Source organism: Miniopterus schreibersii (genome assembly GCF_964146895.1).
Source record: "Miniopterus schreibersii genome assembly, chromosome: 7".
Classification (NCBI taxonomy): Eukaryota; Metazoa; Chordata; class Mammalia; order Chiroptera; family Miniopteridae; genus Miniopterus; species Miniopterus schreibersii.
In genome coordinates, this window is record NC_138108.1 from 59,715,270 (window position 1) to 59,859,448 (window position 144,179).

Genomic DNA, 144,179 nt, shown 5'->3' on the forward strand with positions numbered 1-144,179 from the left:
TTGGCCATTTATATGAAATCTTCTCTTTGTGGGTATCTTGTGTTTCTCAAAGTCTGATGTACTTAGAAGTCCCTAAGGTAGCTTTTTAAAATGTTGATTCCTGGGTTCTGTACAAAAAAATCCTAATTTCAAAGGCCTGGGAAAAGTGGCATAGGTGATTCTGATTCAAATGTCTGAAGGGCTGGCCTTTGGGAAACACTGCTCTAGGTTGTGTCTGGATTGTATCCAAGTGTGTAAACACAGGTGTTAGAGTAGGACATCTTATATTTTTGACTCCCAGACTTCTCATGAGAATGAAAAGCATTGGTTGCAGTCTATTCTGTGTGTTGCTTAACATGTTCCTTAACACCACCTCCAAACCTTTTTTGCCCCTCTTTGACAGGCCTCTTATTTACCCTAGAGCCCTTAGCTTGTCCCATATCACTGAGAAATGTTCACTATCTTGGAGTCTCCCAGTGGTCTGAAACATACTTATAAAGTACCTGGGTAAAAACGTTATACCTCAGACTTGCATAGATGTCCCATGGCAAAAACAGATTAACATGGTTCTTTCATTATTTATTTCACTATTCTAGGTTAATTTTCTTGTCAATGAAGAAAAGACATCTTACTGCACCATAGAAAGTCTACAAAAGTTATATGAGATTTTTTTTTAAAAAGAGTTACTTGCATAAGTTAATCTAATGGTTTGAAAAATAGGGATAAACTATTTTTAAAAAATCTAGAAAGTTCCAAATATAGTGTCAAGTTTATTTGTGTCTTTAAAAATTTTTTTCATTGAATGCATCTTATTTCTTGGTTAGCAGTGAACAGCCTAAGAAGAATCCAATGCTCTTGCTTGTAAGCTTCGGTGGAATTTGGTCTAAAAATTTGAGAGTTTTAAAAATACCAGCAGAAAATAAGTAAACTGAGACATTTTATGAGCTTCAAGAATAATGTCCTTGTGACAAAAAATAATTTTTTTATGTTTATTTTGTGTTTTACTTGATCTGGATCTACATTTATGTAATATTATATTTAGTAACAGAACCCGATTTTTAGAATTCTATTGCTTAAAAAAATCAGCTTGATGTTATATGTATCAATTGATGACTTAAAAATAAAATTTTCTGAGTCTCTTATTTTATAAGCAAAACCTTCCTATAAAAATGGACAAGCTCAAATTAATCAATGTAACTTACGGTTTCTCCATCCACACTTTTTCTAAAATTATGGTCATTTCAAAAGATATTAAATTTTATTTGATGTATCATCTAGCCTGAGTGGTCATATTTCTTTAGCAAGAAGCTAGACAAACTAGCAATTTTAATGTTGACTTATAGTTTGAAGAATAGAGCAATCTAAATATCATCACTTAATTTTATTTTTGCCTAAGTGGTATTCTGAAATTTTTTTTCTCTTAAGGTCTTTTCTACAAACCTTGCTGGAGAAAGATATTTCTAGAGATGCAAGGTACAAAAAGAAGAAAAGTAATGTTTCAATACCTCTGTAATAACTAAAAAAAAAAGGGTTATGTCTTAAAAAAAAAATAGTCTGTGAACTGTACGGTAATGCAGAAATAGTCAAACTTTGCTGGGTCACTGTTGTTTGGGGATGATGGTATAAATGCATTATGGATGATTTTCACATCACATAAAAATGTGATATGTCACAGATGTGTGAAGAATGTGACTAAATTTGTGGCAGTATTGAATAAAGTGCTCATTGTAATAAAGCTTTGCTGTGCTTATTGTGATAACTTTTCTTTACATAACAATGTTAATGATGTTCCTTGCCAAATCAGAGAGCAGAGGTGGTCATTTGGGGTAGTTTTTGAATCGTAGCTTTGGAATGGAACTTTAAGCTTAAGCCGAAGGAACAGAAGAACATTTGAAAGGTTTTGGGGGACAGTGACAAGAGAGTGGATAGCAGGAGGAATCATGACACAAGAAGAAAGTAAGGGAAGAGTTGAAGAACTGGATAGGTGGAATAGAGGGAAATAGTGTTTCAGCTGTGAAGACTATTAAGTAAAGTGATGAGATGGAAATCAGCAAGTCATGTGCAGAATCAGAAAGTGTATCTGAAAAAAGTAAGAGATCCAAATTGAAGCGTAAAAATATGTGAACTTAGTGATGTATGAGAATCATTTGTTGGAGGACTTTGAATTCTAGATTTTAAAATTTGTATTTTTTTAAGTTTAATTTATAGTTGAAAGTATTACAGATGTCCCCCTTTTTTTGGTATTTTTACATTGGTGATATGGTCAACCTAAAGTTGCCATTGGAAGAATTTGTGTGTGTAACTGTGCAGAAAATAGTAAAATGAATCCAGAAGCAACACGATACCCACATTCCTGCAAGACATTAACCAGTGGGAGCTGAATGTTATCTGCCACTTGATAGAGCATGAGCTCTCTACTCAACAGGGTCACTATTTGGACCCATTTTGCCCTTTACATTGCCTACTGGACTGTTGTGGATATCTGAGTCTGCAACTCATGGCTTTAGGAGCTATTGGGAAAAGGAGTAGAATTTGGCACTTGCATCTTTTATTTCTGCAAATGACAAGTGACTCTCAATTGCTGCCAATCCTCCCAACAGCTGGACTAACCAAGAGGCTAAGTCATCATGCATCTGCATCAATGGGCCACCAATCACCCACTGACAAAGGAAAATGCCAGTCAATCACCCGATTGGTTATGTTGAATGATACACAACAACTGCCATAATGTTTTCATGTTACTGACTGAATTTGCCATTAATTGTGCTGGCATGCCAGAGAAATAGCCTGAGGCAGGGACACAATTCAGATGAGAACTTGAGCTCACTGGTTGGGATAGGTCTCTTTAGGACTCCAGCCTCAATAAGATTTTCAAGAGTCATCACAGTATAAAATTGTCCTATAGATGAATGATCTGAACTGTAGTTCTGCCTGAGCCCCATTCTCAGAAACTATGATTTAATTGGTTCAGATAGGTCTCATGTAGTAATATTTTCTTTAAGTTCCCCACACGATTATGTAGCCAGGTTTGAAAACTATTAATCTGAGTCATCAACACCCATCTGCTTCTTGCTCAGGTGTCTGATGTGAACAAAATTGAATAGTTGCCCAAACAGGTGGTTCTAGGGTAGCAGATTCTTGCACCTGAGGCAGGGAAGTAGGGGCATCTTGAAATAGCATAACTGGGTTTAGATAATAAAAATCTGTAAGCACTATTAAGAGAAACCAAGCTTGTAGTTAGGAAAAGCATCAAAATATCAAGTCTAAAAATGAAGTTGGAACGAAAATGGAAGAAAGAAGAATGAGTCCAATGGGGGGTCAGGTGTGAAGAACATCTGGAAGATTTTCAGGACTGAGTTTAGCACTAAACAGTAAGTTTCTCTTTCCCAGGGTTTCTCCTGCATTTTCTGTAGGCAGCAGTTACAGGCAAGTTGAATGCCAGTGACAATGGCTTGAGCTTCAGAAATCTAAAAAATCACATTATTGCAGAGAGAATAGAGCAAGGAATACCTGTTGTACCTGGAAAACATCTTTAAAGCACCTTTTCCCCCTCTCTCCTCACAGAGTTCATACCAAACGCCAGAAACCAGGAAGCCTATTTGTAATGGCCTCAAGAATGATTCTTACCCCCACCCCTCGGTTTCTCATCTCTCCTTTAAATCCCTTATCCTAAAACAATATTTAAACAACTGTTCTTTCTTACTCCACCTTATGTTTTACTTTTAATTCAATGTTTTAAAAATCTCTAGGACTGCTAAGCCATCCCTTCTCCTTCTGGAAGAGCAGCTGTGGCTTTGGAATCAGTCAGACTGGGTTTGAATCCCAGTTCCATCGCTTACTAAACGCACAGCCTTGACCAAGTTACTTAGCCTCTCCCAGCTTCAATGTTCTCATCTTTAAAATGGGAATAGGTCGCCCTAGCCAGTTTGCTCAGTGGTTAGAGCATCGTCCTGTGGACTGAAGGGTCCCAGGTTCGATTTTGGCGAAGGGCACGTACCTTGGTTGCAGGCTTGATCCCCAGCCCAGGTCCGGGCACATGCGGGAGGCAATCAATCAATGTGCCTCTTTCACATCGATGTTTCTCTCTCTCTTCCCCTTCCACTCTCTCTGAAAAGCAATGGAAAAATATCCTCAGATGAGGATTCAAATTAAAAATAGAAAAATAATAAAATGGGAATAGGTCATCTGTCTGGATGGCTCTTGTGAGGGCTGGAGGAAGTGCCCACTCGAACACACTAACCTTAGCTTGGCCTGCTGCAGAGAGACAAATACAAATGCCAATGCTGCATGAAAACTTACAAAATCACTTCAGAGAGAGAGCTAACTCTCCTAGGCGATATGCATCAGTAGCACTTACTTTTGATTTAAACACTTTTCCATAAGTTTTACCTAGTTCCTGTGTTCCAGAGAGTGAGTAAAATTGGCATGGGTTATGAGTTTGATGGATTATGCCCAACTTTGTTTCAGAATCTTTACACCCACCAGTTGTGAGATGTAGATAGCATTTTACTAAGTAAGAGGAATGCAAAACTATTGGAAAGTCATAGCTTCGACACTGCATGAACATATATGTTATTTCTTACTGTAGTTTAAAATACCAAAGTATGATTTTTTTTTAACCTGAGATTTTGAGATAGCTTAAAATTTTTAAAAGGTATCAAATCAATTTTGTTTCTCAGGCAGCAAGATATAAAAGCCTTTTTTTCCTTCTGACTAACAGAATTGGCTGTAGTTGGCAGTGAGTGTTAGACTTGCTATATTTTTTAAAGTGTGTCTGTGGTTACTTAATACATTTGATTATGTTGGGGGTGTTCTGCTCACATTTCAAGGTACTGATGGCATCCCATTATTTATGTAGCTTAGAGTTCACAATAGAGTAGAAACAGCTCATTTCTTGTTTATTCATGTATTCATGAAGCCAACAGATACTTATTAAATTTTTAATTTGTTTTATGACCAGGACTTGTGCTTCTAAGGGCTGTAGGTACTGAGAAGAAAGATCTAGATACTGCTTTCAAGAGCTCTTAGTCAAGCAGATAAACACCAATAACATGCAAATTAATATTCATATAGAAGCATCAGTGTATGGTGCAAAGACACTGGTTCTAATATAAGGTGCATCTGGTTTTACTTATATTCTCTGCCATGTATTGCCTGCATGCTCTTGGGCAAAGAGCAAGCTTCAGTAGTTGGTAATCCCTCCCTTTCAGGGTACAAATGAAGATGATCAGTAATGGATGTCAAGGGCCTAACACAGTGCCTGGCACATAATGATATAAGGAAATCACTGTCAAATTTAATACAGCCATGCTGTTGGTTAGCCAAAATAGACAATATTATGATTATTCACATTTTATGATGTGGATGCCAAGATTGAGTGTAATTTAAAAAACTTGTACAAAGGTACATAGTTTCTGAATGGCAGTGTCTATATTCAAACAAAGCCCTACCTTCAGACTTCAAACCTGAACTCCATTTGCTTTGACTCTTCCACAAACTGTACTGCTGGTAGGACCTTTAAGATGCTTTCTATCAGTGACTCAGATCTGTACATGTGATTTGGGGCATGTGACATAAAATTTATCAGGAGTGGGGAAGAAAAAAATACAGCATTAAGGAGGAAGGAGGCTTCAATACTTGAGTTTAGATAATAATTGAACATTTATCGCCAAGTTTGATAAACAGATACTTAGTATATTTTTGACAATTGATATATACAGGGTATCCCAAAAAATGTATACACACTTTGAATATTTATTAATTCCAATGGGTTAAATCTGAAAAGAAAGAAACATTGAAGTCTGTGTTGAATAACTCTATGGTTTTCCAGGAATATTTGATGGCAAGACTTGGAATTTCTGAAATCAGTAAAATCTAGGTTTTCCAGAAAATATAATTCCATCTGAACTCCCAAATATTCTGTCTGGGAATATTTGAGTTACATGTATGATAGATCCTGTTACAAGGAAAACTTTCTATTTATTGTAACCTTTTGGTATCTGGGCATATTGCACGTGCTATAATGTTTTTTGATCTGGTTTTAATATAGTCTGTGCAGCAAATTATATTGGACAGTAACTAAGCTACATTGTTCTTGATCCCAGATCATTGTTTCTTCCATTTGCAAGTCTTCCACCTGTAACACCTCTTTTCACCCTAGTAATCACCTGTTCAAATCTTATTCATTTTTCAAATCCCAGTATCAAATGCATCCTTTGCCATGAAACTTTCATAATCCCTCATTCTGGAAAAGATGGCATGGTAGAGTGGGGAAGAAAAGCCATCTTGAAATCCTCAGGTCAGGATTTGAATCTCAGCCACTGTTTAGACGTCACTTTGCTTTCCTCAATGTCAGTGGAATGGGAAGACCATACTTCTTTATGGTGTTGTTGCAAAATCCAAATAAAACGGTTGTAGAAAAAAATGTTTTCAGTTTGGAAATTATAGCTTTATAGAAACTTGACCTCTAATGGAAAGAATATAAGATTTTTGTGTGAAATAAAGAATAGTTACAGGTTTTTAATTTACTTATGACCTTAAATTACTTTACATTTGTTGAATCTAAGTTTTTTTACATTCAAAATAAGGACATAATATTCCTCTTATAGATGGTGGAGGAATATAAATGAGATAATATATTTAAAATATGTGCTCCATGGGGGATACTCAGTAAATGTTAGTTTTATCTTCTTTCAAGGAATCTGTACTTAAAAAAAAAAAAGTTTTTGTCCTTTGATACTAATAATTTTATGTTTTTTGTTTGAGCTGTTTATGTACTATTGTCACCAACTCTACAAAACTAAGATATTTCAGAACAAGTTGTATGTGATATCCATGTTTGTAGCATCCTAGAGCTTATTAAAACTCAGTAAGTATTTATTGAGTAAGTAAATGAAAGAATGAGTGGGAATGTCAGGTTCCTTGCCTGAAGGACTTTAAAACACTAGACTATCAGAGCAGTTTTTTCAGCAAGCTGGAAGAAAAGGAGACATAGCAATTAAGGTAAAGTGTGAAATTCTATGCCCATTGTGAGATATTTTCTTGCTCAGAGGAGCACATGCAACACACAGTAGAGCCAAGGGCATGAAGACTTTTGTAATTTCTGGTTCAAAGATTTATTGCATTAAATATGCTCACAAAAAATTTGGAGCCTCCTTGGGATTAAAGTGCATACATACAGCAAAACAAACTCTCAAGTAACCTAAGTGTCATCTTCCCTCTTCTTGCAGACTATGCCTCTTCAGTACAGTTGAAAAGGAAGAGGCTACTGTATATTCACAGCTAACTGGTCCTAGACGGAGCTCTTCCTCAGCCTTGTGTGTTTCTGCGTGCTGTTCCAGCTCTGGGGTGGACCAGCAGGCTGCTCACCACCACAACCATCTGGGCATAATTTACTCTGTGGAAGGCTGGGTCCTAAGATGAGCTCAGCAGAGGAGCAAATGGGGGGCTGACTGCTCTTCTCTCTACTGACCTGTCATTTTACCTTCCACAATACCTCAGTTCAGGCAGCATGTACTTAGTTTATCAGAGATTATTAAAAGTTGGGATAACGAAAGGAATTTTCACTTAGAAGAGAGAATTGCCAGGTGTATTTTAAATATGAAGTTTTCTTCATAATCCAAAGGAAAGGGAACCAAGACATTAAATCCTGATAGGATGTACTCAGCTTCTCACCTTTCTCCTCTCTCTTCATGTTCATACCTTTCTTAAGTTCCATCCTTCAAATTCTCTGCTAGTCAGGCTATCAGAGCTGTATAACAAACTACTCCAAAACCTTGTGGCTTCAAATAGCTATTTTATTTTGTTCACAATTTTGTGGGTGAGGAATTTAGAAAAGACTCAACTGGATGCTCTGATTCATATACGATGGACGTCCAAGATCGCTTTTTCACTCACATGTCTGACATCTCTGTGCTCCTTATATCTCTCTTCATATGCATCTCATTTCCCAGGACATGTCCCTATTGCTTTCTTAGGTTTCTTCACAGCATGGCAGTCTCAGGGTCATCAGCTTCTTTCTCCAGAGCTAGTAACCTAAGGATCAGGAAGCAGAAGCTAGTATTTCTTAAGACCTGGACTCAGAAGCTGGTACATCATGACTTCTGCCATATTTGGTTAATCATGTAAGTGATAGGGCCTGTCCTGAGCCAAGAGAAGGAAATATAGACCTCATTTCTAGATGTAAGAAGGGTCCAAGAGATGGGGGTCTTCTTGATCCACATATTTTCCATTTTATCTTCTGGAAATCCTAAACCACAGAGTGCCTAGGAGTCCACCCTCCTCTCCTAGCTCTTTTGGTAGTACATTTTGAAAGGTTCAATTTAGTCATTCAAGTCAGATCATGAGTTACAAATTTATCTTTTTCTTCTCCTGATTGCCTAGCAGGTAAATACTGATACAGACACATAGGCACACCTTTCCAAGGCATATGTTAATTATCTAAGACAGTACAATTTAAATCTATTATTATTCTGATGTCCTCCATAATGTACAAGCCTCTTCTCTCACAATGGAATTACTATTTAATATGTTACTCTTCTTAATTCTATCTTCATCTCCACTTTACCTGTCTTTTTGTATTATGTTTTCTCAGTTCAAGAAAAAAAAATAGACATTTGCTAAACTACATATGTCTTAATATCTAAGTCTTTGGAAAAATGAAAGGAAGGAAGGGAAGGAAGGAAGGAAGGAAGGAAGGAAGGAAGGAAGGAAGGAAGGAAGGAAGGAAGGAAGGAAGGAAGGGAGGAAAACTTAGGAATTGCCATAAAAGAGATTTAATTTGATTTAGTTACTCTTCTTATGTCTGTGTTTTGGGAAGAAAAGGCATGATTTTGTCCTTTTGGTTATATAAAACTTATTTTTATATTAATATCATCTTGTATCTGATGCAGGTGAATTAATACATGCATTAAAAATTCAAATGACTCCAGAACTCAAAACAACTTTGGGAATATCTGGCCTAGTGTTTTTCAAATTAAAAAAAAAACAACAGAATTATTCTCCCCAGATTTATATTTCAATTAAATAAAATTGGCTCTAAATATACAAAATAAATAAAAGCAGAACTACTATGATTTAAATAGAAGAAATAGGCTGTGGTACTCCAGTCATCATTCTGCCCATTTACTATCCCTCTTTCTTTCTCCAAAGTGGCCTCTGAGGAGCTTTCAAGAAAAACTAAAATTCAGGGAAATATACCCCACCCACCTCATAGTGTGGAGGACTCTGAGTCCAGTTTGATTAAATGATATGCCTGTGGCTGGCTAATAATAAGGATTCAGAGATGACATATATTGAGTAATTAACTTAAACTAGCCATTCTTCTAAGCACTTGGCATGTTTTGAAGCATCTGATTCCAAGTCGACTCTATGATGTGTACACTCTCATTATCCTTATTTTATTGATGAGAAAACAGAGGTCAGACAGTTTAAGTCATTAGAAGCAGGGACAATGTTCTTGACACTCTACTGTTCTGCCTCTTATGGAAACACCTTCAAAACCATCCTATAAGAAGAACTGAATTTTAGCATCAACAAAAGCATACAATTTATTTTTAGTACTCTGTTTTCTTAGATCTTTCCCAGGCACTCAACAAGTCATTGAGAAACCTGAGAAGCTTAAAACTTTGACATTCCCACCTGCCCTCAGAATTTAACTGAAGCTCCAGGTTGCTATCGGCCACACATAGCAACCTGAAGAGATATTGCCTCAAACTTGACCATCACTGGAAACTTGGGGGTGTAAAAACCACTGAGATGAAGGGTTGGAAAGGCCTTCCCAGTATCTATGTGCAGAATTAGATCTGTGTACTACCTATGACAACTGGAAACATTTTTTTATCTTTATCTTGCTATTTCTCTGAGGTAGAGATTCTGTCTACAACTATATCTTGATGTTTCCCTTGTGTATTGAATGGCTGCAATACCTATTTGTTGAACCAGTGGACAAATTGGCAGCATTATCTCTTTCTCTAATTAACCAAGTGACCTAAAGCCAAACAGCTCTCTCCCTTCCTCCCTCCCCAGCCTGCTTTGCTATTAATGGCACAAGGGTCAACTGCAGAGTGATGGGACAGCTGTTTGCAAATTATAGTTAAGGAGTAGAGAAGAGGCCCAGGATGTCTGAAGAACCTAACAATTGGATAATCCACTTATGGTTAATTGAGAACAAGATTCAATTAACACGTTTGTAATTCAGTGTTCAGCTGAAAAATTCCATGAAATTTAAGGTCACAAAGGAATTATGCAACCCTGATGCTTGGTGCATGAATATGTTTCTAGGTCATCAATTTTCAACCCTTTTCATCTCATAACACACATAAACTAATTATTGAAATTGTGCGGCATGCCAAAAAATACATTTTTTGCTGATATGACCAAAAAATAAGTATAATTTTGATTCATTCACACCATACAGCTATTGTGTTGGCTGTTGTCATTTTTTCATTTATTTGACAATCTAAGGGAAAAGACATCAGTGCCCCTGACTAAATAGTCAGGTATTGCATGTTTTAAAAATTCTTGTGGCACACCAGTATGCCACAGCACACCGGCTGAAAATCTCTGTTCCAGGTGAATGAAGTTGTTTAATTTGGGTCAATATGTGTAAGAGTGATTGATTTCCTTGTTTGAAGTCAGATGGGTAGTGGGAAGAAGATGACATTTGAAAGGCTAAGCTGAGGGAAGCACTAAAGTTTACTCAAACCCAATTCAGATCTTGTGAATTCTGACACATGCATATATGGAAAGAAGGAAACACACTTTTTAAATATCACTATTTTAGGTAGCATAAACTCTTTAGCTCAAACTTTTAAAACCCAGTTTAGTAAGCTCTATAAATGACGGGTTATCTCCTGGGATGGCCTATAAAAGTGAATATTTGTTCAACATTTTAAGATCTTCAAATTGAAAGTGCTGTGTAAATACTGGGCCAGATTAGCTCGCCATGTGTCTCCCTGTGTGCACAGAGCTCTTACTGACTTCAGCGGGTGGAATGTGGTGGGAGAATCTGGCTCGTTATTAGTTTTCCTATTTTGATTTGATCAACTGTTGTCAATTACAGACATTGGTAATTATCCACAGAAAAGGAGAGGAGGGAGAAAAAACTTGCTATCATAATATTTATCTTATCGGTTATGGTATTTTCCTATATTGAAAAAAATATTGTGGTGAAATGTGCAACACAGCAAGTACTGATTTTACAGTGCCCTTGACTTGAGTGTATTTTTACGCAGATTTTAAAATTTCTCGAATAAAATCCACATGATTATAGAGTTGTGCTGCTTCACATATCACTGTGCCCTTAATCCTCTGTTTCACCCCCTGCTCACTGAGATTTGGCCCTGCATTCTGCCCCACTAACAACACGATCGTCCAGCCACTGCTGCCCCCACACCTCTGTGATGATGATAAGGTTTCCTATCTGCACTGTCCACTGCAGGGCACAGGAGCCACGTGTGGCCATTGAGTGCTTGAAATGTGGCTCGTGTGACTGGGAAATGGAATTTTTACTTTAATTTTAATTAATTTAAATTTACATAGACACATGTAACTTGTGGGATTGTGGTTACCTTATTTGAGTGCTGTCAAAATTCATAGGCCTTAGTCGTCGTGCTAGCCTGCTGACTACTGCTTTTACTGGCAGGATATTTGTCTTCAATCTCTCTTATGCATCATCACATTAATCATTTTTATATACCACTCTCATCAGGACACTTCCTACCCAGAAACCTCTGGTGCAGTCTAATCACTACAGTCATCTGTTTTGTAAAGAATACCTTAAATCTGGCTGCCCATCAGAATCACTTGAGGACACAACTTTGAGTGTATGATTCATCAGGTCCGAGATGGAGCCCCAGAAGCCAATGCTGAGGTAGCCAGCTTTAACAATTTCTAGCCTCTGCCCAGCCCGGTCTGGCTCAGCGATTGAGCATTGACCTGGGATCCAGCAGATCGGGTTCGATTCCCGGTCAGGGCACGTGCCCGGGTTGCGGGCTGCAGCCGATCAGTCTCTCTCATCATTGATGTTTCTATCTCTCTCTCCCTCCCCCTTCCTCTGTCTGAAATCAATAAAGATATAGTAAAAAAAAAAAAAAAAGTAAAAGAATTACTAGCCTCGTATCTGCGTATCCTCTGTTTCTATCTAGATAAATTCCTGAGCATATCTTACCTGGAATCTTGGAACCTAACTTTCACTCCTATCCCTTTTCATGCCATCCTCCCCCCTCCCACTCACAGTCCATTCTCCAGAAAACAGCTGAAGTGATCCTCCCCCAGTTTACCATGGAACACGTTATTCCGACAGTTCGAACCCTCCAAAGCCTCCGCACTGCCTAGAGAAGGAAATGGAAAAGTTTTCCATGCTCATGGCCTACAAGGCCTACATGGTTTGTGTCCCACCTACTATTTAAACCTTATTATTATTTTATTTTATTATTATTATTTTTTTAGTATATCTTTATTGATTTCAGGGAGAAGAAAGGAGATGGATAGAGATAGAAACATCAGTGATGAGAGTCACTGATCGGCTGCCTCCTGCACGCCCCTTGCTGGGGATCGAGCCCGCAACCCGGGCATGTGCCCTGACCAGGAATCGAAACCCATCGCCTGGACCCTAGGTCAATGCTCAACTGCTGAGCCACGCCCGGCCGGGCTAAACCTTATTATTATTATTTAAAACACACTTTTCCCTGTTTACTAATGGATTTTACTTTGAATACATCAGGCTTCTTCCCATCTGAAAGCCTCCGAGCTGCTGTTTTCTCTGCTTGCTTCCCCTGCCCTGAGCTCTTCAAAAGCCCAGCCCTTCTTCATCCTTCACATCTCAGCTCACATATCACCCCGCAAAGATATCCTCTGGTCATATTATCTACTGCCTCTGTCCAATATCAGTCACTATACACAATATTTTTATGTCTACAAGCACTTATTATTATTAGATATTATTATCAGTTTATATTTTAAATTTATTTCTTACTACTCAGAAATAGGTTCCCTAAGAGAAGAAATTTTATCTTGTTTTAATACTCAGTTTTTAAATCACAAATATCTTCTTCACGCTGTCCTTAATCTCCTCCCAAACACAGTAGTTTACAAAATGAAGTTTCAAAACGAGCAACATCAACATTACCTGGAAATACGATTGAAGTGCAGTTCTGTGGCCCCACCCGAGACCTACTGAATCTGAAACTGGGGGCAGAGCCCAGTGATCTGTATTTTGGCAAGACCTCCAGGTGATTTTGATGATGATGGACTTTGTGAATGACTGCTCTAACACATATATCCAGTGTCAAAAAATTCAGCAATTAATTTTATTTGGCAATTAACTATTTCTTATGGAGTAATTTAATTTTCCTTTCTAGAGTGATGTTATTTGAAGATGCACTCTGAAATATTTTCATTTCTTTGAGACTGGGATATGTCACATCTTATTGCATGTAGCTAAAGCATCAGTCATGCCCATTGGGCAGTAAATGCTTCATATCAAAAACATATTTCATTTATTAAACTAGTCTGTTTTTCCCACACAGCCTCAGCTCTTTCCTGATCTACTTTCTATGTGTGCTTGTGGCAGTATATTAAGAGTTCTCAAGAATAGTTTTTAATTTAAATTTTGGTTATTTGTTTCTATAGACATTGCTTTCTGGTTTGAGAATGTGAAATGCATCACTTCTGCTCTGCATTTGTTGGAGGTGTCAGAAAGGGTTCAATAAATAATTGAATGATTACATATTACTTCAGTCACCTTTGGGGCATCTTGATGGAGTTTGCTAAAGTGTAGGACAAGAAAAAGTAATTATCTTAGTTTCTCTATTGTGCTCTTAGCCGACCACACATAGTGAAGAGAAACAAGAAATTATTCTAGGTAAGTAGGTTTGATTCTTAAAGTAATGAAAGAAGGAAAATATCTGGAAGAGAGACAATATAAAGTATAATATGTTATTACGCCTCTTTACATATATTGCTTTTCTCCTTTTAATGCTTATTTGGTTTTGGATCAGTTACATCCTGCACTTGCATGCAACAGAATATCAAATTCAAACCAGCTTAAACCAAAGGGAGACTTTATTGGCTCATTTCTATGAAAAGCCCAGGGATATCCAGCTTTGGGCACTGCATGACTCAATGGCTCAAATGGAGTTATCTACCCATCTTTCTGTATCTCTTGGTTCTCCTTCCCTCCATGTTAATTTAATTTGGGGCTTCACATAATGGCAAAGTGATTGCCCTAAACTGAGGGCTTCATTTTTTCTTAATTTAAGAACAGCAGAGAAGAGATGTTTGCTCTTCCCAAAGGTAAAACAAAAACATTTATCTTTGCTATAGCTGGCTTGAGTTCTGGCTTGTTTCTGCTTCTGAAGCACTCACTATGGGTAAGGGCATACCACACATTTAGTTGCCCAAGGATAAATAATGTACCCATACCTGACCTAGTAATTAGAGTGAGTTTCATCAAACCAAATGTTTAATTATAGAAAAAATTGGTATTCAAGAAGAATTTTTGAGAATTTGTATCAAAGGAATATAGAGTGAATTTTAGTACATTAAAATAAAATGTAAATAAACAAATAAGCAAGCAAACAGACATATATTCTTCAAACTTTGGGTGTATAATTCCAAATTCTAAATTATTTTCTTTTAGAACTTTGATGATATTACTCCTTTGCCTCTACTCTCAGAGCTGGCAATGAGAAGTCTCATGTTATCTTGATTTTTATCACATCAAGTGTAAGAGTTAATATTGTATCTAGAACATTTTTGGGTGATTCTCTTTATCCAAAGTCCTACACTACACTTGATAGATTCTGTCAGATACATACTGAAAATGTATGTCTTTTATCAGTTCAGTGCATTTTTCTGTCATTTAATTGGCTATTTCCTTTCTTCTATTTTCTGTTTCCTCCTTCAAGTGCCTTTTTCTCTATAACTCAATATAATATAATAATAAACTACTGAAATTATGTTCCATTTCTCTGAACTTATCTCTTCTAATTTCATTTTATATTTGTGCTACATTTTGGAAGTATAACACAATAAAATCTTTCAGCTCACTTATTTATCCTTCAGTTGTGCCTTTTCTGTCATTCTGTGGATGTGCCTCCATCTATTTTTTTTAATTTTTATTTGGGCAATTATATTTTTCATTTCCAGAGTTTAAAATTGGTTATTTTTGAAAAGTAGTACTACTATTCTGTAGTATTCTTTGTACTTTTACAATTAGTAAGAGATAATTGCTCTCAACCCTAACATCTAGAACAAGCTAGGTAATCTATAGAATCGCAGTGGTTTTCTGTTTGCTTGTCTGAACCATAAGGAAGTGAGGGTGCAAAAAATAAATTAATTAATTAAGTTCCCTTAAGCAATGACGACTTCTTGGCAGAGTAGAAAAGCATATTGTTGTTGTTTTATCCCTACTAGAGCCGTGGGAGAAAAGAAATCTGTGATACATGAGTATAAGGAGAAATGAGCTAAACTTTTAATAAAATACTATTAGTTATGCACGTGCTGGAATGGTGGATAATAACCATCCACAGACACAATGGACTGCACCCATCTACCAACTCTTCTATGAGCATTCAACAAGTGCAGGGGTTATATGCAGAAGCCTGGAGTAGGGCATGTTTCAGGCATATGAGGGCTTTAACAAGTGCCCTCATATGGGCACTTGAAGAGTGCCCCTTGAAGAGTGGGTGAAAAACAAGATAGTTAAAAAAATCCCTCTGAGGTGATCCACATCTTCACCAAGTGCTGAAACTAAGAGGAGGGCTATAGAGCAGAGGGAGATCTCAGAAGGTGAAGAAAGAGATCTCTCATGGTTTGGAAAGCTTATAATTAAGCATTAAAGCACAAAGAGATCACCAAAGGTTCAGATCCTAAGTCCCAATGAATGGAAAGTCAGACCATTTCCCCCAAATACTTGAAACTAGAAGTATTTGAGTCTAAATAAACTGTATAAAAGTCTAGATTCATCTTAACTACAGATTAGAATGACTCAATTCTCAACAATAATTAATACCTTACAGAAGAAAGGACATGTTTTATCTTAGGAGTAAATCTTATTTAATTTCTATTGTGCTTTATTTCTACCACAAAATGGTTCTTGTATAAGAAAGTAGTCAACAGCAACATGCCCAGAGATGGACCAGCTATTGTAATTATCAGACAGAAACATTAAAAAACAATGAATATATACATTAGGGTCCAGTGAAAATTTTAGACATTATGTGAGAAGAGATGGTTAATTTCAGTAGAGAATAAAAGTAGTAAAAATGAATGTACATGTACTCATCAGAAATGAAGTATACATTGATGGAATTAACAGCAGACTGAACACAAAGAGGAAAGAATCAATGAATTTGAAGATAGGTCACTAAAATTTTCCAAATAAACATTAAAAAGTAAAAAAATAAAATAAAAGGAACAGAACATCTAATATATGTGTTTGGAATCACAGAAATATGTATTTAGAGTTCCAGAAGGGAGAAGATGAGAAGATCAGTAATGGAGCAGAAGAAATATTTTAAGCAATAATGGTTCCAAAATTTTCATAATCAATAAAAGATCAACTCACGGATCCAAGAAGTTTAACAAATCCCAGCATAATAAATACTGAGAAAACTTGATGTAGGCTCATGATATTCAAATCATTGAAAACCAAACATAAAAGGAAAATTTAAAGATCAATTTGAGAAGGAAAAGCAAAATATATACAGAGGAAAAACTGGTATCAATGACAGCTGGTTTCTTATCACAAACTATGGAGACCAGAATAAAATGAAATAACATTTTTAAAGAGTTAAAAATATAACTGTCAGGATAAAATTCTATAGTCAGAGAAAATATCCTTCAAAAATAGAGATGAAATATGTAGACTTTTCACACAGAAAAAAGCTGAGAGAAGTTTCTCAATGGATCTTTTCTACAAGAAATGGTAAAATTTTTCTAGCTATAAGGAAATAATGTGAGAATGGAAGTCTGCATTTGTGCAAAAGACACCAGCCAGTATCTGAGACTTGCTTGGTGTGGGAACCCCTGACACATTCATTTGATGAGCAGAAGTATCAGAATTAAAAATATATGGCGAGTAGTGAATATAGTGTTAGAATAGAGAAGAAACACAGGAAGAGTGGTTTCCTTTCTATAGAAATTCTGGTAGCAAAACTTGGTAAAAGTAAAAGGACAAATAGAACAAATCTACAGATATAATTGGAAATTTTAACACATTTCTGTCAGTGCAATAGCTAGAATGGTTATTTTTTTTAAGTGAGTAAACTTATATGGAAATTTAAAGAATTTATATTACACCTAAAAATCTTGAAAAATAGAATGGCAAATTTTACATTATTGACTATGCTTACTATAAAGCCACAATTATAAAGACTGTGTGGTATTGGCTACTTCTATACAAAGAAGTGAGTCCAGAAATGGACCCATATATACCCAGTTGGTTGACTCTCGAATGAGATACTAAGTACATGCTACACCCATGACCATAGAATTGCTAGAATAAAAATGATTGGCAATACTAAATGTTGGTTAGGATGTGAAGCAAACAGTAATCTAATATACTGAGGTTGGAATGTAAAATGGTACAGACACTTTTGAGAACTGTTTGACATTTTTTAAAAACAGGGTTAAGTGTCTATCTGCCATATGGCCCTGAAATTCCATTCTTACCCAAAAATACTTGTACAAGAATGTTCATAGCAGCTCTATTCATAATAACCCCAAGTTGGAAACAAGTCAAATGTCCTTCAACAGGAGAATAGATCAATAATATGTTGTAATTATACAACAAAATACCATTTGTCAATTAAAAAAGTATATAACATAGATGATTGTCAAAAAAATTGGCTGGTGGAAAGAATATGTACTTTACGATTTCATTGATATGAAATCAAGAACAGATAAAATTATTCTACGGTGATTTAAATCAGAAAGTTGTTGAAAAAAACTCATGGACACGAACCAACGTGTGGAGATTGCTGGGGGAGGGGTGATGGGAGAGGTAAAGGAGGTCATGGAGGGATAAACGGTGATGGATGAAGACTGGACTTGAGGTGGTGAGCACACATTATAGATGATGTGTTGTAGACTTGTGCACCTAAAACCTGTATAATTTTGTTAACCAATGTCACCCCAATAAATTCAATAAAAAGGAAAAAAAAGTTGTTGCCTATAATGGTAAAATCAAAAGGGGAAAGGGAGAACTTTTTGATTTTTTTAAAAAAATATATTTATTGATTTCAGGGAGAGGAAAGGGAGAAAGAGAGATAGAAACATCAATGATGAGAGAGTCATTGATCAAGCCGGCAACGCGGGCATGTGCCCTGACCAGGAATCGAACCCCGGTCGCCTGGATCCCAGGTTGAGGCTCAACCACTGAGCCACGCCCGGCTGGGCAGGGAGAACTTTTTGAAATGCTATAAATGTTTCAAATTTTGTTTTGGGGTGTTAGTTACTCAAGTGTATACAATTATTAAAATTCATCAAACTGAACTCTTAAGAGCTAGGCATTTATTTATGTAAAATATACCTTAATTTTAAAAAGTCCTTTTGGTGTCTCCTGTTTGCTCTGTTACGTTTGTTTACTCAAATGTTAATCCTTCTAAATCTTAGTTTGGTGATTTTATTTCATGGAGTTGGTATTCTTGAAATATTTTACGATTTATGATTGGATGTCATCTTTGTATCCGCCAGTTCTTATTTTTCCTATCTGCAGGTGCCGTTCTATTTACTGTAGCCTGCCTTATTATAGGGCAAGCTGTTGGTAAGTGCTGGTAGCTCATCTTTCGCAATATTAAGATTTCCTTTTCTCCTGACTGTGGGGATCCTGCACTGCCTCTTTGGTTTATGCTCACGCACTCAATTCTGTAGCCTTCCAAAAATCTCTAGGGTGTGTGTATGCGTCTGTCGTTCTTGTTGTTGCTGTTATTGGGGACAGGGAGTAATCGGTTAATTGGCTAAACTTCTCCAAATGTGTTTGTATCACAAATCACCCTGATGGTTGCCTCAGCTCTCTGGTGTGGAGCAACTTTGAAGTCCCTTCTAACTCTAGTGACAGTTTTCTGGGCATATTTATTTAAACTGCTTTCCATGTGGAGATTCCTTAAAATCTCTGGCCCAAATTTAACTTCCCTTTGCTTTTCCAGTGCTCTAATGAACTTACGATTAAAGAAAATGGGTGCGTTTTCTGTCATTTGTGATTTGGGTTGGGACTTAGAGACAAACACATTTGCTCTATTTGCCATCTTGATCTAATTTCCCAAGTCACTTTTAATTAGCAACTGTGTTACTACTTTACATACTGATGTACCCTGGTGCCTCTCATTATCACTTTTATGTGTCTCTGTAAAATGGTCTATTGATTTGGCTGTGACCTGGACTCTTGCTATTTTAAGGTAGATGTTTGACATATTTACAAAGGTAGGCAATAGATTGATCTCTAAGGTACAGGCAGTTTTGAGGAGGGAGAAAATTACTTCGACATGTTTGTGCTTGCCAAAAGTGGGATTGATGTTTCAGTATCTCTACCTAGAGATTCAACTCTATAGACAAGCAGCCCCAAGCTGAGAATGTACGAGTCCTACTCAGCAATGCCTAAAATCTCCCTGAGCAACCTGGACCCCGACTATTTATCATTCTAATGTTGACCTAACACTTTAGAAGGCTGTGTATATAAATGAAGAATGTGTTTGTACACTAAAGTCAAGTGCTATTTGCTGAGGATACTATGACTTCCTTTTGACTTTCTTGCTGATAAAAGCAGATGGGAAAGGTTTTCTTTCGTTGTTTGCTTTCACATTAAAAACAGTTACTGCCAAAAATGAGGATTGAAGTGCTACAGTTTCTCCTCACAGCTGTTTTTTAGAGGTGGTCTAAAACTCTTCTCAGAACATTAGATAGTACAAATCCATAGGAAGCTAATAGTGAAAGCAGCATTTACTAGTTCCCTCTCCTCCCTTTTTTGCCTACTGCACACAGGTTGTTTATAACATCAAGAGCTGCTATGATATTGAATTCATGAAGGGTACAGTTCTATGGACAACCTTTACATGTTACAGAGCAGAAAGCTAAATGAAGCACAGAATAATTGACCTACTTAGATTTATTTTAAAATATATAGGAAAGATTTTTTGAAAATTTAAGGCCTCAACAATGTCATTCGAAGAAAGACTAGACTTTGGTTAGTAAGATAAATTGATATTAAATCAATCATTTTTATTGTGTAGAATTTTGGTGCTGTGTTTACAATTTCCAAAAAGTAGTATTACAGGCTCTTGTTTTATTAAGATAAACATTCATTGTAAAAAGTTAAGAATCTCATAATTCTACAACCCAGAGGTCAACATCTTAAGCATTATAGTTTTCCTGTCTAGATATACTGTTCTGTTATAAAGATCATATACTGCACTTTTATCAAAAGTTATTTAATATTTGATCTTTAAAAACATATTTTAGTAGGCACTTGATGTACATTAATATGGGTGAGACTTTGTCCCTTCTACTGTACAATTTTATTTTTCTCTTTTCTATTATAAATTACAGTACAACAAAAATGTGTGCAAATACACTTATGGGTGTATATTCTGATTACTTTCTGGAAGTTGCTTCTGTAAAGGAGAAAAAACAGGGAATGTACAAATGATCTAGTTGTAGCTTCTATCTTCTAAATTATTTCCAAGATTCTCTGGTCTGAGGAACTTGGTATTTATTTCTTTATTACTTCATCAATCCTAATGGCATTTCCCTGGAAGTTAAGAGGATGACCATTCTTCGATCAGGAGTATGTGAATATCTGTGCTCCCTTACTGGAACCTCCAAACAAGTTTCCAAGATCCATTTGTATCATTTGTATATATTTTTTTCAGGCTCTTAATAATTGTAATTAAGTTGTTTCTAGAAATGTTGACCCAGTTTACACTCCAACAGTGTTATTGCAATCATTACTAGATATTATGGTTTCTTTAGACATTTCAATAAGTTAACATTGAAAAATGGCATCTGTATTCTCATTTTAATTTTAATTTGTTTATAAAAAAATTACCAGCCATTAGTATTTCTTCTTTTGTGTAATATATATTTATGCCATTCATCCATTTGTGCTTTCAAATGTTTATTTTTTTAAGAAATGTAACTTAGATTAATTAAAAGCATGTACAAATCTATCTAGATATTTCTAATTTGAAACATTTCAAAAATTTGTTTTATATTGTTTTATAGTCAAGTATATATTTTTTTAAATTGCCTTTAATCCTAGCTAGCATACAAATTGTTAATTTTTTTATCTAGTCTTTTTTCATGGCATAAATAAGTCTATTAGTTGTCTTGTGTGTTTTAATAATGTAAGTATGTTCAGATGCACAGATTTAATTTTTATTTCTGGCTTCTTCCTTCAAAGAATATCCCATTATATATTCCATTATTTACAATTAACTTTCTTCAAATACAATTTCAAAATATTTTACGTGCAATTATCATTAAGTAGTGATTAGTGATCCACATGCAATTTTTAAAAACTTGGTAAGATTCTTTTCTCCTCCTATCACTTTATCCCCAGAATTTTGTAATGTCAAAAGGTAGGCCATCTCAGATAAATTTTGTTTTAGGATTTATCAAACTCTAAGTTATTTGGTTTGATCTTACCAGACTAGGTTCAGCAAACAGGTTTGAAGGGCAGGATCTGATGACTTGGAATTCTAGGTGCTGAGTTGTATTTTGCCCTGAGTGGATGTGATGCTATTCATTTTGCATTTCAAACAAACTGTAGCCCAGTTGTGCCTGTGGATCCATCATCAAACGCAGCTCAGATTTCAGTTTTAACTTATCTAAATATAGGCTTACTGTGAGTGACAAGATCCTGGTAAATGGCATTCTCTGCCATCCTCTTTGATATTGTTTCTAGTAGGATGACTCATGGCTCTGCTTTGTCCTAGAAAATGTTTAATTACACCAGGGACTTTTCATTGAGGAAAAGCATCATTGACAGATCAGCTGCCACCCTGACAACTTGGATTGCTATTCAGCTGTCAGATGATCACATAATATTTACTTTTCTAACACTGACCATCTGAAGGAAATTTCAACTGGATTTCTATGCAGTCTTATGCTGTCAGATGGAAAAAATTGCAAGTTCTGAAATATAGAGATGTCTTGGTTTCTTAGTGAGATCCCATAAAACTCTCAATGTTAAAAAGCTTGGATAATTTGTTGTGTCATAAACTTTTTGTAGAGTACAAAAAAACAAAACACTCTACCTCTTTTGATTTTATATTTTATTCAGCCATCAAAGGCATATACAAACATAGCTTTGATATGAAACCCACTTGATATATTTGGTAATGTAATTACAATACCCTGAGAAGCAGGTCTTATTAAGGAAACAGTGTCCTTTGGTTCCACTGATGGCTACTCCTTTGAATGACACATGCTGTCAAACCACTAAATTTGGGTATGTGCATTCTCATTCGAAAGGTTACCCATGGCTACAAATGGTCATGAAACCTCCATTCTAGCCCTCGGTGCGGGTGTCTGTTGTAAAGTGATCTGTCTTTGCCTTGAGTGACTTTCACATCTTCACTTTCCATGTGGGGACTCGCATTTTGAGCATACACTGAGCAGAGAAGCAATTCCAGCGAGGAGGATTACGTATCTTCTGGGCATGTTTTCAGAGCAGTCAGAATGCTTTCCTCCCCACAGATGGGGAGCACAGGAGGCTTCTTGTTGATAGGTTTTATGATTGATAAGGCTAATGCTGCCTTACTTACTCTCTCTTGTGTTTTCATGTGTGGGAAGAGGTTCAGGGAGCAAGTTAAAAAAGCAAAATCTTTCAGCAGGAAAACTGTTCTCTTCTTTTATCTCTTCTGGTTGTTACTTCCCCACCAGCTTCTCATATTCTGACCCAGGGTTCTCAGAGGATTAATTTCCCTCACTTTTTAAAACCATAAGTGTGGGAGAAATCATCTTCCAGATTTGACTTTTACTGTTGAATCTTGCAAATCAGTTCAGGTATGTAGAGAGACCTGTGAAGATCAGCATTTGAAGATCGGGTCAGCCAGTGGTTGGTGGTAACTCAGGCCTGTGTCCTGAGGCCATTCTGTTCATGTTTTTGTAAATTATTGCCCTCATCCACCTCCAGTCCATCAGGAATTTGGACTAATAGCGCTTGTTTCCACAAGTCTTAAATGGGTGATGGATTTTGTGCTCCTCTCTCTGGAGCCAATTCTAAGGTTTAAAAGGTGGTCAACTGAGAGTTTACTCTTACCAAAAGCTGGGATTCGGTTTGCCTGGGGTGAGTCCCAGGAAACCACAAGGCTACTGACTCCCTAACCTTGCCTTGGTCCCCATTAAGACTTTGGTGAATTCTAGGCACCTGTACATTCATGGTCTCTTCGTCCCTAAAAAAAGGTTAAACATCCATCTTACAACTCTACTGGTATAAAGACAAATATAACCCAGGCTGAATTCATTATGATATATTTATTACTATGATATTACTTTTTTTTTCTGACTTTAAGAAAAATTAAAATGAAAAAATTTTCAGGGCCCCAAAAAAGTATCATGGGCTTCAAGCACTGTGCCTACTGAATAAGTAGGCCCTGTCCTCATATATTGATCATATATTGGTCTTTGCTCCATCATTTAGATTATAGCCTTTCCCTTATACCAAACCCAGACCCTGCTCAAATTCTGCCAAGCAGTGCATGTGGGATGCTACCAACCAGTAGCATCAGCTGCCAGCCGGTGACACATTTTCACTGGGAACTGTAACCGAGAACCACAGCTCTGCTACCAAACTCTGGGCATTGCTACTTGGTAAGAACCTCTAATGCTTCACTCAGCTATTAAATGCGACTGACACAGGCCTGGAGTACACTTGAGTTATATTTTAGCTCTGTTATTTGTACCATTAGATTATTTTCCAAAGAGAGCAAGCCTACAGACAGTCTCTCCTGAGCTTGACTTTCTTCCTTCCCTCTGTCTTTCGTCGGCATTGCAGCATGCCTTACTGGAGTCCAATAGTCACTCTCTGACTGCTGGCAAGATGATACAGGCAAAACCAGAGGGTTATTATGAGCAAATTCTGTATCTTAGAAAACAATTTTATTTTTCTTTGTGGCAATTTAAACCTGAGCTAGAGCCCTGCCTAAGTCTCACTATGCTCAGTTCTTCCACTTTCCCGTCATTACTCAGTTTCCAGAAGAGTTTGTTTAATTCACCTATGGCCACTTTTGTTCATGCAATGGATTCAGCAAAAACTCATTGAAAGCCTCCTTTGTCCCAGGAGCTTTGCCATGTCCCTTATTGCCTATAGACTCTAAGAGGGCAGGTTCTCTGGAATTATGGGATTGAAATTAGAATTTAATACTTATTGTTGTTCTTGTTGGTGATTTTTTTTTTTTTGTCTTCATTTTAATTATAAAAATAATACATGCTTTTAGAAAAACACTCAAATAATATCTAGGTAAAAGAATGCAGAGTGGGAATTTTGTATTGTCTCCCTAAATCCACCAGTTTTATTTGTCCAAAGGCAATGGTTGTCAATCTTCTTTCTTGTTCTTTGTTGCTTTCACAATTTTAAATTTCTCCTTTACACTGAATCTTTTTTTTTTTTTTTTTTTTTATCCTTTGGCTGTTATGACACTACTTTAAGATTTTTCTTAACTTTCCCTTTCTAATGGTTTTTCTGATCAGTTTTGCTGACCTTCAGATTTTGTTCTTGAGATTTCTCTTTGTGGTTTGTCTCTTCTGATTTGGTTCTTTTAATGGGCCTTTGAGTTTAAAGTATCAGAAATTGCAATTATAAATATGTTACCTCTAATATCTTAGAAAATATTTTTGTTTATGTGTTTCTCCATCTTATAAATCTAAAGTCTCTATGACCTTAATGGTGTTTCTTTGCAATTCAATACACGTATTTGTAAACTTTGTCGAAAGAATTAAAATATTTGAAATTATTTTGCCATATAATTGCCAAACACATTTCCATTTGGCTATGGAGAAATCATTCTACTGTACATACAGTTGGTGCTGATATCTTCCCTTTGCCCCTGCAGATGCACTCCCCCTTTGTCTTTCTTCCCACATCTCTTGCCCCAGGAAGCAAGGACTACAGCAAAGAGGATTTTTTCCTCTTAGCTTTCAGTTGTATTTGGTCAATGGGAGCCCAGAAGATGGAAAGAAGGAGAAAAGTGAGGCTGATGTATTTATTCCGAAGCATGGTCCCTGCCAGTTGCTATGGGTTGGCCATGTCCCTCTATTGAAGGCTGCAGCTCCTGGCCTGCAGCCTACACCATGAAGGTCTCCTACCAGGTTCTAGGAACTGATTCTTTTCCTGCCCCTTCCAGCCTAGAGTTTTTAAGTGTGGATGCAAACTCTGAGATATTTCACTTCTTTATTGCTTTTCCTAAGCTCTTCCCACACGATAATATACACTAGTTTCCTGATTAAATTCTCCTTAATTATGCAGTTTGAGTGTGCCATTTTTTTTTCTTGCCAGGGTCTAAATTGATGTGTCAGAGGTCTATTGAAGATATTCAGAGGATATTCTTTAGGTTCTCCTTTCTCTTACAACATAATTTTTGCTTGCTATAATTGCTTTATTGTCTGCCTGCTGAATTCTCTGCCATGAGCAGCGTTCTATGGACGATGGTGATGCTGGCAGAGAAAGATTTACCTTCTGTTTACTTCAGAACATCTTTTCCTTGCTGGGATCTGAGGTGAAAATAGCTCTCCCATTACAAAACTCTAGCACATTTCCTGTGTAACATCACTAAATATCTTTCTGGCAAGGCCATCTCAGGATGGAACTGTTAACCACCTCATACCAGGGCAGAACCAGCTAAAATAGCATCTTGAATATGGAAGCCTTCTATGGCATGGGCACTGTCAGCTTCCCTTTCCTTTATTATACTTAAAGCAATTTTCTCTCTTTTTTCCATATAGATCTGTTTAGGGAGACACTATTGTCTCCTCTCACAAGAAAAACTAAGTCTCATTTTGAATTTGTTAGTTAAAAGCAGGGAAAACTTTGCACATTAAAGTTTTCTAGCAAAAACTCTTTAATTTGCAAAATATTTAAGTGCTTCTTCTGACATGTTTCATGATTTTTTAAATCACTGTTCGTTTTTTGCATTTTAAATCAGATTCAGTTATGAAAATACCTTTCCCTTTTTATACTATCAGAAGCTCTGCTAACAACTTGTTTGTAGAGAAATTTGAAGCAGATTATATTTATATTTTTATTTATATTATGTATTATTTTATATAGTATACATTTGATTACTTATGTATCTATATAAAATATAATCTATGTATTCTCCTTAAGTTTAGCCTTTTTAGTTATTAGTCTGGGTTTTCTTATAAAGTGTGTTAGTAAAATGGTTGATCACTAATCAAGTTTCTAGATGGCTGGCAAAATATTTGTTCTTATGTTCAAGAGACCTCCACATGTCCCTGCAGCTCTTATAGTGACTTCATGCATAAATGGGATAACCTTTAGTTGATTAGAATATTTCATTAGTCTGAACATATCTCTCCTTCACCTTGTCAAATAATTGAGGTGTTAATTTCCTTCCTTAGATCCTTCAATCATGGATTAAGGGATAGTCAATAAACTATGTGATTTGGAATAATGCAATGAAAGAAATTTTTAATGCTTTCTGGCACACAAAGCAGTGTTGTGTCTTCTAACTTTCATGGTCTTTTAGTCTTATGACCTTTAGAATTGAGCTTTAAGTAACATAGGATATTAATATTTATTGAGATATATTCCAAATAAGTGTTATTTCTTTAAATAGTAAAAGTGAATAGTAAACAAAGGCCCCTGGGCCAAATCCTGCCTGTTTTTGTGTGGCCTGTGAGATAAGAATGAGTTTTATTTTGTTTTAATCAAAAGGAAAATATATTTTATTACATGTGAAAATTATATGAAATTCAAATTTCAGTGTCCATAAATAATTATTGGAACACTACCACATTTATCCATTACATGTCCATAACCACCCACGATGCAATGGCAGAATTGAGTAGTTGAGGCAGAGACTCAAGTCTAAAAATCTCTGGCCTTTTGCAGAAAAATTTCCAGGCCCCTGGTTTAGATAATCAAGTGTAGTTTTTTTAATAACTAAACTGAAAATCTTAACCCTCTCGGTAGCTATTAAATCAATGTTTACCAGATCATCTTGAGCGTAAGTTTTTTGGTACTAATTATATAAAGGTTACGCAGCATATCAGCATTATTCCCACAGTGAGAGCCATAGCTGGACAGGTGATGGAATCATATGAAGTTGTTTAGTGGTCATTCTCTTGTTTGGTTATCAAATATGACATATAGCATGGTATCTTATATTTGACAGTGCTTCTGGATATCTTTAAAACTTTATATCAGACCTTTTACTCACCTCAAAGTGGAGCAGCAGCAGGAAAGGGAGTTAAACAATGTGTATGTTAGAGAAAGCTAATCTCACCATGTGCCTCATGAAGTGACGACCACTGTGATATAAACACCATTACCACCCATCCCACTTCAGGTATAAAAAACAAAGAAATCCATGGATATAGTATGAATATATTTCCTCTTCTTTGTACTCAAAAGGGGCCTCAGAACAGGTGTTTCAATTATGGTCTTACCCAGGACTCTTGATTCTTGATGGACAATTGCACATATATCTTTATTTGTTGTTTTTTCCTTGCAATCTAGTTCCCAGCAGGAAATTTACTCAGCTGCCAACGTGTGATCATCTAATTGACTCAGAAAGAATCTGAATGAGTTACTAAATATCCAATTGAAATCAATTGTGACTCTCTTTATTTTAGGCCCCAGGCAGATTGAAATTGAGACAATAAATGGAAGCACCTCATTCTGAAAGAATGAGAGTTGCCAGCTTCGCAGCAAGCATTGTATACATACACTCACATACCCCCGTGCACTTACACACACATAGACACACAGACTCTCATTTGCAAAGTGTTAGATTCAGGAAGAATGCATGACTGGATATATGTTTTGCATCTTAAAATATCCAGCTTTCTAAGACCTATGATTTTAGTAATCTAGAAAAACATTTCATTCAGAAGGAAATATTGAGAATTTTTGGTGGAAATAGGAGCCATGGCCAATACATAGCTTACTTTTGTAAAGAATTTTGTACTCTCAGTTTCTACCAAAGGTCTTCAGACTCTAAATTTTATGTTCTATTTTTTATTTTTCTTATGGAAAAGTTTTTCCCAAGGTTCATCTATCTGTGCACATTTTATGTTTAAATGTTTTCATTAAATTCTAATTTGTGTGAAATAGAAACAACGAGAATTTCAAGCAGCATTGTTATGGGCTTAGTAGCCCATCTGCCACGCTATCATCTTTTCCTAACAGTTAGAAAAGAAACGACTGTGAGAATAAACAAAGTGCCTCACACCACCCCTCAATGTTAGAATTCTAAGTATCTGAACCTTCAGGAAGGGGAGACATGAATGTTCAATTTTCGCTGTGGTATTTAGTAATCATGATGAGCACGATTGGAAACTGTGATTAGAGGTGAGGCATTGTGGCATGAATTCCAGTGAACACTCAGTGATTAAACACGCAACATGAGCTATTGTTTTCGGGAAGAGGTTTCATGGTGGGCCACAGAAGTCCTCTGGTTCTGGGCAGAGAGAAACCTTTTAACTTCAGATCCCTACAGAGGAGGCCCTTTTTCCAGAAGCTTTATCCCTGCCCCTCCCAAAGGAAGAGAGGATGCTGAGGAGCCGCAAGAACATAGACAGACACAACACTGGTTAAATCTGGAGAAGAGCCATTTCTGACTCTGTAGGAAAGCAGGAGCCTGTACTTCGCACATCACGTCGGAGGGAAGAGCATCAGGGGAAAATATCAAGACAAAGCTTGGAAGGGGCTTTGTTCCTAAGCCCAGTTTACGCCATTAGACAGATAAAAGTCAAATAGCATGTAGAACTGTGGGGGACGCACTAAAGAGAATTAAGAGAATTTGGACAATGCATGGAAAAGGTGTTTGTTCAAAATTAACAAGAGCACCCTAAGGGTTATCTCCCACTGCTTCTCACTGGAAGTGGGTACCATACCCTTGCAGGTGTTCATAGGGATGATGTATGATTATGCTAAGCTAAATATATTCAAAACTAAGGATTGTTTTCTTTAAGAATATGGGATATTATTAAGTAATAATAAGTATTAAGACTATAGTTAGTCCTTACATTTAGTCTCATATAAAGTTTATAAGAATACTTACCTTCTTTTCCATTGTCTTCAAAATTCCTGCACCAAGGAGACTGTCCCCCAGTCCTAAACTAGATATTGTAGGTGGTGAACAAGACATGCACATATTTAAAGGAAGGTTCTGGGACCCCGAATGTACCTTTTGTCATGTGAGCAGCCCCTTATGAGGAGGCAACATTGTGGGCCAGGGGACAGTTTAGCCCCTGAGTTGGGTAGGGTTGGGTTAGAAACCTGGCTCTTTCTTTATCTATGACCCTAAGCAAGGTATTTAGCTTCTCTAGATATCATTTCCTTATCTATTAAAGGGGTTGTATTGACATCCTAGGCTGCCGTTACAAAGTACCACAAACTAGGTGGCTTAAAACAGCAGAAATTTATTGCCTCACAGTTCTAAAGGCTGGTAGTCTGAAGTCGAAGTGTAAGAGGGTGGGCTCCTTCGGAAGGCTCTGAGGGATGATCTCTTCCATGCTGCTCTTCTAGTTTCCAGTGAGGGCAATCCTTGGTGTCGCTTGGCTTGTAGATGCATCACTCCAGTGTCTGCCTCAGCCTTAACATGACATGCTCCTGTGTGTGATAAATTTTCCTCTTTTTATAAGGACACTAGTTATATTGGATTAAGGCGTACCCTAATCATTTTATCTTAACTTGATTACATTTGTAAAGACCCTATTTCCAAATAAGGTTACATTTATAGGCCTGGGGGTTGGGACTTCAATATATGGTTTTTGGGGTGCATAATTCAATCCATAACAGTGGGTAATGATTAAATAACTTCCATGAGCACTAATGGAAGGATTAAATAATAATGCAAAGGCCACTGAGAGCAGGTTTGTTTGTGCCCATGGGAAAAACTTATTTTGGGATGGCCAATATCCGTCATGTATAGCTTTGTAGTATAGTCAGGCTCTGGGCCCTGTCCACACTGCTGGCTCTACTACTACCAACTCCACTTGTTACCTTGGCAAATTATTATCATTATCATGACTTATTGTAATGTTGTCTTAACATTGCTTCTTCTGTGTATGTATGCTCAACCCTTTCTCAAAGCTTGATGCTGTAATTACACCAACTTTCTCTCTGTTCTAACTCTTCAAAGTTCTGCTTGGAAGGGGCCTTGAGCTGGTATGAACTGGAAATCTGAATGGCTGTGTGAACACAAAGACAGATGGCAGAACCCCCAGTGGAATGTGTGGCCAGCACATGGCTGCTATTTGTTTTCCCTCTCAAGTAGTCAGCAGACACGCTGTGACTGTACTGCAGCTGTGGTGAGATTTACTTCCAGAACTTCTCAGGGCTAGGGGGCCAGGGATAGCAGGGGTTACCTGGACAGGCTAAGTCCTAAAAAGGAAGCAAAGAATCTTTTTATTGTTAGGGAATAGAATATATGAGGCAAGGTCTCTAGTGAATGAGGAAATTCATTTTAATTTTCAAGAGAGACTTGGAGGCCAGGCTTCTGCTTCCCCTATAATTGTGACTTATTTACCTTCTTCAGTGTTTTTCTGTCATCTTCAGGCCAATGCCCAAGTTCCTGTGCACCTCTTGCAATCTACTTCACATCTGGCCCCAGAAACTTGTTCAGATTCACCCTAATTCTTGTCTCTCATGTTACTGAATTTCTGACATCCCTACCACATGTACAATTTCTCTGGAATGAAATTTTTACGTTTCACCTGGATGATTTCTGCCTTCTTAAAACCTCAGCTCAGTCCACATATCTCCCCAGGAGTCATCTTCGTACATTGCCCTCCCTTCCCTTCTGCCCTATTCTGGGATCATTGTGCATCTATCTCATTATTTCTCAAATTATATTAACATTTTTCATTTTTCAGCTGGACAATATCTTTTTCATTTTGAGCCCTTGAGGTCTAGGAAGTAGTTAGTGTTCAATAACTGTTAGTTGAATTGGATTTTGTAAGAGCTAATTTTTAATTCCTTTCTCTCTCTCTCTCTCTCTCTTTTTTATATCACTTGGGAGAAAAATAACCAAAGGTATGAGATTCCATTTAGTTCTCTCTCAAAATAATGAACATTTTTCCTTACCAAGGGAGAACATAAAAAACTCCTAGAGAATAAGAGGCAGACTAAACCATATCTGAAAGTTGCCCATTAATTCAACAAATATCGACTCAGTATCTTCCATGTAGCAGGCATTGGAGATACAAGATGAAAAAGTCCTTATCTGGAACCATAAAGGGCTCTCATTATTACATGTAAAGATAAGTTTAATATAAGAGTACCAAGAAGCTACTTTCATGCTGGCATAATCAAAGGTTTCCAAAACATGAGAAGAAAGTCTTGCCTTAAAAGTAGCTGAATTAGCCGAGCCGGGTGTGGCTCAGCCGTTCAGCATTGACCTAGGATCCAGGAGATCGAGGTATGATTCCCAGTCAGGGCACATGCCCTAGTTGTGGGCCTGATCCCCAGCTGGGGGCGTGCAAGAGGCAGCTGATCAACAACAACTCTCTCATCATTGATGTTTCTATCTCTCTCTGAAATCAATAAAGATAAATTTTTTAAAAATTCTTAAAAATTTAAAAAACTTTTTTTAAAAAAAAAGTAGCTGAATTAAATTTGTTTCTATTTTCTCACTATATATTTTAGAACTACCTCAAATCCTGTTTTCCCTCTTACTTTTCCACTTATGTTGCTTCATCAAAGTCAAAAATGACCTCCAGGTTGTCAAATCTAGTGATTATTTTTCTCACTTTATATTATTCCACCTATCAGCAAAATTTGACATAGTTATTCATGCTCTTTCAGAAGAACATTCTTCTCTTGGTTTTGAAGACACCTCACTTTCTTGATTTTTCTATCATACCTCTGATAGCTCTTCTTCGGTCTCCCTTGTGGAATCCTCTAGTTGACTCAGGGACAGATTTGCTGTGATGCTGATGAAGCTTAAGCTTCAGGACTCCTCCACTGCATGGCCACCTTCCAAAACCCTAGGCAAAGAGCTCACAGAGTCATATGGTTTTGCAAACTTTGCAAAAGTAAAATATTTTAACCACAAGGATTGAGGCAACACTCTCTTTCCATTCCAACTCCCTTATCACATGTGCCATCATGTTCAGTGGTGGTGGATTGTCCATGAGTATTTTTGGAATAAAGGCAATTTGGTTTGAAGATGTAGTTGGATTTAGTGGGTTACATTTATATGGTTCAAAATCATATCAGGTTAATGAGTTTATTGCCGGTGATCCCACTGACCAACGCGCCTGCTGCTGTGATGTGGGGGTGCAGGGCAAAAGTAACAGCATGACAGGAATGTGGCTCTAGCACTGGATGCCTTGGGAGGGAAGAAGGAAAATGCTAGAGGAAAGACTAGGTTACACCTCTATTCTCCCAATAGAAAATAATGTTACAGAATCTTTGTAATATGAAAAGGCAATTGGAATATGTAGCCAAAAAAAAAAAAAAAGAATGAAAAAAATTAGTATTTAACATTAATATTTGAAAATTTTATGCAGTTTTCCTGGATTTTGTGATGTCAGTGGTATGTATCATCATTTCTACATCTGTAATTTATTGGGATTAGTTTATCATTCTCATGTACCTAATATTATGTTTATAAATTTTTATTACTTTTTCTTGAGAAGGGCCTCCTAAATTACATAAGCCCTGTAAAACTTAAGTTTACTCCTAAGTTGCTTGGGCTGCCCTATTAGCACCCACATTTTTACATTCTTTTCTAGTTGATATTATCCATTCCCATGGTTAAAAACATGGTCTGTGTATATATTTGTTGGTTGATTTGGATCAGATTTTGAACCTGGTCTATGCTTAAATTACCTTTTATACTTCTGTTTGATTTTTAAACAATAATATTTCCATTATTTTTCTAAGTCTCTACCCAGAGGAAAGAAGAAATAATTATTTTTAGTTTGCTTAAATATTTGTAGACTTTTTTGTTTGTGTTTTAATATTGGGATATAACTATATCTACATGTACTCATATAAACATACACATATATACACACATATGTCATGTATAAGTATATATGTATACATAATGCACACCATATATACACACAAATATGTGGGTGTGCATAACCATATAATATATGCAAACATATAAAATGTAAAAATGAGATCATCTATGGAATTTTAAATATTTTTTAGAATATATATATATATATATATATATATATATATATATATATATATAATATCACATCAGATTTCTTTCCATGTCAGATCATATAGACCTACATTTATTATTTTTAGTGATTACAATTTTTAACTGGTGAAACCATTTTATATTATTCTTAAGGACAATGGAGATCTCCACCTCAGAACCCTGTCAGGGCAGCTGATCACCAGTGGCCTCATGTTTGTGCCATGAAAGGTGTGCACTTTAATGTTGGGTTTAATACATGACAAGGAGGAAAAGCAGGTAGCTGAGTGTTGACTTGTTAACTAAAGGGTCTTAAATGCAAGCAAACAAACAATGTCAGTTGACAAGTTTTTCTTTCTGATTTCTGATTCATTTAGCACTTGACTTTTATTAAAGGGCAACACTGAAGGTAGCCCTCAGGACAATAGTTCTTGTTTCTCCAAGGCTAGCAGAATATGCTATGAACTCTGGTTCCAACTTAAAGCATGGCCTTTGGAAAATGGCCCAACTTCTTTACTCCTCCTCATGTTCTCTTCTGCAAATCTTTACAGATTTTTTTTTTTAAATGTCTTTATTAATTTCAAAAGGAGGGAAGGAGAGAGAGAGAGAAATAGAAACATCAATGATAGGAGAGTCACTGATTGGCTGCCTCCTGCACATCCCCTAGTAGGGATCCAAACCTGCAACTCCGGCATGTTCCCTGACCAGGAATCGAACCTTGATCTCCTGGATCATAGGCCAGTGCTCAACTGTTGGGCCACACTGGCCAGGCTGAAAATTTTTAAATTACACAGTTAGATCCTGAAGAACACAATTAAATGCTTTATTTCAGGACGTATGATGATTTGAGAAATAAACAGTTCTTTTGTTTTTATATGTTTAACTAAATTAGACTAGTACAACCTGCCAACCTCTTCAGCATTTGAATTTAAGATAAGGAACAGTTCTGAGGAAAAGAAGGTTTCAGAAGCAGCTGCAGAGACATGGAAGTAGCTGGGACTGACTGAAAGGAGACAGATTTATTGGCAGATTTGTAAGTCTGCGAACACTTGGAAGAGGTTACCAATATTCTTGAGATGGAAGAGGGACTCCAATTGTAGCATGGATACTTTGAATTCATTCCAAAAGTTTGCTGTACTGATTCAGAATCATCAACAGCTTTATTTTGTGTGTATGTAGGTAGGTATGTGTGTATTATGGCAGTTAATTATGGTGTCAGTTCCTATAGGACTTTGGTCCTTGTATGCATTCTACCTTGTAGTGTTTTTTCTCTTTTATTTATTACACTTCAGAGAAGAGCAATAATTTTAGGTCAATACACTGACTTTCCTAACCATTGGTGCTGTCCAGTATTGAATTGGGATGCTCCAAAGGTACTTAGCTTACCTTCAACTTGGCCTTTGAGGCACATTTTCAGATGGATGGGAGGGGTACGTATATGAGAGGTTTAGGGGAAGCTATTTACTATGAATGGAATATTGTTAGATTCACCACAGGATAAAAATCACCCTAATAATGAAGAAGCTAAAGTGAGAGGAAATCAGAGTTTATGTCAGATGATACTCGATACTTTGCAGGGTGGAATGAAGGCTGCTTGTGTGTTTGTGTCTTCCTATCTGTGTGTGATCGTGTCTCTGGTGTCTTTTATATTTATGTGAAGAGTGAGTGGGTTCATCCAAATGAATTCTGCATCTTCCTTCAGGTCTGGAATTCTGTAACTCTCATTCTGTACTTTTATTAGCACTCTTGTAATGTCTATGTGTATCTGGTACAAATGTATTCTGGGTGCTTAATTGTTCACTGTATATTCATGGTTATAATGGAAGTTGGTGGGAAGACATCTCTCCCTTGCCCTATGATCTAATTGGAGTCAGACAGATAAATGTCTGACTTCCTTTCTTGTTTCTTGGCCAGACTTGGAACTGTTAGAACTTGGAAATTGTCACAGAGTGAATCAAAGTTGATGGCACCTGTGATATGGCTAATTTTACGTCAACTTCTCTGGGCCACAGGGTGCAGATATTTGGTCAAACATTATTCTGGGTGTGTCTGTGAGGGTGTTTTGGATGCGATTAATATTTGGATTGGTAGACTGAGTAAAGCAGATTGCCCTCCCTAATGTGGGTGAGGCTCATTCAATCAGTTGAAGGCCTGAAGAGAGCAAGGACAACAAAAAGCTGACCCTCCAACAACTAAGAGAAGGCTCCTCCTGCCTGATTGCTTGAGCTGGGATATTGGTCAGCTTCCTGCCTTGGGTCGCAAACAGCAACATCAGCTCTTCTGAGATCTTGAGCCCATCAACTTTTATGCAGGAACTACACTGCTGTCTCTTCTGAGTCTCCAACTTGCTGACTGTAGATTTTGGTATTTCTCAGCCTCCCTAATCACATGAGTCAATTCCTTATTTTACATATATGAGATATATATATAATGTATTTTATATAAAAAATATATAAAATATATTTTATGTAAAATATATAGATATGTAATTTTATCTATCTACTTACCTACCTACCTCCTATTGGTTCTGTTTCTGTGGAGAACTCTGATTGGTAAAGCACCTAGTAAGTCTGTTAGGATGGAATGTGCTTCTGGTAGCCTGCTTAGGAATAGGGCTTTCGAGGTGACATTGGAGAATTCTAGACAAAAGAGGGAGGGCCTGAAGTGATTCAGTCCCCTCCTACCTTGTCTTTGATTCAAGGGAGGTGATTCAAATCAGGATCATAGTAATTTGAACTTGCCTGAAATATGTGCATGAGAACTTTCAAAACATATTTGAGGAGACTGCTTCTAAGTTTCTCACAACTAAAAGTAGCCCATACAGGAATGAATCATTATTCCTCTTAGATATTCTCTTCTCTTTCTGTTTACTCCCACCTTCACCTTGAAACATACTATGCATTCTATGTATTTAACTCTCTTATAATTTTGACATTTCTAAATAATTTAAATATACAATATTTGGAAATGGGAATAAATTATGTTTTTTTAAAAGGTTTAATAGGAAGTATTTCTTTGTCAATTTCTAACGGGCTTTGACTTGGATAACATGCTCCAAGGTAGATTTTTCAACCTCATGAACAGTATTGGAAAAATAAAGTGAGTTGTTTTAGTCCCTCCACCTTCCCTTCTACCACATATTTTCTTATATTCTAACCACACAGAAAAACGTCAAAATAAAAACCACAACTCATTCTTCAAGGAACCTTGCTCTACCACTTCTCAATGACAAGTTTCTGGGCTCTTCTAGACAGGCATTCTTTGGGATTGTGAAGAGTCACAACTCTTGCAGGAAAGGAACTGGAATCTGATTATTAGAAGGTGGTTATATTTAATTCAACTCTCAATACCTCTAAGCTTGAGATAAGAATTCCTTGGAAGCCCCTTGTTTGGCCACATGGCTCAGACCTGGACCAGCATCAATTCTTTCAGTGATTTCTTTCTCACTTAAAAATGATTTTTTGCCCAGCCAGGCATGGCTCAGCAGTTGAGCATCTACCTAGGATCCAGGAGATTGTGGTTATATTCCGGTGAGGGCGCATGCCCGGGTTGCGGGCTCAATCCCCGGTTGGGGGTGTGCAGGAGGCAGCCGATCAATGACTCTCTCATCACTGATGTTTCTCTCTTTCTCTCATTCTCCCTTCCTCTCTCTGAAATCAATAAAGATATATTTTTAAAAAGTGAAAAAATAATGATAGTAGAATTAACAGTTGCTTAAAAAAACAAAAAACATCACTTGCTCTTAAGACAAGAGGCAGCATCTTTTAATGCCAGAATATTTTATATGTTTATATTTGTTGGCTTTTATTTTTCATGCTTTATTTTCTTTTTTAAGATGTTTTATTGATTTTTAGAGAGAGGAGAAGGGAGGGGGAGAGAGAGAGAGAAACATCAATGTGAGAGAGAACATCAATCAGCTGCCTCCTGCACATGCCCTCAAACAGGATGACATTCAACCAACTGAGCTACAGTGACCAGGGCTTTTATGCTTTATTTTAAAAGGGCAATGCCAAGTCCCCATTGATCCCTCAGTTCTTTGGAAACCTAGATCCAAGCTTTTAGGCTTCTCCTTCTCTGTAACACTCTCTGGACTTTACCAGGCAGATGTGTGTCATCAGAAACTGATAGATCCCTGCATGTGATATGGGATGTAATGAGAAAGCCTGTGAACTTGAATGCCTACCAAGACCACTTAGACTATATGAATGGGTGTGGCAGTCCTGATGTGGACTGAGGAGAGGTGTAGAGCAGGGGAAATATGAATGTTTATGTGAAAAGTCTCAACTTAAAAATAGAGATTACTAAATCAAACATCCTTTAAAAAAACATAGGCTAAATCTTGCAAACTGGATTTGGCTCACAGTCCCCCAGTTTGTGTCCTACATTTATAAGTGATCTTTCCTTTCACATAGTCTATAAAATGGGAGGTGAAATATGATGACAATTATGTGAATATACAAGAAATTTTTATTAAAGGAATGTTCAAATCTCTCTTGAAACAACTTTTCTTTATTTCTTTTGCTTTCTTTTTCTCTATTGTGATTCCTTCTTGCCTTCCTAAAGTAACAACATAAAATATTTTCCCTGCTACTGATTATATATATGGTTACATATTTTATTACATATTATATATGTCACATGATCATAAAACATATGCATGTGTATATAATGTAATATGATAGTTGCATACATTTTATAAGAACTGTCATATGTAATAAGTAATTATATATTTATAAATAGTTTAAAATATGTACCTTTATTTGCCTAACTAATCCCCGCAATTCTTTATTCAGAAATTGGGTAGTTGGCAATACAAGCATTTAGAATATAATTGTGAACTTGGGAATAAGTTGTTAAAAAGCTGTCATAAAATCTCTGCACTTTCTTTGGAAAGAAAGATCACTATCTTCTTCTAGATGATCGTGTATAAGATAAAGTAGAACATTGGAAACAGCACAGTGGCAAGGTGGGACACAGGATGACTCCTTAGAGGTCTGAACATTCAACTTTACCCAAGGAGGTAGGCAGGCATTAAAGCAGATGTCTTCCACATGTCAGCTGGCAGGCCTAGTTACAATACTTTTAAATGATTTGAATTCAATGCCTTTCCAGGTTCATTATTGTCACCCCTCTCCTCCCAAGCCAAGCTTTTTTATCTAAATTACATGCCTGGCCTCTAATTATATTTGCAACCATGTGTTAAAGAGATCACAGAAGTCAGAGAAAAGGAAAGGGCTCTGAAAAAGGAGCTCTTCACTGCTGAACCCAAGTATTTTGTAGAAGGAATACATGCTAACTTAGAGACTTTTTTTACTTGGAGAGAGATCTTTGGGGTCTTTCAGGATTGGACAAGATCAAATATCATACCTTACTTTTCTTCCTTCCAAAGAATGCAGGACAATCTCAATTTTTAAACCTGGTGTGTATGTATTCATTTCTAACCCCTTATGCAAGGGATAATGGCAAAATTAGCCAAATTAAAGTCACCACACTTGAAGAAATTAAAATTTTATTTCAGTTCTAGCCAGCTTTTTCAGAATCCCCTTTCTACATAGTATTGAAAACTTTTAGTAATGTAGCTAGAATTTGTTTTAAATGTTAGCCCAAGCTATATAGACTTCAGCCTAAAGTAGAATCAGATTAGAACTTACTGCTGGCCCAGTGGGAAACTCTACCCATGATAAACCCTATTGACTAATTTCACTCTTTTGCTTGAATACCTTTGGTTGCCTACTCAAGGTTCTGGAAGTAAGGAATTTACTTTCCACTCTTGTGCTGAGGGCTCTCTCATCAGGGGTCTTAGGTATCCCATAACCATTTTTGAAGATATTTTCATCAACCTTTGGAGATCCCTCAAGTTGGAAAAGGCCCTTTCCTAGGTGGTCTACAGATTCTGCCCCTAGACCTCAGATTATCCCAGAGTCATCTTTCTGAAAACCCAGCAAAGATATCTGTTGGCCCAGGTGTTTCTGCTAGGAGTAATTTCACGAGTGGATTGTTGAAGCAACTTTTGAGTTTCTATATTGTTCAGGTTTTTTCTTTGTTTGGTTGTTGTTTTTACTTAATTTAGATCTACATCTAGTCTTACATCTAGTCTTGGACCCCTTAGAAGTCATGAAGTCCCAGGGTTCTGGGGACGATGCTTCTCACAGCAACTAGCATGTCTCATCAAATGCATCAATTACTACTTTTAGAGCCCTGTTTTCTGATAGACAATGCCTGATGCTTCTGTTTCTACTTCAGAGGGGTCTCAATAACAAATATAGCTGGATATCAATGAGTGATTTAACCTAGAATTTTTCAAGTCATGTTTCATGAAGCCCTGCTAATAGTCTACAATCAAATGAATTTAGGAAATGATGCATACTTTAGCCCTTCTGAGAATGTCACCATTTGTGTCGTAACACATTAAAGGCCCTGTGAAGTCCTTTAATAAAGATATGTGTGTTTTTCATATCAAGCATATTCAAACTTAATTAACCAAGAATCATCTTTTTTCCCTCCCAGTGGAATTACCTTTTCACATATTTTAATATCCTGTAGACCATTAATGAGGAAACATGAATTTATTATTTTCTAGTGTCATCTTGCAATACTACTACTTTTCTCAATCAATGTCCTCTCTCATGTTCCTGGATGACTATTTCCCTTCATCATGTCTCTCTTTAAACCTCCAATGGCCCTTCCACTCTCCTTACTCTGTACTCATGACTTGATTCTGACTTTGCTCACTGAGAAGATAGAAGCTATCGGAAGAAAACCAGATTTAGCGTGTTCCTTGCACCTGTGCCATATACGCCGTCTTCTCTCCTATTACAGTGAATCAGTTGTCCATACTCTGATGTGAGGCCAACATTGCAACTGGCACAGCAAGGCCCATCCCTTTTAGCTACTTGAGAACTTTGTTCTTGCAATGATGCTATTTCTCCCCTATGTCATTAATTGTTCAATGTCTACCAGATTATTTCCCAACATAAAAACATTATACTATCTGTTATGTTAAAAATAGAACAGAACAAACTAAAAACTAAAAATTCCTCTACTGACTCTGATATTTTCTTTTAATTAGCATTTTTTTCAACTCTGGTTTATAGCAAAGGTCTTGAAGGTATTTTCTGTACTCTCAACTTTACCTCCTTTCATTCTCTCTACAACCCACTCCAATCAGAATTTGGCCCTCAGAAACTGTTCCTATTTGGCAACACAATCCCCACATTGACAAATCAAAAGATCAGTCTTCAGTCCTCATTTACTTATACTCAGCATTTGACCCAGTTGATCATTCCCTCTTTCTTGAAATACTTTTTTTTTTTTTTATAATGAGCCCAAAGGATCTAGATATTTTATTATTCCTGGCACAGAAGGCAGTATGAACTTCTTGTTTACAGCAGCTCCCCTTGTCCCCCAAGTCCCATGGGGGTGTTGCAAAGGCAAGTCCAAGTAGATGGTGTTCACATAACAGCCTGGTTGTTGTCCTAGCTTTGAAACTGAGTTTCCAAAACTCCAATCTTAAAAAATGGTTACTAGCAAACCTGCCCCACCTTTGTCCTGCAGGGAGAAATGGTCTTCATTGTCCTGGTCATAAACAGACCTGCTCTTTGGCCCCAGAGGGAGACACTATCTCTAGCTTCCAAGGCTGTTTGCTCTACAAATATCTTTGAAAGAAATTTCAAACAAAGTTATTACAAGACTTGTAGAAATGTCATGGAGAATTGTTTCCTAATCAATACTTCTTCTGCCTGGAATTCTCCTCTCCCAGATATTTACATGGCTTTCTCTATTATTTCACCCAGATCTTTGTTCAAATGTCGCCTAATTAGAGAGACTTTCCCTGACCACCTTATATCTTTCCCTATACTATTTATTTTTCTTTGTAACACTTGGCTGTATCTGGTATTGTATTGCATGTGAATTTAATGTTATGTTACCTATCTCTTCTTTTAAAATGCAAGCTTCATTGTGTCTGAAACTTTGTTTTGCTCACTATTGGATCCTCAGCTCCTAGAATAATACCTGACAGAATAAGTGATCACTAAATAGTTGTTAAATAAACCCATGAATAATTCTGCTCAGTAACCCTATCCACCTCCTCAATTTTTTAGAACGAATCACTTCGGTGCTATCCCCATGCAAGGAAGTAAGATTTTTAAAATTATATTCTTTCAATATAGAAAAGTAGCTTAACCACAATGGAAACACTAATGCACACAATTTGCACAAAAGGTAGAAGAGAATAATTTGTTAATTTATCCCTTTGTGAACGATGAGTGATCTCTGGACCTTGGGTGACAAAAGGGAAGCGTGTACACACAAGGAAATGTATGACACATTTGAGAATGATTTTCAACAAAAGTGGTTAAATATTTTAGAAAGCCATTAATCTCAGAAAACCTTCAGTTATCAGGAAAATTTAGTAACATGAATCTTATGCGATTATCTTGGTTAATTAATGAGCTGTTCTCTATTGAATTATCCTGTTCAGTCCTTGACAGAACACACTAAAAATAAATAGAATGCTTTGCTCTAATCTAGCCTTGCAGCTAAATTAAAAACAAATAAACATGCACACAAAATTGATTCACATAATTTCCATCAACGCTGTCATGCATAGCAGCTCTGTGTCCTACTGACAGGATCCTTAGCAAGTATCTTTTATATTTTTATTTTTTAAAGTCTGTGTCCTTCTGCCTGATTTATTTTAAGACCCAGGTTCTCACCTCCAGTCAGATGCTTAGCCAGTTGACCATTGTAGATTTATCTGATTTCTCACCTGCCATTCAGCAGTCATTTAGTCCCGAGTGCAGATCTAAGCTGTCTTCTTTTAGTTACCAAGCTTATTAAAATATTTTTATTTTCCAGTAGGGCTAGCTAGGTGCGAAGCTGGTGAGCTTCCACCCACAGGACACTAGTTCTTCAATGGATTGGGAGCTTGGGCAAGCAGCAAGCTAGGAGGCGGAGCACGGAGCCTATGCCCCCGTATCACTGATTGAATCGTCTGTGGGCCTGGACAGCAGGCAGGCCGATTTCAGGCCACCAGATGGGTGCGAGGCCTGGCTGTGTTCTTCTCCTGGACTTTCCTCTGGGTGCTAATTGCTTTAGGGAGAGAGACTGTGCGAAGCAATTAAACAGCCCCTTTCTCCCACAGTCCTAGTTCTCAGAAGCTAGGGGCTGGGAGAGGGCTCCTGCTCTCCCAGTGGGTTGCAAATTGCTCCGAGTGAATAAATACATTTGTTCACTTTTCAAACTGTGACCAGCCACCTGGTCTCTTGTGTTGCTCTCAGAGCAGAAAAGGCAGATGACGGGCTCCTCATTGCTGAACTCCAGCCTATAAAAATGCTTCACCGAGCTCTGAGCTATTTTTGCAAGTACATCTGTTGCCAAAAAAGAATTTTAATTAAGCAAAAACACATCTCTGTTTTGTCCATGGCAAGGAGGCTTGTGAAAGCTTTCTTGTCTCAGACGCATGCTAAATCTGGAGAAATGGAAGCCTTAAGGTATTTTGTGAGGGATATTTTACTGCTCAATTTGAAGGACACAGCAGATAATCCATGGGAAGGAAAGCACTGGAAGTGCATGTTTGTGCTTTTCAAAATAAGGCCCAGCCTGCATTAATAATTAATCGTACGTAATATAATCTGACATGTTACCCCATGGTTTGATAAAGTCGAAAGCTATTTCCACAAGGCAACTTGCCAGTTCTATTGCTCTCGTCCAATCTTCTTTCCAGGTGATATTCATCATTTTAACATCAAGCTTCCAGAACATCACATTAACACATAAATTAGAGGACCCGACGCTGCGCTGGCTGTTAGGACTAGTCTAGATAAAATTGTCCAATCAGAAAGGGAAAAAGAGAAAAATGATAAATGAAATCAGAAAACAGGTTGTAGACATTAATACTGCATAAATTGCTTAAGATCAGGTTGGAGAAAAGAGAAAGCATTTTTTCTCTGGTTTTCATAAATGCAAGTATATTGGGTATTTATTCCCCCCCTCTTCAAAGACTGACATAATGGCAGATACAAATCCTTCAAGTATGAAACTGATTCTGTAACCATATACCCTTCAAATCCCTTAAGTGCCTCAAAGGGCACCCCCTTTGGCAGCACAAGCATATCAGACAGGCTGATTATAAAAGGAGCACTTTCACGTAGCAGGTACCAAGGGGGATTACTGGCTGGTGTTGGGGAATGAATTCCCTGATAACATTAAGATCGTTTCTGGCTACTTCTGTTATTGGTCAGGGTCACTCATTTGCCCTCTCGGAGGGTGGACAGAGAAGATCCTCAAGGTTGAGGCAGCAATGAGTTCATATTTCAACACAATAGAATCTTTGCAGCACAAATCTAGCTTTTACATTAAGGACTGGAATACAGAATCCCATGGTGTGCATCAAACTTGGAATGTTTCTCTCTGCTCCGGAAACTTTCTGACAATTCATTACCCACTTTTGGAGATTTACCCTTCATGGGGGCAAGAGCGGCAATCTCCTCTTATTCCTATTTCCTTCCGCACTTACCCATTTTACACAAGCCTTTCCTACTGGATTTCAGTGTTTATGTGTTTTACTCCAGCATAGCATTTCATAATGTCTTGCTTTTATTTATTTATTTTTTTTAAGTTTTTTCTTTCCAAGAATGGTGGCTATTTTGTTTGTGATTGCTAGGATACCCCTCTCCAGCTCTTAACAAGATTAATTTGGTTTTACCTAATCCATAGTACTAATAAATAGAGCATGGATCTCCCAGGTCCCAGTGCCTTCGCCTAAAGAGATATTTATACTATTAAAATATACATCATATATATGTAGCTAGACAGAGATAGAGATTTAGATGATCTAGATCTAGGTATAGGTTATATAGATATAGATATCTCACTAATTCTTTCAACATTTACTAGTTTTGTATTTTTTTTTTTTTTAAGACAGTGAGTAATAGCAGCTTGTGCAAATTTAATTTAAAACTTGGCTTTCAACCTAGTATTTTTTTAGGCTCTGAGTTTGCCATTTCCTGGTTTTATAGGCAGGACATTTGGTGGTAAGTGAGAGGAATTTAGTGAAAAGTAGGTTAAGAAGAAAAGGGAAATTAATTAGGTAACAAAACTATCAAGACTCAGGTTAAAAGCTTCAGAAACTTCTAGAGCCAAGGCCTCCACCATTGTCATTGGAACTCATTCTTCCATGTGCTTTCCTCTGCAATATTTTTTTCTCAGGGATGAGCTTTCTACATAATGCTATTGAGAAGCTCCTGCCTCAACTTACCTTTCCAGTATTTCCTTTCCTGTGATTCTACCTAAGGCCTAGACCCTTAGTATCATGGCTGGAGCACAGACTGACATGCTTAGGTTTGTGTCCTGACTCTACAACCTACAAGCTATTTGTAAAGAAACTGAGCCTTTGTGTTTCAGTTTTCTCATCTGCAAATTGAAAATAATGAGAGTACCTACTTTCTAGGCTTATTTGGAGTATTAAATAAATTTAGTATATGTGCCAAGCACATAATAAAAGCTAACGATTATTATTATTGTTATATGCCACTCATGAACCTTATTACTGTGGCCAAGGGATAGAATACATTGATTAGACAGACCCAAATCATGTGTCTTCTCTAGATGCTGAGGTGAGACCTTTTCCCACTTAAAGCAATAGAATGGATACTGAGAAAGGAGTAATTTGAAGGTCTCTTATAAGACAAAATAAAAAATGCCAACAACCTTAGTAACTCATACAACTAACGAAGGTACTCTGCAACATTAGTATTGACCAGAATCTACTCAAACAAAATGGTAGAGGGGAAAACGTTTTTGAAATTAAAAAAATCACATTAAAAATTCAATGTGATTGGATCAATGGATTGTTCTTGGGATTCAACAAAAACATGATACTGTCCTGAATTCTAAAAGAGAATATGTAGTAGATCTGGCCCCTCTTTTCATGACTGCATCAAAGACACAGACATTTAGGTACAGCAAAGAACTGACATGTGTTCACCAAGAAACAAAGGCAAAAGAGTCATATAAATTAATAGTGGTGAGGTTGAAAATTATTAAGAAATTAGAGTAGCTAGTTGTAATCATACAAGATTTATGAAAGAAAATCATTTTTCTAATAAAAATATGAAACCACAAAGTAAAGCAATATTGAATACTAACACCCCAAATATTTTTTATACCTTTATAATATTCAACTTAAGAGATCTACTGTTGTATTGAATCCAAATTAGAGGAGCAATGCTACAACTTAGCCAACCGTCAAAACACTACTTAGGTTAGGCACTGTGGCAACTTTCTCCAGCTGAGTCACAGATTTAGTCATGCACTATCTTACGAGTGATCACAGGACCATTCTCATTTCTGCAGAATTTCAGAATTTTGGGGAATGATGAAATAAAAGATTAAGAGAAAAGCCTTTCTATCTATCTTCGTCATTAGTTATCTCTCTCTCATTATGCTTAATGTGTTTTCATGTATTACAGGTGACCTGTTCTTTCATTTTTTGAATATGTGATAACGCATGAAAGGAAAAGTTAATGTTTTACTGATTTATCATGCTTATTCATGTACTTTTGATGGCAGACTGTTCAACTATTTATATAGTAATGTCAATTGAAATTATCGCTAGGAAATCTTGTGCTAAAACAAATGTTCATTTGCTTTCAAAAATAACTCAGCATAAAAGTGGTAGGTCCTTGGATAGCTGGTCTATCACAGGCAATCTATATAATGAGCACAACATAGTCTTCGGATAGACCCTGCCCTTTGCAATGTTTAGTCTCAGTTGTTACACTTTATGGGAGCTGCTAAAGCCATTAAATAATTAGAGTCTCAAGCTACACTTTATTTTGTGTAGCTTTATTTTTATTATATGGCATCTGCTCTCTCTGTCATCCTTACAGTAATAATGTAAGTTAAGCAGAGGCAGCACCTATGCCAACTGGTGGTTTCTGGGAGATCATCATCTGCATCCATATAAAGGGCATCAGTAAACAGACATTCTCAGTAAAATAAGTACATGTCCAAAGTGAATACAGCCTTTTGTTAAAGGACTCCCCTAAGTAAACCCAAACAAATATTCAATACAAGTCAAAAACAGTCTTAGTTATGCAGACTTGGTTTCAAGACAGATTCCCCAGTCCTCAAGTTCCTACCTGATAGCTGCTCACTTCCCCTCTGCAAAGAAATTGTCAAGCTACGACTGGATAGAAGCAAATAGTATAATATTACTTTAATATTAGAGAATCTGTGGGAGACGTGCAAACTCAAATGGGGACGTCTCCATTTTATCTGTTTGACTGACAAATGTGTCACTGCTTAGGAAAGCATGCTGTAGTTTTGATTTAGAAAATAATAGTAGGAAAAACAGAATATTGAAGGTATTACCTAGTCACATGAGTGATTAAGCTGTGGGTGGGATTTTGAGCCAAGTTACTGAAGTCTGTGATCTTCTCAGAATTGAAGTACAGATGATCCGACTCCCAGAAATGGTAGAATAAAGATCTTCAGAAATTCACTCCTACATAAAAGCAAAAAGAACATAGCAAAAATTTTCAGAATCAGCTATGGAGGTTAACAAAAGTTTTGCAACAATCTGCAGAGAGTTTATTAAAGAAACCCAGCTGAATGTTGGTAAAAATAGTAATCTTTCTGGAGTTTTAATATGCCCCATTCTAATCTCTGTCTCGCTAGTTTCACAGTAATCTCTAAAGCCAACAGCCTTTTAATGGCTATAGCTTTGAAAATAGCAGCCCAACAGCCACGGGGAGGGCAGAATGACTTCAGAGTTCCTCAGAAGCCTCATTCTCAAGGAATTTTTAAAATCTAACATTTTTTGAAGTTTTATGGAAATTACTACTTGCAGGGATTGTCCATATTTCAACTGCTTCAGGGTTTACTCAGTGCAAACAACCTCTCCACCCCAGGAGCATTTTTCAAAAAGAATCAGTGACAATTTTTTAATGTTGCAGCTGCCTGATGTGGCCATAACAGTTGGGACAAATAAGAAGATACCCAAAAGACTTAAAATAAAAATCTGGGGAATTAGATGTCCATAGGGAACTTTGAAAAACTATAACATATTTCTTAAAACCTAAAAGAACATATGCATTTTGGGAGGCTGTGTGTATGATCAAGACCGTGTGCATGTTTAGAAAAAAACTAATAAATCTCTAATCTTTCACCTCTGGCTGATCTTGAGGTTCTATGCAAATAGGAAGTAAAGAAAAAGCAAGATTTAGACATTACAAGATAGAATATTGCAGTCATGCTTCAACACTCGCATGCGTGTGCACACACACACACATACACAGTCCCTCAGCAAAGTTTGAAAGACTAATGGTTCAAAACATTTAAGAACATTTCTGCAAAATTGTTAACTGACCATTAAACTAATCACAAATACTTTAGTGGTCACACATGATAAAGATTACAAACTTTAAAAAACTTGAGGAAAGTTGCAAAGCAAAAAACAGTAGCTACAACAACAAACAGCAATAAGGAAGCCTCTGGGAGAATCTATCTGATATGCAGAGCTGCCACATTATATTATTTACAATGCCTACTTTTTAACCAAAAAGTAGAATACATGCAAAAAATTAGGAAAGTATGTCTTGTACACAGAAAAAAAAAAAGTAGTCAGTAGAAAATGTCCCTGAGGAAGCTAGACATTAGACTTGTCAGAAAAATAGTTTAAATCATTTATTATAAATATGTTTAAGGAACTAAAGAAAACCATGTCTAAATAACTGTAGGAAAGAACTAAAGGAAACCATGTCTAACTAACTAAAGAAAAGTAAGAAAGTATGAGAATGACATCTCACCATACAGAATATCAATAGAGATAGAATTAAAAAAAAAAAAAAAGTTGAAAGGCAGTGCAATAATTGAAAGGAAAAAAATCACTGTAGGGGCTCACCAATGATTTGAACTGGAAAACTTTTAAATTTGATGAAAAACATTAATGTGTAAATAATTAAGCTTAATAAACTCCAAGAAGGATAAACTTAATGAGATCTACACTGAGACACATTATAATTAAACCATCAAAAGACAAAGACAAAGAGAGAATCTGTAAAGCAGTGAGAGACAAGATATTTATATGTGCAAGAGAGTTTCAATAAGACTAACAGCCAATTTATCAGGAAAAGTCTTGGACACCAGATGACAGTGAAATAATACATTCAAAGTGTCAAAAGAAAAGAATGTCAACCAAGAATTCTGTATCCAGAAAAACTATCCTTCAAAAACTGAGATGAAATTAAGACATTCTTAAATAAACAAAAATAGAGAATATCTTTAGCAGATCTGACCTACAAGAAATACTAAGGAGATTCCTTCAGGTTGAAAATAAAGAACACTGTTCAATAGCTCAAATCTACATGAAGAAATAAAGAGAACCAGTCAAGGTAACTATGGTAAACATAAAACACAATATAATTTGTTGTTGTTGTTGTTTATAACTCTCCTCTTCTCCAATTTTATTTAAGAGACATTTACATAAAGCAGTAATTATAAAGTTATGTTGATGGGCTTATAATGAATAAATATCTCATTTGTTTGATAATGATAGCGCAAAGAAGAGGGAGGGGATAGAGCTATGTAGGAGCAAAGATTTTGTATACTTAAGTTGGTACTATAAGCTAGGTGGTTCTAAATTAAGATGTTAATAGTAATTGCCAGGAAAACTACTAAGAAAATAAATAACATAGTAAAATAAATTACATGGAAATTAAGATCATACACTATTTAACAAAAAAGAAGGCAATAATTAAGAAATGGAGAAATAAAAAAAAAACACAAGTGAGAGAAAACGAACAGATGAATGTCATCTATAAATCCTTTCTTATCTGTATTTATATTAAATGTAAAAAAAATTAAACACAATTCTGAGATTAGAAATACCAGTAAAGCACATTGTTTAACTACATAGTGTTTGTAAGAAACACTTTAGATGCAAAGATACACATGAGTTTAAAGAAAAAGATGGAAAAAAGATGTCATGGAAAAATTGCTGGAGTGGCTATACTAAGATCAGAATAAAATAGAATTTAAGACAAAAAAGTTACTTCAGACAACAAAAGACATTTTATAATGAAAGTGTCAATCCATTTGGAGAAAATCACAATTATAAACATATATTCACCTAACAATAGAGTCTCAGAATACATAAAGCAAACAAAAGCAGATAGAACTGAAGAAGAGATAGGTTATTGAACAACAATTTCTGAAGACTTCAGTACTTCACTTTCAGAAGCGGAAAGACAAGTTAGAATGAAGATTAAGTGAAATGATGTCCTATATCATTAGTCATTAGGCAAATGCAAGTAAAAGCCACATTGAGGTAGGATTCTGAGAAGATTGCTGAGTATAAAACACTGGAAATCCATCTCTCACTTATACAAGAATTTTATTGGCAAAATCTTACTAATGTAACTATTTTGGAACTCCGGAATCTGTTGAAGGCTTATAACTTCTAGGGAAAAGCTTGACAGTAAATTGTGGTTAATTTTGTTCAATTTCAGTTCTTGGAGTGGTAGCAACCATCCATCTCCCACCCCATGGCAGGCAGCTGGGCACATACATGTTCCTGCAGATTTGCCAGAAATTCTATATCTGGCAAAACTGTCTAAAAAATGTGGGAGAAATTAATACATCCTCAGATAAACAAAAGCTCACTGAGTTTCTTATCACTAGACATGCATAACTGAAAGGGATGGGGAGTTTGCAGTATACAAAGTCATATTCATAGAGACAGAACATGGAATGTGGTTGTCGGGGACTGAGGGGAATGGGAAGTTCGTTTAATGGATACAGATTTTTAGTTTTGCAAAATAAACATTTTTCTAGGGCTGGATGAGGTGATGGTTGCACAACAGTATGAGTGTACTTAACATCACTGAACTACACATTTCAAAAGAGTAAAAATGGTAAATTTTGTTATGTACATTTTATCACAATTTTGAAAAAATGAATAATTTTAAAAATGCATTCAAATACTACTTCCTATCTACTAAGATGGCTAATATAACAAAGAAGGGTAATAACAAGTGTTGTTGAGGATGCAGAAAAATTGAACCTCATATATATTCTTGGTGGGGTTATGAAATGGTTCAGCTACTTTGGAAAATAGTTTGACATATCCTCAAAATGCTAAACATCAAGTTCCCCCATGGTACAGAAATTACACAATATTTAGTTAAAATCAAAAGAATTTTGATTTTACAAAATGTTCTTACAAAACATTTGTAAGAATTGTTTATAGAGGCATTTATAATAATGGAAAAATGTACATCAACCAACAAAATGGATAAACCACATGTAGTAATGTATACCTATAAAGTGGAATATTATTCAGTCATAAAAAGAATAAAATACTGATACTTGTTACAGTAAGGAAGAACCTTCTCTTACACTAAGAGAAATAAATCAGGCACAAAAGACTGCATCATACATAATTTTATTTATATAAAATTTCCAGAATAATAAAGTCTATAAAAATAGAAAATAGATTATTGGTTGTGAAGGGCTTGTAGGGAGAGGAAATGGGGAATGATTTCAATAGGTATGGAGTATCTTTTGCAATTATGAAGATACTGAATTAGATAGTGGTGATTGTGGCACTACTCTGTGAATTACTTAAAAATGCTTACACTGTAAATGTAAGATGCTTAAAATGCTTAAATTTTTACACTGTAAAAACATTTTATACTCTAAAAGTGTAAATTTTATGGTATGTGAATTATATCTCAATAAAGCTGTTGTTAATAAAAAGATTCATATGAAACAGAGAATTTTGCGGTTAACTCTTGTACAAGGAAACCCTGACTGATGAAACAAACAAGGGATGTTAGTAACCTAGTAAATAGTGGTATTTACTTTCCATTATAAGTGATTTTAATTTCAATACAGTAACTACATAAGATATTAAAAGTTTCTCTTTTTCACCCCTGCTCCCATTGTGTTTCACTGTGCATTCTCATTGCTTAAGTGAGTATGGATTTGCATAAAGCACATAATTTAAATCCTCTCGATCACATCTGGAATAAGGGCAAAATGGAGGCTTATCTTGGTGAATCATAAGACTGAGCTAGATACACCTCTTGTTTGGTATCTATTTTCTCACACACCCATTTCTCAACAGGCATTTTCAACGAGTTGTGAGATAATTTAATTCTATGAATCAGGCCCAATAAAGAGAACCAGACCAAGTTCTTGCTGCCCAGAGAAAGTATCTTAAATTCTCTTTTTCCCCCCCTGGCATCTTAGTGTGATTCTTATCTTGAGTTTTAACTGTGTGTGCCAATTCCTAACAACTTTTATGGCATTGAGGAGAAAAAAAGTCTTGGCAAGAAAATCTGCAAGAATTATGAGGGACCCTGAAAGAACCTGGAGTGGATTCAGTGGAGAGAGGGTAAATCCAGAGCTAAAGTAGCCCTCCTTGCCACAAGCTAGAAGCGGACCACACACTTTTCCGGCTTTTTGCCTTGGTGATAGTGAGCTTCTTAGGCATAGCATGTATTTTAGCATAAAATGTTTGAAAGTTCTTTTGGACAATATTTTGATGCTGAAGGTTTGTTACAAGTGTGTTTTTCTTTAACTTTCTAAATTTTTTCTTAAGCATTTCTCAAATCACTGATAAGTTAAAAAATGGAATTCATAGTGAATTGTTTCTAGTATTTTTTTATTGATTTATTTGTTTGAAAACAATGCAATAAATATATCATTTTACATAGATAGTTGAATACAGACTATATTTAAATACATAGTATCAAATTATCAGACTCTGTATGTGTGTGTACTTGTGTGTGTGGGTATGTGTGTGTAAAGTAAATCAGGAGATGGGTATCAATTTGGAAAGTATTTTTATGCCCAATAACATAATGGGATAATTAGTATTTTTGTGTGTCTTATATAAAATTGACATTCAGGTTGAGAGGTATGGATAGAGTCCAGTCATTATGAAGGTTGTATTTACTGGTTCAGCATTGTGACCAAATTTCTGCCACTTTCATTAATTTTCCTGGGATATTGTTAGTAATTCATTCTATAGAGCCAATGATGTAAGATGCTAGAACCTAGGGGGATACTTATAGTCAGAGTTAAAGAGTTTAAGCTCTAGATTGCCACTTCCAGAATTGCCACTACTAGAGGTCTTAAAAAAGGATACCATATAAATGTAAATATATTCTTGAAGTTGACAATCCCAGGCCAATAGCCACAGATAAAGAAGCATCCAGAACAGAAGCATAGGTAAATGAGTGTGAGTCAGGAAGGTGTCCAAGACAAAGGACTTAACCTAAATTAGACATGGTCTGGGATCCATGAGAAGAGAGAGCTCAAGATAAGAAGCCTGAATCGACTAACAGAAATCCAGAATGAACCCTATGTAATGCTGGTGGAGAATAGATTAAGGGCTAAAAAATGGAAGTGAAAGATCAATGTATAGTCAGGAGTTAATTGCAGATAAGTCTAGGTCAGAATCTAGGCAGGGTTGTTAGAGGTCAGCAAAGCCTAGAAGCAGATACTGAGAAGGCAGATAGAACACATACAGTGGAGAGGCCATTGGCTATACCCACTGAGATCTGTCCCTGTTTTTATGGGAATCTTGGAAAACTGTGAGACTGGAAGAATTGGGGGTGTCATCACCATCATCACCACTATCATCATAGTCTTCATCACTTATTAGTAGCTTATTTGCATTCCAGCAACTAAGAATTTATCTACATTGACTGACTAAATTTGACCTTGGGGCACATTATTTTACTTAGGCCCATAGATTTAATTTCATTAACATGAGGAACAGAGATGACACAGGCTAGCACAAGTAAAACAGATTAATTGTATTGATAAGTGAGCCATGACTTCATAAGACTCAGGAAAAAGAGCAAAGTACAGACCAACTTTCCAAGAATTTAACCCAGAGGGTGAATTCTGGAATCAAGAAGACTTTGGGAACTTTAGAAAACTGTGTGAGACTCACTCTTGTGCTCTTAACACTTCATAGGCACACTCCCTGCAATGTCTTTCATAACTGTCCCACTATCAAGTGACAAACTCTTCCCTATATTCTGTTAAAATTCCTGAGAGGGAGAAAGAAATGGATTGGCCAAGATAATCTCTTGCAATCACTCCTTATACTATAACATTATTCTTCTTTGTAGTATATGTGGACTACAAAGTTGCCTTTCTATCATATGCCCAACCCCCTGCTACAACCTGTTGCCTGGAGGTGGACTCATGTTGTAAAAGGCATGTGGTTGTGGGAGGAATGGGGAAGCTTTGACTAGCTCTTGCTTTTGGTAAACCCATTCAGTGTTTATTTTTTATGACTACTTTAGCCCCTGTAGAAGATATATTTTTATACATGTGCCTCACTTGTTATTTCTGGGCTTATAGTTCTTTTTTGGCTGTAGTATTCTTTGCTTAACTCTTATTACATTCTACTAAAGTTGCTTCAGTATAAGTGTGTAACCATCACTAGACTGCAACCTCTCTAAGGAGTAGGATTGCAGTTGCCTAATATGGTATCGTAGGCATCTATCTAGCCAGCTCGCAGAAAATCTTCAGCAAATATTATTTGAACAAATGGATGGTCTCTGGGATAATTGAGGGATTCTTTAAATTTGTTAAAATGCAACATTGTTCAGTTTCCAGGAGCCTGAGTTCCTTCCTCTGTTAATCTATAACCGATATTTGTATTAGTGATTCTGCAGCACAGCCTGGGGCCTAGAAGATCATCGGGGTATTGACATAATTTTAAGTAGCTTAGAAATGGTTAGGAAAAGATGCAAGTGGCTAGCAAGGTGAGACTTGGGAAGCCTGAATGAGGTGGGAGGCTGGGCAAGTTCTTGGGACAGGTTGTGTAACATGAAAGGCAACCCACCCATCTGGAAATGTAATGAAAAAGGAGGGTATGTAAATCATATCTGTTTCTATCTCTGATCTAGAAAGCCCAGAAACAGCTGTCAAACCCTGCTTGGGACACATTCATATCCTGCCTGTCCTGTGAATTCTAAGGGGGTGATACTCACACAATCACAGCCTTGTTCCAAGCTGCACAACAAGCTTGCCATAGCCTTGGGCTTTCACACATGTCTTGATGGCTGTGTACAGAGACACCAGAGCCCTCTGAGAGGCCATTTTCTCTCTGCATAGTTTACAGGACACTCTTAAATGTCACCTATCAAAGTTTAGTTTCTTCCCACGGTACCTAGCATTGAGTGGGAGGCATGACGTCAATGTAAAAATCACAGTCTGCCTGAAGGTCAAGACTCTCCTTTGTCCCCAAGCCCTGGTTATGCTAGGCCGGTCAATGTTCTTGTTTTCTATCCTGTTAGGAAACATGTCAATAGCATGAAAAAGCACAGAGCCTATATCTGTTTTAGCCACACACATAAAGGCAGTTCACAGTAGCTTAAGGCAATGACATTTCAAGAAGTATTTCAATTGTACACATTTTTCCCAGGGTCCATCTAACATACATTCTTTATATTATAGACAGGGAAGAAAAGGCACTGGGGTAAAAATACCTGATTATTTTTAAAGATCATACATAATTATTGCCAAGTGGTGGTCAGTGGAAACAATGATATGGATATTTTAAAAGAAAATTGACCTCTTTACCTTAACATTCTAGACAAATAAGGCAAAAGAATTACACTCAGTATCAACTGTTATTTATTTCTCAGTAGCTTTGTGGTAGAGTATAAGCTTTTGTGTCATGAAAAACTGATTTGAATCCAAACTTGAATAGTTTCTAGTTGTGGGGTCTTGACTGAGTCAGTCCGTTAAGAGCTGAGTTTCCTCACTTGGAACAGGGGTAATCAGATTTCCCTTGCTTGTTTCTTGTGAGGATTAAATGCACTGAATTGAAGGACTGAGGACAGTCCATGGCATGCTGATTGCTCAATTAACAGTAGTTTGTAACAAAATTCCATCTGTAGAGTGTTGCCTTACCTAGGGCCTACCTGCCTGCCTTCTCAGTCTTATCAAGGCTTTTATAGAACTTTTGATTGATGGGAACCTACAGAGAACCAATGAGCCAAGGCTTACTTCCTAGTAAGTACAAGGCACCATCATTGGCAAATGATCTAGGGAAATAGCAAGGCCTTACTGAAGCATTGCCTTTGAACCCTGTCATGGCTGGTGCCAGTGCCTCATTGTAAAATATGGAGTTACCCACTCTCTTTGCCTCAGTTTGGTTTGGATGACTTAACAGATACATTCACAGATGTCTGTCAGGCTTGGAACTACATGTTACCACATGCCCTGTGTACCACATAAAGGACTTCTTTTCTTGCCATTTGAATTTGTCTTAAGTTGCCTTAAGTGTTTTCTGACATTGGTGTTATGACTTTACTCATCAGATTCATGTAGTTCTGGCTACTGTTTCTTAGTTTCTCAACTGTGAAATTTAATTGTTCAACTTTAAGCACAGATTCCAGTCATTCCCAATCCTGAATTAATTAACTGGCTCCCAGTCTATAAATTTCCTGATATATAGTCCAAGGGCTTTAATTGTGATGTATTTTACTAATAATCACTTTATTTTTATGAGAATGTATAAGGCACCCTATAATGGTTAAGAGCACAAACATTGGAGCAGATTGTTCAGGTTCTAATCCCAGAAATATCACTTACTATGTACGTGACCTAAGAGAAGTTCCTTAACCACTAGGGACCTCAAGTTCTTCATTTTCATATAATGCTTACATGGATTAAATGAGCTCAGTGCATGTAGAGCACTGAAAAGAGTTTCTGAAACATAGTAAGTGCTATAGAAGGGTTAACTGTTATAATTATTATTATATGTATAAAATAAGTTGATTATTCCTTTTCTAGGGAAGACCACTAATCAGACTGTATTCATGGTCTTGCTAGTTTCAGTTTGATAGATCTTCCCAATGCCAAGTAAGACTGGAGATGAGACTGGCTTCGGCAGAGCTAAGGACAGGGAAATCTTCTTGTACCCAGAGCTTTGGGTTTCTGGATACAAGGCCACAGCATGACATACTGAAAGTCATTGAGATAGTGAAGAAAAGAATTCACATAAGTCACAAAAACAAGTTCAGCACAGGATAAATAAAACTGGTGTGGGAAAGGTGATGGAGGTGAGAGAAGAGTCATATGCATTGCAACAGAGAATCACAGAATGACAGAAGAGGCTAGTCCCAGAAGAATTCTTAATGTTGCCTTGGTGGGGTGGCTATGTTGAAAGAAGGGGAAGGATAGCCACAATGAACCACTAATTATTTTTCCTATTAGGTTAAGTTTGACATTCCCTTGCTGGAAAGTCTTGAAACATTCTAACATATTCCTGAGATAGGAAAAAATTCTTTTGGTTCTTCCTATGGCACAGTAAATTAGGTTCTAAGTTGGTCATGGTGTTCACAGGGATCCAGGACTCCTTCAAATGGTAGCTTAGCAGTTGTAGATATGGACAATTTTTAATCATATTCTCCAATACTTAGAAAATAATAAATGGCTAACAATTTATAGAGAAACTGATTCCAGAAATGACAAAAATTAATCTGTCCATGCTACTATAATTTAATGCATACTATGTGCTGAGTGTTATAGTAGTTTGTGTCTATCATCTCATTGATCCTTAGATCAACCCAATAAAATGTAGATACTATTGGATTCATTTTTTTTTTGTCATATGATTGATGCACTGCTCAGAGAAATTATATTGTTTACTGTAAGGTACCACAAACTAAATTGGGTTAAAAGGGGTCATTCTGAAGTAAGAAGGGGAAGGAATGAAATCTGCAGGACCAATTAACAGGCTACCACAGCAGTCTAGATAAAATGTGATGGTGGCTTAGACTAAGGTAGAAACAGTGGAAATGGTGAGTTGTCAGATCCTGGATACATTTTGAAAGATTCAACTATGTCAAATGCTGCAATAGAACAAATTGAATAGTGTGAGTTGACCATTTAGACTTAAAAACATGGAGTTCCTGTCAGAATTCCTGTCAGAATGGATGTAGGTGAAGGGAGAAGGTAAAGAATTGAGAGGGAATTGATGTCTGTTGGCCTAAGTTAGGAGATGGTTGAAATTGCCACAACCAAGATGAAAAAGATTGCTATGGAAGCCAGGTTAGGAAGAACAGGATTTCAGCTTGGGACCTGTTAAGCTTGAGATGTATATTAAACATGCAAATTGAGATATCAAGTAAACTGTCTGAAATTCAGGAGGTAAGTCCTGGGTGGAGATAGAAATTTAGGACTCTGGAACACAGACATTTTTAAAGACATAAGCCTTCAAAAAATCACCCTAAGAAGAAGTGTGGATAGAAAAGACTACCAAATCCATAGCAGAGGGTTGGGTCATACTTCTTAAAAATTAAGGGGAAGAGGAAGAGTCAGCAAAGAAGAGCAAGAAAGAATGGCCAATGGAATGAAAGGAGGGAAATAGATTGTGGTAGCCTGGAAGTGTAAAAAGAATTAAAGAGAAGGGTGGATTCTGGCCAGTATGTCTCAGTTGCTTGGAGTGTCATCCTGTAAACTGAAAGGTGGTGGGTTTCATGGTCAGGGCACATATGCAGGTTGCATGTTTGATCCCCAGTCAAGGCGCATACAGGAGGCAATCAGTCGATGTTTCTCTCTCATATCGATGTCTCTCTCTCTCTCTCTCTTTCTCTCATCTATCTCTTTTAGAAAAAGAGAGAAGGAAAGGATTCAACTGTGTCAAATGTTGCAATAGATCAAGTTGAATAGTGAGAGTTGACCATTTAGACTTAAAAACATGGAGTTCATTGGTGATCTTAAAAGGAATTGCTCAATAAAGTGGGTGTGTGTGGGAATCATTGGGGAAACAAAGGCCTGATTGGAGTAGATTTAAGAGAGAGTGGGAGGAAAAAATTTGGAGGCACCAAGGGTTGGGGGAAGAGACATAGTACTGAAATTATATGATTGCATATTTCCACACACTGGGAGGGTGTATGTGAGAGTGGGAGTTTGACCTTGATTCCATGATCATTTTACTATGGCATATCATCCTGAGGCTTTGACAGACTGAACCTATAGATTCATTTTCCCCTTTCTAACCACCATTGAAGGAGTCACACTTCTTTACTTGTGCACTATGTCCCTCTTCTATCCTAAATGGAGATGTTTTGTTGTGAGTTGGCCATATTATGGTGAAGGGGTAACTGTAGAACTTGCTCTGACAGAAAGGAGACAATAAATCCACTGTTAGGTTTCCTCTGATTGGCCTGGAGAATGAAACCATTTTTCCAGAAAATATAGCCTGACTGGTCATCAAAATAAGGTTTAGGATTGCTCTGTAGCCTATGAGGCTAATATTAAGAGCTGGAGTTTGCTGTATAGGCTTTGAAGAATCAGGAGAATAAAAGCTTGGAATAGTGTTTTTTAGTGGAAGGAGAATCTGAGAAAAATAGGCACCTAACACTATTGCTTATAACTGTGCTCCCCCAAAATAATGAATAAAGAGCTGGAGGGTAGGAAACAGCTATACATATATGCTGAAAGGTAAGAAAACACTGTCTAGGAAGGCAGCTGTCATCAAGCTTGAGGATTTGGCTTTGTCTTCATCAACATGGTAAGTGACCCTCATAGGACACTGATGGGCCACTTCACTAATTTTAGGATTAAAGCCACATTTTTTCTCATTAAAAGGACTTCAATTTAGAGAAGTGTTGTCCTATATGTTTATAGGGTCTCCAGCAGATTACAAACTCTTTGAGAGTAAGACCATTTTTTTTGTTGTTTTTTAACTTTATTAGTTCCTAATTTACCTATTCAGGAGTTCTGAATTTACTGTGCCTTCACTCAACATTTCTGATCAGTCCTCTCGACCTGTGGTGAACAGTAGAAGGCGAGGCAGTGGGATGAAAACCTGTGGCAACTGGGCTTGTAACATAATAATTGTGACCAGTTGAGCAGAAATCCTCCGTTGGCTGTTGTCTTGACGTTTATCAGGTTGTGCCACAGGTGATTCTTAAGAGTTTATTTTATTTCTAAAAATTTCATCTTGGGGATTAATCATTGTTTGTCAAGTTTCTTCCTGAGGGGATTTCTCACCAAGACTGAAAGAAAATCTTTATACTTTATATACATTACTTTGTGGTCTAGTTCATACTCTTGGATACTTTGTTGCTTGCTTATCAGAACAAATTAGCATTTATGAGCCAACCTGCATTCATGACATTTATTCTAAAGACAGTAATTATTATATAATGTGATGACTTAGTTAACCAATTTTATTTAGAAGCAATTTGCCACTTCTATGTCCAGGGTTTCATTGATTCAATCAACAAATATTGAAATATTGAAAGACAATTCTCAAATTCTTATTGGTTATCTACATTTTATATAGTATGAATGTGCCCTTCTTTGCATTTTTTAAACCTACTTTGTATTGATAAGTATTTGGATTGTTTCCAATTTTCTACAAACAATGCTGTAATGAATAACATTGCAAATGTATCTTTTTATTGGTAGGAATTCTTTATGTTTTATAGTTATTAACTCTATGTTATATGCCTTTCAAATATTTTCATTCAAGTTTTCTCTCCTTTTTTTTAATTTGCTTTTCTTTTTAGATTTTATTGGTTGTGTAGACTAATCTCTGGTACAAACAGCATCACACTATCCAAGCTGTGATTACCACTAAAATTAGAGAACAGCAAGCTAAATGATACATATTCAAAACAAATGATCAACTAATGCACTGCTCTACCTCTTTGTCTTAGTACCAGTTATCTTGCCTAATATTCTTTATTGCATAATTTGGAGTCTTCTCTCATTTGTCTAAAAAAACTTTAAGAAAAGCCCAAAGTCTATTAATCCTTAGAGTGAATGTCTATTTCTCAGAGGTGGTGTGAAAATGATTTCTAACAAAAAGTTTTAAGCTCTTAGAGAACGGTGTACATTTTTTGAAATAATAACAAAAATGGTGTTATGGACCCAAACATTCATGTGATTATTTTAATATGTTAATAATATAATATTTTAATGTTCAATCTACCATTTCTCATATCACTATCCTATTTAAGCCTTCCAGGTGTATTTTTTACCTTATATACTTAAATCTCTGGACTGAAAATCTGTGAGAGATGGTCATTACTGAATTATACTCTCATCCTCCCATCATTGTGCAACTATTTCATTTTATATGAATTTTAACACCATCAAATATTCACCAAATTCAGAAACCACCATTTGTGTCAGTAATATGGTCTGCATTGCTCATACAGAGAATCCTGGGGTTGGAAATCTGCTTCCCAGGATGAAGGTAACTGGAGGCTGAGAAAAGCACCAGGGGCAACAAGATGATGACTTTTCCTCCCCCTCACTCTCACAAGGGTGTGACACCCAAGCCCTATAAGTTTGGCTCAGGGGCCAAGATAGGGCCATGCCTTGAATCTTCTTAAGTGGAAGCGTCTAGGGCAGAGATCATGTAAGTCCTTCCTGGACAGTGATAAAAGCCCCAGGTTTAAAGAGACTATGGCAGAGCACAACACTGAGTCTCATCACACACTGCCCGGGCATTATCACTGCCGCCATGTCTCTTCTCCTAGGCTGAGGGGCCCACCCAAGGATGCACACTAATATGCCCTATCTGCTCTTGCATTTGTGGCCTCTTCTCTTGCACTAAATTTTGGAGCATTTGCTAAATAACTCAAGAGTCTACCATGAAAGTGTTCTCTTCTTTTTCTAAGCTAAAGCTCACCTGAAATGATGAATTGATATTTGAGGATGTTGAATGGCTCCACCTAGGCCAATCTGAACCTGATTTTATTAAACCTTTGGCTCAGGTACTATTGCAGGGACTTTCATCTCCCTTTCATTCTTATAAAGAAGTCCACAATGTAATGTGGAATGCCATGGAAGCCTTTAGACTACCTTTCCCAGTGTTATAGGAAGCCGTAGCCATATAGCTAGGCTTGACGATTGAGATGAAAAAGAAAATTATTGAATGGGGCTTTCAGGAAGATTCAGAGAAAACAACGGCAAGCTTTTGCACACATACCCTCTGTAATTCGTCCCGATGGCCTGGTATGTGGGTGCGACAATGGGAACTTCAGCAGCTATTTTAGACTGCCAGTGAGATTGGAAGTCATACAGAGGATGGCTGACCAGAACCCAGGCCTGTGTCTCTGAGAACAACAGAGCTGTCAATTGACTCTGTACTGCTTATCTCCGGAGCTCTTTTATGTGTGGGAGAGATGAACCTATACCTCTACTAAACCTATAATCTACTTTTAGGTTTTCTTTTATGTGTGACTTTCTTTTTTATTAGAAATCCACTACTGTGTTTCAGAAACACAGCAGTCAAAAAATGGAAATAGCTTTATTTAGTTTATAAAAGATGCTGCAATTTTTCCTTGGACTGTTCTTATATGAAATATACTCTCCTGAGAATATGTGCTATTACCTTACTAAGAAAACTTATCTGATACCTTAGTCCCAACTGTGAGAGAAAGTCTGCTTTTGTACTTGAGGTTTTAACTTACGACCCTACTTTCTTGGTAACTGGGAATTTTAGTTCTATTTTAATTACCTTTGAAATATCTGGGACAACCAATAGCAACAGCTACTTTCTACATTAATCTCCTTCTATTTCTCTCATCTAAATTCCAGATACTATGCTGTCCAAGAACACATCTGAAGTCAATAACAGATTTGGTATTCACTCTTAACACTGGCCAGATCACCAGTTACTGATGAACTTACTAACCACCCACCTCCTAGAAAGTATAAAAATGGAGCCACACAAGAACAAAGGGGGCGTACATGTGTCTTGCTGGAGACAGTGGTACATAATTTGCCTAACCATCAGAGGCACAGTATCCTCCGTATCCTGTGGCTGTGTTACAGATGGAAGGATACCAGACCCTGAGAGAACTGCCTATCACCAATAGAAAGTACATGGGGGACTGGATGGATCACTGTTGGATGCCTAATGAACATCTGGAAATACTGCAGGAAAATTGCCCCAGTAATTCCTCATTTCTACTAGGGTGTTATTTTCATTGATTTTAACTAATTGTTTCCTTTTGCATTTTCTTTCACATTGGCAACCTGAAGTTGAAACAAACAGACGGAAAAAGTTCCACAGGATTTAGCATGGAAAATAAAACAGAACAAAAGCTAGTTACTGAACTTTCTAACCCCTAAACTGGAGGAAGAATGAAATTGTTTTCTTGCCCTGGAAATCACTACCATTCCATGTACATGGTGAGCACACACATGCATGTGTGTGTGTGTGTTTGCATTTGACCATTGTCTTTCCATTGGTATCTGAAGGTGTCTTTTTCAATTTTCTCTTCTGTGTATGTCTTACTTTTTTTCCCTATTTTTCTCTCTAGCTATCTTTCTCCTTGTGAAGTTCAGAATATATATATTATAAATTATTTCAAAGTCCTTTCTTCTCTCTTTTGTGTTACCAATAGCTCTCTACTTTTGTTCTCTCTTTGCCTATTTTCTTTATATAATCTTTTTGTTCTATCTTCTGGTCATAGAACTGAGGTATGATATGTATTATGTTATTTTTTCCTATTCAAAAACATAAAAACAAATAAACATAAGAAGATTTTTCAGTTCAAAGGACCCCTGTCTGAACACATTGCCTCTTGTCTCTCTTCAATTTTTATAAAGTAATGTGCAAAAATATAACAATAATATTCTTTTAACACCACAAAAATCTAGATGGACTGTTATCCTCAGACCAAAATGATTGAATGATTTCTATAGGATAATAAGAAGATGGAATCAGCTCCAAAATACATGTTTGGGTTTTTTCTTTTTTCAATAGAACTCTAAAGTAATTCAAACTCAGAAAATATAGGCTGGAAAGGGAGAATGCCATATAGAGTTTTCTGTAGAATGACTTTATCAGTACCTCCCACTTAGATTAGCTGATTCCACTATTAGTTGGGTATAAACTGGGGTACACCTCATTTGCCATACACTCTTGATAGTCCTGATGCAGGAGCTTCTCAAAATGAGTATTGAGGCGTATAAAACCAGGACAGTTCTGTACCCCACTCACATCTGCTAGGGAGAAAGAAAATGATACCTAAAAGGGTAATTATCAATACTTGCTAAAAACAAAACCTACTAAATTTATGTAATTCCTTTCACTTCCCACACAAATGCAGCACAGTCCAGGTTCTTGCAATAAGATTTTTTGTTCTCTGCTAGTGGAAAAGATATTTTCACTTGGACTCAGGACATATACGTTATTTCCAAATACACAAAGTAATTGAAGAAAGCTAACAGCATGAGTGAGACCCACTACATGCAGGAAAAGGTATAAAAATATTAATCTGTTGATGATGAAAATAATTGGTTAAATTAATATAAATGTAATTATTACCTCTACATAATTTAGAACATAGTTTTTTCTTAATATTAAGTTAAACTAACATTTAAGAAGAGGCAATGCTCAATCATAAAAGGATCAAAGGAATTTATTACCAACACAGCAGTTGTAAATGAATTACTCAGTATATACTCTAGCAAAATTGGGAACTAAAATTCCAAAATATTCTAAAACATAGGAGTGGGCTTGATGAAATTAAAATATGTTGAAATTTTTATTTTGCTTGGAATGAAGATTGAATATTGAATATTTTTCAACTCTAGTGGGAAATGCATTAAATATGGTTTTTAAGTGAAAATAATAGTGCCCAAGAGAAAAGACGGGTTCTATAACTCATGGATATGAAAGAGAAAAAACAATGAAAACCACCCAATTGCAGTATGGCATTCTACATCCAAGTTAATGATAAGGCCATAGTACCTGTCACTGTTGTTGTTCACATTTATTCTGTATAACTTAACTAATGTAATAAGCTTATACAACAAATACCAGAAATAAAAAACCAAAACTTAATATTTGCAATGTTTATGATTATTTACTTCAGAAATCCTGACAAAATAATTGAAAATCATTAAAACTCTAATAATAAGACTTCAGTAAAATTCCCACATATTGTATACATTTACAAAAATCAATAGTTTGAGTAATTATCAATTAGAAACTAATATAAAATATAATTTTTAATAAATTTAATAAAACTATAAAATATATGAGAAAATTATGATAATAAAAGTTATATATTAAAAACATTGAAAAAATTGCTTAAAAGTCAAAATAAATAGAAATCCCCAAGTAAATAGGAAGAAACATGATATCTGGATGTGGGATTCAATATTATAAAAATACAAATTCTCAAATTAATGTGAGATTTCAATTCAGCTTCAATCAATATCCACTGGTATTGGGCTATTTCTTTTTTTCAGGATAAAGTTTGTGCGTAGAGGAATTTTTTTTAATTTAAAAATTTTAAAATTAGAGTTGACATACAATATTCTATTAGTTTCAAGTTTGAAACATAGTTATTAGACATTTATATAACTTATGAAGTGATCACTCCAATAAGTCTAGTACCCATTTGATGCCATACATAGTTATTACAATATTATTTACTATATCCCTTTTGCTGTACTTTACATTCCCGTGGCTCTTTTCAGATCTGGCAATTTGCACATCTTAATACCTTTCCCCTTTTCACCAATCCCCACAAACTCCCTCCCACCTGGCAAATATCAATTTGTTCTCTATGAGTTTTTTGTGTGTTTTGTTTGTTTATTTTGTTTTTTAGATTCCACATATAAATGAAAGTATATGGTGCTTGTCTTTGTCTGATTTATTTCACTTATCATAAAACTTGCTAGGCCAATCCATGTTGGCACAAATGGCAAGATTTTATTCTTTTTTGTGGTTGAATATTCCATTGTATATATGTACCACATCTTCTTTATCCATTCATCTATACATGGACACAGGTTGCTTCCATATCTTGGCTATTGTAAATAAAGTTGCAATGAACATAAGGATGCATATGTCTTTTTGAATTAGTTTTGGGTTTCAAAAGATAAATATCCCAAAGTGGAATTAATGGGTCCTCTATGCTTCTTGTTATAGCTTTTGTTTTAAAGTCTATTTTACTTCAGCTTTTTTTTTTTTTTTTCCATTTGCATGAAATATCTTTTTCCTTTTTTTTTTTTTAAATATATCTTTATTGATTTCAGAGAGAGGGAAGGAGAGAGAGAGAAATAGAAACATCAATGGCGAGAGAGTCATTGATCAAGCCTGCAACCGGGCATGTGCCCTGACCGGGAATTGAATCCCAATCACCTGGATCCTAGGTCGATGCTCAACCACTGAGCCATGCCCAGATGGGTGAAATATCATTTTCCATCTCTTTACTTTCCAGTCTGTGTGCTTTTGACCTGATATGGGTCTCCTGTAGACAGCATATGTATGGATCTTATTTTCTTATCCATTCAGCCACCTTTGATTGGAACATTTAATCCCTTTACATTTAAAGTAAGTATTTACAGGTATCTAATCATTGCCATTTTATTATTCATATTTTTTATCTTATTTTTTTCTTCTTCTCAAAGAAATCCTTGAACATTTCTTGTAATACTGGTTTGGTGGTGATTAACTCCTTCAGCTTTTTCTTGTCTGGGAAGCTCTTTATCACTCCTCTGATTCTAAATGATAGCCTTACTGGGTAGAGTAATCTTGCTTGCTTGTCTTTGCTTTTCATCACTTTAAATATTTCATGCCAGTCCCTCTGGCTTGCAAAGTTTCTGTTGAGAAATCAACTGACAGTGTTATCGGAACTCTCTTGTTCTTAACTAACTGCTGCTATTCTCTTGCTGCTTTTAAAATTATCTCATTGTCTTTAAACCTTGGCATTTTAATTATGATGTGTTTTGGTATGGGCTTCTTTGGGTTCATCTCTGTGCTTCCTGAGATTGCAGTCTGGGACACCAGCAGTCCTCTGTCTCACTCAACAATAATCTCCACTGGTTTTCACAGCCAGAAATTATGGGGACTTCTCTTCCCTGCACTGGAATACTGATCTGGGGGACGCTGTGTGAGGCTGGGACTCCTCACTCCTCAGGGGAACGCCTGCAGCTTAGATATTTCTCTCATTTCTTAAATGACACTCCATGGGTGTGGGGTTTGTTCATTCCATGTCCCTATCCTTTCTACCAACCTTAACATGTCTTCTTCTATATATCCTTAGTTATAGTTCTGTTCAGCTAGTCTTCAGGTGGTTTTCAATGATGGTTGTTCTGTAGCTTAGTAGTAATTTTCATGTGGTTGTGAGAGGAGGCAAGTACGGTGTTTACCTATTCTGCCATCTTGACCAGTAGTCATCAATTGTGTATGTTTTTCTAATTAATGTTTTGGATTTCTTTGGATAAATACCCAGAAGTGAAATTGCTGGGTCATATGATAGTTTTATTTTTAAATTTTTGAGAAACCTCCGTACTGTTTTCCATAGTGGCTACACCAATCTACAATCCCACCAACAGTGTGCAAGAGTTCCCTTATCTCCACATCCTAGCTAACAGTTGTTGTTTGTCAATTTCTTGATAATAACCATCTTGACTGGTGTGAGGTGGTATCTCATTCTGGTTTTAATTTGCAATTTCCTGATGATTAGTGATGTTGATCATCTTTTCATATATCTATTTCCCATCTGTATGTCCTATGTTGGGGTAACTTTAAGCTTACAGAAGAGTTTATAGAAACAGTACAGAATTCTCCTATACTTTTTACTCAGTTGCTCCTTAAGTTAACATCTCACATAACCTTAGAACCTTCATTAAAATGAAGAAATTAATCATGGCTCAGCCGGGCATGGCTCAGCAGTTGAGCATCAGCCTAGGATCCAAGAGATTGAGGTTCGATTCCTGGTCGGGGCACATGCTCGAGTTGCAGGCTTAATCCCCAGCCTGGGGAGTGCAGGAGGCAGCTGATCAATGAAGGCTCTTCTCATCACTGATGTTTCTCTCTCTCTCTTTCCCTCTCACTTCCTCTCCCTGAAATCAATAAAGATACCTTTAAAAAAAGTTACTAAGAAATTAATCATGCTAAATACTGTTCATTTAAGTCCAAGAATCTCTTGGATTTCACTGATTTTTACACTAATACATTTTTTCTTCCAGGATTCAATATAGGTTACCACATTGCATTTAATTGCCATTTCTTCTAAGTTTCCTCTGATATCTGAAAGACTCTCATTGTTTCCTTGTCTTTCATGACCTTGACACTATAGAAGAGTCACTTATTTTGTGGACTATTCCTCAATCTGAATCTGTCTGAAATTTTCTTTTCAATACATTGTGGTTCTGCATTATTGGGAAGGATACCATAGAGGTGATGTGCCTTTCTCAGTGCATCATCTTAAGGGTACATGAGGTTAATATTTATCACTGGTGGGTGTTGACCTTGATCACTTTATTACAGTGGTACCTGACACTTTAATAAGATAACTATTACCTCTTTGCAATTAGAAATTTATAACATGGAGTACAGTGTTTGAGTAGTTATTGTTTCTTAAGCTTTACAGTATCTACTAATAACATTGCTTTCTATAATAACATAATCAATTCCTTTAAGTTACTTAATTATGATCATGTAATTTATTTTTTTCCCCTCAAGACATTTAATTTAGTTTGTTTCTGCTTAAACTTTTATCCATTAATTTTAGCATTCTTTGGTGGATCTTGCCTGCAGTAATTATTACCATGGTATTCTAACAGTGATTTTTCAATTTCTTTCATTCTTTTTACATTTTTTAATTGACATTCTTCTGTAAGAAAGAGTTGTCACTCTTATTTATTCATTAATTAATTTATTCATTCTCATTTATATCAGTACAGTGTGGATTAATGGATATTTAATAATACAATATTACCATTATTTTTTTTTTTTGCTAATTGGAAACTTTCAGGTTGGGTCTTATGGCACCATGAGGTGCTTTTGGTTCATATTCTATTTTACCTGCCTCAGCTTTGGACTAAACCAGTTCTTCAAAGATCTCTGGTTGCTTTTATAGAGAATGGTATTTAGAAACTAAGATCTGAGTGCCAGGTATGCCCATTGCTACTGGATGTCACTGTATCTAGCCCAAGTCACTAAAGCGAGCCAGGACACACATACATACACACACTTATTTACACACCCTTATGTCTGTCTGTCTGTCTATCTACCTATCTACAAATCATCTATTTTTTAACCACATATCTGTTTTGATACCTCTGCCTCATATCTAGCCCACAGGTTTCATTCTGGTGTTTTTCCTTTCCTTAATTGTAATTACTTACTCTGGGTCTCATTATCTACAGTACATTTACTAACCCATTTAACTCAGGCATAAAAACAAAGTAGAATCAGAATTTCAAACCCATATCACTATGAAAACAATTTACTAACTACAGTACAGTATTTGAGCATAGGTTCTTATCTTTAGCAAAGTATTGTTTTCAAAAGTTATGTAATATTTTATTTCTTCCCATTGCTTTTACATGATCCTGTGATTTATTTGTAATAGTTAGGTTTGTCTATCACCTTTTTTATTCCATCTTTCTCATCACCACCACACACATTCTAGTTGACTTATTTTTTAAAAATTCCTATGCAGTTAGTTGCACATTTTGCGCTTTATATTTCTCTGACAAATGTAGAGTCATGTATTCATCACCATGGTTCCCCCAAAATTCTTTTGTGTAAATAACCCCTCTTCTCCACCCTAACAGAGCAACTATGTTTTCCTTTTCCAGAGTGTCACATAAATGGAATTATGTTTTATGTAGCCTTTTGTGCTTGACTTCTTTAACTTAGTAAGATGTATTTATGAGTCATGCATGTTGTCTAAATCAATAGTTTGCTATTTTTTATTTCTGAGTAATAGTCTATTGTATGGAGATTCCACAGGTTGCTTGTTTACCTGTTGAAAAAGATATGTTTTTCTTTTCTCAAATTTTGGTGCTTATGAATAGAGTTCCTATAAATATTTGTATACAGCTTTTTGTGTGAACATAGTTTTTACTTCTTTGTGGTAGATACTTACAAGTGGGTAGCTGCATATTTAAGTTCTTAAGAAAATGTTGTACTGTTTCCAAAGTGACTCTAGCATTTTGAATTCCCATCAGCAATTTATGAAAGCCCAGTTATTCCATATTCTTGTCAGTACTTGATATGCCCAGTTTTGTGGTGGTGTTTGTTTTTGGTTTTAGACATTCTAATAAATGTGTAGTGGTATCACATGCTAATATTTTGCCTTGCCATAATCACTAATGATGTTGTGAACATATTTTTATATGTTTAATTATCATCCAGTTATCATCCCACTGTAGGATTTTTTCAGATATTTACTCATTTTTTTAAGTTAGATATTCATTTTCTTATTGGGTTTTGAGAGTTTTTACATATTCTGGACACAAGTCCTTTTTAGGTCTGTGACATACATATTTATGCTCCCAGTATATGGATTGTTATTTTATTCTCTTAACAGGATCTTCCATGTAGAAAAAGTTTTAAATTTTAAAGAAGTCCAATGAATTATTTCTTTTCCTTAATGAGTTATAATTTTGGTGTCATATCCCAAACCTCTTTGTCTAATCCAATGTCATGCAGATTTTCTTCAGTGATCCTTGGTTATTATTGTTCATTAGTGGAGATAGGAAGACAGAAAAGATGATCAGGTAGCGTTTTCCTTTCTTTCTGCTTTTTCCCTAAAATACATTTTTTTTAGAGCTCTTTCCATTCTTTATTGTGAGTGCCACATGGAGTCCATGGAGAGATAGCCTGCAAGAGTTGTGGACAATTTCTATGGCCTTCACCAGATTTACACTGTCCTGCCAGCCCACATTTAGCCTTTACCAATTTTTCAACTATTCTAGCCTAACTGTTCTTACCATATCTGGTTCCTGTCTACCTCAGGTGAGTAAATGCTCACATCTTCTGTTTCCCTGCCGGTACCATCTTTCCTTAAATGTTTAAGGCTTTTCACGGGGTCTCAGCTCTCTGATGGGTGAAACAAAACAAAACAAAACACAAAAACTAAATTAAAAGCTAGTCTGCTTTTTTTTTTTAATTATTGCAGGATGGGCATGGGTCTCATTGGTGGTACATTAGGGAGGCAGGAGAAAAAAAGAGGAAAGAAATCTCTGAGGCTGGATAAAAAATAAGACAAAGAGACATACTTTTTTTTTACATTAGTGGGTATAGGATAGTTAATAATTAACATTTTCAGCACTAGGAATGGTAAGAGGGAAACGAGACAACAATGAGAGGTTTCCTTCTCATGCTCTGGCCCAGTGGGTGTGTCTTGAGGGATCTGGGAAAGAAGATTACTTTGACATTTCAAAGGTATGTTATCTTAGATGCAAAAAGACAACAGACAAGCTTACTTGAAGTGAAGATTGACCTTTGTCAAGGGAGCTACAGGCCTGGGACTTGCCTACATGCCATGATTTTCTATTAGTTAAACATTTTTATATTCAGACCAACTTGCAGTTGGTCATTACTTGCAGTTTATGAGTTTGCTAGGCCCACCATGCATGCTTGCCCTACACTGTCAGGTTTAGTATTTGGCCCCTTTTTTGTCCACATGTCCTAAAAATTGATGTGCTGACGTCTTAACTCTCAATACCTCAGAGTGTAAACATATTTGGAGATAAGGTATTTTAAATGTTAATTAAAATGAGGTCCTTGCCTGACCTGCGGGGTTTAGTGGTTGAGCGTCTGACCCATGAACCTGGAGGTCATGGTTCGATTCCCAGCCAGGGCACATGCCCAGGTTTCCAGCTTGATCCCCAGTAGGGGGCATGCAGGAAGCAGCTGATCAATGACTCTCATTATTGATGTTTCTGTTTCTCTCTTCCTCCCCTTCCTCTCTCTGAAATCAATAAAAAAACATATTTAAAAAATAAATAAATAAATAAAATGATGGGCCCGAATCCAATATGACCAGTGTCCTTATAAGAGGAGAAAATTTGGACACAGACACACACACAGTGAAGAAGACTCAGAGAGAAGATGGCCATATATGAGCAAGAACAGGGACTTGGAATAGACCCTTCCCTCACAGCTCTCAGAAGGAACCAACACTGCCGACACCCTGGTCCTGGACTTCCAGCCTCCAGAACTGGAAGAAAATACATTTCTATTGTGTAGGCCACCTAGTCTGTGGTACTTTGTTATGACAACCCCAGGGAACTAATACAGATGGCATCTGACATCTCCCAGGGCTACACGTGCAACAAGAAAGAATAATTATCTCAAAATCCTTATCAAATTCCTGAGTTTCATTTTGATTAAAACAGTTCTACAACATGTGCCACCCTCTAACTGCATCACTGTTGTAATCAGTATTAAATGGACTCATTGCCTTAGCCTATGTCCTAGCCTCCACTTCTATTGGAGTTTTATGCCCCAGCACCAAAAGAGCTTGAATGGAATATGAGAGCTAATGCAAATGGTGGAGCAAGGAATGGATGCCAGGGAAATGCTTTCTCTGTTCTTTGACCTGCATCTACTATTTTCACTAATTGAAAGAAATACTTATATATGTGTCTTTATAAGGACCCATATAAGCTTCTTACTATGTCATTCTTTGTTACAGTGAGAAATTGGAATCAGCCTCAGTGCCTGCCAGTAAAATAATGACTGGCTAATCTGTGATAAAACCACAGGATGGATTAGCATTCCTTTTATGCAAATATTAAAAAGAATAAATTGAATTTATATGGCTTGACATGGAAAGATATGCATGACTTAAATGAAAAATGCGAATTGTCTATAATATCTGTAGAATGATGGTAGTAGTTACCAATAAAGCAAACAAATTATATTTCGGATGTACATATGGGTATGTATAAGGAATTTTTAAATGTTCAGAAGACTACCCACCTAACTGGCAACAGTCGTTATGTCAAAGGAAAGGTCTAGAATTAGGAGAATTAATTATGGGGACTTTTGCTTTATTTGTAGGCTTTGGCTATTTTTGAGAATACAATCAAGTAGCAATTAGTATTTGTGAAACTAAAAAAATGATAAAGTGCTCAGTACCATATCAGAAATGTAGTGAATATTTAATAAATGTTAGCAGTTGTTAGTACCATTAAGGATAAGTGAGCCTGGCTGAGCCCGGCCCGGCATGGCTCAGCGGTTGAGCGTCAACTTAGAACCCAGGCGATTGGGGTTCGATTCCCAAGCAGGGCACATGCCCGGGTTGTGGGCTCAATCCCCAGTGGGGGGCGTGCAGGAGGCAGCTGATCAATGACTCTCTCATCATTGATGTTTCTATCTCTCTCTCTCCCTCTCTCTTCCTCTCTCTGAAATCAATAAAGATATATTAAAAAAAAAAAATGGGTATAAACACACAGTACAAGTGTGTAAGGTCCCTCCGAGCTCGGAGCTGTGAGTATCCCTGGGAGGGTTATGGAGCAGGGAGGGGATGAAGATGGCCTCCGTTTTTATCCCACCTACTGCATTCTTATAAATTTTCATAAAGATTATTATTTATGAATTATTTATGAATTATTTTGGTGCTATTTGAAATAAAGAAAATTATGCTTACGTAATCCCTCCTTTGCTTCTATAATCTACATCCTTGTTTACTTAAAAACTAATCCCAGCAAGGAAGAGCAGCTTGCAAAAGCATGCTCGGGAGCCCGGGCCCAGGATGGCTGTGTGTCAGAGCAGGACCGGCCGGGACCTCCGGCCCATGGCCAGACGCGGCGCAGGAGGACACTGGGTGCTCTCCCACCTCGCCAGGAGCTGCGCCGCTCCTGCCTGCTCTTGGCACCCCAGCATCCTGTGCCCCGCTAACGTGTTAACTGACAACTGACAGATTTCACTAAGAGTCTAGTCTTCTCAGTAGTATTTTCGTTTTTAAAGTTAACTTAAAAAATGAAATAAAATCTCCCCAAACTTCTGAGATTCAAGGCATAAACTTCCTTCATGATAGCCCATAAATATGATCACGACTTTCTCGTCTTTAAAGCAAATAAATAAATGCTCTCTTGACACCTGAGATCCCATTAGCTATAATACAGGGCTTATCAATTTTTATGAAAAATGTTCAATAGAATAATTTATTGTCTCTTCTGCTAGCCTCCCAATCACTACCACGGCAATGTAATCTGGTATCCATCTTCTCTCTGAAACTTGTCTTCTTAAGGTTACTATTATTAAGGTCTAATTGCCAATTAGAGGCACTCATCTTCAATTTAAATCAGTTCTCTCTAGGAGAGAAGTGTTTTGGCATTTGTCATGGTTTTTAATGTGTCTGGTCATCTGTCTCCCCACCCTGATGGTTAGCTACTTTATGTCTGAGCCTCTGCCTGTTCATCTCCCTATCACTGCTGTCTTTTGCAATGCTTAGCCTGTGATAGTGCTGACAATAGATGTTCTTACCTGATACCTATTGAAAAACTGGATGATTGGGAAGGCCCAGTACTGGTCACATAGTAGGAGTGAATACAATAGGTTAAAAGGCGTGACAGGCAGTGGGAGTATTAGGCTGGGGGAGGTATTTTGAGCAGGTTAATTCTTCTTAGCAGCCCTTCAATAATGCTACGGGCCCACTCTTCAGATAGGCTGTGATTACAAGAATTAGGAAGATACAAAGATATAACTTGGTGCAAGAACCAGAACTGATTGAGGTTTGGTTGAAAGAAGCAGTGGCATCCCTATCACAACACTGAGTAGAGCAGGGGAAGGAGAGAAGAGAAATATTCTAATATTAGAACAAGAATGCAACTTAAATTCCCAAGGTTTTAATCATACATTATTCTGATCCCTGTACCCCAACAATGGGGCATACATGTTTCACACTGTAAAAATGCTTAAATACCCAAAGGTATGGAACTGAAGATGGCCTTCAGTTGCTTATAATGACATCTCCTAGCAAGTGCTGAGCTCTGCTGAAGAGATACGTATAGGATCATCTTTGAATGTGAGTTTTTAAAATGCTGGAGTGATTCTTCTGAACGTTTTCTCACCTCTCCTACATCTCCTCTATGTATGGACCCAGGATCCTGTTGTTTCGGTGTTACTTGGAGCAGATCATATTTGGGGGAGTGCTAGGAAGGAATAATGAGTGGGGGCAAAGAGGGAGGACTTCACTAGGTCTGCAGACAGGTGCTATATATGCTAAAAAGCTCTAATAATGACTTTCCTTCTGTTGAACACCTCTCAAGTTAGAATAATTGTAAGTTGAGCTTATTTTGACTGAAGAAGAAATAAAACCATTGTAATAGAAAAATGTCATAAGATCAATGCCTTCCACTTCTAAAACAAGCATCTTGGCTGTGCCTTTGTGCTTTGGCTTTGGGAGCTGAGTCCTTTATCATACAGTAGGAGGCTACTATCCAGTGATAATACATTGCGATTCTATTGTTATCTTGGAACTTGTTTATTCTGGGACCATATTTCTGGTATGTTTGTTTAATGACGTGTTTAAAAATCTTCATAAGAGCTGCATTAAAATGACAGATATTTTATACTGCCAACATAAACCACAATCTCCAAGGCTAAAGGTAAACTCCGGTTTGAGTCTTGGCTACTGTATGCTTTAAAGCTCTTAGCTGCTTTTCAGATGTTGGCATAGTTGTCAATCATTCTGTATCATGCTTATAATAGTTTGTGTGGGGAAGCCGTTTGTTAAATTGCAGCCTCCTAGACTCAAAAAACATTTACCAAATGTTTTTAGATAAAATGCCACCTTATTCTGTAAAATACTAGAAAGCTTGCGAGGGAGAGAAATACTTGAGGAAAAGAGAAAACTACGGGAGAGAAAAGAAACATCACATTTCTCCATTCTTTATTAATTTATTGATAAGAACTGAGAGTAACACTTAATTCCCCCTTTTAAAATACTCCTTTGATTGGATAAAACTCAGGAACAGGAAAAAGTTACTTCATTGGTCACCAAGGATAGTGACTCACTGTGAGGACCCTGAGAACCACAGGAGCATCTCTTCAGATTTTTCTCCTATTCGACCATCCTTGCCCTCCTTTTGACAGGCCCTGCTCTTCTCTAAGAGCAGAGAGTCTTCTACATTAGAGGAAAATGAATGGCAATGATGGCAAAAGGAAAGTAAATATTCCTTTTTTTCCCCCTGATACTACTACCAGTCCATGTTGCCTTGTTGTTGGCAACATCAATCCTCTATTTTCATAACTCCTCTCTCTACTTACCCTTCTCATTCTGTTATTTGATCAAATGTTCAGAAAACTCAGACTGAGGTTTCCCTCTGAAGTGCCAACTCAAATTTTATTGTCCTTTAACCTAAAGGATTTAAGTATGTGCTTCCCAACCAAGGGGTATCTCATGTGCACTAAGTAACATGTGAAACTGAATAACTGATATGCTTCACAATACATAATACATTATGTCTGCTTATACATCATATGATGTAAAATTATTTATTCATATATTATTTTCAAATTTATGTTTGCAGTAGGTAAAGCGATATGTTACAAATTCATAGCTCCTATGCACCGAGGTGGGAATTGCAAATCATCTTGGAGCAGAGTCCTCCCATTACGGGGGGGTTTACTTGAGTGAGCAGTTATAAGGCAAGAGAGTCCTGTTGTCCTGAGGAATCTTATAATAGAAACAGTTTCGGCGCCTGGCCTCTTGGTTTTCAGAGTTAGTCTTGTGGGAGAATGCCCAGGAGCCAGGCTAAGGTAGGGTATAGATGAAGCTAAGATTCCAACTTCTTATCCCTGAGATCAGAAGTTAAGAGAATATATCTGGGCGGATAAAGGTGACCCAGTTTGCCTTAGTTTATTTGGGCTGCTATGACCTTAGATTAGGTGGCTGATATGCCCAAGACATTTATTTCTCATGCTTCTGAAGGTTGGGAAGTCCAAGATCAAGACACCAGCAGAATAGGTGACTGGCAAGGACCCGCTCCCTGGTTCGTAGGCAGCCCTCTTCTCATTGTGCTCTCCTGTGGTAGGAGGGGTTGAGTAATCTCCCTGGGTTTCCCAGATAAAAGCACTAATTCCATTCATGAGGAACTAATGAGCTGATCACTTCCCAAAGTCCTCATCTCTAAATACTACCACTTTGGGCATTAGGTTTCAATATATGAATTTGGGGGGACAAAAACATTCAGTCTAAGGCACAGTCCAAAGCTAGTTAATGATAAAGGATACCAAAAGCCCTAGAGGATCTTACCGTGAGAGAAGTTGCTTGCCACTCTGGCCTCAATATGGATCCAGGTGCCTTACTGTGAGATTGAGAACTAGCACAGCCTGTGTCTGAGGCAGGATGTGTCTGCAGGTTCTGCCATCCTTTGGGAAGGAATGTACTTGGAATCTTGTTTGAGGACCCACAGAGGTGCTGACAGGCCAGTGAGGACATCACTGCACAGCACATTATAACTCATACCACAGAGTATCATTGTTCGACAGCAACCATTCAACAGCACTATGGCACTCCCCATGAACTGATGGGATTTTACAGTTCTCTATCCACCCGGTATTTAGAAGAAGGAATTGGTATGTTTTTCCCACGAAGTAATTCACAGCACTATTTAATAGGATTCAGGAAAAGTTTAGTAATGGAAGCATATGGGAATTTGATGGTTAATTTAAAAAAACAAGAGTTGTGACTACGTTTGTATATCAAGCTTATAAAGTGGGTCATACTACCAGCACATGGATATTACTGTGATTTCCGATAGCCAACATTGTTTAAATATTTAATGAATGTATAGTAGTCTTCTGACATTTTTCTTTTATTAATCAGCAGATAGTATGTGGGAGTTTTGGAAGTTATTCATGTCAAAAACAAATTTCTATTTCTACAAAAATTACTGAATCAAGAGGGAAAAGGCAATTATCTTAGACTTCATATGAGCTTTTTTCATTGTTTCTACTGATCAACATTCTTTTTTAAAAAATTTCTTCTTAATTTTATTATTATTTTTCATCACCATTTACCCCCTCTACCCCCTCTTCCAACTCCAACTCCCGTACCCCCCAAATCACCACATTAAAGTTCTTAACAAATATTTTTAAAAGTCTGTGCTTGATCCAGAGACATTCATTAAGGGAAGGTCTAGAGCGCATTTCATGCCTGGGGAAGGGAGAAATCGTATTTGGAACAATCAGTGGGAACTCGTTAGTCTTTTTTTTTTAAGATTTTTTATTGATTTTTAGAGAGAGAGGGAGGAAGAAGGAGAAGGAAACATTGATGTGAGAGTGAAACATCGATCGGCTGCCTCCAACAGGCTCCCCCCCCCCCCAACCAGGGATCAAACCCGCAACCCAGGCATGCGCCCTCACTGGGAATTGAACCAGCAACCCCTCGGGGCATGGGGCGGTGCATCAGCCCAACCAACTGAGCCACACCTGCCAGGGTGGGACTGGCTAGTCTTCAGACTCTTAGAAGAGTAGAAAGAGATGTCAGGGAGTTAAGTATATTAGATTGCTAGAGCTGACATAACAAAATACCACAGACTGGGCGTCTTAAACCACAGAAATTTATTTTTTCATGGTTCTAGAGGCCAGAAGTGCAAGATCAAGGTATTAGTAGGTTTGGTTTCTTCTGAGGCCACTCTCCTTGGCTTGCTTCTCACTATGTCCTTACATGGTCATTCCTTGATCTATGTCCTAATCTCCTCTTCTTATAAGGACAACAATCATATTGGATTTAGGCCCATCTATATGGCCTCATTTTACCTTAATTACATCTTTAAGGACATATCTCTACAGATAATAATAATCTGATGTACTGAGGATAAGACCTCAACATATGAATTTGAGGGTCGGGGGGACACAGTTCAGCCCATTATATCAGGTGAGACTGAGAGGGGGTCTCCAAAGGATGCTGCAGCAAGATCTTGGGTTCCCTATCTTTTCCTCCTCAGGATCTTGTGCTATGGTCTCAACTCCTAACAGCCTTCAAGTCCTTGAAATTCTGGTTCCTGCAGTGTTGGAGCAGGGTGTTCAACACCTGTTGAATGGTGAAGGAAGAAGGGATGACTGGAGGTGCGAGGGAGTCACTGATGTGTAGAGCTGGTTCAGGCATCCCGAGTTGGAACTAGAAGTTAATTTGAACACAAAACATTTTTCTATTCCATGATCTGTTTCTTGTAGATGATCAGTTTTCTATTTCATATATGCTGTTGGTTAAAAAGACTTTCTTGGGCAGGCTGAGTATTTGCCACAATAATGTGGAATATTTACTTACTAACAGCAACAACAAAAGAGACAAATGTTAATCATTACCTATTCACACAGGGAGTCTGCCTGTGCACCCTTAATTTCCCCTCAGGGCCCATCCTAGTGCTTCTTAAATATGTTTTGATTGATTAATTTTCAGTTCACTGAATTTTACAAAATATCTTCAGGCTTCCTCAGGCTGTGCCTACATATCTCTTGAGGATGGTCAAGTTATACAAAATGCAGGACTGACTCCATACATTTTGGTTTTTGCTTCTAAATTCTGATGGCCACGATTGTGATAAACTAGACTGAGTAGAGACATATCAATGTATCAGATTTGTGAACTTGTGTAAGAATCTTTACAAGAAAATGATTACATTTTTTACCCTTGACAGAAACAGCTGGTATCAATAATGTAAATGGCTAAAGTTATATTTGAATGACAGCAGCTGGTTTAGCAACTCTTCCCCTGCTTACATTTAAAACACCCCATACAGACACAAGCCACTGAGAGGGTGGCACAGCTCGAGCCTTCCAGTGTGGGACTTCAACCCTAGCTTGGCTTGGGGCTCCACAAGAGGAGAAAACACTGTGAAAGTCACTCTTTTTAGACTTCTCCTGTTGGGTCGGGGGGGGGCTGAATATTTTTCTCAATTGAATCATCACATGATTTATCCATTTCTAAGAGAACCTCTTGAGTTTTGAATAAATAAGATAATTGTCTTTCAATTTTACTGAAGGAAGAATAGAGAAAATGGGCAGAAATTCTGAAATGAAGAGCACTTTTAAAGATACTAACTACTTTTAAGTGTAGCTGAAAGTTTACTTTGTAAGTTTCTTGGGGGAATTTATTTTTATAAAGATTGAGTAATTCCCTGTCTGGAATAACAGTTTAAGGTAGTAAACAGTAAAGCATATTGATTACCTTTTTGGTTCACTGCATTTTACAAAACACCTTCGGGCTTCCTCAGACTCTGCCCACGTGTCTCTAGTGGATGGTCAAGTTATACATGATGCAGGACTGACTCCATACATTTTGTTTTATGGAACCTTTACAAACCTCTTCAAGCAGGGGGAGAATTAATAACGGTAATTCAATAGTTACAATTGTCTACTTGCAATCATCTAGGTATTTCCCATAAGTTATCTAAATTAATTCTTACAATTCTCTATAAGGCTTATTAGTATCTCTATTTTCATACTTAGAAAACTAAAGATCAGAAAGGTTAAATAACTTCCTCATGGTCATAGAGATAATGTGGTGCAGCAACAGTTTGAGCCCAGTCTTTTTGGCTCCAAAGCTGCTACTTTTAATCATGCCCTTAACTATTATACTGTAATGCCACAGGTTGCCTCCAAAGTGACCCCGGCTCTAGATTCAATGTAACTAACCTAATTTAATCTAACTTTCCTCAGCTTTCACTACTTGAGAAACAGAAAACAAGGTGCCATTACCCTTTCCTGCCTACATTTTCCCTGCTGTTGGGATCTATATTCTGTAGAACTCATTAGGTCTTACTTCCTGCCTCACTATATTGAAGGAGGGGGAAATAGCAAAAAACAAGGCTTAAAAACCTGATGGATTTTATCATTAATTTTACCTTCATTTGATATATATAGCCACTTAGTCCCATTCAGAGCTGCTAATTTGCAAAGGTTAATTACAAATATTCATTCCCTTAAGTAGCTGCTCCCTTCCTGTTTTTAAAATAATTTTTTTTTTTTAATATGTCTTTATTGATTTCAGAGAGAGGAAGGGAGAGGGAGAGAGAGATAGAAACATCAGTGATGAGAGAGTCATTGATCGGCTGTCTCCTGAACACCCCCTACTGAGGATCTATCCCACGACCTGGCATTTTTCCTGGCTGGGAACCGAACCATGACCTCCTGGCTCATAGGTCAACGCTCAACCACTGAGCCATGCCAGCCAGTTTCCTTTCTGTTTTTCAAAAGTGGTAATTAATCTATCCCAAGTAGATATTTCACAGGGGGGAAAAAATAGGTCCCCATGCATCTCTATTTTAAAATGTGGCAAATCCATGCATCTTAGAAGTTCCTCTGTTTTCCTGATGGTGTGACTGAAAATAGCCCTAGATCAGGAATGGATTATAAGGGGGTTACATTAGGAATTTAGCAACAGGTTTCTAAATCCAGTTGCTAATTTGGAAGTATAAGAAAAAGGCCAAGGCCATAGAAACTTCTTACTCAAAGATGGAGACTGTAAAACATTATTTTCAATTAGCAACATTTCAGTTAATGAGAAGGCTTGAGGGACAGAGTGCTTGTTATTTGAATTTTCTGGTAAATTTGAGATTGTCTATGATACTCTTTGTTTCCATGTGATATTGCTGTGAAACTTTGACTCTTCTGCCTTATGGTTGATATCTTGGAGTATGCTAGGTTCATTCTGTGAATGGCAGAGAGTACATAGAATTTAAACAATGTAAATAATATCAGTCTCCAACAAAATAATATACATGGAACTTGCATGCTGCACCTTGAATTTGATCCCTTCCTTGAGAGCCCTGCCCACTCTCAGATGGAAACCAGGAGTCAGTAGCAAGAGAAGGTGGCTATATTACAGTACTTGGTGGTAATATTATTAGCATTTCATACTAGTTTTAAGTGGCAGCAGCTTATGGAGTTATCCCTTTTTCAGCATATTTTAAAATAGAAACTGGATCCTAGACTGAAAGGTGCATGCAGATTCTTTAAAATTATAACAGTGACAATATCCTATACTTTCTACTTTTGGCCATCCATGACTTACTTCTGTCATCACTTGTGGAACATTTTCTTTTGATGAAGAGTTGGGGGAAAGGAGTAACATGCTTCAATTTTCTGCAATTTTGTGTGTGAAGGTGAGCTATTAGTTCCTAGTAAATGTGGCGGATCCCAGCAAATGTAGGACTTTTTCTCAAAGCATTTGGAGATTCCTTAGCTAATTGGAAGCAGTCTTGAACTGTTGTTGGAGAAACTTCTCTCAGATCTTTTGCTTTGACTAGCTTTCTGACTTTTCTATTTTTCAAAATGGATGTAATCTCTGCAAACCCCCATTCCTCGTCTGTACAATGGAGATAATGATGACTAGCATAATACTGCCACACAGAACAATTCAGGCTGGCGCTTGAGCGCTCCTTCATCCTGAGATACTGGGTTATGTGCTCAGCCAAGACCAGCTAGGATGTTGCCGACACGCTGGCCACGATTCCTTATGGTTATCATTACATTAAGGATGGCTTTGCCACTGGGACTGGACTGTGGCTAAAGGTTTCAGTTGTCTTCTCCCAGGAACAATGAAGCCTGCTAATATACCATGTGGATCTTCAGCTTCCATATTTAGTGGCCGCCCAGCCTCTTAGCGACGATAGAGCATTTATTCAAGCTGCAGGCCTATCTTTCAGGCCAGCGCTCCATTTCTTCTTTATCTATGACTCTGCCTAATTTCACTCAAAAGCAATTTTGAAGTTTAGTCCTGAGAATTTATCTGACTTCTCTTTCTGACATTTATGACCATCTGTACCCCACACTGTTATTACGAAAGCTAATGTATATAATGCAACAGAGAGCATGTAGGACAGCGTCAAGCATCTTTCAGACATTCAGTAACATTTTGGACTTTGAATGTGGATATCTTCTTTGAAATACTTTATCATTTTACCTGTATATTTCTGAATCATTTCATCCCAATTTCAAACAATTGTTCCCACTTTCAAATAGTCATTCCCATTTTTTGCTAAGCCAACAAACTCTCCTAAAAATGATACTTTTGGGGGCATCTAAATTATATCTCCCAGATGCTCTTAACACTCCTGACACACAAAAAAGCATTTTTTGGACTGTGGTACCTGATTTTTAATTAGAGGAAATGTCCATTAGGATCTGAAGTATGTACAAAACAGCAATCTATTATAAAATCGTGATACCTGTCATGATGCTGCTTTATAACTTGTATTACAGTGAGAGATAGGTACTTAAGTATGGCAGGTAGCACTTACTACTTTTCTACTTCATATCATAGTTTTGTCAGTCTCTGTATTTTGCTTTTTATATTCTCCTTGAGCTACTGTAAAGAGAGGGACAAGGTCTTACTCATCTTCATAGTCCCCAAGTACTTAATAAATTTATATTGAAAACAGGGTAATAGCCAAAGAAGCAGCCAGGTTCTAACATTAAGTAAGAAGAACTTGATTCCAAAATGCTTCCTTTTTCATCATAGTGATTATAAATATCACATCTATTTATTAGCATCAAACAATGATTTTAAATCTTTTTCATCTCATGGCACACATAAACTAATTACTAAAGTTCTGCAGCACACTAAAAAATATATTTTTTGCCAATCTGCTCCCCCCCCAAAAAAAGATATAATTTTGATTCATTCACACAAGATGACTATTGTGTTGGCTGTTGTCATTTTTATTTATTTATTTGACAATCTAAGGGAAAAGAGGTCAGTGCTCTAACTAAATAGTCAGGTATTGCATGTTTTATTTTTGTTTTTTTGTGTGTGTTTTTTCTTTTAAATATATCTTTATTGATTTCAGAGAGAGAAAGGGAGAGGGAGAGAGAGATAGAAACATCAGTGATGAGAGATTCATTGATCCACTGCCTCCTGCACACCCCCCACTGGGGATTGAGCCCACAACCCTGGCATGTGCCCTGACCGGGAATCAAACCCCGATCTCCTGGATCCTAGGTCGATGCTCAACTGTTGAGCCATGCCCGGCCGGGCAGGTATTGCATGTTTTAAAAATTCTTGCTGCACGTCAGTTGAAAATTGCTGGCATAAAGGATGCACTACTGTTCCAGAATATACTCAGTAGAAGCATGTCTCTGCCAGCTATTTCCTGGCTATGTTTCTAATAGAGATATATGTTAGAGGTGTGGTAAAGCAAGTTAACTAAAATCACTGACATGTCTGTCATTGTTTTTTGTTGATTAAAGTTAATTCTTGTTTCTGTGACTTTGGAAAAAAGTACTCTTTTAAAAAATTTTTGGTTTTCTTTTTTTAAAAAAATTTATCTTTATTGTTGAAAGTATTATAGATGTTCCCCCTCTCCCCCCAGTGACCCTCTCCCCATCTACCCTCCCCAGGCCTTTACAGCACTGCACTATTGTCTGAGTTTTGGGGTTTTGCTTATATGCGTAGCATATAAATTCTTTGGTTAATCCCTTCCCTCCCACCACCCCTCTGTCTTCTGAGAATCATCAGGTTGTTGCATGCTTCCATGTCTCTGGATCTGTGTTGCTTGTCAGTTTATTTTGTTCATTAGATTCCACATATAAGTGAAATCATGTGATATTTGTCTTTCTCAGACTGGATTATTTCTCTTAGCATAATACTTCTCAGCTCACTCCATGCTGGCTTAAAGGGTAAGAGATCCTTCTTTTTTTACAGCTGCATAGTATTTCATTGTGTAAATGTCCCACAGCTTTTTTATCCACTCATCTACTGATGGGCACTTGGGCTGTTTCTAGATCTTAGCAATTGTAAATAATGCTCCTATGAACATAGGGGTGCATATATTCTTTCTGATTGGTGTTTCAGGATTCTTAGGATACATTCCTAGGAGTGGAATCACTGGGTCAAATGACAGTTTCATTTTTAATTTTTTTGAGGAAACTCCACTCTGTTTTCCATAGTGGCTGCACCAGTCTACATTCCTACTGGCAGTGCACTAGGGCTCCTTTTTCTCCACAACCTCACCAGGACTTGTTGTTTGTTGATTTCTTGATGTTTTTCAATTACAGATGACAGTCATATTAGTTTCAAGTATACAACATAGTGATTAGATACTTATATACCTTATGAAGTGATATCCCAATAATTTTAGTACCCATCTGGCACCACGGGTACTAAATATAATAACTAAATAACTACAGTTATTACAATATTATTGACTATATTCCCTGTGTTGTACTAAAGGTACTTCTTATGTTACTTTGTAACTGACATGATTAAGGTCTTATATGGGTTTCAGGGTAGACAGTAGGACTTCCCAGACTCTTCTGAATCGTAGTCATACACATTTTGAGACAGTCTGTGCAGAAAATAAGCTCAAAATGTTGTTATAAACATATATAATTTCTTAACTTTTCCCTTTATATAACCATATTATCATGGAATTTCTGAGTTACAAATAAAATTTTGCTAATGAGTGAATCTCTCTCGATAGCTTCCTCCATATTCTGCATGAATACTTTTTATGATGAAAAACCCACTTCAACATAAAGCAGCCTTTTGAGCCCAAATTGATCTCTCTATAATCCTCACACCTTGTTTTCCTCTCTAAAGTCATGCTAATGTAACAATCCTTTTTCTTATTTCCTTCTTAAAATGTCTTAAGAATAATATGTGACTTGCTTTAGTAAGCATGGCAGAGAACTGAGTGACAACCCTTTTCCTGGTTTCTGAAATTTTATAAAACATCGTCACCTTGTTTGGATCTTCTTCAGATACAGTGATAGGAAATGACATTTTCTTGTGTTTTCACATTTTTAGGTCAGTGACATTCCATCTCCTAATCAGTGTTCTACTGCGGCTGTGTGAATGTAGACACACTCCCTTGGTATTTTACTGATGCTTTACTGAGAAGATCTTCCCTTGTTATCCTCTTGATTTAAAATTTTATTTAAATTTATAAAAATGTTCACTGAAGCATTATTAAAAGTATGATGCAGTCATACAATCATTAAAGAGAAAGGGACTGTGTAGGTTTACAAGAAGTCTATGAAGTCTTTGGATACCATTGCCATCAAGAGGTGGAACTTAGGCCTGGCCACCGTGGCTCAGTGGTTGAGCATCAACCTAAGATCCAGGAGGTTGCAGTTTGGTTCCGGTCAGGGCACATGCCCAGGTTGTGGGCTTGATCCCCAGTCAGGAGCGTGCAGAAGGCAGCCGATCAACGACTCTCTCATCATTGATGTTTCTCTCTCTCTCTTGCCCTCTCCATTCCTCTCTCTGAAATCAATAGACATATTTAAAAAAAAAAAAAAAAATAGAGGTAAAGTTTAAGTTCTTTAAATAGTTGTAGAATGCAGTGGAAGTAATGTCCCATGATTTCTGACACTAGGTCTTAAAAGGCAGTGCTTCTTTCTTCTGGCTCTTCATTGAAACGTTTGCTTTTAGAAAACCCTGACATCATACTGTGAGGAGGAAAGTCTAGCCACATGGAGAAGTATCATGTAGCTGTTCTGAGATAAAGCTCCTAAGTGAGGTCCCAGCAACCATCATTAACCACCAGACATGTGAGGAAGCATTGGAGATGGCTCCAGCCCTGGGACCATCTGACTGCAACCTTATGAAAAACCCCCCAGTGAGAACAGATGAGCTGACACCAGTCAACCTTTAACTCTGAGAGATCATACAAGTAAATGACGTTGCTTTTATGTGATGCTAAGTTTGAGATGGTCTGTTATGCCCTCATAACCAGATAACTAGAAAATATTTCAATGCCACCTAAAAGGCTGCCATGGCCAAACCTAAAACATGAGGCATTGACTTTGAGACTAAGACATGAGCAATAGCTGGAAGAGGCAAACGTTTTGTTAGCAAAGTATAAAAGGTCTTAAGGAGTTTGTCAGTGAAAACATAAATAAAAATGAATAAATATTTATTAAAAGCTGGAAGAAAGAAGACCCTTGTTGTGTAGTGGTAAAAAGTTTAGAGGCACTATCAGTCATTGAAATGTGGGAAATAAATATACCTAACGAATTGGATGATCTGCCTAAGGAAATTTCCAGGCATAATGTTAAAGATTCCACCTAATTTTTTTAGCTGCTTATAATAAAATGAGAGAACTAAAGAAATAAGAGCTTTAAAAAAAGCTGTTAAGTATAAAGAATCCAGGACTTGGGATCAAAAATAAAACAGTTCCTTTCTCATTCCCAACCTCTCCAGATGGTAAACCATTTTCAAATTAGGAAATAGCTTTCAGACAAAGATCAAATCCAGGGCACTGTCAGGAAAATATGGTCTAGAAATGAATTTAAAGCAGTTTCAAGACTTCAGAAGGATTTAAGGTGGTATCTCATATACCTTTTCCAACACCCAAAGGGCCACTTAAGAAGCTTAAGAGCAATGCTTCACATTTCCTCTCAATTAAAAACTAGGGCTTCTAATGATGTTTAGGGCGTTCTCCCACAGAAACTTTATTGGGAAGTGAAGGGACAGAAGAGTTTATCTCAAAACTTTGTATGTGAGTTGTTTGTGTTTAATGGAGTGAACCCTAAAAAGGTTCATTGAAAATTTATAAAAGTTTATGATAATTGTAATAACAGAAACACTGACAGCTGGTACTGAAAAGGAAAGCAATGGTGTAAAATGAAAAGTGGCCTCGGTATACCCAAATTTCTATGAGAAAGAAGCAGGCAGAGAAGAGTATTCAGCTGTGGTTGCATTTTAAGCAAAAGGAAAGACAATTCAAAATGAAAAACTAAGAGTCATGGAGAATTTCTGTCAGATAGTAGGACCAAGCCTTAATCCAGGAACTGGGAATACATGCTTGTTTGGATTCCAGAATTATAATGGACCAATGACTGTTATATATCTTCCATTTTTTATTGCTCTCTTTTCTTTTTTTCTCCCTATATAAGTGCATCGTTCTTATGTCTCTCCCATCGCTGTATTTTGGTTGTGTAGACAATTAATTTCTTTAGTTTACATGTATTCATATCCACAGAGAGTATATTCAAGATGCTATACCTGAAAAACCATATCCAAGGTCATGTGGACCCCATTTAGATTATAACATCCCAGACATTAAGCCCGAGACTGAAGGTCTAACAGATAAGATTTTAGGAGGTGTTGCAAAAGTGGGCAAATATATTTTGCATGTGAGAAGAATGTAAATAATTTGGGTCTAGAGAATAGACAGACTATCATCCCATCAAGAGGTGTAATCTAATTCCTTTGTCCTTAAATATTTGTAGTCTTAGTGACTGAGCTCTAAACAGAGCTGCATGATTTCCAAGGTTAAGTTACTCCTTTCTCCCAAGTCCCTCTTGAGACACTTGCTCTTGGAATCCAGCTGCCATGCTGTAAGGAAACCCAGGGCAGTAGGAGAAGCTGGTTGTAGGTATTCCAGCTGACCACCCAGCTGAGGTGGTCAACAACCAGCATCAACCACCAGACAAGTGAGTGAGAAAACATTCAAGATGACTCCAGCGACAGTTACCATCTGACAGTGACATGAGAGGCCCCAAGAAAGGATGTCTAGTTGATCCTAGTCAACTTCCAGAACTAAAAGAGATAAAAATAATAAATTATTATTGCTTTATGCCATTAAGTTTGATATAACTTTTCAATAGCTAGAAGTAACTAGATGGGGCACATATGTATTTACTGATCTGGAACAGTCTCCTGTGTATATTAAAAATAAAAAGAAGCAGGAGTGCATTGTAAATAGCCATTGTGATGTTTTATTTCTTAAGTATGTTGCTTGGGACTCTTTCTTTGTCTCGAAATTGGGGACTAGGATGTAAAGCTGAAAAAAAAGGGGATTTGATTATTTTACATTCACAGTAGAGCCAAAAATAAATGGGGGATCATACCCTCTCAGGGCTTATCTCGTAACAGCTGAATGGCTCTGCTGTTTCAGCCACCTCTCCCCTACATGTCAATAATTGGGAGGGTTCTGGCAGGCATCCAAAATGTCATCTGAGTCTCATATCATCGGGTCAGAAATGGAAATATTGGACATTTTCTCTCTCTTTTCATGGAAGAAAATAGGGTGGTCTCTTTTCAAATCCTCTTTTCAACCCAAATGAAAAGGGCTCAAAGATTTATTTGTAAACACTGAGTGGCCAGCAAGATGAGATGATTGACAAGTGTTCCCAAATTGAGCAATCTGCTTTTGCAATGGAATTTCTGATCTGGCCTCTGCACTAATTGGACAAAAGTATCAGAGTTTTGGAGAGAAGCAGACGACTGGGGAGAAGAAATTGCAGTAATTTAGGCTTCTTTCTAATGTTTATCCTGGCAAGGACGTATATGAATATCTTATGGGTGATATGGACATGTGGAAGTTCTAACCATCTTTCTGGGGCCCCATCACTGAAAATAAGAACTTCAGTAGTAAGAATATATGAGATATATTTTTGGATGGGAAGTAAAAGAAATCTGGAAAATTTCATATTGAGGACACAGCCAGATAGTGGATATGAAGGTGAAATAGTGCCTCTTCCACTTGAAGAACATGCAACCTCGTACAATCCATCTTGGAATATAAATGGAACAACCACTTTGGAAAACAGATTGGCAGTTTTTAAAAACGTTTTTAACATACACCTACCATACAACTCAGCCGTTCTACTCCTAGGTATTTACCCATAATAAATATGTGCTTATATCCATACAAAGACTTGTTTGTAATTGTTTACAGTGCCTTTATTTATCACAGCCAACATTGGAAACAACCCAAATGTCCATCAACAGATAAATGGCTAAATAAATTGTGGAATACTACTCAGAAACAAAAGGGACAAAAAGAACTATTGTTACATGTAATAACATGGACAAGTCTTAAAATAATTGTGTTAAGTGAAAGAAGCCAAACATGAGAGTACATGTTCTATGCTTACATTTATATAAAATCATTAAAAATGCAAACTGATCTATAGTAAGAGAAAGCAGCACATCAGCGGTTGCCTGTGGGTGTAGGTGAAGTAAGGCATAAATGGATTAAAATGACTGAGAAAATTTGGGGAGGTGATGGATATGTTCATTATCTACATGGAAGTGATGACTTCATGATTTTCACATATGTCAAAGCTTAGCAAAGTGAACATTTTGAATTCTTTTTTTTTGTTGTTTTTTAAATATGTCTTTATGGATTTCAGAGAGAGGAGGGGAGAGGGAAAGAGAGTTGAAACATCAATGATGAGAGAATCGTCACTGATCGGCTGCCTCCTGCAGGCCCACGACTGGGGATCGAGTCCACAACCCGGGCATGTGCCATGACCTGGAATCAAACATCGTTCTCTTAGATCCCAGGTGGGCGCTCAACCATTGAGCCACGCCAAACTGGGCACAAAGTGAACATTTTAGATGTAAAGGTTTTTGTACCTCAATAAATGTGCAAAAATAAATTACTTAGCTTTGTTTATCAAAGGACAACATTAAGAGAGTTGAAGAAAAGCTGCAAACTGGGTGAATATATTTGCCACACATATACTTTACCACAAACATCTGAGTGGAATATATAATGTGTTCCTGAAAATAAATAAGAAAAAACTACAGGCAACCCACTTTTTGAATGGGCAAATTTTTAAATAGGTACTTCACAAAAGCAGATATGCAAATTTTAATAAACATTAAAAAGTTGCTCAGCATTTTTAGTTAATGGGAAAATGCAAATGAAAACTACAAGATATCATTAAGGCAACCAAAATTAAAAGAAATGATAGCACCAAGTCTTAGCAAGAATGTGGGACAATTGGAAGCTTTATACAGTGTCAGTTTGATGTTTATTGTTATAATCACTTCAAAAAACTAACAGTATCTACCAAAGCTAAACATGCATATGCCATATGACCCAGTAATTTAAATCTTGGATATAAATCAATGGAAATGACTGTTAATATCTAGCAAGAGATATGCAAAATAATGTTTATTGTTATATTCTGTATAGCCTAGTTTGGAAACAACCAAATGCCCAATAAATTTTAGAAGAGGCCTTCAATGGAGTATTAGATGGTAATAAAAATGAATAAACTCTCTGATGTAAACTATGGACTTTGGGTGATTATGATTAATGTGTCAATCAATGCAGATTTATCAGTTATCACAAATGCACCACTCTGGTGGAGAATGTTGATAATGAGGGAGGTTATGCATGTGTGGGTCAGAAGGTATATGGGGAATAGGCATTATCCTTTCAATTTTGCTGTGAACCTAAAACTGCTCTAAAAACATTGTCTTCCAAAAAATAAACTAGTCTTCACACAGCAGCATGGATAAATTTCACAGGCATAATGTTGAATAAAAGCATATGACTACAAAAAAGCAAATACTGTATTATTCCATTCATATGAAGTTTTGATAACTATTGATTAGAAGGCTACAAAAGGAACCTTCTAAGTTATGGAAATAATCTAGTTACATGGCTATAAATTATGTAAACTACACATAATAGAAATATGCATACATACATAATAACATAAAGTGCATAAGTGTACTTGAAAGAGCACCAAGTTTTTACCCTTTACTTTGTTATATCTTGTTTTTAAGAAGAGAAAAAAAAACTATGTGTAAATCCCTACAAATATAAGCTCCTCAGAAACTGGATTTAGATACATACATACATACAAGCATACATAGGTAGATTCATAGATACTAAATACAAAGATGGGTACATGAGGGTATACTAATAGAATAGTTCTGAAAGGTTACACAAACCACTAACTATAGTAAGGAATGAGAGCTATATTTTTCATATTATACTTTTTTCATCCTTTGGAATTTGTACGTCTACATATGTTTCCTATTCTAAACAATAAATAAAGGGAATGCAATAAGAAAATATTAACAAAATATACCTTTGCTCTGGAGTCTGCTTAACTTGTATTAGTATTTTGTGTCTATGACCTAGGAATTAATTTTGTAAAAATTTTAATGACCTAACATATTGAAAATTATATAGCATTTTCTGAAGTTAGAGGCTGTTTTTTACTCCTAAATATTTATGAATTTAAGAACACAGTCAAGATTTTCTAGTAGAATTATTTCTCTATGTATTAATTACCCCATTAAGAGTCCCTTCTTGTCCTAAAACAAAAACATAGTGGGGAGTAAGGTGACTTTAGAGTGTTGGTCCTATTGTCCTATTGTCCTTTTGTAGTACAAATTGGACTGCGTTTTTCTATTTTTTCTATCAATTCTTTGGGCTTTCATTACTTCTTGCAAAGGTATAATTTGGGGCATCATTTGGCAAAAAAGTTAATTAGCAGAAAGAATCTCCAGGCTCAAGAGGGCCTAGATATCTTTGTGAAAGGCAAAGTTGAAGAAGTGAAATCATTGGTGGCTGTTGGGAGTCGCAGCACATATTGACCTTGGATTTATTCTCCAGAGAGGTTCAGATCAAACTGAAGAAAAGCATGTACATTTCCTTGCATTGGCTCCAATTTAAAGAATCTTGTGTCTATATGGCCTTTCCAGGGATATTAGGAGCCAATGTTGAAACTATACTTTAAAGAGCACCAAAGTTAAAATTCACAAGCGAGGGAATTACTTGTTTTCACAGCAATGAGAGCTGGCATGGCAAACACTTCTCAGTGGTGACTTACATACTTATTCAGTGATTTAGACTGCTTCTCTGGCACGGGTCAAATGGCATATTAACATGGGATATAATCCTTTCTCACTCCGTAGGCAATGGCTCAGTGTGATACTGGCACCGCATTAAGCTTCATTAACCCTACAACACGTTGCCTTCTTACTCTTGGCACTCTCCTCAGGCTGCAGGCAGTAACCCATGAGTAATCTGATTACCTACAACCGACTGTAGCTGCATGGAATGGAGGTTGACTACCGAGTGGAACACAATTACAGTCTTTTGAGATTCAATTAGAAAGCTGTTGGTGGAGCTCCGTTCGGAATTCTGAAACTGGCGGCAAGAACCCCTTGCGAACTGCGCATTTCTTAAAGAGCCCATAGTAAATAACCAACTTAAAAAGCTTCACCTGCCCTTCACAGGCCTTTTGAGAACTTGTCCTCCCGAGGTGCAGTTGTAAACAACAGTAATTATTTCCACAGACTCAACATGCGATGTCTTTTTTGGTCTTCTCTTTAAAGGGGAAACATTATTTGTCTCCTCGACAGAATTATTCTGATTTTAGTCTTCTTTAGAATGAACATTAAAAATAAAATGCTGCTTAACATGGAGCCGAACATTATCGTGCCCTTTAAATAAAAGCTGAGGTTAAGAAAAATTAAGCTTTATGTGTGAAAAACCAAAATTAAGACAAAGATGTTCTAGACTGGATTATGTCATACTGTGACATCTCATAAACATCAATTATGCTAGATATTCTTACCCATAAGATGTCATTCTTTGCTTGCTGCTGGTCTGCATTTCTAATTGCACATTTAAAATAAAGCTATTTTAAAATGCACAGTTGGAAGGAACAACACATTAGTTAGAAGATGTTTCAAGTATGTATATTAAAATGTTTCTGGTAATGGAGTGTTTGTTTTCTGTATTATTTTAGTCCTCAAACTTGCCCCATCTTTCATAGTTGTTGTAGGAGTTGCTTTTTCTATTCTGAGAATTATAGAATGAATATGAATTTTGGAGACAGACAAGCTCAAATTTTGGCTTTACTGCAATCTATGAGACCTCTAGAAGTTACTTGATTTTTTGGAACCTCGCTTTTCTCTTGTTTGAAAAAAGGAATAATAATGGGTTCTGGCAGTGTAGTTGCAATGATGATCAGAATCTGATGAAGGGATGGCACAAGGCATGGGACACAATAAACAATATATGGACCTTTCTGTCTTACTAAATTTCTAGATCTCACTGGAAACTTCATCGGCTTGTAAATTCATATCTTTGTTTCTATCACAAAGTTATAATAGTCACCTGGTTTAATGATATAAGCATCTATTTTTATGCCATGAAACTGGAGGAATCATTACTAATTATTTGGGGGAGGTACTTATTTTTTTTAATTTATTTTTCAATTACAATTAACATATATTATATTTTAGTTTTACAACATAGTGGTTAAACATTTAATACCTTATGAAGTAATCACCTCGGTAGGTCTAGTACCCATCTGACACCATACATAGTTATTACAATATTATTGACTATATTATCTATGCTGTACTTTACATCTCTCTGACTATTTCTGTACCTGACAATTTGTACTTCTTAATCCCTTTAACTTTTTTCACCTTTCCCCCAACCCCCTCCCATCTGGCAACCATCAATTTGTTCTCTGTATCTATGAGTTTATTTAAGTTTTATTTATTTATTTTGTTTTTCAGATTCCACATATGGAATCATACAGTATTTGTTTTTCTCTGACATATTTTTCTTAGCATAATAGTATCTTGGGTTGTGCCATCATAATACCACCTATGTTGTCACAAATGGCAAGATTTTCTTCATTTTTATGGTTGAGTAATATTTCACTGTATCTATGAAACACATTTTCTTAATCCATTCATGTATCAAGGAATACTTAGGTTGCTTCCATATCTCAGCTATTGTAAATAATGCTGCAGTGAACATAGGGGTACATATGTCTTTTCAAATTAATGTTTTAAATTTCTTCTGATAGATACTTGGAAGTGAGATTGTTGGGTCATATGGTAGTTCTATTCTTAATTTTTTGAGGAAACTCCATATTGTTTTCCAGAGTGCGTACACCAATTTACAATCCCACCAACAGTGCACAAGCATCCCCTTTCCTCCACATCCTCACTAACACTTGTTGTTTGTTGACTTACTGATGATAGCCATTCTGACAGATATGAGGTGATATCTCATTGTGGTTTTAATTTGCATTTCCTTGATGATTAGTGATGTTGAGTATCTATATATATATTGGCCATCTGTATGTCCTTTTTGGAGAAATGTCTATTGAAATTCTCTGCCCACTTTTTAATCAGATTGTGTTTTTGGTGTTAAATTGTATGGGTTACCAATATATTTTGAATAGTAACTTCTTATTGGATGTATCATTGGCAAATATATTTTTCCATTCAATAGGTTGCCTTTTTGTTCTGTTGGTGTTTTTTCCACTGTGCAAAACCTTTTTTAGTTTGATATAATCCCATTTGTTTATTTTTCCTTTGGTTTTTCTTGCCTGAGGAGACATATCCAAATATCATTAAGAGCTATATCAAAGAGTTTACTGCCTATATTTTCTTCTAGGAGTTCTATGGTTTCAGGTCTTACATTTATGTCTTTAATCCATTTTTAGTTTATCTACATACGTTGTATAAGAAAGTGGTCTAGTTTCACTTCTTTTCATTTTTTTATTTGTCCAGTTTCCCCAACATAATTTTTTAAGAGGTTATCACTAATTGTTGAAATGCATTACTTGCAGGCATTTATTTTGAGTACCTGATTTTCTGTAAGTGGTATCTGAGTTTGAGTGAATACATTTTCCTTTCATTCCCATTGTCCTTTCATTAAAAAAAAAAAAAAAAAATGTGACTACACAGTCAGTTCATTAAATTCAGCCAGCTTCCAAAAAATTCAATCTAATCCTTTAGACTAATGCCAGTTCTTTCACCTCTTTGAGATGAATGCATAAGGAGTCTGAAAATGTAAGCATTTTTAAATCTGAAAGTTGGATGGTTACAAATGCTCAGAGTATATGAACACCTCTCCACTTGACTCTGCAAATAACACCTAGTAAACTGCTGAATGCTAAACAGTTTCTTGATCATATTAAAAAGTTATAACTCAGGAAATTACTTTCCTTCCTTTACTCTGTTGATTACCATGTGTGCATGTATCTGGTCAATCCCCACTAGTACTGGCTACACTTACGGGACTAATAGGCATTTGATAACCACCGATGTGAGAGGCCATGTCACCCATTAACATACATGAGTGGGATGGCTTATTTGTCCAGTTGTTACTTAAAATATTTTAATCAGACTTGCATTTATCCCCTTTGTAGTTCAACACAACACACTTCATTTTATTATTATCTGTCATGAGTCACTCCCTGTCAGCTGCTCAAGTTTAGCATTCATTATTAATCTCCAAGGGTTTAGGGACAATTTTCTAAAGTTTTGTCAACACATTTTGCTAGATTTCTATTATTGTAATTAATGATACCTGGGTCATTAATACAGAAAAGCCAAATGGAGCCCTGAGATTCCAAAGTGACTTGTCTCAATCTGAACTACTTTCAAAAAATAATCCTGCCCAGTCATGAGTGGCTCAGCGGTTCAGCATCGACCCAGGATCTAGGAGATCGAGGTTTGATTCCTGGTCAGGGCACATGCCCGGGTTGTGGGCCTGATTCCCAGTAAGAGGCATGCAAGAGGCAGCCCATCAATGACTTTCATCATTGATGTTTCTCTCTCTCTTTCCTCTCCCCTCCTCTTTTTGAAATCAATAAAGATATATTTTAAAAAATAAATAATAATAATCTTAAAAACAGCCCTGGCTATATCACTAGGCATGGACACGGCTGGAAGAGTAGAAAGCTGGTATATGTTAGTTTATTTATTTTTTAATTCTTGTTTTGCACTTGAGCCTTAGGCATGTCCATGTGACCGGTGGAAAATCTGGATAAATAATAGTTCAGCTAAAGGAAATGGAAGGTCCTATAGTGCTGGTTTCAATTTTTCAAGCATGGGATAAAACGAGCTCTTTTAAAAACAGTAGGAAAAAAAAAGTAAAGAAACTCAATTTGCAAATTGTTTGGTCAATACTGTTCATGACTCTCATAAAAGCATTGCTACTTTTTTTTTCTTCTTTTTTTGGCTATAAGCCTGGAGTAAATCAACAAGACAAAGCTTGGCAACAAATTGTCATTCTCATTTGTTCTCACATTTTCCACCATTTTTATCTGTTCATTCCTCCATGGTTAAGACTCTGTTACTCCTGCCTGGGTTGATGGATTTCATGCTTCTTTCTGTCTCCAGAATCTCCTTTTTTGGATCCACCCTGATTACTCCTGTCAGTGCATTTTCCTCTTCTCATGTTGATCTCCTTCAAAAATGTCACCAGCAGCTTGTTTTTATTCTTAAACCAATCTCAGTCAATTTTTATGTTTTCTTCACCCCATAAACTAACTCTAAAAATATTGACAAATAATACAGATTTTACTGGAGCTGTTTCATGAAGAGAAACTCTAAAGTTACATGGGATGGACACAGTAAAACGGCCCCCAAATGCTCTCTATGCATCTTTGCTCTTCTCCCAAAGTTCTTCTTTCCCCAGGCACTTTCCTCTTCTTATATGGAAAACTTTGTCTGTTCTCCCATTGCAAGCCCATGTTTTTCTCTGGCTCTGCAAAACAAGGCCTCCGCCTCAGCACCTGTGCTGAGTAGGGGTGGGGTAAGAGTGGTGATACAAACAATGTATCGTTTCACTTAGAGTCACTCATGTGTTGTTTCACTTAATCTTTACAACACTCCAAATGAAGAAATGGAGCATCAGAAAGGTTCAGCACCCAAGATCAAAATTAAGGGGCAGAGTTCAGACAGAGACCAGGTCAGGCTGGCTCTGAAGTCCTTGTCATTGTCACCAAAGTATGATGAGAGGTCATTTTAGGTGATGGTTAAACTGACTTTTAAATATTTTGGTAATTATATATTTATTTTAATATGTGTTTTAAAAAATATAGCACAACCAACATGTTGTTATGGGAGGATTGCAAGGGTGAAATTCCTCCTTGCTAGTGGGAGAGGGGTTCTTGCAATATCTTGAGAAAAAGAATTTTCTAAGACTCACATGAGAGAATAAGATGTGGTAGAGAAGTTAATTTGCATCAAATTATATCCCTCAGTTTCCAAATTCCCGTGTCCCTTAAATCAGTCCTGGAAAATGGGCAACTGGGACTTCAGCAGAGCTAGAAGCAGAGCCAATGTCCGGAATTTCCATTCCATGGTGGAGCTGGGTCCCATTTAGCATCAGGCTGGTCACAGTCCGTTAGTCCATTGTGTGTGGCGTCCACGTGGCCATGAGCCACCTGGGCCAGTGCAGAGCATGAGATCTCTGCAAGCCAGGAGCCAGGCATGAGCAGCAAGAGAGCAAGAGGGCTCCTTTGTTCAGGAGTTTAAATATCAAGTCTTCCTGTGCTTGCAGGGCGATGGCTGCATGCCTACCTTGGCCAATGCCCTGTTCCTAGGAATGACTGACAGAAAAGCACCTCCCCGTGTCACCCAGTCCTTACTGGGCATGTGTTTAAATTGCAGCTTCCCTTTGCTCCTTTCCAGTTGTTAATTAATAACCAGGTTATTACAATGGTATCAATGCGATTTTACAGATACTATACTTATTTAATAAAAGCAAGTGGGCCGATTCAAGGTTGCTTTGATATAAATTTTTAATTAAATGATAAAATGGGTGGCTTATGGATATGGTAGAGTTGTGAGGATGCTGTACAACTGCATAAAGTTGAGGAAACACCAACTATATGTCTTCTGCTAACTGCTCTCTGAGAGTCTTTGTACGATATTAATTTGAATAGTCTCTGTGCTTCTGTGCTATCTTCTCCATCTAAAATGTCCACTTCGCCCCATTTCTTCTTGCTGAAATCCTGCTTAAGTGGTACTCCCTTCATACAACCTCCCAATCCGAACCTCTTCTGAAGATTTTCATTTACACACTGATATAGCACTGAGTAGAGTGTACGCTTTTTTGAGAATATTTGTCAATGTCTTTGTTTCCCCTCTACTCACCTTATGGTCAGGGATTTTCTCATTAACATCGTGATAGCTCCCTTTCCCTTAGCACTTGGCTTAAACATGAGCACCCAGTAGAAAGGTGCTATGAGGAAGGAAGTCAGGGAGATTGGGTTCACATCCCACCACCTTACACTTAATAGCTGTGGGAGCCAGAACAAACAAAATTTGAGACTGTGAGTATTGTATAACATAATACAGGAATGTAACAAAAACATGATCTCTCATCAGAGAGTCAATATACCTCAGTACTTTTAGTTTCTACCACCAATATATATTTTCTGAGTTAAAAAAAAAAAATGTACTGAAAAGATTGACACAAAAAATTGTATTAATTATTTAAGCTTCGCCCCTAATTGTTACTTGCTCTTGCATGTAACTTGAGTATTACTCAGATAAACAATAGGCAACAAAAGTACCCATTTATCCAAATGCTCATAAAATTTATATTAGTCAGGAGTTATTTGGATGCATGTGATTGAATTCCAACTCAAACTAGGGTAAGAAAAAGAAATCTTAAAGAAGCTGGGAGAAAGAAAGAATGAATATTCATGTCTCCAGAAACTACAGAATACCAGGGTTAGGATTTGTTTCAGACATAGCTGGATCTAGAGTGAACAGGTAATGTCACCAGGGCTTGGTCTGTCTCTCTCCATCTCTTCTCTCCCTTGGTGTTGACTTCATTCTTAGGTAGTCTGTCTCCAAGTGCAGACAGTTAGTCCATAAGCAGTACTGGGCTTACCTAGCACTTTCAGGTAGTATCCTTAGGTAAGAGCCTTTCTACCAGCACGTGTATCAGTTCCCAAGGACTCTTACTAGCCTTTATTGAGTTACATGTCCACCTCTGAAACAACCACTGTGTCCAGCATGTTCGGTCACTCCGATTGCCTAACCAGCCCAGGGGTTGGTGGAAGAAGAAGAGAGTCTGACTGACAGCTCAATTGGTTCCAGAAGTAAAAAGATATTGAACATATGAAATAGCAAGTGATCTGTCTAAAGAAAAAGTAAGGTAAAATGAACACAAGCACTTAGGACTATGTAACAGGTGTGCTCACTCAGTGCCTCACTCAACATTTTTTCAACATTCATTGTTCCAGTAATTCACTGACAGCATCCTACAGCAAGTACCCTTTCCTCCACCTAAGGTCTTTCTTTTGCATTAATCAACGTAGAAGCCTCCTTTGACCAGTGATGGGGGAAAGAGCTGGTGGATACATCCCTCTGCCCCCTCTCCTCTGTTGGGACATCTTAGAGGCATGTTTTTCACAATCTCCTGGAATTCTCTAATAAGATTGGACACGAGTTGCCTTAGTAGTACCCACTTGATGATGCACTATTTATTGGCTTCTTTCCCTTCTCTGGCTCACTTCTCCATTTCCCCTCTTTCTAGGATTACTTCTCACATTAATTACTTATGCTTACCTCCAGATCTTAATGTCTACTTCTGGGGTAATCCATCCCTCTCTGCAAAAAAAAACCCCCAAAACAAAACACACACACACACAAATTACAACAACAAAACCTAGTAGTAAATCTCTATTCAGTTTCAAAGTTTTCTGTGTAGAATTTACTCATTGCAATTCATTGCAAGGAGACTGAATAGTGACATTGGGATGATTATTGTATTTTTCTGTAATGTGAAAATAGGGGAAAAAATACCCTCTAGGTGAGTGAATATTATAACAAAGACTGAGAATACATTAGATGGGATGTAAGTAAGGAGCAATCATGTACTGTTATAATTTTTTTACCTTGTTTTCCAATTAAAATTTTCTGCCTTTGCTATTATTTTAAGCATTTCTGAGACCCACAGAAACATTTTAAACCATATTTGAAGACACTTGGCTTAGATATAAGCTCCGTTTTCAAATGTGACGCAAGAGAAACACAATTACATTTATCATTCTAACTTGTCATTTGGCAGTACAGCTTACCCTTTGATCCAATAAATTTCTGCAAATTAGATATGTGGAAATACAATGAAGATAAATTCATACCTATGTATTCCGTAAATACAGTAAATATTTTTGGTATCAACTATGGGGTTACAAGAAGTAGAGAACATTGTTTCAATTCTCAAGGGAAGTTTAATCTAGTGGCAAGAGAAGATTCAATGAAAAATGAGAGTACAGGGAATCTGATTATGTGTGTGAAGGTTCGTATAAGCAAACAATCTTTTTGAGTTTGGGAAAAAAAGAATATAAAGATAGTCAAGACGCCAAGACCAACATGAAGACAGACAATGGCAAAAAATGTGCAATGTGTTCTGGCAGACACTATATTGAATGGGTTAGCCAATAAGGCTTAATTAAAAAGAACTTTTTCCAGATGTTTCTTACTCCTGCAATTTGCATATTGAGGATTTTGAAATGTGCTTTTCCATCATTTGCACTTGGGTGCTGGGAAGAAATGAAAGAAGAGTGATATTGAGAGGAGGAATTTACGTCAAGGGTTTGGAGAAAACATATGAGGTTTATGACGTCACTTGTAACTCCTTCTAGGTCCCCTTTGTAAGTATCCCTTCTTATCTTCTTACAGACCTCTCAATGTTGGGATATTCCATAGTTCTATTATAGGTTCTTTTCTTTTATTGAATTACAGCCTTGATGATATCATTCATACCCATGGCTTTAAATATCATCTACCTGCTGGTGACCCCCCAATTAGTGTTTCAGTCTAGAACTCTCTCATGAGCTGCACTCTGAGTTTAAACAAGTGCTTAATCAACACCTCCATTTATATGTCCAACAGACACCTCAAACTTAACATATCTAAGACTGAATTTCTCTTCTTTCCCATAAAACTTGCTCTACTTATAGCCTTTCTCATCTCAGTTTATAGTAATTCACCTTTTTTAAAAAAATACATCTTTATTGATTTCAGAGAGAGGAAGAGAGAGGGAGAGAGAAAGATGGAAACATCAATGATGAGACAGTCGTCATTGATCAGCTGCCTCCTGTGTGCCCCAGACTGGGGATCATAGCCTGCAACCCTGGCATGTGCCCTCACCGGGAATCGAACCGTGATCTCCTGGATCCTAGGTCAATGTTCAACCGCTGAGCCATGCTGGCCTGGCTGTAATTCATCTTTTTAGTTGCTCAGTCCAAAGCCTTGGAGTCATTCTGAATTCTTTTCCCTCGTAACCACACATTTAGTCCAGTGTGAAATCCTTAGTTCTACCTCCAAGATATTTTTAGACCACTTCTCACCACCTTCATTCCTACCATCCAGGTCCAAGCTGTCATCATTATTTGCTAGGATATTACATTAACCTTTTACTGATTTGCAGTCTTTCATCTTTGTTATACCTTGAGGCGATTGCAGCACTCCTCCGCTCAAAACTCTGCAATGGCTCTCTCGTTTCTCTCAGAATAAAATCAAAGGCTCAAAGTATCCTATAAGGTCCCATGTGATTAGGCCACCTGTCATTTCTCTGACCCCTCATGTACTATTCAATCATATTATTGCTCAATATTTATCTTTACTTGGTGGAATATAAGCTATGTGCAGGCAGAGGTCTCTCCCCATCTTATTCACTGATGTTTCTCTATTGCTAACAAATTACCAATAAATGTAGTGACTTAAAAATTGCAAATATATTAGTTCATAGTTCTCTGCAGGTCAGAAGTCTGGCATGGGTCAGCTTGATTCTCTCCCTAGGGTTTCACAAGGCTGATATCAAGGCATGGGCCAGGCTGGGCTCTTATGCGGAGGCCCCAGGGATGAACCCACTTATAAACTATTCTCCTTGATGGCAGAATTCAGTTCCTTGCCGTTGTAGAGCTGTGGTCTCCATGCTTCACCAAATGTCAGCCAGAGTCCTTGCTTTCCGTTCCAAAAGGCCGAAAAGGCCTCCTACAATACTTTTACACACAGCTTCCCGCCTTCCAATCTGCAATGGTACATACAGCACATCCTTATGTTTCAAATCCCTCTAACTTCCCCTTCTGTCCGTACTTCTGCTTTTAAGAGCTCATGCAATTACATTGGACCCATTTGAATAATCTAAAATAATCTTTCTATTTTAAGGTCAATTGACTAGTAGCCTTAAGCGCATCTGCAAATTCCCTTTGTTATGTATTATAACATATTCACAAGAATAATAACAGGGACTAAAGGTTATGGGGGCCAAAATCCTGCCTGCTACACTTCCCAAGAACCAAGAACCATGTCTCTCTGACACATAGTCCACATACATGATTATGTGGCAGTGGACACCTGAACTAGAGGTTCTATTTGCTGAAAGTTGGTCATTTGTTTATTATATTTGGAAGAAAAGTTTCTAAATCCTTCCAATTTGAGTATATTGGGATGTAAAAAAATCACTTGTGTTTGTTTTGATCTTTGAAGAAGGAAGAATCGGGAAATAAGAGAGGGAGAAGGAGAGAGGAAAGGATGAAGCTAGGGCCAGAGTAAGAGAAAGCCAGAGGCCTCTGCTTTTCTGTTTTACACAAACTGAAAGTAGAGATTTTCCACCTTTGTTAATATTGCCAGTCCCAAGACTCTCACTCTTGTGTGCCAGATGTGGTTTTCCAGGTTCTTAGAGCTGTAATTGTTTAACAAACCAGACACCCTTAGAGGTTTGCTTGTACCTACAGACACATATTCTGCCTGTAATAGGAGTTCTGGTAGATGCAGCCAGTTAACAAGGGTGGCCAGAGCCTGGGAGGCTTGGCGTGGAATTCATGGCTTTTTCTCCTTCTTGGCAATAATATATTTTCAATTTGTCTTTATTACATTAAAACACAAGGTATTTGAACTTAAATATGAGAAATTACTTCATTTCCTACATAAATGCTTAAACTCCATAGAGAAATTGATTTGGTAATTATGATAATGTTTGGATATCAGAAAACTTTAGATTAATTGAAAATGATGAATTAGTCACTTTTCAGTCTTATGCCGGGCTTCACTCAACCATGAATTTGCTGCCAGTTTAGAACTTCTCTCTTCTTCTCCAGAGTGAACTCTCAGAGTTCACCAAGTGCAGGGGTCCAGCTGGCCAACCTTCTTTGGCCTTCACACTTGGCTCTTTCAACTGGCTGACTAGAAGAATCCTTCTCCTGACTGAGATGACAGCTTTGGGTGCCCTCCAGAAGTACCATTCTGCATAGCCCTTTTACTTTCTGATGGATATACTAGAAAAAAGAAATTATGTTATAAAAATTGCCCAATTAAGAATCAGGAATTTGCACTCTAACTTTGTCATTTCTTCTGTTAGCTCTCCATCAAGTCATTCAATGAATTTGTATTGAATATTCTCTTATATGACAGACATGGGCTATGTATTAGAGAGACAGATTTGATTATAAGTTCAAATAGTTTGAATCTGTTGACTGAATTGTGGTGGAGAGTTGGCTGGACATGGGAAGAAAAAAAATGGTTTTGGGGAGCTAGTGAGATAATTCTGTGACCTAGAGCAGAGGTGGGCAAATTATCATCACCATATTGACTGCAAGTTAAGATTGATTTTGCATTTTTAATACTTGGAAAAAATCAAAAGGATAATATTATATTTGTGACACATGGAAATTATATGAAATTCAGATTTCAGTGTCCGTAAAAAAAGTTTTATTGGAATACAAAGCTCATTTGTTTCATATTGTCTGTCTCAATGGTAGATTTGAGTAGTTACAACAGAGACAGGTATGGCCCATAAAACATAAAATATTTATTATCTTGATCTTTACAGAAAAATTCTTATGACTCCTGGCCTCTGAAAAAGAGTTGAGAAAGAGAATGGAACTCCCCATTAACACTCCAGCAACTGAAAGAAAATAACTACTTCAGAGCACCAGGCTATGACAAATGACTGGAGGCCAAAGCTCAAGAGCTGTAGATAGGATTTTAGGTTTTAAGAAGGGAGGGGAGGAAAGTGACACATCTGGCAACGGAAGGCGAGGACATGAAGCCTTCCAAGGGCTCAGTCCTGGCAAAGCATAGATCTCACTTGCTCAAGTGACAAGCAGTCTGGGTTCCATGCTAACGTACTGTTAGAATTTATTGGAATCCTTGTAGTTACAAGTGATAGAAATCCTACTCTACTTTAAACCACACAGAAACTTGTTGGCTTACATGTCAGGTTTTAGGGGCACTAGCTCATTCTCTAAGCTCTGCTGACCTGCGTGACTTGATTTTGCAAGCATGCTGGTCCCATGTGGCAGGTGAAATGTTGCCCAGCACCAGCATCCCAGCCTTCTAGTTCAGAACAGTCCTGGAAAGGACCCCGATGCGTTTGACATGACATACATATTCATTCCTGAAGCACTTCCTGAGGATGAAATGAGATTAAAGAATTTTGATGAGTAAATCTGTCACCACGAAGAAGGGGTTCTGAGCTGGAAAAGGGTTTCTGTTACCAAAAGAGAAGACAAGGTTCTGGACAAGACAACAGATGTCTGATTAGGTGAAATAGTGGTGAAGAAGGATTGGTATGGGGAAGCTGACCAACAGATGTGGCATTTCTGGGCAACATCAGAAGCACTGAAAATGCAACATTATTGCCATGTTTGGGCAGTACCTCAGTAGCTGGTTGCACCAAGAAGCTAAATATAAAATAGAAATTCTCTGCCTGTTGCAAGGTGCTTCTGAGATGGTGTACAAATACTAAAACTAGGGGTCTGGACAAGGCTTGAAGTTTCTAGGAAATCTGGTTACAAAGTCAAATTTGTGGTTATTGGGCCCTTGCACAAAGCCCCAAGCTAACATGGCTTAGAGAAGTGCCTGTTACACAGAGGTGAATGTCAGTCGGGCCCCTGCAATGTGTTGTCTGTTTCTCTTGGTCAAAAAATACAGAGACAGATAAGTAACTCTAATTTAATAAAGTTTAAGTGCTATAATAAAATTACATGGTGAGATTTTAGGTACATAACAGAGAAGGTAGTGTTTGAGGTTGGTTTCTGGAAAAGATACCTAAAAGGTTAATTAGGGAAAAAAATCCCCAGATAGGTAGAACCATATATGCAAAGGGAGGTGGACTTCAGAGAACAAGTACCAAGTAGCTCAGTATAACTGGGGTGGAGAAGGCAGATTGATTTTTTATTTGATGCGTAGCATAACCCACATCAAATTGGCGATGGTGAAGTCAGAAGATGAGTAACCAAAGGAGGCGTGTAGGATAAGTAAGGCTTTTTGCTGGGGCAAATGGGTGGAGAGTGATATTTTCAGTGGAGACAGAGATTAAAAGAGTATCTGATTAGCAGGGAAGGCAATGAGTTCAGATTTGGAAAATTTGAGTTCATGATGCCTGTGTGATAATCAGGTGTCAGTGTTTAATTGGCGGCTGGAAATGTGGATCTAGAGCTCAGAGAAATAGTTCATGAATTTTCCATTTACTCTTCCCTCGGTTACATGAGAGTTTAATAAAACCACTGTAATTGCTCATTATAAAATTGGAGAATTTCTCTAGATCTGCTCCCTCTAACTATGGATGTCCTCTATTTTTTATTTGTTAGCTGTCTTTTTTATGGGAAGTATCTGGGTAAAAACTGTACATCCTGGGTCTGGACAACAGCCTTTGAATTAGCTATGTGGTGTATTAGTTGAAATTCTTTGCATAGGAAACTAGTCCTGTGATTTAATCTTTGTCATCTTAAAGTTCTGTTCCTAGAATATGCTCAGTGGCTCCAGTCACCACAAAGATATTCTGCCTTTATCCCCTCTCTGTTTTTATGCTAGACTTCTACCTGTAAGAGAACAAAAGCTAATATTGGATATTGAGAAGAGTAATTGAAACCTCCTGACATTTCTAGTTGAATACATTGGTCGTCTCCTGCATCAGAACCAACAGGAGAGCTTGTTAAAAAAATGCAGCCCCCTGAGTTATAAGATCTAAAGAGTCAGAATCTCTAGTGAGTGAAATCCAGAATTGGTTTTTCCTTTCTCTTTTCTTTTTTTATAAGCACCATGATGATTTTTTATGCACATTCTTAAATTTGTGAACCACGGATGTAAAGAAGAAAAGAAACTCACATTGGAAACTTGACTATTTAAAAAAAAAAGGAGGTTGAGAGGGTTAAGAATGGTATTTATTTTATTTCTGAAAACAAATTTAATATAAATTTATTGGAAAACATTTTTAAATAATCAAGATTTATTAATATGAAAACCATGTCACCCACAATTCCACTTCAAAGACTATCAAAGTTAACATTTGGTGAACGACCTTATAGCCCTTCATTTTCTAGAGGTATTTTTTCCATTGTGTGTGTGTGTGTGTGTTATATATATGGGCTCAAACTTCATATAGAGCTTAGTTTGTAGTGCACTTTTCTCACTCAAAGTGTCACATGCATTTCTAAATGCTATTTAAGTTCTTCAAAGATATTTAAATATGTGTACAATTTCCCATTTATAGATGTTACATGTTACATTCTTCTAATATTGGTCATTGTTTATGTTTACGTCTGGGCTCCTTTGCCAACTTTACAGGTCCAGCCTCAGAGGAGGGCATCCTGGTTTCTCCAGCTTTGTGTTTCTGAGGACCAAGCAGGACCTGCCTGGGTTTAAACTATTAATGACATTATCAAGAGCAGCTTTAACAGCCCTATCATGGGAACGGGAACCAAGCTGAGGAATGAATGTAAAACAGTGAAGTAGAGGGTGAGAATGTAAATGACCCTTTCAAAAATGTTCTCTTTCCCTGGTAAAGGAAAGAACAAGGGGAGCATGGTGGCTTAAAGGGAAACAAGAAATGAAGATGTTGATTTGGGGTAAGTGCCAACTGAATGGATTTGTTGGTTCAGGAGGATGAGTGGGTGAATAGGGAAAGAATGAAACTACAAAAAGAAGGAATTATTGAAAATCAAGTTTTCAGATAATGTAAAGGGATTAAAATCTTAAGTACAGATGGAAGTTTAGCCTCAGAAAGGAGCAGAGACAAGACTTTCCTTGAGAGAGACGAGGCACATGTGCAGATATTTGCAATGAGGGTGAACAGGGGATCCTTTGAGGCAGTTCACACCTAACACTATACCCTTGTGTAGGTATCCAGACCTTCTCCGAAGACTGTTGAGGGGGGAATGCAGAAGGGAGCTGGGGTAGGGGGGTGGCAATAGAGCCTGCAGCATGGTATTGGGAAAGCAGAGACCAAGTAAACAGAAAAGGAGCCACGGAAGATGAGAACCACATAACTGTAACTCCCAACAGGATGATCTTGTAATTTTCTTCAGTGATATCAGGCAGGCAAGGGACAGTTCAAAAATACAGGTTAGATCCATTTAAGGTTAACCAGGCAGATGTACTAAAAACAGGTGAGACTATTCTTTGCTTTAATCTACCCAGATTATTCCAGTGACCGAATCTAATCTAATACCTTGTTCTTCCTTTCCTACAGTTCTCTTACAGTCAGTTTTGTTATGCAATTATCCACCCACCCACCCACAGTCAGCTGAGCACCAATTCTCAACATAGCTGTGAAGCATGTGCAGTTTGTTTATTCTATATTTCCATCTCCTCACCTGTACCCTACCCCGACCCCCACCATGCACATGCGTTTACAACTGAGAACGTGTATGTGGCCTATGATCTCAGCATGCCCCATGCTGTAGGCATTTCTCACCTTCTTCTCATGTTTTATGACACTTCTGTTGAAACAAACCTATTTGTAAAGTATCACTGGATTGAGAGGCCTGCTACTCTGAAAACAAAGAAGAGGGAATGTGGGAGAGTTTAGAGAGTAAGGTGGCCTAAGAAACATAGCATGAGACCAGGAACTATGGAAGGACAAGATAGGGAAGAAATTCTTCGCTGATAATAGGAACAGTGATGCCTTACACTGAGCTGTTTATGTTTCTGTGCTGTAATAATGATTCATAGAGCCACCAATAAAAGTTGTCAGGCATACAAAACAAAGACTGAACGGAGGGAAGGGGGATGGATTAAGGCTGTTTCATTTACTAACTAGTTGCTTTACGAGAGCAAATTAGATTCTGTCTCGGTTTCCACCTTTGTGAAATATTTACCTTGCAGGATTGCTGTGGTCCCAATAGATATTATTCTGTGTTGCCCTTAAGGCCATGGTATGTGATGGATTAACTATGAGTACCTCCCGCCCCCAAAAAAACCCCACTGAAGTGGTATACAGGTAATGGTAGATGTATTTATGCTAATAATTATTTATACCAATTTTCTTAATGGAAAATAGTTTAAATTTTTTTAGGGGTTTTGAATGCCTGAGTTTCGAAGAATTCTCTCCCATTGTGAGAGATTTTTGTTTGTATTTGTTTTGCAGTGTGTCATCTCTTGTGCCCTGGCCTGGCAAGGCATGGCTAAGTGGAGAGGAAGAGGGTAGACTCACAGAGACAAAGACCTGGAACCAGACCTAGCTGATGGAGTGAAGCAGGTTATGTGAATAAACCCACCTTGAGATATTGGAACAAAGTCTAGTCTAGAAGCCAGAAAGATATTTGAGGAGCTAGCAAAAGACTGTCAGTAAAGAGCCCAAGTCACAGAGGTCCAACAGGAAGTGCAAGATTGCCCTGGAAAGTGGATGGAGCGTATTAATGCTCAGTACCAGAAATCTTAGAGGGGTCAATAGTCAGCATTTAATCAGATGACTCAGCAGCTATTTTCAAGGATGTTCATCAGCAGAAAACAAGCTTTTTGATCAAAGTGGCTAATAATCAATAAGAAAGACCCCAACTTCCTAGAGGATATGAAGTACAAACTACATGTAGCCAGGATAAGAACCTGAGCTGAGAAATCAGATTAAAAGAGTGGGGTTTGTGTGGGGTGATATATCATAAAACATACTGAAAATGATGCAGTAACAAGTTCCACAGGGGCTGGGAATTGCGTTAGAGCCCTTGAGAGCCTATCTTCCTCCTCACTTTTCCTCCATCCCACATACATACAGACAGACCTAAGGTCATTTATAGCCTTAGCACACTTGCTGTTTAGCACATGGAAGCTCTGCAAGTGGAATCCAGGTAATCCACTGGAGAGGCGAGAGAAGGCCCCAGAGCTTCATAGCCAGGCTGGACCTAAGATGCTGCTTATACCCTTCACGTGTGCCACTGGAAAGGCAGACTTGGGGATGATCCATGAACAATATCAACTCTGTAGCTGGCTGCTCCATGCAATCAACAGACATTTCTTCTGTCACCTGTCCTTAAACCCCATAGCATGATATGAAATGTCCTTCACAACTCAACACTTCCAGCCCCATCTCCTGTCTCTTCCTTCCTTGCTGTCAGGGAGACACCTACTCATCTTTAAGACCCAGGTGAAAATGTTACCTTCTCTGTGGAACTCACCCAACTCCCCTAGGCAACATGAATCACTCCTCCTCCGTGCTCTTCAAGAGAGTGCATAGTGTCCTTTATAATCCTTCACATCTTATCATCTCCATCTCTTTACTCCTCCATCTCTCCCACTGGATTTGTGAACCCCTTCCAGGCAAAGATGGCCTTATTCACTCTTGTTTCCCAGAACCTCATTTTGTTCCTGCCACAATCTCGTGTGGTTGCTCAGTGAGGACACTGTGGCTCAGAATGTTGAGATGACTTGCCCAAGGAGGTCCAGCTAGTTTGGAACAGAGCTGGGATCAGAAACCAGGTCACCTGACTTCTAATCCAATGCTTCTTCAACCTCCCATCTAATGATTACAGTGATCTTTAACATTTCATAATACCTTTAGTAACATCTAAACACTTATTCACTTATTTCATGCTTATACTGTTCATCTAAAGTAGGTAGCTGGCTCCTCATTGCCCACTTTAAGAGATGAATTGAGGCAGTTAGTGAATTGTTGAAGGTCTCAAAGGCAGTCACTGAGAGAGCTTCTAACTTGTGCTTATGATTTACTCCAGACCACCCTGTCATCTGGGACACACGGTTAGCTACTTGACATGGTTATTGAAGCAACAGAAAGAAACCAGCTAGACTATGCCGGTCACTGCTTGAGTTGTTATTTATTCCTCCTGCAGTGTTAGAAAAAAGTTAGAACTCTCCCTAGAGGGATTCCACTAATGTGGGTGATTTATCACTGTCCTCTCTTTCACATGTATGTCTTAGGAGTTAAAAGTAGGAAGCTGGAAGCCAGAGACCACCTGGGGCATTGTGAATTCTCTTTCTCAATCAGTCTTTGTCTAACTGGCACAGCTATTTGCTTTCCATGCATAAGAAAGCTTTTTATATAATATAGTTTAAAGAAAGGTACTTTTTGTTAACATTCATTTCCCTAAAGGAACTTTTTATTGGGAATCTGGGATGAAACACTATTCTTAAGGAGCACACCCAGTGTGGATAGATCACATTTCATTCTTGTTTACAAGGACAGGGTTCTGCATAAGACCATATGGCACCATGTGGACATTTAAAAGGCAACACTTGTTTCATAAGTTACTCTTTAGTGTACTAAATAAGAGCCCCAGTGACTTGAAAGATTATGTCTTTCTCAGTTACAATGTAAGTGAGATATTCTATTCTTAGTCTCCAGGGAAAGGTTTTCTTCTTCGGGGACCATGTTTGTTAACAACAAAATATGCTCTTTCAAAATCATCTTGATCTCAAATATTCATATGGTTCAGAAAATTTCTAGTATAAAATATTTCCAGCCCATTGCCCTGATGTACTAAAGAGGGAAAGGACCAAATCTAATTATGTACACGTGTAGAAATAAATGTGGGACTCAGGTTTTTAAGATTTTTGTGCACTTTTCATAATGAGAATAGGGAATGGAATTTCTCAATAGGATACAAGGAGTAGGGTTCTGTGAGCCTGCGATTATATATAGTAGCCTTGGAGTTTATGAGAAGGTATGACTACATGCTTAGTCCCAGGGCTCAATGAAAACCAAGATGAGCTTGGGTATTTCTAGGTTCGCTTAGGAAAAAATTTATAACTTAAGTAACTTCTTAGAAAAAATGTTTTCTCTTCTTTACATGACAATATGTTCCTATATTGGGTTCAAAAACAAATAAGCAAGGCACAGACAGATATATTTTCCTCTTATACAAATAAAGAAAATCTCACTTGGTTGAACTTCGTGGGCTTTTGAAAATTATATATATTTGTAAAACAGAAAATTGTGCTAGCGTTTTTCACCAAACAGAACCTATTGGCATATTTATGTGTTTTTCTTTAGCTACTGCAAATTATTCGTTTGCATTAAATCTTTTTTACTTTATTTGCTACGGTAAAAGAGAATGAATTTGAATTGCTTCAAGATTGTTAACTATTTATTACTCACAGATAGGTGGGGCCGATTCTAAAAATGATTGCTGGGATTCCAGTCACTCTCCTATTTTCACCCCTTGCAAAGTGACTTTGTAGCTCCTCTCCTGAGAAGATGGAATCTCTTCCTCTACCCTTTGCTCTTGGAATGGCCTTATAGCTTGCTTTGGGTAATGTAGTTTGCACAATCGGTGATGTGCCAGTTCTGTTCTTAGGTCTCAAGAGGCTTTGTATGCTTCTGTTCTTTCTCCTGGACTCTTGCATACACCAGGAGAAGTAGCCCAGGTCTGCCTGCTCTAGGACAAAACACCAAGTGGGGTGACCAAAATGAAGTCATCCCAACTGAGGCCTTCTAGACTGGCCAGCTCCTAGGCAAATTGCAACTGATCACACGAAGGAGCTCATCTCAAATAAGCGAATTTAGAAGCACCCAGGCAACTCACAGACCCCAGTGCAAACTGAATGCTGTTGGATACCCAGGAGATTTGTGTTTGCTTGTTATGAAACACTGCTGTGACAAAGATAAATGATCAAGTTGGTAAATATTTACTTGTGCTGATACAATCATAATAACAAAGACCTTCATTTAAAAATGTATATAGATAAATGAAACGCTATATTCAAAATAAAATGTTTGTCAACTTTCATTGCACCCACAGAGGGTATGCTGTGCTCAGTGTATAGTAAGTAGTTCTTGGGACCTACCAACTTGTAAATTTACAAATAGCTTTTCACAGCTTAAGCTGTTCATCACTGGAGGAGCTTGTGCAGCGGGGTGGTCCTTCTTAAGATACTCAAAGTTTGTTTTTTTTTATAGTTGAAATGTAAACCTAAATTAATTTATAAGTTAGCTAATATTTTTTCCTTCTAAGACAGTTGCCTCTGTCCAGTTTCTTGTTTATTTGTTTTCTAAAGAGAAAAAGAAAGTTTTTTGACACTCATTTTCTTGCTCTCTTTAAGGCATATTTTATCTGCCTACATCTTGAATGATGATAAAACATTGCTCTAAGGAGCTAATCCTTTGGAAAGAGGCATCTAAGACACCTGACAAAGCATAAAGTTTCCTCTCGTGCAAAGCCAGACAATCAAGTAACCCATTTTTACATAAGAGTTCAGTTTCTAAAGGAGACTTAGACTTACTGACGTCTGGAAGACAACTCTTGAAACTAGCCAAACAAGAAGGATGATTTAGCTGTTTAGCTGGACAAAGAAGACACCAATCTATCCTCACAAGTAAAATGCTGAACAAACTGAAAAATCAACAACTCTTTTTAGATTCATTAGAAAAATGAGGTCACAGGGCAAACCACTGCCCAGGTGAAGGCAGCGAATCACAACTTATTGGAACAGAAAGTCACCAGCATACAACTTTTGCGGGAACCAGGGCCAAGATAGGAAACCACTGTAATTGATGAATTGCTGGACGCTCAGAATGTACAAGTTTGGGAGTGAGAAGCTCCAGGGGGATTCAGTCATTAGGGGCTGAATTCACGTTTGAGAATTTTTACCTTTAGGAATTCCGCTTGGAATCCAAGGTAAATATCAGAGAAAAATCCCCTCGTACTTCCTGGGAGTGTGAGGCGAAAGGGAATTTTGAAATACTGCAGAGTATTTGGTTCTTCTTAAGAAGTTCTGTGCTCAGGTGAAACTAGCTAACCAGAGCCCAGTGAGCTGGGCTTTTATCAGAGCCTAACTCACCTCAGGGAAGGGAAATAGCCAACTCCAGCCCACACTAGCCATCCTGTTTCACCTGGGGTGGGGACAGCGGGGTGGGGGAGAATAGAGAAGCACAGATGAAGGTCACAGGACACAGGTACAAGGTCACCAAAAGACTGATAGGACTACAGAATGCTTCCCCTCCCTACACACCCCACCACCACATTACTAAAGCTCTATTTACTGCAGCTCCTGTTACCCAGTGCATCGTGTTCCGCTATCAGAACAAATTACAAAGCAAACCAAATGGCAAAAAAACATATTGAAGAGGCAGAGCAAACATTAGCACCAGACTCAGATATGGCAGGGATGTCGGAATTATCAGACTAGGAATGTTTTTAAAAGATGCTAGAAGTATGACCAAGTCAACAATGTTAATTAACAGTCATTAGTAATAGAAAGTGTAGTCTCTGTTTTTGTACATATTGTGGTTCAGACAGGGGGACGGGACTCATTGGCACAGCCAACATAGGAACCTAATCAAATAGCTCATCATCATGGACACGTAAATATTGGAAAAATAAAATCTATGGGACTGCAGAATGAAGGAGTTACCAGGAAGGTATGGCGTTGTATCAGGAAAGCAATTCCTAGAAAAGCTAAGTCTGGTGTGGGTCGGGGGAGGCTTAAGAAAGTGAGTGTCAAAGATGGGAAAAGAGCTTGTCAATCTTTTCCTCTATAGAAGTAACTCAAATCCCTAGAATTACCTGTAATAAGCTAAAGAACAGTTTACACTTCATATCTTAGCCTCTGGAACGAGTTTGTGCAGCTTTCAAAGTTAAATAATTTAGGCTCGGGGGAAAGCTTACATATTGAGCTGATCTGGTCTAATATTTAAGATGATTCTGGGAACATCACTTTCTGAGACAGAAGAGTACTAAGAACTCAACTTTGTGAAAGTGAAAATTAACTCACAGGCAACACTGGAATTGTCAACTACTTCTTTGCTTCTTTTAATTTTTTTTTTTTGTCTTCCTGAAAAAGATGAATTTGGTACACGGTAATTAGCTGCTCTGCTTTGCTTCCTCTTGCAACCTGATGGGCCCTATCTTCTGAAACAATTGGTGTCCCGCACTGCAGACATTTCTTGACAAGTGGTGAAAGCGTGTGCTCACGCAGATGGATGGAAACACCTCATTATGACAGGGAGCCGTGTTCGAGGGCACTGCGACTGGGGATGTGCAGTTTTTGCAGCTAAGGGATTGGGGAGGTTTATTCTTCCCTTTTGCAAATCTTTTGGGAAGGTGAACACAGCAGTTCAAGGAAAGAGATGCCACGATTCTGACAAGTTAATTAAGCTTTCACTTCTGAGTATTATATGTATAGCAAAGAAGAAAAACCTTAATTTTCTTTGTACTGTCTGATACACACAAAAAAAACACACAAGATAACTGCAGGCAGATTCTTTCAAAGTTGTCCTTATTACTGATTCCTAGTCTGCAGAACAGAGGTTTTAGACGCCTAGATCAGAACAAATAAAAAGTCTCAGCATCTTTTATCTTTCTGTCATTTCCATATGTATGTATATATATATATATATATATATATATATATATATATATCAATAGATATAAGACTGTTATTCACCAAAATGTGAGAGCTGAAGAACACATACTTGGGTTGCTCCCTATGTGTGCTTCCTCCTTTTTGACTTGATTTCCCCAGTGTGGAGAACGGAACAGCCAGTATGAGTAGCAGAATTTTGGTCTCGCTGGTCTTCAGGTGTTCTACAGGTGTTGCGCCTGCAGTCATGTTACATGGCAAAAGGAAGTTTGCAGATGTTATTGGTTACTAATAGCTGATATTAACATAAGGATATTATCCTGAATTATGCAGATGAACCTGACATCATCATATGAGCCCCTAAGAGAAGAAGAGAAAATCACAGAGACTCAAAGCATAAAATAGATTTACTGTACCTCTGAAAGCTTCAAGGTGAGGGGGGCCACATATCAAGGAAATGGGAACCCCAGTCCTACATTCACAGGGAACTGAATTCTTTAAACAACCAATGAAGTATAAAGAAGATCCTGAGCTCCGAAGGAAAACCACAACTCTGGCTGAAGCTTGATTTTATACTTCTGAGAGTTTAAACAGAGAGTACAGCTGTGCTGAGTCAGAATTCTGACCCATCGACACTATGACCTAAAAACGGGTGTTGTTTTAAGCTGCTGAGATTGTGCTGATTTAAGGCAACAATAAAAAACTAATACGGCGGTACCTCGGTGTTTGAATGTAATTCGTTCTGGAAGACCGTTCGAGTTCTGGAGAAAACCGAGGGATCCTCAGCTGACAGCTAGGCCTCAGGATCTTGCCCCCAGCAGAAGCCATGTGGCATGTTCGACTTCCAAAGCGTGTTCGAAAACCGAAGCATTTCCTTATGGGTTTTCGGCATTTGTTCATCAACAGATGTTCCAAAACCGAGGTGCCACTGTACATCTAGATTTTAATCAATTTATTGTCATATTTAAAGTGACTGTTATAATTTATCTACTTTTAGATATTATGTACTACACTTTTGATAAACACATCAAGTATAAATGTTGTATATATCCATATGCATATAGAGGTAAATATGTTTGTAAAGAAGTTTTTTCTCTAAAAAATGTTGCTTCAGATAGGCCTTCAAGTGAGTTCTGAGCCATTTCTGAATTAAGCTAGTTCATATGAATGACGGGACTAGCTAAACTTAAGTTCTCGTTAAATGGGATTCTGGCTAGACACCTGGGGTCAAGGACTGGGCAGTTAGGAAAGCAGTGCTATCAAGGGCATCCCTGGTTTGCTGACTGACGATGTCTCTCCTTCCTGGTACAGAGTCTGTGTTTCATTAGCGACACTCACCCCCACACACGCACACATCTTGCCCTCTGTCATTTGGATAGGACTAATCCCATCTCTACTACCAGAGGTTAGCTCTGATCACATTAGGCTAACCTGAGCTCAGCATTCACGGGAAATGGTTTAGAAATGGGTACATAATTCAGACCCGAGTCAATCAGCTCATTGTATTACATTGCACTGGCCAAAAGACATTGTTTTGTCTAAGTTGGCCCAGTCAGAATGAACCCTAGGGAATTTTAATGAAAATGCTGGGACATAGACTTTTCCCTTTATTGACACATGTAAACAAGAAAGAATTCAGACCCAGTTGTTGCTGGCAGGCATCTTGAGACCATAAAGTGAGAACCTACTTGCGATTAGAGCCATAACATCATGGACGTGGAGGGAAGGCCACACTATACAGAAAAAGCTTCCCAAACACTGTTTGGCCCTGAAAGACAACTATGAGCCAGTAAATTTCCCTTTTCTTTCCCTTTTTAAAAAATTTTATAGCCTAGCTGGGCATGGCTCAGTGGTTGAGTGTCGACCTAGGATCCAGGTGATAGGGGTCTGATTCCCGGTCAGGGCACATGCCCGGGTTGCGGGCTTGATCCCCAGTCGGGGGCGTGCGGGAGGCAGCCCATCAATGACTCTCTTATCATTGATGTTTCTATCTCTCTCTTTCCCTCTCCTTTCCTCTCTTTGAAATCAATAAAGATATATTTAAAAAATTTTTTTTATAGAGCTTGCCTTGGTTGGGTTTTCTGTTTCTTGCAATTTAAAACACCCCTAAATTGCAGAAGGTAGAGGGAAAGACAAGAGTAGAAAAGATGAACTTCATGCTCCACAATGCCCAGGGCTAGCTAGACATACACTTAGCCTTCCCCACCTCGCTTCTCCCAGGTCTGAGTCCGAGAGGAACTTTCCCCTGAGTGCAACTCTCCTAGAGCACATAGTGCTGTGGACTAGTGAGCGTCTCACATGTTTCTTTGCCTCATTCATTTTAGTATCTCCCTTCCTCTTCAATTACGACTTTTGTTTCTTAGTGACATACCTTTTTCTTTCATGGTGATTCTCATGTGACTATTCTGAGAAAGTCAATGAGGGATGAAGGTGAACCATTATAAGGAATAAACTGTTGGGAAGACTTCCCATTTGGGGGCTGTGCTCTTATATATGGTCTTTTATGTTCAGGGCGTTCAATTCATTCTCTGTCCTTGCATTTGTCCTGCAAATGATGTATTTCCTCCTCTTACATTCTGAGCTGATTTTTCAAAAACAGTGAATGGAAAAATCTCAAGTATACTGTTGCCAGCTGAAAAGAAAAACAAAAGATATCTTGGTCTCCTGTTACACATCCACCTGACAATTTGCCCTGAAGTCATCCAGGGAGGTGAATTGAGAAATCTGTGCCACTCATACATATATTTGAACAGAGCTGCCAAAGCTTGTTTGGGCAGGTTTTCTTACTGGGTAAAATCTATTTATGACAAAACCCTATTCATTTATTGTCAATATTACTTCCTGAGAGTATATGTATTTACACATATGAACTCTACATGCCCCACACTGAGAATCCTTAATCATAGGATAAATCATTTCTTTTAGATTATAAACTATAAGGGATAAGATGTGGCTTAACTTTATATTAAGAAGAAATCATAAATCAAAATAAATAAGATTAGTAGCAGATCCACATATTGTCATAATTTTCTATTTCAAGACCCTTCTCTAAGTTTTAATGGCTGCCTAAAATTTCTTTAATATGAATAAAATATTTTATTTTACAATAATTGGTAAAAGGCTTAATGTGTAAGTGTAGACTTCTTTGCACTAAGGTTTAATGACAGATTTATACTTTCCTAGGAAGCAGGTTTAATAATGATTTGATAATAGAGACCCACAGAAAGAAGTATAAAAGTATGGAAAAGGGGCTCTTTAAGAAGTTGAGGACAAATTTCAATTTCTATAACAAAATTATGTTTTTTACTTTAGCCTGTGATAGCAAATTGACCTGCGACTATTTTTTTCCAACAAAAACCATCTGTCCCTAATTGCTATATGCTCTCCTAGGTATTATCTAATGGAAGGTTAACACTGGTGGATGAAGGTAAACTTTTCCTCAGAACCTGTTTACATTTTGGGGGTTGAAAACCATTCTTTATACTATTAACTTTAACGTATTTTAACATCTTCTACTTCCCCCTCAAGCCAGTATGCTCAAATATCATGTTAGGTATTGATACTGGCCAATTATGTCTGGAAACATTCTCTTAACCAGGCTTCTTTGGAGCAGCTTTTCTTGGGATATTTACTATGTTAATGGATCTCAAAAGGGGATATAGTGTAACCAGAGATTTGTGAACTCGTGGAATCTTTTTCTTTCTTCCAGAACACCTACTTATACCTCAAATGACACAGGAGTTTCCCAGAAAACAGAGATTTTCTTAAATTATGAAAGGAAAACTGTGCTGTTGTCATTAATTTCAGGGTCAGGTTTTCAGCCCTTACACAGGCCAGTTAACTTTGCTCCACCCCAAGAATTTCAGCTTTTGTCTAGCTCCTTTCCATCCCCCACCAGGCTCAAAAGTGAGATCAGAAGTAAGTGGTGATGCCAACACTATCAGGCCAAACTTATATCTAGTATTAGATCAGACAATCTATTACAGAAATCAAACTCAAACTGGGTTAATAACAGTGACTTTCAGATAGAAAAACTTTCACCATTCAAGAAAAGTTTAGTCTTTCTCCCAAATTTCTACCTCCACAAGTATTTTCTCTATTCAGAATTGAAAAAAGAGCAGAATCTACAAAAGAATTCAGAATGGCAGACGTAGAGTAATATATGATTTTATTGATTCAACCAAAAAATGCCTTTTTTTTTATATTCGAATACACAATAATAACAAAATGGCTAAAAGCAGGAATTAAAGTGCTTGATTCCAATAACCAAATAATCATTTAATTTCAAACTTTTCCTTTCTTATTTTACTGTGTTGGTATCCCTGCCTGTTTGCTTCTTGCCCATTTCTTTTAGTGGGGGGCCTGCGGGGCCCATGGGGGCGGCTGACCAATGTTTTGCTCTAGCATACATGTTTTCTCTCTCTCTCCCTTCTTCTCTCTCTAAAAAAAAACAACCAGTAAACTATTTTTTTTTTTTTTTAAAGTTAGTATTTTTAATTTTTGAAATGTCATGGTTTTTTGGACTGATAATTTTGGACTGCTATTGTCATATCATCAAGATCATAGCTTTTATTATTTAGAAGTGATATGTGTTATTCGGCTTTGAACAAATATGTGTGGTCAAAAGTATATAATCACAATGATTAAGTATTTATAAAATAAAAAAATTAAAAATCAAAGAATTTTCAAAAGATGAACCCAGATTATTCACACTATGTAGAGAAATTGATTGTCTGAAAATTTAGGATTTAAAGGGGTATGTGTATGTGTGTGTGTGTGTGTGTTTTATGGATCTGAAGGAATGAAAATGACCCCCCCCCAAATTAGCTTTGAGAAGCTGATTGCTTCCTACAAAGCAAAAACCCCCACCATACTGTGAGCTGGTTCTTACAGCTATATATGCGACCAAAAACAGAATCAATAAAAAGTAGCTCTAATGAGATGAATTTTAACTCAATATTAGTAAGAAAAAAAGACAACTTAGATCTGATGCACTGTTCAGCACACAAGAAGAATATCACAATATTCTCCCAGTCCTAGTTGTGTTTTTAATGTTTAGTTTTTAGTTCTTTCAAATTGGTGAGCTATGCTAATGATGCTAAATGAAATCTGCCGTTAGCATCATCATATAGGTGTCCTAATATCTACAGGTTTACACCAATAAAGGCCTCATAGTGTTCACTTCCTTTTTTTCCCCCCAATTTTAAGTGAGCCCCCTCAGTGAAGCTTGCAATCCTTTAATTGTTCTGTATCCAAGACATCCTCTGAAACAATGACTCATTGTTCCCTGCACTATTTTTCCAAGGTGTGCAGATTTTGCCCTAAGTCCTTAATTCACCTTAGTGCCATCTCATTGCTACTGAAATGGGGCTGTGCATTATATCAATAATAATTCACACTCTTCATCACTAACAAGCTATGTCAAGGAAGATGAAAAGAACCCAGAATTAGATGTAGCCCCTCTGCCCTTATTTCCCTATAATCTCCTGTGCTCACTTCTCCATGGAGAGAGAGCTTAAAGCAGTCCAGTTTTTAGCACTATCACCATTGGTCAGTAATAAGTTGAGGCTGTGATTTTCCAAGATGGGATTGACTTTGAAACGACAGTGTTAATCTACTGTATAGAAGAGGGTCCTGGAAATGAGCCACTTGAGGAAGAGAGTGGGCTAATTATGGGGCATTAGACAGGGACCATTTGCAAATATTGTGAAATTTTACTAAGTGCTCCACAGATTTTGGTTCAAGAATGCTGAGCTCTCTGATCTGGTAGAAAATTTTCTTTCTTTTCTTTTCTTTCTTTCTTTTTTATTTTGTGAAACATTGGGTTTGCCTTTGGCCAGTGCATGAGGTCTTGTGAGACTTCTCAAAGTCAACACATGTGAAGTGAGGAGTTAAGGATCTCCAAGCCAGGCCAACGGACATCTGAATGGTTCAGGCTCAATTTCTTTCTGCACATATGGACCGAAATCAAGTGGACGGTTTAATTGAATTCCCTTAATTTCTAAGGAAATGTGGGACACTTTACCCAGAATCTAAAAAAGCAATGCCAGAAGTTTTTCAGTACCCCAAGAAACCAGGAAAAAATCACAAATGAGGATGTATAATGGTCAGAATGATTGGCACTTAGAATATAATAACCTAGTTATGACTAAGTCCAAGTTTATCCAAAGTATTGAAGACTGTTTTCTATCCTAAGCTATAAAAAGAAAAAGAACACAGTGTTAGTGGGAGTGGGAAGACTCAAAAGGCAGTTGGGTAAAAATGACTATAAATGGACTGACAGCAAACTTGGGTAATGAACTATATACAACTGGGAAGTTTTAAAAATTTGGTTAATATCTTGTGGTCTGTAGCTTTGACCCTTGCCTCCTATTGTGTAAAAGTGTCTCCTCCCCTCCCCCATATCTTTTGCAATATTGGAAATAACTTTCTTTTTCTCAAGTTTGATAAGGAACAGGGCTGTAAACCAAGGAATGACAAACCTCAATTCCAAAGGAAATGGCTCATACCTTATTAGTGTTTTTAGGAAGAAATGGTTCATGAGTTACAAAATAACTCCTCCCTGGAAATACTTTAAATTAGATTCCTGCTGCAAAGGTGTGGTGGAACTGAAATTACTGGTGTTTACACATAGCTGATCACACACAGAGCTCTCAATGAGCCTGTGTTTGGGACCTTAAGAATCTTCTGTGCCATCTAATGGAAACAAAGAAAACTGCAGCTTACTTTGGAGGACAATACTCAAGTTTCTTCAGCACGGATCAATGCAGAAGAGATGAAAGCTATAGAGACTCAGTAGATCAAATACCAGCCTCTAAATGTAATGGCTTGGGGGACTTGGCCTTCAGTTTTATAGTATGCACAATTCTGACATGCCCAGGATATTATGATTTCAACGTGCAAATGAACAAAAATACAATGTATCCATTCATAGCAGCGGACAATGGAGTTAACTCACATGCTTTGCCAAACCAAGATCCAGAATATTCCAGGTTTTATTTTTTTAACTAGGTATTCATTTGCAAGTTAGCATTTTCTTTCTTTTTCACATCTACGCTACAGGTAAAATATAATTTCATTTTCAAGGTGCTTACCACTTTCAAAAGCCATGAATTTCATGTCAGTGCTGCACCTGAAACTGTAAACTCAAATGCAAACAGAGATGCGTGGTAAGTAACTTAAATGAGAAGAGAAGAGAGCATGGTGCAGTTAAGGAGGGGGAGGTCTTAGCCTAATGGAAATAACACTCCCTGTCCAGAGGGCATGAGTGCTACTCAACAGGAGATTGTTGTCCAGGAAGAGTGTCCAACAAAAGTCAGAAATCTGTACTCTTGTGTATATTTCCTTATGTTTTAAATACTTGTTCACACCCCAAATGCAACTGTGGACCAGATGTGACCCAGCCCTAAGGCCCACCGTTTGTGATTGCTGGTTCACCATAATCCAAGGCAGCACAGTGAGAATATAGCCCGACATCCCACAGTTACTGGGCCATCTGAGATACAAATCTTTGAGAAATAAGTGCTCTTAGATTTTAATGAATATGCATAGATTCATTTTAACTCTACATGGTAATAGGAATATCAAATCACGAATATTGTACAGTCCTTCTATTATTGCAGGTCAAGTAGTTCTGAGTCTAAAATGCACTAAATCCATAGCCAGGCTGTGGCCTGTACAGCCCTGGGATAAAAGGCAGCTGCCCAATTTTGTCAAACCACAGTTTCTATTACTCCCAGCCCTTGGAGACAAGAACACACAAATGAATATAAAGTGGACTTCAGCAGTCGAAAGGTGTTTTCATGTGATCATCAATACCCTTTTATATTTCTTGAGCACAAAAAGAAAATGAAGTGACTAGCAATTAATTAAAACTCAAACACGAAGAAAATAAAAAGAATGATGGGAGATAAAAGAGATGTTGGGTGTGAATGAGCCCAACCAGACAAAGATGTGATTTTCCCCCTAAAAATGCTTTAAATTTGAGGGATTTTTTTTTCAACCCTTCCCTTCTACTTTTCAGACCCTATTGCTCACTACCTCACTATTCTGAAGTATTTCTGTAGACCTGGTTCCTCTACATGAGGTGTGTGTTTCCCTCGGTCATAGACTGACTCACAGAGCCTGGAGGGACTCCTTTCACCAACCTGGGACAGGTGAATATCTAAGCCACACAACACTTCCTAAAAGAGCCTAGACAGCAGATTAATATTCATCAGCCAATTGTCATGTCCCAGAACTGGATCCCGAGTTCAGGAAACCCTCATAATGCAGTGCATACTAAGCACAGAGCACAGAGTATATAGTGGATCTTCAGTAAATGCAGGTCATTGTTATTGTCATCAAGGGCTGTCAGAAGAGCTGCTCCTTTGTCCTTCATAGGGAGCAGGGAGGGATTATGCAATGACAACGAAGCTGACAAGGGTGGAAGCTACTTCCTGTGTGTTGCCTTTTGCGTGGGGTATCTGGTGTTTTGCTGGGGAGGAGATGGAAGGTGCGCTTCTTCAGGCAGTGCAGAAGGAAGGAACGATGGTGGTGAGGCCATTCCAGCTGGAGGGATTAGTCTGGCCATTACTATTGTCATTATTAAAATATTTCACATTCGTTTTTTGTTTTTTTTAAAAATATATCTTTATTGGTTTCAGAGAGAAGAAAGGCGAGGGAGAGAGAGAGCTAGAAACATCAATGATGAGAGAGTCATTGATCGCCTGCAGCCCGCAACCCGGGCATGTGCCCTGACTGGGAATCGAACCCTGATTGCCTGGATCCTAGGTCGACGCTTAACCACTGAGCCACGCCCGGCCGGACAACACATTCATTTCTTGTTCATTAAATTTCAAGTTTCTTCAAGGCAAGAACTAGGTTTCCTTTCTTTTGCAATCTTCTATTATACATTAACATCAAGTTATACATGTAGTAAGTTTTTTTAAAAAATGAATAATAAAGATAACACATTTCAGTTTTATGATAAATATTGTCTTTGGGACCTCAGATGGTCAACAAATTAATTGCATATAGTATTTTATTTGTGGTATACTGATATTAATCCTCTTATACAGCAGTTAGGATTCACTGATGGCAATGCATTATAATGTTAGTAATGTATAGAAATTGATGAGTTAATATTGACCAAATAAAATAAATTTGTATGCTTGTTGGATTATGCTATGAGACAGTATTGCTTACTTGGTAGCATATTGAATTGGTAACCAAGTAACCTAAAAAAAGTTAAATTATTAATCGTTTTATTTAACATTTAAATAAAAAACTTGAGTAGGTTTTAAAGTCTATATTATATTTAGGAATGAGTGTCTTTATGGCACAAATTACTGAGGATTTGAAACATGGCCCATATATGGCACACTGTACCCTCCAGCCTTTTGATCTTACCTGACTTCTCACTTTTGCTCCCTCATAAAGGAAGCCCAGCACAGCAGATGTCCTCTGACATTATGACCTAGTAATGCTGCTTCACTATTCCCCTTATGAAATATTTTTGGTTTAATCTCCTTGCTCTGGGATCTTGGATTTGCTGCCTCTGAATTCAGGTTCTGGCTTTGACCTTTCCACCTACTGATATTAAGTTCCCCAGTTTTTGAATCTGAAATACTAGTTTTCTCCACACAAGCCTATCCCATTGCCTAAATGTCCCATTTTTTAAGGCACAATCTATCTTCCTCCCTAGAACTTACAGTCCTGTGAGAATCCAGCTCCCTTTCCTGGTCTAAGAAACAGTCACACAGGACAATGTCTCTGTTCCAACCCCGTCAATAGAATAAAAACAAAATATTTTTATGAAGCTTGAAAAACTGTCATCTTGTTTTGTGCAAAGTACCCCAGGAGGTTCAATGTTGGGAATTGAGCAAACTTTAGATTTATAAAATTCATTCATTTTAATGCATTTTAAATGCCAAAATATTATGGGAAGATTGTTCCCAAGAGTGGATGGTCTTGTTTGAAGACCTAAGTGGTGAAGGTTGCTGGGAAAAGACCTGAAAAGGCCATTTTTCTCAGCTGAATCATGGCACTAGGGATTGACTAAGGACATTTGAGTGGAATGAAGCAATTCCTATGGAATGAGCCTTGGCCAGGAAAGCGCACTGGTGTTGGACAGAGGAAATGCAGGATCTATGGCTTCAGCTTTGTTGGAGCAAAATCTTAATGAGTCTGGTTCTCTCCCTTTGGCTTTCACTGTCATTTAGCTTTGCAAAGAAAGGGGTTGTAACAAATGAACACCTTAAAGTCAGTTTTTTTCTCCCTCAGGGTTTGATGGCACCTTTTTTGCACAGAAGATAAGTATTAATTCACATTCATTCCCCTAAATAGTACTGTGCATTTGGGGGGGCGGGGGGGGGTGTAAAAATAATACATGCCCATTATACAAATTGGGAAATTTTAAAAGTATAAAGAAAAAAATTACAATTCCCAAAGTAGATAAAATTGTTAAGTTTGTGGTATTTTTCTCAGTATCTTTTAACTTATTTATGATCTGGCCATAGGCCTTTTATTACTTAGAAACTCAAAATAAATGTTTTTTTATTCATTTTAAAATGTGTTTTGAGCATATTTTGGATATATTCATTTATTTATAATTTTGCTTACAAAAATAGACTATAGTTTACTTAACTATCCCCTTTTGTCACCTACTAAGGTTGTGATTATTTGCAATTATGCTTTATTCTCTCTACCTTATACAAACTAAATATAACTTCTAAAGCTAAAGGTGAGTTCCCCCACTCTGTGGGGCGGGCCATTGCCATGGAGTGAAAACACGTGAGGGTCTGAGACAGCAAATTTTGTCTATTCCTAGTACAGGTCAAAGTGGGACAATGAACTATTTAGCTATTCAATCAAACAGCTGTTGTCAAGTCTAATTTCTGAAAAACTCCCCACCTCCCCATATTATCTTTCTTTACATGTTTAGCCAAGAGGAATTTTGGGAATTGAAGAGGTTTTTATCTGAAGGTAACCCACATTTTCATTTGTAGTCTCTTTGTTAAATGCTGCTTAATGTCTTCTTAAGGAGTTTCATTAGTCAAGAGCTCTGGTGAGTGCTTTTTACTTCTCCATATTTGTGTTTTTATTTAAAATATTCTTAACAAATGATTTTTTACATTTACAATATGCATTCAATCTAATATTACAGAGTAAAGAAACAATGGACATGTGTGAAGTTTGTGTACAATGTATTGTTCATATTGAATTCTCTATAGACAGCAATGAAAAAACAATATAAACCCATCAATATTAAATACCAAATCTTAATCACAAATGAGTTGTAATTGGATTCAATTGCAAATGGGTTTTTTCGCTCACAACACAATTAAAATTTACTCACAGATTTTTTTTTCATTAGAAAATAAAATCAGCTGCTTAGTTCTAAAAATGAGCTGTTTCAAGAGCAAGGACATTTTCTCTCTGCTGGTTTTGCTTCTTGCAGGCTGTCATAGTCTGGCTTTCAGTTCTCTGGTATCACTAATCTACTCTATAGGGATAAGTACCATTTAAGCTAAAATGGAGCAAAAGACATTGTGGAAAACATCATAAAGAACTTCAGACTTCAGTGACTCAGAAGACCAAGGCATCCTCATTTCAAATATATCCTGGGTTCATATACATTAAGATTAAACCGAGAGCAAATTTCTGCAGTATAGTTCATGATAACCTCAGTCCTCTGTAGAGTTTGTCTTTGCTAGGGACAAAAAAATTATTAAATCAGTTTACCCCTTTTCATTTCCACGCTCACAAAAAAACCCCACAAGCTTTTAAAATCAAACCAGAATCCACTTCTCAAACAGTCTGGTTGAAGCCAGAATGGAAAGATACTCAAGAGGGAGAGAGACTGGAGTTTGGCAAAGGCGAGACCAAAATTTCTCCACTGCTGGTAAGAAAAGGCCCCATTTTCCTCTCTCTAGAGGTTTTGTCTAGACACTGGTAAATGTTGTCTTGGATGATTAACTAGTTAGAAATATTTCTGGGAGACACTCTGCCAGATTTGGGGTGACCAAGAAATTTCGCTAAGCTAAAGGACTCAAACGGTGGCTACCATTTTCATTCAAAACACAGTTGCACATATATTTTAAGCTAGTGTTTAATTCACCTTTTTGCAGTTATGTCTTTCCACTTTTTTCTTTTAATTTCTGTCTTCTATTTACTCCTCACTAGAATCCAGATACCGAATATAGATTAATTCTTGAGCTCTGTAAAATGTTAAATAAACCTTCATAGATTATGAGTGTTAAGGATGTACACAGATTCCAGCGCATGCACTCTTGTGGATTCTCAGTCTGATCCCTTCTCCAGCAAGTATGAAAATAAGAAAGGAAGGACTATGTCACTGTCTTAACATTTTATTTTCTTCCCTTTTAAGTCAGCACATATTCCATCAGAAACTTTTTAAATGAAAAAGGTGAAATTCTAATAATGAATGAGAAATGAGATTGAAGATCTGCTCCGAGAGGTGAATATTATAAAGGTGAGCTGTCAAGGCTCTAGGCCAATCTTTTGATCTGCTTTAAAAATATTATCCTCAAATAAAAAATGCTTTTCTTAGGTTTTAAAATAGTATAATGTTTGAGGTGAATATTTAGTTCTTTAGAGGTGTGTTTGAGACAAAGTTCTCAAAAACTTTAGAAAGAACTAGTGGGTATCTTATTGAACTCTGAAAAGAGGAAGATTTTAAGATTTAAAAAATTTAAAAAATACAAGTTTTCAGCTTTTCCCAAAGATGATATTCTCCATTGTAAATGAGCACAGATTTGATTTCTAAATATAATACTCTTCTCCTCCCATTACCTTCCCCACCCCCACCCCAGCCTTTCTTAGTTCCACCTTCCAACTGAACCCATTAATGAAGGAAAGGCCAAAGTTTGGAGTAGTCTGGAAAAAATGAGCAGGAAATTATTTGACTGAACTACAAGTCTTGAATCCTCTGTGCCTTGTTACCAGTAAAAATTCCATTTCAGCTGGAGAGAAATCTGTCCTGTCACATCAGTGAGAGCTCATGGTCTTTCAGACCAGGTTTGAATGCATCTTAATTAAATGATTTTCAGTAATTATAGACTTCAAAATGCAAAGTGAGAGGTTGATGGGTATTATGCTGAGTGGTCAAGCCATGTGACTGCCTATCTTATCCTGGGTACTAAATAGAGCAACAAATCTTTTGCCTGTTGAACTTTAATGGGCTTACCGTCTCTAGGGAAAGCATTCAGGGATTTTATCTTTTCAAGTGAAGAATGAACTTACACTGATTCAGCCCAATATTGCTTGGTTCCCTTTGGCTAGTGACTATTGCCATGCAGTTTACGATGGTTGGTTAGAGACCCAGAATCAATCTTTTGCTGTGGAACTCAAGGAAATGTCATAGCTGATTAATAGGATGAACATAGGGTACTCTTAGCAAGACACAATCTCCATATTGACATAGGAGAAATCTATTTAAAGTTAATAATGCAAACAGACAAGAGGATACTCTGGCTCAGGCTGACTTGTAAAGAAGGAGAGGGACTCTTGTACTGCTTTGGTAATGGTTGAAGAGGAAGACTAAAGCATTTGGGAGCTGATGTTAATGACATATGACTTAGATCTGTATAGAAATATGAAACTGGGTAAAAGGCTCCAGTTTAAAAAAAAAATGAGACACATCTAATAACCTAACTTTCTTTGTCTCTTGGTTCATCCAAAAAGATGAATCTAATAATGAAATCATTGCAGGGGAGAAAAACAAAGTAATACAAACTCCAAGGAGAACCAATAAAAACAGTGTGACTTAATCCCAATCTAAATTTTGTTGACCTTCCTCTTAGCCATGGCTTCTCATGATCAGAAGATGCTACCTATTGTAAAGGACATTAGATAACATGTCGGAATGGCTCCTTGGTGAATACATCTAATAAAACTTATTCTCAAAACTCATCTGCCACATGGTATCTGTTGCTACACTGGCAATAAATTCTCAGGGATAGAGGGATGAAAAACTCAGGGGGAATCTGGCAAAGTCTGGAAACAGAAATAGACCATCTGCCTCATGGAGAAATTGACAAGAGACTCAGAGCAGATGCAGGCACCCTTTCACCATGAGGCAGATGGATACGGAGAGAAAATAGGACCCAAAGCTGATTCTGGGAGACAAATAAGTAAAAGGCACAGGAGAGCGCTGGTTCTAAAGCATGAAATACAAATTCATCAGTCTAAGCTTGAGGCCTTTTATAGTATGGCTCCACTCTGGTTCCCCACCCTTACCCATTACTAGTCTCCCCAAACACATCTCTCCAGCCAGAAATACCAATTTAGCATCATCCAGAGTTAACTCTCACATCCATGCTGCCCCTGCGTCCTTTTTGACAATGCATATTTTATCTACCCTTAAAGGCTCTTTTCTTGGAAAAATCTTTTGTAACACAACTCATAATGATCTCTTCCCTTTGCGAATGTTCAACATATATTGTTTATGCCTCCCACTTTACAATGTCACTGTTGTGCTTGAGTTAAAAATTCAAATTTTTCACTGCTGAAAGGGTAACAGTTTATTTAACTAGATCTTATTTTTCTAATTCATCCTATGTAAACCTCTGCATGGTGGTGCACCAGCTACGTGCAGCTTCTTGGCGCACTTGAACACTGTACGTTGCTTTCTACCTCATAACTTTGGCACAAGACTCTGCTTACTTGAGCATCACAGTGAGAAAAGACCATTAGAATAATATGATGGAGAAAGCAGGGAGAAATTAGGGAGGGCTGCATTTCAGGCAAAGCTCATAGCAATGGGAGTTAGGGATAAAGAAGATGTGGGAGGAGCACCTTTGGGAGCAAGTAAGCAGAGGACAGGATGAACAGTTCAGAATTTCCAGGATCAAAGGGAGAGTAGTCAGTGGAGGTTCTACCAGTTGAGAACTGGCTTCTTTGATCTCGATGTCCAGGTATAGCATTTGTTTGGAGACAAACAGCTAGAAGCAACAGAGGAGAAAGGGAGAGAGAACATGCTGATAGTGATGGACATGGCGTACGTTTTGTTTTCTGATACTCAAGGTCAGCTGAGTAGACTGTCTTCAGCTCCCATCTTCTAGAATCATTTTATTCCACAGCTGAAAAATGCACCAAATGCAAATAGGGAAACACAATCATAGCCAAGAAAAGTTAAGAACGCCAGAATTAAAACTTCGGTATTTTTATAATCAGAGATCCAACATTATTCAGTAGATGTTTGACCAAAAACAAGATTAGCATGCACAGTTTTGTTAGACCCCTAATCTCTCTCATCTTAAAATTCTTTTTCTAATGCTAAACCTTGTTAATATAAATATGTTCTACATTTTACTCTGTGTGTGGGAGGGAGGCAGGGGCTTGGTGCGGTGTGTATGCATACCTGGGCATATTAAGTTCTCAAGTAATGTTTGTGTATGTGTAACAGTATACCACCTAGTTACAGAAGCCTGCGGATAGGAATGAGATTGTAAGTGGTGTTTATACCACCTTGCACTGGCATTTTAGTACTTTAACATGCCTCTGTTGTTTCTGGGAGACCTCTGACTTGCCCCTACCTCAAGTGTTTTGTTGGTCCCAACAGTCCTTCACATGTTTCTACATGAGGACAAGATACTGCCGTGGCCACTCTCTACTCAGGTGTGGGCTGTGCCAGTCTGGTACCTGCTGCCATGCTCTCTAGAGTTCTGTGGCTGCAGTTTGTACAAATAACCAAGAAAAAAAAACAAAAACAAAAAAACCTAAGGTGCCCTCTACTCAGCGGCACAATCTTGATGAAGTCTTAGTTCATACCCTTGCCATGTATGCATAGCAGGGCACTTCAGAGAAATAGGAATTTGAATAGAGAGCAACATTTTCTTGGGACATCCAAGCTGAAGAGTTATTTGTGAGAATGCCTCATAAGGACGGCTGCCATATTTGCAGCTCAATTTTAAGCATTTCTAGAAGCCCAAAGACTTATTTCAGACTCCACTAATAGAGCATATGTTCCAGGAAATTGTGTGTAAACCCCAAGGCAGCAGAATTATGGATTCATTCTATTTCTTTACTATTGACAACCATTACTGTTGTAAAAATCACACCATATGTTAATAACATCTTAAAGCACGAACAAAAAAAACACTGTAATATGCATTTAAACATAGTCTTTGACTCTGTTATTTCTTATCAAGTGATCTGCAAGAATAAGGACATTTCTGTCACCTGTGTCAATGAGAAGAGAAAGAGTTTGGTTATGTGCCACACTCTTGCATCATCTTGATTCCCCAGAATGGACTAAATCAATTGAAAGATAAACTCACTGTAGTCAGGCATATGCTGACATGTTGGCCCCTTCACAAAAGCTCGTGGACAGATTTCCTCTAGACCCAAACAAACTATGTAAAGAGTCTGTTTTGATTCTTGTTAGCTTTGCACTGTCTCAGCAAGCTGCTAAGAAAATTCAAATATGGCTACTCTTTTGGAAAGAAATGGAATTCCAGAATCTTTCAGGTTTTTTTTTAAATATAAGAAAAAATTATTTTTTATAGAACAGTGCTACTCTACAAAGCATTCTTGGGATGGCATACAGTTCTGACAACTCAGTTAACTCAGAATTTGGGCTTCTTACATGGTTTGAAAGGCTTTAGCTAATGCACAAATGGGCCCTTGATGTCATGATGACAGTTGGCTCACTCCCTGTGTCTGAGGAGCCACAGCTTGTCACCAATAATAGGATGGTTCCAGTGTCACACTACTCTCAACACCTAAAATTCTCCCGGGGGATTGCAAATTAGAAATACAGAGTTAATACACACTTGTTGAATGAAAGAATGAACAAAATGCATGTTGGAAAATTGAAAGACTAATTTAATGATTTTATGCCTCTCACTGCTCGTTTGAAAGTATTTTACATGTCCTTGCCTTGGCAATGGAGACTATCTGATAAAACTACACAGGGGTCTTTGTGAAATACTTTGTTTTATTTTTTCTCATTAGTTCTTAAGATCCTGTGAGATGGGTGCTAGATTTCCTATTGGTAAAATTGGGATAATAAGATTTAGGTTAAATGAGTTTTTAAGAATACACAGTTGGCAAGTGATGGAACAAAGACTCAAATGAGTTTTCTAAACTTAAGTTTTCTTTTCCAAAATTTCTTGTTTTCTAAATGAAGATACTGAGGCTAAGAAAAGTGTAAGACTATATACTTCTGGGTCTCAAAACAAGGGTTTAACAGAGTCTACTAAGGGTTTGCCTAAATCTACTCTGATTTAGGCAAAGCATTAGCTGTAAATACTCTCCCATAATGAGCCTTTAAACCAGAACATAGCCAGTGGGAGAAGGCTTTGTTCTGGGCATACGATATAAGAATCAAGGCCTGGATTATGTCTGGACCCACTTCACATAACAAGTTGTGAAATAAACCATGTGTCTTATAGAGTGTATGGAAACATCATTCATTGTTACTCTCATTCTGTGGGGGACTTTCACTAACCACAATTGTTTCAAAGTGATAGTTTTCTACTCTAAAGGGTAGAAAAATGGAGCCCTGCAAGCATAGTGCTACCTGCTTAGAACCACCTCAGCTTTGGAATAGTTTACATATCTTTGTTTTCTCATATGATTCCAGCATAAAAAATAAGGCAATGGCTGAGAGTCTCTAGTTGTGGAAGATATGTGACTCTGAGCACAATACGTTCTTCTAGTACTGAGTAGAATAACAAATAAATTTTTAGAAAAGGGTGTTTTTTTCAAAGCCACAGGATATAGATAATTTCCTTAAGGTTAAGTAAGCAGTAAACCAATTATAGATCACCTGAGTCCTGAGTTACAGGACTAGACTTTAATTTATCTCTAGTTAAATTATCATTTGGGGAGCTGCTATGGTTTGATATTTTGATTACTTTTGGAATGAAAGAATTTGTTTCTCAAATAAATGTTTTAATCATACAGATGACTCTCATTATCACCTGCTAATTATACAGTACTCATTAATGTAGGTAGGAGGTTGAAAGACTAGAGTGGATACCCAAGTCTGTCAATAATTTAGACATACTTTATCCTGGACATTGGAATCTAAATTAAAATTACAATTTGAATCATAGAATTTATAATATTTCAAACAAAATAATATTATTTTTTATTATTTATTGTCTTCCTCACAAGGAAGACAATAAATCAGAATTGGTAATTTTCCCATCATGGCACACTTCCCAAAACTACTCAGAAATCAACTATCCAGGAAAAAAAAAAAATCTCCTTTATTTATTCTTATATCAGATCAAAAAAGAACTAGTGGCCATCTCCTCTATGCTATCTTCTGTCCTACAAACTAAGCCAATTTTATTACCATCACGAGGTTTATTTTTTTAATTTTTATTTTAATATATCTTTATTGATTTCAGAGAAAGGAAGGGAGAGGGAGAGAGAGAGACAGAAACATCAATGATGAGAGAGTCATTGATCAGGTTCCTCCGGCACGCCCCCGACTGGGGATCGATCCCGCAACCCAGGCATGTGCCCTGATAGGGAATTGAAACCCCAACTGCCTAGATCCTAGGTTGATGCTCGATTGCTGAGCCACGCCTGGCCAGGTACTATCACAAGCTTTAAATTCAAGGAACCAAATATCCGTCTACAATTAAAGTACTCTGATTGAATCCAAACCTTTTTTCCTCTTCACCATCCTGTATAGTCTTGTTTCACAGGCTTGATTTGAGGCTAAATGTTTTCATCCAATATTCTCCACTTCAACTCACCTTTCTAGAGAATAAGTCTGCCTGGTTCACTCTCATTACCTTCACTCAGCTAACGCCTCAACTCAGATGTACTTCTTTCAGAAAGGTTTTTTTTTTTTCTTGTTCAAAATATCACAGATGTCTCTTTTTCTCTCCATTGACCCCTTCCACCTGCCCCACTCTCCTCCCCAGTCCCTCTCCCCACCATTGTTGGTGTCCTTGGGTTGTGCATATATGCATATAAATTCTTTGGTTACTCTCTCCCCTCCTTCCCTCCACCTCCACTCCTTCCCTCTGAGATCCCTCAGTCTGATCCATGCTTCCATGTCATTGAATCTATTCTGTTCATCAGTTTATTAAGGTCTTTAGATTCCACATATAAGTGAGATCATGTGATGTTTGTCTTTCTCTGCCTGGCTTATTTCACTCAGCATAATATTCTCCAGGTCCTTCCATCATGTCCCAAAGGGTACGAGATTCTTCTTCTTTACAGCTGCGTAGTATTCCATGGTATAAATGTCCCACAGCTTTTTATCCACGCATCTACTGATGGGCACTTGGGCTGTTTCCAGATCTTGGCTATTGTAAACTGTGCTGCTATGAACATAAGGGTGCATAAGTTCTGTCTGATAGGAGTTTTGGGATTCTTAGGTTATATTCCTAGAAGTGAGATCACTGGGTCAAAAGGCAGTTGATGCTCCAATCCAGGGTTATGCATACCTTTTAAGGATTCACAGAATAGCCTTTTTGTGGATGTAATTCCTATTAGCTTATCATACCACTTGAGGACAGATACTAAATCATGTTTATTCTTATGGCCCCAGCAACTAACATGGTAGCTGAAGATCATCAATAAGTATTTGTTAAATGAAAGTATAAAGAACTAATGACTGGCCATACTATTTCTAAGTAAAATCACATAGCAATGAAAACCTTCAGGGGAAAATGTTCCTCTGGAATCCTAATTCAGTCAAATACTTTCAAGCAGGGGGAAGAGAGAGAACAAAAAGAGAAAGAATGCTGGGCCCACAGTTAGAAGGACATTGTGACTTCCTCCCTTTTGGTGCTATGTGATGTCAACCCAGAGCGCCTGGAATGTATAGCGTTTTCTAGTTCTATTACCTGTCTTTGAGATGCAGATTATTATACTATTGATTTTTTCTTAAATTTATGGATTGCATCCCAGGTCTCCAGAGGATATCTTTACAGTATTCAAGAGTGTCAGAGCAAACAACAGATATGATTACTTGGGATGATGGACTATGGACATTTTTCTAAATAATTTTTTCTGGACTAAAATGAATCTTTTGCCCAATAGCAAGTGAAAGAAAGTCAAAGACTCAAGCAAAATCTCAATCTTAACCTGAGAGTTTCTTAACCATGGTCCCTTGGATTCTACCCCCCACCCCCACCCCCAGAAGAGACCTCATCTTCAATTTTGTTTTAAAGGTTTATGGATGTGGAAATAGGATAAGGGCATCGGTATTAACATCTGGGGATGACAGGGTGTGTCTCTAGGGAACTAAGGAATTAAGCGTTTTGGGGTTTGGGTTCTTTCCCTCACCCACTCTCTGCAGAAAGTTATGTTTTTTTCACCCATCACCTAAGATTTCACCCAATCTTAGGATGGAGAAGAAGGATTCTTTCTAGTAAAGCCACTTGCTGGGCTCTCCTTTGATGTGGAGAATGCAGGTGAAAGACCACATGGAGGGGAGTGTAAATAATAAACTAAAGAAAGTCTGAACTTTGTGAAAAGGGTGAGGGTGGGTGTAAGAAGGTGAGAAGCTGGTGAGGCTGGGTGCCAGGAAGATTTTCTTAGGGTGCAAGTCAGAGATTGTAGGTATAAGAGAGATGTTGGAGGAAAGGAAGTGTTGAAGGGGATTATAAATGGGATACTCTATGGTTACATATCCATGTGCCCTTTTCTGGGGAGAATGTCCGTATCTTTCATCACATTTTCAAAAAAGTCAAATGATCCAAAAATGTTAAGATGTATTGATATGAGTCATATGAAATGTTCTGCACTCAAAGGACTTTTATTAGGTGCTACAGCCTGTCCACAGAAACATTGCGACACTAACAGAAAAAGTTTCAGCATACCAAAAATAAAAAATAAATGAGACCTAGTTCTAGAGAGTAGTTATTTAAAAATTGTCTTGGATAATATATGATTATGCGATTGAGCTGTATCATTTACTCTTTGACCTTCCTTATAATATGGCAGTGAGACAATCTAGAAAACAAGGTTACTGAATAACCACTATGTTATAGGCCTAAAAGAATATATATATAAATGACACTATACTTACATTTATGCTCAAATGGTGATGGTTTCCAGGCCTCACCTGCATTAATAAGGTCTCCAATTCTTTCCAGTAGCTTTCCCCTACAAATTTTGAAAAATCTTCCCCGGGCTTGCCTGGAGTACAAAGTGCGATAACTTTTTAGTGACAGTGCTTTGTAGGTCACACACACACACACACACACACACACACACACACACACACACACGTTTTCCAAAGGTCAAACTGAGGCTCTTGGGTGACAGGATGGTGCTGGGTTCTTTTTAAGCCAGAGAGTGCACTCAGAATCTGTACCTTGTCTTCCTCCTTTATCCTGGGGGGCTATTTCTATTCATTGGTACATATCCCTTGTCTCTTTAAGGTGCGCTTCTTATCCAGAGCCCATGCCTTTTTTTTTGCAATCTAACCTCCATTCAACAGCAACTCCATCAGATGTGTACATCTGCATGTGCATGTCTCCAGGGAGACCTGAGCCTTTCTCCTTAGGGGGCTCCAAGTCTCCTGTTAAATTGGGCATTGAAAATCAATACCCAGCAGATCTTGCTAAGGATCCAACTACAATGCAGATAGATGTCAGGGAAAGGGTGGTCTAACTCCACTGGCCAACAGCACTACAGCCTCAGAATCCTTCTTAGATAAGTTTACAAAAACATTTCCGAACATGTTCTCATTTGTGCTTTTGCATTAATAAAAATATAAATGGGTTTTGATTTTTGGCTTTTCAGTTTGTAAGACTAATTGTTTTCATATGTCTATAATTTTTCTTTATATATAGGGAATGTACCTTTCTCATGATTTTTATATGCATTAATTTTAAAAATGCAATGTTAACTAAAATTTTTATTTTTTAATGATTTTAATCAAGATACAGATTTTTTTTCCTCTTTAAATCAATTCTTATTTCTCTTTTCAGGACTTAAAAAAAGCAAAACCGAAAACCTTATTCCCTTTCGTCTAGGGGAAAAAGGGGAAAATAGGGAAATTTATACAACTTACAAGGTGGCCTAATATCTAACACTTTGATAAACTAATATGAGACCTTTATGTAAGAAAAGCTATCTTAATGGCATGCAAGTCTTACCCGTTCCAATGGATCTCTGCTGTTGTTGCCTGGAGGGAGGAATTACTTGGATGTTTAAAACATGCAGCGGCGATGGCAGGGCCGCCCTGGAACTTGGAGGCACAGATGTGTAAAGGCAGCTCTAAGGAAGCTGAAATCTTTCAGTGCATCACTGAGAGTAGCTTCACCTCTCTGGGTCTTAGTTCTGCAGAACAGTAAGGGCTCCTATAGGCTCTGTATATTTACTGTTTTGTAAAATAACAAATTTTGTCTTGGCACGTTATTCAGAAAGAATTTTCTTAAGCTAATACCTGTGAATCAGCAACATCTGGTCTTTTGTGGTAGTCTTAGGGGTCTCCGTGTGGAAGGTTCTGAAGATCGATGGGACCTCTTCATGCCTTTACTCAACCAATATAAGGAAAACAGTGTGAGGGACATACCTGTGGGCTTGGTCATCTGCCTCTATGTTTATCTATCTGCTCCAGATTCCAGAGGGGCAGTTTTATGGGTGCGATGAGGTCTGAAACCTGCTGGGTCTCAGCATCTCCGTTGCTGTTTCTAGGTGAGGGTGAGCACCCACAGGACAGGAGGAAGAGACTGGATCCAGGTTGCTGTAAAGAACAGCTTCAAGCTTTCACATTTTTCTCTTTCTTCCTTAAAGCATCTTCTCATAACCCCAGGCTTTCATTGTTTTGTTGCTGTGTTGACTAGCTGGATATTAGAAGGAACAATAGGATAACAATCACTGATACAATGTGGTATCCTTTCAGGTACATTTGCATTTTAAAAGTAGGTAGGCAAAGAGAGAAAATGCTTAACAGAAGGCAATGCATCACTAAGAGTAGTATTTCAGTCTTCTGTAAGAGGTACTTTTAGTTAGCATGACTTTCCAATACCCCTTCCAAAAAGATGCCCTACACTTACCTTGGAAAATAACTCTCACAACACACAGATCTATAGAAAAACAAATGTACTCTAATAATATCATTGAGCTCTGTTTAAAAACATGGTGAATTTCTTCCCTGGGACTGCCATTTATGAGCTGTATGATGTTGAATAAGGCACTTAGTTACCCTGAGCCCCAGATTCCAGATCTCCAAATGGGAATTATTTTAACTCCAGAGTTTTTCTGAGGATCAAATGAAATACTGGCTTACAAAGTTTTACATTGCTAAGCAAGGCTTGGTTGTGAGGGCTACAGCTATTTAGGAATGGAGAGGTTGCTGCAGGGATTGAGTTGTGAAAATTAACATTCTGGGAACAGCAGGACTGCTGTCCTCAGTATTGAGCTTATAACTTATAATTCACACACTGCCACAATGTGAATTAATTATGGAATTCAGTTTGTGTTCTTATTTTGGGGAGCTAAATTATGGATTTCTACAAAGTCAATATGACTATGCTAATTTCCCAAGACAGTATTCACAGGAGCATGTTGTGAATGATGCTTAGAAAGTGGCAGGATTAACCTTGGCCCTGTTTTGGTCTTCATCTCTCTGGGTCTGTGTAGATTTCAGTCACACTGGGGAGCTTGAGACTGTTTACATACACATAGAAGATGAAGAAGAGTATGACAAGGTATTAACTGAGCCACGAGTGATGACCCCAAGGAGGTCACTAGGAGCTGCAGAGAGAAGGGGCTCCTCTGCTTTCCATGGTACAATAAACAGTGCAGACTTCTTGTGCACACCTGATAGACAGTCCATATTCCCTTAGTTTCAATGGGATGTTTGACAAGGCTCAGTCCTGCTCATTTCTCACCCCCTTTTAGACCTTAGATGACCTTTGTTCAAATAGTGCTTTAGGATGTGATTTATTCTTCATCCAAGTTATTCTGAATATTTTTCAATAGAAGCTATAATTTTGCATTTCCCAGGCATCATTTTTGCCACCAACATCCATTTCAGTATGTTATAATCACAGTTCTTGTTGCAAGCAAAGGAAACAACTTTTGGCTAAGGGATTTATTAGAAGGGTAACTGTGGGAAGGCTATAGAGCCAGGGTTGGCAGAAACCAAAGGAGGCAGATTCAGGCAAATCTCTGCCACAAAGCTGGTCTATTGAAGGATGCCGCTGACGGCTCCATTGCCCTTGGAACGTGGATTGCCTTGCAAAGACTCTGAGTAATCACTAACTGATCCCACTAATTTTTATCACTTCCAAAAGATATCAGGTCCTGGCAGGGCCTCTAACTGGCTGCGTGGAGGTCATGTGCTAGCTCAAGCTGACCTTCCCTCTCTGATAGCAAGGATATTCAGATGTTCACTAAGGGAGATCAACAAGTGAGGGGTGTTCTTCTCTTTAGAGGACTGGCAGTCTGTAGATGCTCTTTTGTCTCTGCTCCTCAGAGCTTTCTCTTCTCCTCAAACTCTCCACCCTTCCTACCACTAGTTCCTTTTCCTTTAATTCTCTTAGGGCCTCGACTCCTCTCTCAGAGAGAAAAAATCTCTCCCACAGCCTCGGCCACTTAGATTCTCTCTTTTCTCATGCACTGAAAGCTTAGGCTCCTTTGCTTACTGTTGTAAAGAAAAATAGCATCCTGCATGAGAGATTCACAATTATTTTGTTTTTCCTAGGTGTTTTCACATCTACCATCCATTTGTTGCCATTACCTTTCACTGCAATGTCACTGCCAAATACCTTGGGTAAAGCTTCACTTTGTATATTTTACTATGTTGAAAACGTTTTATGCTATGGATGAAAGGGAAATGTTTATACAATGCTACATCTCTTCTCATGCTTATAGTCCCCCCATTTCCCCCTAGAAATGCTTAGATTTATGGCAGATATGAGATAAAGTACATATATTATTGTAATAGTCCATGGTTTTTGAATACTTTAAAAATGACAGTAAAAGAGATTTAATTTTAAAGAGCAGAGGATTTGGCATGAGATAACCTTACCTTTAAAATCTGGTATTGCCACTTCCAAGCTTTGTGACTGTTAGCAAGCCTTTAATATCTCCAATCTGTTTCCAATCCCTTTGGATTATTCTGAAGATTTAATGAGAAAACTAATTAAAACACATAGTAGGCACTCCATAATAGGATTATCAGTGTTCCTTTTGAAAGTGAGGTATTTTCTGGAGACCTATGGGAGTTCCCAAATCCTCATATCAAGAATGTTTCCACAGCCCGGCCGGTGTTGCTCAGCAGTTGAGCATCGACCTAGGATCCAGGAGATCGCAGTTCGATTCCTAGTCAGGACACATGCCTGGGTTGTGGGCTTGACCCCCAGCAGGGGGTGTGTAGGAGGCAGCCGATCAATGACTCTCATCATTGATGTTTCTCTCTTTCTCTCCTTCTCCCTGAAATCAATAAAAAAAAAAAAAAAAATGTTTATACAGACACCTGCTTTTGTCCAGAATTTAATTTCCATGAAAATGCAGGAGCTTTTTTTATATAGATAATTGTTATTGAATTCTATCTATCATTGGATTGTTGCTTCTCAAAAATAATATTAGAGTTACTCTGAATAAAATGAAAATAAGGCAACAATTCCACACTGAGTGAAAGAAGCTTGGTTGGTCATACAGCTCTATAGACTTTATGTTTCAAATACAGTCTTCATCCAAATTCCAAATTATTTTACATTTACATTACATTATATATTTTACAAGGTATTTTGCATTACATTAATTATTTTACATTGCCCTCGGTTTGTAATAAATTGTCAAAATCATGTCACTAACACTTGAGTCTCATGAGGATAGTCTGCACTGAGTATAGAGCATGCATATGACAGCTTCAGATACTCTAACCTATAGCTAGCTACAGGACAATCAATCTGTCATCACAGGCTTCATTTAAGTTCTGGACTCAGAATTTCATTGTTTACTCCTGAATACATTTGGGTATTTCTAAGTCAAGCTGAAAATTCCAAAATGTCATGTTAAACAATCAGCTATTCTGATGAGATTTCTTCTTTGCTGAGGTGACTGAGTATTGGGATACTGGGCTTCTCATTAATTCTGAGAAGAGGTAATCAAAGCCCGGGGGAGTCAAGGAAAATACATTCTGAGGCTCACCTCAGATCTTGGTTGAGACTTTTCTTCACCAAATTTTACTTTTAATTAGTTTTATCTATGTCACTTTATAATTCTATGAGTTGCCAGTCTCACAGCTTGCAGGTACAACTTGCTCTTGATGACAAAATTCCTTTCCTGAACACTTTTAGGTATGGATGATACTAAAAATTTCACTGGGGCAAGTGGGTGATGATGAAGAAAGGCTTTAAATGTGCACCAGACCACAAAGCAGTTGTTTCATCTGTTTTGTTCATCCCTCAATTAAACAATCACTCCAATATGATTTGTTGATTACTTACCCTGTGTCACCCAGTGCTTGTCCCAGTAGAAGAGAAGTTTACAAAGGTTTTGGTCATGCATCTCTATCAGTAAAAATGTTTTTTGCCTTCACCTCTAATATATGCTATTTATTTATAAATTATACACAGACACTAATATGCTATGTACATTGTTCAAGAGTAGACAATAAAAAATAAGAGATAAAAGTAGATACAAATACTAGTCTTAACATTTCTTCCATATATGGTTTAATGGGTCAGCTTACACACCCATAGTGGTGTTTGAACTCCATTTTGAAAACCACTGGTCTAGAGATATTAGATGGCTCTTGACATGTAAAAAGGCAGAGTTTTGGACAATGGCCAGCTCTTCCAAGGGTGGCCATGATCTTCATCTATGCAGAGTACAGAGCACATCTAGGCAAGCATGAAGTTGAGCCAGTTTTCTATTTCCAGACTCTCACCAGGTGTTAATACCCTGGTTCTGCAGCATACTGAGTATGAAAGCTAGTGGAGAAGGGGACAGTTTGGGGTAAACATGGGCATAGGGACAAGAGTCTTAGGGTGAGTTTGACAGCACTCAATTCCAAACAAATGAATGTTCACTCTAATTCAATTGCATCACTAGTAGGGGCTGAACAACACTCTTGAGTGCATGAGGTCAGAGTTCATCATAAATGTTCAAGTCTCCAGATTGATTTGGAGCAAAACCCATAGAAAGCACTAGTAGGATATAGAGAAAGGGTTATGGCAGAAAATGAGTCTAGATGCATTCTAGAGAAGAAGACAGGGCTTCCCTTAATTCCAAGTGCAAAAGTGTCAGGTATAGAGGTGGCCACAAGATGATCTAGGTTCCCAGGGGCTGGTGGTAACAGAAGAGACAGGCTGCCATGTTCCCTTCTCCCCCCTAAACTTTGTTCCCCATACTTCACCACCTGAGTGTTTATTAAGATGCCATCACTCTTTTTGCCTCCAACAAAGGTCAGGGCTGATCTATGAAGCTCCTGACTGTTCCTTATATCCTTCCTAGAACAATATTTCTGCTTTGGGGATTGGGGTTAGGACGGGGTGGGGGGCTGTATATAACCAGATGAAAAAAAGCTGCCTTGAAATTTGGACAAGAGGCAGGTACTGATACAGAGCTCTGGGAACTGACTAGCATCTTGGTCATAAACAGAAAAGAAATGACAAAAGTATACTTTGATTTTTGTCTGCTTTGTTCTTTTGATGCTTAGTTCCTGCTTCTGATATGCATCCAGACCTCTGTTTTCTGATCCATGAGGTCTCTCCATTTTAATGAACCCAGTAGTTACTGGAGACTCTGCTTTACTCCATTCATCTCTCCAAACAGAGTTCTTGTATCCACTTGTCCAAATTCTGAAGCTAAAAGGTGTCCAAAATCATGTTAATCCTCCATTGACATTTTGAATTGCCAGATTACGATACCAACCAGTAGAGTCACATTTGAATTAAATAACTGAAATATATAATACAACTACCTCCTTTGTAATTCTGTGTAACTGGTGAAACAGGATCATTGTAGCTAAGGAATAGTCATATTAGACATAGAAAGTTGGTTTCACCTGGAAAAAGAGGGACAAAATTAGATTTGACACATAATTAAACTGTGTAATAAATACCAAAGTATGAGCAGCAAGATCATCCAATGAAAAGACTGTAGGGGAGAAAGTGAGGAGACCTGAGTTCCAGATCTTACTCTTTATTTAGCTCTAAAATGTTTAATCTATTCATAATTCAGTTTTCTTATCTGCAAAATTAGATATATGAACTAGACTATCAGACATTTCTTCAAATATTAATATTCTCTGATTCTTTATTATATAGTCTTGATATAAAATATCATCATTCCCAATTTTTCAGGGGTGGTGGTGAAATAAATAAACTGTGACCTAACTGAAAATCAGTATTCACAAAAGCAGAAATATCTTAGGGCAAAATTCAACAGTTCCTTACCACCCCGCCCCTGGAGTAATGTGTTCTTTTCCTTGCATCGAGTCCACTATAGTAAGAGTGATTACTCTGGAAAGAGTAATTCTACAGTAAGGGTAATTAGAAGGAAATATGTTTGCAAAAAAAGTGCTGGGGAACATGCAGGATGTGTTTATTCCGAGGAAAAACAGAAACTCATGCAAATGAATAAGACTGTTGACTTTGAAAATAGCATATTATTAATTCAGAGAATATGTACTTAGCTTATAATAACTTAATAGTTTCACAAAAGGGAAGGATGGTGCTTGCTAAAATATGTCATTATTTCTGAAGGTATGTTTTCAGCAATGCTCACAAGAAGGACGGACGAGTTGAAACGAGCCTGCCTGTTTGTTTCAGCCCAGAGGGCTACCCGGATAAATCCAGAACTCAACAGGTTCTTACATGTCACCTGAAAAACATTTGTTGTTTGGGTAGAGTTGAAATAACTTTCAAAAGGCCAATGTTTGAGCATTTAAAAAATTTTATTCCTAGTAAAAGTCAATCACAGAAGTTTGCTTTTACTCCTTTATCCTGTCCTTTGGTTGTACACCACCCTTCAAATGGTCCTTGGCTCCACGAAAACCTACGACGTTTTTGGCTTCCGCTCAAACATATGAGCCCCAGGTTGGAAATAACTCCCTTGTTTAGAAAAGTAGATGCTATTGTTTCTAAATGATCCCTTTTCACTGAGAGAACAGAATGTAAAGAATAACTCTTTCTCTTTCCACTTGTAAGTTAAATGAAAATAAAACCCTGAATTCAGCATTTTTCAAAGATGATTTTCAAGGAATGGCATATAACATTTTAAGGGCAACAAAAAGTTTAACCTTTAGAACAAATAACACAACATGAGCAATAAGCATGTAATTTCAGAAGGGAACACACTGCTTTCTGGCAGCCCTGCTGACAATTGGCTACCATGGATTGTGCAATTCTTCCAGTAATATGATTTCTCTGTTATAGTTAAAGGCTACAATCCAGGAACTCTAGACATTTTCTGGTCATTTTTCACTATTTCCATCTCTTTTGGGGACTGGGTAAAAATAGATGAAAAAAAAATATGTGTAGATAGAGATATAGGTTTAGATATAAATATAGATATTTTATAAGTAATCAAGCAACCTATAGAGATTTATTAATATATTTGGAACAGTTCAAGTAGAAATGAACAACCTCTTAGAAAGGGCAAGCCGAGAAAGGCAATTTGTTATGACATTGACCTAAAAGGGGACCTAGAATGTGGCAGAAGAGAGAAACTGTGGAATCCACAGGTTAACATAATTTTGGAGACTCGAAGAAGACTCCTCAGAGAGTGTGTGTGTAGAATACACGCTTGGTGAATTTTCTTTCACAATATGGGTACACAAAAGAAAGGATATAATTTATTGATTTTAACATTACAGTGAAATAAAAACATCTTCTGATGTGATTCACAGTAGAAACAAATCTGAGGTATTACAATGTTCTTTATAGATTATGTTAGTAATTTAAAAATTACATAGCAGTTATAATAGACTAAGGGGTGTTTACATTCTTTATATATAAACACATTTAATCTAATACATCAATAAGGTTTGTGCTATCATATTTTACAATGAAGGAACTAGACCCAGAGTGCGGGGATTTACCCAAGTTCACACAGCTAGAAGGGGCCCATTTGGCTTTGAACACAGGTAGTGTGGCTTTCCAGTCTC